At 36.3% G+C, this 138,435-nt stretch overlaps 14 protein-coding genes, 3 long non-coding RNA genes and 1 pseudogene across 18 annotated transcripts; 14 read left to right on the forward strand and 4 right to left on the reverse strand.

Annotated features, from left to right (window-relative positions):
* Nucleotides 1-2,036: 2,036 nt before the first annotated feature.
* Nucleotides 2,037-2,798, forward strand: LOC106408020 (transcription factor bHLH28). Its single transcript, XM_013848854.2, has one exon. It carries the CDS (start codon nucleotides 2,037-2,039, stop codon nucleotides 2,796-2,798), a length of 762 nt encoding a protein of 253 aa, XP_013704308.1.
* A 9,186-nt stretch (nucleotides 2,799-11,984) lies between these two features.
* Nucleotides 11,985-13,488, forward strand: LOC111207895. Its single transcript, XM_022706424.2, has 4 exons — nucleotides 11,985-12,776; nucleotides 12,848-13,020; nucleotides 13,106-13,146; nucleotides 13,253-13,488. The coding sequence occupies exons 1-4, from the start codon at nucleotides 12,701-12,703 to the stop codon at nucleotides 13,314-13,316; spliced, it is 354 nt and encodes a 117-aa protein (XP_022562145.2). The 5' UTR covers nucleotides 11,985-12,700; the 3' UTR covers nucleotides 13,317-13,488.
* Nucleotides 13,489-21,593: 8,105 nt separating this feature from the next.
* On the forward strand, nucleotides 21,594-28,098 carry LOC125589833. The gene is made up of 2 exons (XR_007326017.1): nucleotides 21,594-27,705; nucleotides 27,790-28,098. It is a non-coding gene; the product is annotated as an uncharacterized LOC125589833 (long non-coding RNA).
* A 13,820-nt stretch (nucleotides 28,099-41,918) lies between these two features.
* On the forward strand, nucleotides 41,919-43,981 carry LOC106408988. 2 transcript variants are annotated; one of them, XR_007326016.1, is made up of 6 exons: nucleotides 41,919-42,079; nucleotides 42,221-42,577; nucleotides 42,653-42,934; nucleotides 43,064-43,374; nucleotides 43,451-43,557; nucleotides 43,669-43,981. It is a non-coding gene; the product is annotated as an uncharacterized LOC106408988 (long non-coding RNA). The 2 variants fall into 2 exon arrangements; XR_001281901.3 differs by having other exon boundaries at nucleotides 41,936-42,577.
* Nucleotides 43,982-44,757: 776 nt separating this feature from the next.
* Nucleotides 44,758-46,844, forward strand: LOC106408025 (transcription factor bHLH28-like). The gene has a single exon (XM_013848858.2). The coding sequence runs from the start codon at nucleotides 45,879-45,881 to the stop codon at nucleotides 46,692-46,694; it is 816 nt and encodes a 271-aa protein (XP_013704312.1). The 5' UTR covers nucleotides 44,758-45,878; the 3' UTR covers nucleotides 46,695-46,844.
* An 8,886-nt stretch (nucleotides 46,845-55,730) lies between these two features.
* On the forward strand, nucleotides 55,731-56,174 carry LOC125590570. Its single transcript, XM_048764181.1, has one exon. The coding sequence runs from the start codon at nucleotides 55,731-55,733 to the stop codon at nucleotides 56,172-56,174; it is 444 nt and encodes a 147-aa protein (XP_048620138.1).
* A 7,144-nt stretch (nucleotides 56,175-63,318) lies between these two features.
* On the forward strand, nucleotides 63,319-65,857 carry LOC125590571. The gene is made up of 4 exons (XM_048764182.1): nucleotides 63,319-63,551; nucleotides 63,644-63,749; nucleotides 65,074-65,562; nucleotides 65,723-65,857. Exons 1-4 carry the CDS (start codon nucleotides 63,319-63,321, stop codon nucleotides 65,855-65,857), a joined length of 963 nt encoding a protein of 320 aa, XP_048620139.1.
* Nucleotides 65,858-76,039: 10,182 nt separating this feature from the next.
* Nucleotides 76,040-78,227, forward strand: LOC106410422 (RNA-binding protein 34-like). Its single transcript, XM_013850913.3, has 6 exons — nucleotides 76,040-76,747; nucleotides 76,839-76,897; nucleotides 76,979-77,048; nucleotides 77,143-77,274; nucleotides 77,362-77,490; nucleotides 77,562-78,227. Exons 1-6 carry the CDS (start codon nucleotides 76,151-76,153, stop codon nucleotides 78,057-78,059), a joined length of 1,485 nt encoding a protein of 494 aa, XP_013706367.1. The 5' UTR covers nucleotides 76,040-76,150; the 3' UTR covers nucleotides 78,060-78,227.
* Nucleotides 78,228-81,717: 3,490 nt separating this feature from the next.
* On the forward strand, nucleotides 81,718-83,096 carry BNAC07G19550D. Its single transcript, XM_013850914.3, has 4 exons — nucleotides 81,718-81,979; nucleotides 82,083-82,419; nucleotides 82,494-82,636; nucleotides 82,722-83,096. The coding sequence occupies exons 1-4, from the start codon at nucleotides 81,893-81,895 to the stop codon at nucleotides 83,016-83,018; spliced, it is 864 nt and encodes a 287-aa protein (XP_013706368.1). The 5' UTR covers nucleotides 81,718-81,892; the 3' UTR covers nucleotides 83,019-83,096.
* Nucleotides 83,097-83,175: 79 nt separating this feature from the next.
* LOC106410425 (syntaxin-22) lies at nucleotides 83,176-85,020 on the reverse strand. Its single transcript, XM_013850915.3, has 7 exons — nucleotides 84,631-85,020; nucleotides 84,449-84,542; nucleotides 84,214-84,353; nucleotides 84,015-84,077; nucleotides 83,782-83,939; nucleotides 83,608-83,708; nucleotides 83,176-83,519 (listed from the first exon to the last, which is right to left on the reverse strand). Exons 1-7 carry the CDS (start codon nucleotides 84,822-84,824, stop codon nucleotides 83,454-83,456), a joined length of 816 nt encoding a protein of 271 aa, XP_013706369.1. The 5' UTR covers nucleotides 84,825-85,020; the 3' UTR covers nucleotides 83,176-83,453.
* Nucleotides 85,021-85,695: 675 nt separating this feature from the next.
* Nucleotides 85,696-87,959, forward strand: LOC106409308 (binding partner of ACD11 1). The gene is made up of 5 exons (XM_013849964.3): nucleotides 85,696-86,109; nucleotides 86,490-86,593; nucleotides 86,679-86,757; nucleotides 87,017-87,097; nucleotides 87,169-87,959. The coding sequence occupies exons 1-5, from the start codon at nucleotides 86,104-86,106 to the stop codon at nucleotides 87,862-87,864; spliced, it is 966 nt and encodes a 321-aa protein (XP_013705418.1). The 5' UTR covers nucleotides 85,696-86,103; the 3' UTR covers nucleotides 87,865-87,959.
* A 9,066-nt stretch (nucleotides 87,960-97,025) lies between these two features.
* On the forward strand, nucleotides 97,026-98,046 carry LOC111205487 (putative defensin-like protein 303). The gene is made up of 2 exons (XM_022701390.2): nucleotides 97,026-97,217; nucleotides 97,763-98,046. Exons 1-2 carry the CDS (start codon nucleotides 97,061-97,063, stop codon nucleotides 97,981-97,983), a joined length of 378 nt encoding a protein of 125 aa, XP_022557111.2. The 5' UTR covers nucleotides 97,026-97,060; the 3' UTR covers nucleotides 97,984-98,046.
* A 2,924-nt stretch (nucleotides 98,047-100,970) lies between these two features.
* On the reverse strand, nucleotides 100,971-101,582 carry LOC125590572. Its single transcript, XM_048764183.1, has one exon. It carries the CDS (start codon nucleotides 101,580-101,582, stop codon nucleotides 100,971-100,973), a length of 612 nt encoding a protein of 203 aa, XP_048620140.1.
* A 304-nt stretch (nucleotides 101,583-101,886) lies between these two features.
* LOC106410501 (60S ribosomal protein L3-1) lies at nucleotides 101,887-103,943 on the forward strand. The gene is made up of 5 exons (XM_013851011.3): nucleotides 101,887-101,959; nucleotides 102,033-102,127; nucleotides 102,573-102,683; nucleotides 102,770-103,484; nucleotides 103,565-103,943. The coding sequence occupies exons 2-5, from the start codon at nucleotides 102,043-102,045 to the stop codon at nucleotides 103,827-103,829; spliced, it is 1,176 nt and encodes a 391-aa protein (XP_013706465.1). The 5' UTR covers nucleotides 101,887-101,959; nucleotides 102,033-102,042; the 3' UTR covers nucleotides 103,830-103,943.
* A 6,126-nt stretch (nucleotides 103,944-110,069) lies between these two features.
* Nucleotides 110,070-111,287, forward strand: LOC111205402 (putative defensin-like protein 304). The gene is made up of 3 exons (XM_022701153.2): nucleotides 110,070-110,202; nucleotides 110,700-110,849; nucleotides 111,002-111,287. The coding sequence occupies exons 1-3, from the start codon at nucleotides 110,148-110,150 to the stop codon at nucleotides 111,199-111,201; spliced, it is 405 nt and encodes a 134-aa protein (XP_022556874.1). The 5' UTR covers nucleotides 110,070-110,147; the 3' UTR covers nucleotides 111,202-111,287.
* Nucleotides 111,288-119,284: 7,997 nt separating this feature from the next.
* On the forward strand, nucleotides 119,285-120,305 carry LOC106409094. The gene is made up of 3 exons (XM_013849780.3): nucleotides 119,285-119,615; nucleotides 119,696-119,734; nucleotides 119,884-120,305. The coding sequence occupies exons 1-3, from the start codon at nucleotides 119,430-119,432 to the stop codon at nucleotides 120,067-120,069; spliced, it is 411 nt and encodes a 136-aa protein (XP_013705234.1). The 5' UTR covers nucleotides 119,285-119,429; the 3' UTR covers nucleotides 120,070-120,305.
* Nucleotides 120,306-126,413: 6,108 nt separating this feature from the next.
* LOC125589834 lies at nucleotides 126,414-127,821 on the reverse strand. Its single transcript, XR_007326018.1, has 2 exons — nucleotides 127,122-127,821; nucleotides 126,414-126,903 (listed from the first exon to the last, which is right to left on the reverse strand). It is a non-coding gene; the product is annotated as an uncharacterized LOC125589834 (long non-coding RNA).
* A 6,891-nt stretch (nucleotides 127,822-134,712) lies between these two features.
* Nucleotides 134,713-134,789, reverse strand: LOC125590936 (annotated as a pseudogene).
* Nucleotides 134,790-138,435: the final 3,646 nt, after the last annotated feature.

Genomic DNA, 138,435 nt, shown 5'->3' on the forward strand with positions numbered 1-138,435 from the left:
AAAAAAAAAGTGAAGTAAAAAATCAGAAGGAAAAAAAAAGAAATGAAGTTTAGGGAATATAATTTAATGTGAAAAATCGAAATAGAATAAGAAATTAAAAAATCGAAGAAAAATTAAAAAATTAAAATAAGAGAAAAAAAAAGATAGAATTAAAAGTTAAAAAAATAAAAAACAAAGAAGATAAATCAAAAAAAAGGGTGGGTCAAAATCTAGTATTGGTGTAAACTGTGCAAATCCTAAGTGATTAATACACGTAAGAGATAGTTGATAAAAAAAATTATACAAAATGACGTTTTTAAAAGAAAACAATATTATTAAAAGAGAAAGAGTCCTAAAAAATCTATCTACGAAAGTTGTTTGGACTCTTTAATGTTTGGTCCAACCTATAATATAAAACCAAATATTATAACATGCATTTATTATAGCAACAACTGAAAACTTATTATATTTTAATAAATAACCACGATTTCTAGCAAACATTATGACGACAATTGTTATCATTTTAAATTTTAGCAACTCACATTATTTCAATCACACACAAATGTACAAGATATCTTGACTTTTAAAACATTTAATTTAAACTCTTGACTTTTAAAAACTTGATTTAAAATATATAAGATGTTTCATATGTTAATTTAGTTATACCAACATATTTCTACATTATATCAAAAGAGATAAAATGTTTCGAAACACAGGGCTCATGTTTGGATATGCGGGTCTGGGTTATCGGATCCTAAATGTTTGGCATAACTAAATATTTTAAAATCTATATATTAAGTTTGAGTCGGCTCTTTTTGGTTCTGGATTGGTTCGGACTCATAATTCAAATATCTGTAAAATAAATTTAATTTTGAATAACTACCAAGTTCAGATTGGTTTGGATATTAGAATCCAAAAAAAACAAGAAGTACCCAAAACACAAAAAAAGGATTTGAACACAAAAATCCCCAAAATCCAAACCAATACCTGAAAAATATTCATTTACTCAAAATATCCAAAATTTTACCCGTAAACCTAATCGGAGAACCCAAACACCCAAAATTTACCAACCCAAAATATATATTTTTTAAATTGAAATTTTACCCATAACCCTTAACTATAACCGAAAAACCCGAACCAGAAACTTAAAAATATCTGTAATGCCGAAAACATATATGAAATGCCCAAACATACCTAATATACACAAATCATTCTAGGTACTTTGGGTACCCAGTCGAGTCTCGGATAGGACCCAAACTAGAACAGAGATCCGCGATCCAAAAAGATATTGAATAGATACTTTGCCCATGACTCAGTCCCGAACTGCACCTATATTTTTAGGTTGGTTTCAGATTTATTTTTTCAGGTCCGACAAGCTGTAGAATCGTATGAAAAAGTTATATAAAAATATAGAGAAAAAATTTGAAATAATAATGTATAACAATATCAAAACACTAATTCATATAAAACTTTTTATAATCTAAAAAAAATCCGCGAGGATCAAAATCCGGTATAAGATTTAAATAATCATTTGCGTCAAGATCTAAACCAAAGAACCAACGTTATTCTCATGTGATCCCACATATTTTCATTTAAGTCCGCATGCTAGTAGAATTGTTTTCATTTCTTTCCATATTCGACAAATAACTATCCAATCAATAAATTGCTCTAATATACACTTCTTAACATATATGGATGTTTTTAATAAAAGTCGTCTAAAACTAAATAATTTTAGTAACACAATTAGTAAACTAAGTATCCTTTTTAATAGATTAAATATAGATTTTTAGTAAATATAGACTAGTTAAAATATTAATTAATTACTTGCTATTAGTTGACAAAAACCGTGTTAAAATAATGAAAATAAACAGTTTATAAACTCATTTCGGTTATATTTCGATTAAACCGTTTCGGTCCAGTTGCCTCACCTACCCGGCAACCCCTAAGTTGATAAAATACATACACAAACCCCTATGACTTCTCATTTTCTAATGCAACACTGTGTCAAAGATTTTTTTTTGTTCATACATAAATTCATCAAACAGTTACCCGCAAAGATGAATCTCTTGAATGCCGACTATGACTTAACAATGATCGACGCTTTCTTGAACTCCTCCTCCGATATATGGCCATTATCTCCGGCAAATCGCACCCTGGAGACTACTCTCCAACAACGGTTACACGCAGTCGTAAAAGTGACTCACGAGGCCTGGTGTTACGCCATTTTCTGGAAACCTTCGTACCACGACATCTCCGGCGAACCGGTGCTTAAATGGGGCTACGGCGTTTACAAAGGCGAAGACGAGACTGACAAGACTCGGCGGAGGAGGAAGACGAACGCGGAGGAGAAATTGCAAAGGAATAAGGTACTCCGGGAACTTAGCTCGACGATCTCCGGCGTTTCTTTTCCGGTGAAGGACGAAGATGATGACGTGGAGCTGACGGATATGGAGTGGTTTTATTTAGTTTCAATGACGTGTAGCTTTCGCAGTGGATCCGGTTTAGCGGGTAAGGCGTTTGCCACGTATAACCCGGTTTGGATTACCGGGTTAGATATGATTAATGGGTCAGGCTGTAGTCGGGCTAACCAAGGAGGGGACTTAGGGTTACAAACCATAGTTTGTATTCCCTCGGATAACGGTGTGTTGGAGCTTGGATCCACGGAGCTGATCCGAGAAAACACTGGGTTTTTTCGAAAGATCCGATTCCTTTTTAATTTCGAAGGATACAGAGATTTTTCCGGAGATATGAACTCGAGCTCCTGCCAGCTTTTCTCAAGTAAACCGAGACCAGTTTCAGTGCCGTCCCGGATATTTTAGTGGCTTAAAGCATCAAAAAAAATGTGGCCCTCGTAAAATATAATAAAATATAATTAAATTTTAGAAATACAAAAACCATAATATATCAATACAATTTTATTTTTGAAAAACAGATCTTCTAGCTTTTCTTCCTACAAATTCGTCCATAATCTTTTCGTAATCAAGTTTATCAACCATATCTTTTTCAATAGATATCATTGATAACCCATTCAACCTTTCTTGTGACATAGTAGATCGCAGATAATTCTTTATCAACTTCAGCTTAGAAAAACTTCTTTCTGCAGAAGCAACAGATACCAGGATTGTCAACAATATTCGATAAGCAATCCATGAATTCGGATAAAAATCCTCCATTCCTTTCAAAGAGTTCAATAACTCAGCTGCTCTTTTAACTTCTTCTGGTAGTACCATTCTTAAAAGTTTAAGCTCTGAACATAAATCTTCCCCATTTACATCAGAATGTTCACCATGCCTAAGAAAATCTCCAAGTCTAACACAAGATTCCATCAACTCATCATCACTAGTTGCTTTCAGCTTGTTTAAATCAAACCAAAATCCAAAAGTTTTATCATAACTTTGGAATTGTTCAAATCTTGTTTCAATAGAAACAATAGCTTGATCCATGATGTTTATGAAGTAGTCCACTTTAAATCCCTCTTCCCCAGGTAACACCATACTTTCTTCTTCATTGTCGATATCTTCATCAAAATGTCTTTTCCTTTTTCTAGTACGGTTTGGCTTTACAGAAAATGCAGGCTCAATCTCCATCTCATTTGCAATTCGTGTAGCTTCAGATTTTGCTCGCTCAAAACCTGTTTCTCTATATTCTTTCAGAAATAACACAAGTCCATTTAGTTGAGAAATAGCAACATCAATATCCATATCCTCTGACTGTAGGATCTTGCTTACTATGTTAAAAGCAGATAGAAGTTCATGCCAAATGATCATTCCAAATAAAAATTCAAACCCTCCAATTCCATGTGATTCACTCTCAGCAAGAGACTCAGCTTGACTTTTATGCATTGGATTATTACTACTTTCAGCCAAGTAAAATAAAGCCTCTCGTATTTGTAGTGTCTGAAATCTTATAGGCTTTACACTGTCTATCCGACTCTCCCATCGAGTTTGTGTTAATGGTTTGAGTGTTAGGCCATTCACCTTCTCTCTGAATATCTCCCAGTTTCTAGTTGAAGATGAAAACAGACAGTAGATTTGTTGAACAATCCCAAAGAATGACACCGCTTTTTTAGATGAAGAAGCCATATCACAAAGCGCGAGATTAAGGCTATGACATCCACATGGAGTATAACATGCTCTTGGAATAACTTCAAGCAATCTGCTTTGCACACCTTTGTATTTTCCTTTCATGTTTGCTCCATTGTCATAACCTTTTCCTCTCACATCATTAATATTCAACTTGAAATCAAACCATACCTTTCGTAGAGCGTCGAATAATCCTTTTCCTGATGTATCATTTACTTCTAAGAATGTGAGGAAAAATTCTTCAACTTTGGGAGAAGACGTCGAAGTATCCACGCATCAGACAATAAGAGCCATTTGTTCTTTACGACTAATATCAGGAGTACAATCTAGAATTACCGAAAAATACTTCGCATTCTGAATCTTCTTGATGATCATTAACTTGATTTCAGATGCAAGTAACTCTATTAACTCATTCTGAATTTTGTGACTGAGATAATGATATTGAGTTTCACCTTTTTCAAATTGCCGGAGATGTTCTATCATTACTGGATCAAATTTTGCAATCGCCTTAATCATACCCAGAAAATTTCTGTTGTTCTCATCATCAATCTTCGCATTGTCTCTACGAAAAGAAATGTTATATTTAGCAAAAGCTTCAACCAATGAAAGCAGCCTCAGCAGTACATCTCTCCAATGTCTTTTCTCCCTATTTATTTCTTCTTGCAAATGTCGATCAACAGTTTCATTCCTTTGGAGTCTCACTTCCAGCTCTGTCCATTTAGTCATGCATAAAATATGAGTATGACTAGTTTCATGACTTTTCAAACGAGAAGAAATATTCCTCCAGTCACTAAACCCGGTACTTGCCAATATAGGAAGATCTTTTTCATGGCTGAATAGCTTACAACACCAGCAAAAAAGAAGATCTTTAGATTTTGAATAAACCAGTCATCTTCTATCATGATTTTCTCCATTGCTCATTTTTCTTGTATAAGATGAATGAGAAAAACATCTATTAAATTTGTCTCTCGGAAAGTGATAATTAATTGGTAATCTGACCGGAGGACCCTTTTCAACCAAGAAATCTCTATCCCCTTTCTCAATTCTTTTCCATGTTCCAGGATCAGTAGAATCCATGTTTCCATGCTTGCATTAACGTTTCTGATATTCTTTTCTCTGGTCTCTTCCATATTCTTTTCTCTGGTCTCTTCCATATACTCAACTGCATCAGCGTTTTCCTGATTCTCATTTGTAAGCATCTCTTCTTCATCACATGCATCTTTTTTGTTTATCTCATCCTCCGTAGGCACATCCGTTTTAGAAGGTCCTGATTTTGTGACGAACTTAAGCATAGAGTTAGCTTGAGATTTGATAAACTCATCTCTTTTCTTTTTTTCCTTCCTTTTAACTGATCCATGAACATGCTTTCTAGTGCTCACTGGAGGCATTTTTCTGCAAACAACATTATTACAAAACTATTGTAAGAAACTGAATTAAAATTAATTAAATTCAGATAATAGTACAAGACAAAAAAATATAAGTACGTATTAAAAATAAGGATGACTTAACTATACAACAACATAAAAAAAAATAAGACACCAATAATAGTTCTTATTTTTAAAAGAAGAACATCGTCTCCTCTGAAACATGTTAGTTCGTAAAGACCACCTCCACAATTATAATTTATTTTAAAATTCAATTCAACATCACTTTATAACTGATTTACTAATCAAATGGTGACAATATTTAAAATCTAAACCATACAAAGTGAACAACCAATGAATAAGAAAATAATAATTAAAGAAACAGAGAACTTTAGAAATACCAAATTATCAAATCAAAATTCAATCGTACGGATGTAAACAAGTCAGTGATCAAAGAAAAATTATCTGTGTGTATTTATGAAGAGGGTCAAAGTTATTTATAGTGATGGCTGGAAAGTTTCTTTATGTTTGAAAGTGTTAAATTTCCTTTTAATTTTATTTTGATAACTATAACATAAAAATGGAAACTAACAAAAGGTTAAATTGCCTTTATTGTTTGATAACTTTTACATAAAAATATGGAAACAAATAAAAAGGACTATACACAGAATTTAAGATGTGGCCCAATTTTTTTCCTTTTTAATGTGGCCTAAAGCATTAGCTTTAGCTGCCTTATACAAGGCACGGGCCTGCCAGTTTATCCACCAATCCAAAATCATATCATATCCTCCACGGCGACTTCCTCCACGTCAACAACAGTTCGTTCGAGTTTCGCGGAAGATATTAAACTCGAGGATTCAGATCAGTTTAACATCGATGTCAAAGCGATGCTGAAGAGAAAACGTCAAAAGAAACACAAGAAGAAGCCGACACACGGTAGAGAAGAGCCAATGAACCACGTGGAAGCGGAGCGGTTGAGACCCAAGAAGCTAAACCAACGATTTTACGCGTTACGAGCGGTTGTGCCAAACATAACAGGAATGGACAAGGCGTCGTTACTTGAAGACACTGTTAGGTACATCAACGAACTGAAGTTGAACGCAGAAAACGCAGAATCGAAAAAAAATGCGGTTCAGATCCAGCTCAATAAACTTAATGAAGAGATCGCAGAGCAGAACGCAGTTTTAGAGTTTGTAGACGCGGGGAAAAGCAGTGGAGATGAAGATAGACGTGAAGGTTATGGGTCGTGACGCCATAATTAAATTGGAATCGAGTAATATATAGAAATCATTATGAATCGAGACTGATGAATGCGTTTATGGATTTGGAGGTAGAAGTGAACCACGCGAGCATCTTAGTGATGAACGATCTTATGATTCAACAAGCGACGGTGAGGACGGGGTCGAGGGTTTACAAGCAAGAGCAGCTTCGGGACTTGTTGTTGTCAAATATTAATTAGGGTTTACTTTTATGATGTTTTGAGAAATTGTAGGGTTAAATTGTAATAAAGCAAGTGTACTTGGTATCACAACTTCTCAGCCGTTTATTTAGATTTTGTGCACGTTCCGCTTCGTAATGATTATGGATATGTTTAGGTGACATCCATAGATTAACTAGCAAACTTTATTAATGGCTATAAAGAAGGAGCTGAGAGCACTATTATTGGAGTTTCTTAGTAGGATTTTTAAAGAAAATTAGGCATTTAATTAAATGAAAAACAAATTAAATTTGTATAACCGGCTCTTATTTCATGCCTTTTTTAACCGATTAGAAAGAAGTTTCTTAGTACAGGTGTCGGCCAACCAAGGAATTTTGTTTTTTTCCTTTTTTTTTTCTTTTTTTCTTTCTTTTCTCCCCTCTTCTCTCATTTCTCTCGTATTCTCTGTCGAGACAACGACCACCACAAGAAATATCGGTATTAATAGCACCCGATAAACGCTATCATATCGTTTTCATAGCGTTTCGAAGAACGCCGTGACAGCCACAGCTATAATAGACCCCCCCCCCTAGCGTAGCATTTTTCGCGTGCTGTAACAATATACAGATATATAGCGTTGGTCATGTGTTATATTATACCTATTTATAGCGATTTTTTTCGCTATTTAAATATTTTATGTGGCACTTTTCGTGTGCCATAAAATTTTGTTATGACATTTTGTTTTTTGTCATAGAATACCTTTTTGTAACTCATTTTTTTTTTGGATTTTTGAACATTTAATAGCAATTTTTTTGTGCCATTGAATATTATAATACAGCGTTTTACTTGTGCTATGACGTTTATACTCTAGGTAATACTAAATAGCTAATATTTTCTATATTGACACATTTTTCGGTTTGATTTACTAATTTTGTTTTTTTAATGGGATATATAATTGAAAAATATTGTAAAAAAAAGAAAATTAAAAATAGAATTTTTAGTATTGTAACCAGACTAGAATATGCAAAAGCACTATAATGTACCAAAAACTAAACCGGGTTTAAAATCTAAATCTAACCAAAAAAACCAAAAATATCCCTATAACTCCTTTGCACCGCCTCCTCCGCACGTCTCCCCCCTCTGCCTCTCCGCCGCCACAACCTCCATCTATGAAACTCCTCCGTCGTTGCTTATTCTTCTGCTTTCCGCCTCTTCTCTCTGTCTGCTGATGTTCTTCATCTTCTTCATCTTCTGCTTATCCCTGAAACCCAGTTTTCAAAACATAAACAGAAAAGATTCAAACTTTCATGGAAATTCTTTTAATCAACTTCATTTACCAAAAAAGAGCCGAATCAGAATCAAGAGAGAGAGAGAGAGATATTACGAGAACCTCTTCATCATCATTCACTACCTCTAAAAATGAATCAAAAGGACCAAATCGATCAAAAGGACGGACTAGAGATTACGAATCTAAACCCTAATTGGAGCCCCGATGAGGAACTTACTCGATGGCTTAGTCGATGTCAGATTCTGTTTTGATTGGAGATTCTTTGGGCTCGAGACATGAACCAACGAGGTGAGAAGTGGAGTCCTTCGTAAAATGGAGGGTTTATTCCAGAGTAGGAGAAAAGATGGAGCTACGAATTTATTGTAGGTGATTCGGGAAGTGGGTTTGGCGCTGTGATGTCGTCGGAGAAGAGGTATCGGCGGCGAGAAGGTTTGCTGGAGATGGGTCAACGAGGCGAAGGTACGAGCATAAGCTGCCATGAGTAAAGCTCAGAACTTTACAAAGAAAGGTTCGAATTCAAACGGTGTAAGACTCAACTCGACGATTCAGAGGTGGTTTCTTGATTAGAGTAGAGATTTTTCTTTCAGGTTTACGGTAGAAGATGAGAGGAGCAAGATCGAGAGAGAGAAAACCCATTAAAAAAAGAAGCAAATGTTTATGTCCCTTAGATTAAATTCATCAAGGGTTAAGATTACAAAAAGAAGTTATCCCCACTTTCTTGTATAAGCCAATAGAAAGAATCACTAGGATTGCTATTAAAAAGAAGAAGAATAACGTAAAAGGAGGTGAGATAGACGGCTGTGATATAATAACCGGTAATCCTTGCCCTTCTCGACCAATGAGAAAGAAGTTTACGGATTGACACTTACTTTTAGTGTTTCTTTTGTGTTTGATTATCATGTTGTTTGTTTTATTATTAAGTGCATAATCTATAGAAAGTAATAAATTGCAATTTAAATTTCGAGATTCTAAATAAAAGCTTAGACATGTTGAATAATTACAAGTTTTTGATGGTTATATTCTGAATAAGTATATAATTTGAGTCTTAGAATATACTTGAATCTGTGACAAAAAAAAATATATATATATATATACTTGAATTTAAATTTAAACTTTCTATTATAATTCTTTATGATTTAGGGATTTAGAGTTTTGAAAGTATAAGGGTTAGAGTTGTATATAAAGGTTTGTTATTAAGATTTAGATTTGATGTTTGTTGAATTTTTGGGAATATGGTTTGAGTTTTGGGAGTAGAGTTTGGGGGTCAGGGGATAGGATTTGGGGTTTAATACTAAAGTTCATAGTTAAGTTTCCAAAATATAGTTTAGATTCAAAGTTTAGATTTATGATATAAAGTTTAAAGTTTATATCTAAAGTTTTAAGTTTGAAGTATATTTAGAGTTTGGAGAATAAGGTTTGAGATTAAGTTTTGGGGTTTAAGGTTTATAGTTTACATTTAAAGTATATATTTTAGATTAAAGGTTTCTGCTTATAGTTTAGGATTTACAGTTTATAATTTTTTTAAAAATTATGTTTTGTTATTTCTAATTTAGTTTAAGATTTATGTTTTGGAATTTATAGATTAAATTAAAAGACTAAATTACGACTTAAATTTTAAATCTTCTAATTAATACTACCATTATGACTATTAGTTTATATAGTTGTAGTTAAGTTTAAAGTATGTGGTTTAAGGTTTGTGATAATATAATAGTGGTTAAGATAGATATTTGAAAATAAAACAAATAAAGTTATAGTTTATATAAGGAATATGGTTTAGTTTAGTAATAACCTAATAATTTATCTGTAGAGATTATATTCATGACTTTGTATATACCGTTGAATTTGGGAAGTTTGATTAGGTTGTTTAGTTTAGATTTAACTTGTATTTTAAATTTATAAATTTAAGAAATATAAATTGAAACAAATAAATTTTTTCAAATTAAATTTAAATTAAGATTAGAGTTTAATTATTATAAACGACTGAAGTTTAAAGCTTATATTTAGGGTTTAAAAACATGTTTAGGGTTTAGGGTTTTGCTTTTTTTTTTCAAACCACAAAAAACAAATTTTTTTTTTTTAATAATCTGAATGTGCTTACAAAATTTAACCGGTTCCAAATTGGTTTACAAAATTATATTGGTTTAAACATTTTGTTTACTTCTTCATTTAACGCTTGCCTTAAAACAAGTTCATCACTTTTAACCTTGGTTTGATCCAAGTCCATGAACTGAGCTCAAAATTATTCAATAAACTTATAAAACATATTTTACATAGAATCTTTTCAAGTCTTACACTTATCATCTTCACTTCCAGACACAAGCATCTTGTTAATGTTCAATGTATCTCAGACATGAAAGAAAGACTGCAACTTCACAGGCAATGTATCTATCACTCAGCAACAAGATGACAGAGAGGACCAACCATCGAATTCACCACAAGGTCACATCCTCAGACATAAAATCCAACAAACGCAAGCACAACGCCACTCTTTATACAGCTAGAAATACAAAGGAGAGAGAGAGCGAGAGAAGGAAGAACTCACTTCCCACACAATCATGGCGCCCTGGTTGATACCCCTACGTTTTTGTTGAGTGAAAATGTAAGAGCTCCTGCTCTTACCGCTGGTGATGATACGATTTGGTATATAGGCCAAGCTCTGCAGTGAGAGGATGTGGTCTGAAAACGTTCTCTTGGCCCTTTTGCTCACACAACAACCGATCCCAAGATATTGTCGAGGCACAGGCTTTTCTCCATTGCTCCAGCTGCTACACATACTCTTACTACTAGTCGAGACACAAGAGCTTTATCTACACTCTCTAGAGCCTGAGAAATAAGTGTTGTTAAGAGTATATGTATATTCCTACATAGCCATTAAACTGCAAAGCAGCTGCCTCAACTTCAGACAGAAGACATAGTCACGACCCGAAACCTCTGCTTCGTCCTAAGGTGAATGAAATGGCGATAAGATAGCTTATGATTTCAAGTCACGAACATACATAACATATAAAGAACCCTTGTCATGTCATGTAATCTTTGCAATGACATTTAGAGCCCGTGTTTTGGGACACCTCAGGAGAATAAAACAAGCATTACCAGTAAATGTTCAAGGAATAAGAAGTAGCAGACTGTGCTGATTAGTACAAGCACTACAAACTCTTGGCCCACATCTTTAGTTGTTAGTGTATGGAAAAAATAAGCCATAGACTGTGTTCATGCTTTGAGGGTTACACTCAATTGTTTTAATCTTGACTCTCTCCAATCAAGCTGAGCCAAAAGAAAAGAGTCTTACCTCAGAGGAACCAAGAACCTTCTTGCAGTAAACTACAGGAGCAGCAACCACATTCATTGTAAACCCCCTGACAGAAAAAATAAAATAAAATCAGAAACGTATTTGCCACTGAATAAATATTAAGCACCACAAAGATAGCTAGCATTTGGACCTGCAGCTACAGCACCGACATCACAGGTTACAAGAGCAAGATTAGGCTTCTCCCTGACGCCCGAAATCCAGCATACATACCAGCAGCTGTAACCCCACCAGCTACCTAAACAAACAAGAAGATTCATCTTTCAAACTTTTAACATAATCAAGAAGATCTCTCTACCTGTTTCCACGAGCCTTCAGGTAGAGATATTGGAGCTGTCTTATATGTTACCAGACGCCTCTTCTGTGGTTGTTGCCACTGTGAACACTCTCAATTCTCGCTGATGAGACGCCATAAAGCTCTGAGACATGGAAAAAAACCGAAAGTGTTAAACTTGATTGTTTATATCGGTGACCAATCACGCGCAGAGGGTAAAGGGGTTGCTCGAAAGAGAGGGATAGAGAAAGAAGAGACCTTGGAGTGAAGAAATGGGGAAGCTTGAGGACAGAGGAGTGGATATGATAACACAAATTCATCTTCTTTCTTGAGAACAATCGTCGAGCTCGAATTGTCGTAGCCAGTGGAGGAGGGAGAATGAGAGTGTGAATCTAGAGAAGATGGTGGTGAAGAGCGGCAGAGGAAGGCGGAGGAGTAATTACAGAAGGCGGACTAGGGTTCCTAAGTTTCGATTTTGAACAAGGTGACGATGGTGTTTTCGATTAGGGAAGAACCTAGTTCGTTCATCTTTTACAAAAACTAGTCTGAGGTTTACAACTGAAGCAGATGGAAGAAGAAGGTAGATCGATTCAAGTAAAAAAAAAAAAATTTGTGTCGTGAGTGAGAACAAAAAAAAAGAGCTGAAAATTGGCCAAGTGTTTTACTCTAAAATCACTTTTCAGCTAAAGTATTGGTTTTCATGTTCCCGCTTAATGAAATTTTTTACTAGCGCGATTTTAATGCTACAATAGAGTTGTGATCCGATTTTAACACTTTTGGTAGCAGTTTGTGAAATTGTGCTATCGCGAACTGCTACTGATACTCATATTTCTTGTAGTGGACGATCGCTTTTGTTCGATCGGCGTCTCCTCCGTATCGGCATCTCCTCCGTTCGATCGAATCGGCGTCTCCTCCCATCTCCTCTTTCTTCTAACCGGTTAGATCCTTCTGAGATTCACACTTTATACAATTGATTTGGTGCTGATTAGATGATGAGATTGAACCTGGATTTGATTTTTTTAAGGGAGGAGGGACATGAAGTTCGATCCATCTCGACTCAAGTTGGTAAGTCTAACCAACCTTATCTAACATGTTAGAGATAGATATCTAAAACATCATACTTTCCTCAGTTATAGATACTTGTCAACAAGCCTTTACCCAAGTTGCGTTCCAAAGGAATCCCACGATACAAAGTTCTTTTTCTGACGAATCTGAAGGTGGTATGAGGGACTCCATTGATGTATCTTCTCATAATTCAGATGTATATGGCGCATCATGTTCTTCAGACGAGTCAAATGCTCCAACAACCGTACGTTTTTTAATGATCTTCTTTCCAATTTTTAAGAAATAAAACTATAAGTCTCTTAAGTCCTTGGTTCTTACTCTATTCACAGAAAGATATTGAAGCTGAAATGAGAAGGCTGAATCATTTGTTGTATGTTTCTTCTTGTTGTTCTGTTTTGGTAATGACAAGCTGTTTCTGTTTCATGTACTGTCTTCTCATTGTTGTTCTTGTGTTTGTCTTTGGTTTCTGAGTGGAGCATTGGGAGCAGTGGGCGTGATGAAGTCATCCGTGTGTTGTGGTCTTCTGTTGTCTTGTGGTGAAGTCACATGTCACGCTTACTTTGCTGTGTTGATTGGAACAACTTGTGTTCTTGTATCACGGAATTGAGTCACGGAAATGGACATGTTTTTGTTGTTTTCTTGTTGCATTGTCTTTAAAATACAATCTTGTAATGAAAGTGTATTCTCAACAAGCCTTTGTTCTTCCTTCTTCTTATTCTTCCATTTCTCTATCAAGTTCAAAAATTCATCTAAATAATTTCAATCTTCTTAACAACTTCTCGTTATTTCAATCCTCCGAACAACTCTTGGTTCAAAACACCGAAGTCATCTTCTTTCTTTAATCAAAACACTCTTGAGAATTTTTTTTCCACCGCACCAAACTCATATTCTCTCTTTAATCACCATATATGACTTATTTCTTCTCAAAACACTTTTGAGGAATCGATCGATGATACATTTGATCAAAAATTTTTAAATCTATGTTTTAAATGTTATCTTTTAATATATTTTATTTAATAAATAATTTTATTTTAAAAAAAAAATATTTTTAATAATTTTATTTTTTTAAGTAACTCCTAATTAAGAAACTTCCAATAAAGCATAAAATCTATGGGTTTTTTAACTAAATTTCTTAACTAACTTCTATTCTTAAACTAATCACTAAAAAACCCAAATGGGGTTATAGCAATAATCATGCTCTGATACACCCTAACTAGATCAAAATCTAACCAGTGGTAAGGAATGGGATTGGTTGTGACCTGGTTGGTGTCAGAGATTTTTCTTCCGAATAATTCTTGGCCCACCACAAAACGATATCATTTCTCACCATTTTTCCCCCTTTTCCAATACATTTCATTGTTGCATAAGTCTGCAGTAAGCATACAACGCTTATTAAAAATTAGATATAGAGATCATTTAAAAAAAAAAATTATGTTCAGGACGAAACACATAATCTTTTACTGAAAACTATAATGTAATATTAATTTTGTCACAACAGTCACTTAATAATTTAATTTCAATTCTCAAGCCTGTCTAGTAGTAAACGTTTTTCATTAGAGCTAATGACACTTGGTTACAAAGACCATTTAATTTATATTGGGACAAAGTTATGATTTTGACTGTCCTGCTTTTGTGCATCAACAAACTTATTCGCTGTGCGTTCTCTGTAGCTAAGCTTTTTAAAAGAGGGAAATATAAGTAGAAAATTTTATCTTTGTTTTCTAATTAGTTTATAGATTTGATGTGTCTGTTTGTAATCTGGTCATTCGGATCATTTAGTTATATAACATGCCTTTGATATCAGGGCCGGTCCCGAGAATTTAGGGGCCCTAGACCATTTAGTAAATATTAAAAAAAAATGAGGGTTTAAATTTTTTTTTTTAATTTAGGGGCCTATTTACATACCAAAATTTTCAAAAAATTTGGGGCCATAAGGTGAATGTTTCATTAGGCTTTACCTAGGACCGACTCTGCTTGATATATATATATATATATGATATATCCACGTTGCATTATTAGAAACACATGCAAAAGCCTTATTATAATAGAAGGAGCCAGCCAATACACCTCCAAAGACAAAGACAATGTAAAAAGTGTTGTAAATAAAAAGGGAGTAAATAGATAACTATAACTTTGCTTATATATATATATATATGCTGGAGAGTAGTTAAAGATGAGAGCAAATGATTCTTTTGATTATAAACTCTTCTTCTTGTCTTACTATCTGATCGTACAAAAGAGAGAGAGGAAAGATGGTATTTATAGTGAGCAACAATATATAAAATAATAAAAACAGTGACTTGAGTCTGTAAAGAAGTGGATGATCATTGACTTTTCAATGTTTATCTTATAACACTCCTCCTTGATCATCCATCTTGTATTACGTAGTGCCTCGTTAAAAACCTAGTCATAGAAAATCCATTGGGACAAAAACCATGACAAGAAAATAATAGTACACTGCCGTAATCCCCCCCTGAGAATAGTGGACCTAGCTTTCTCGTCACAGGTCATGCAAATGCCACATTCCGATACCATAAACCTGTTTTCGGAATGTTGTAGTTGGAAGAGCCTTTGTGAGCAAATCATCTGGATTGTCACATGACGGTACATACTCGATGTCCACCTCTTTATTTTCCTCGAGTTCCCTTATGTACGAGAAATTTTTTGGAGGGATGTGTTTTGTTCTGTCGCTCTTGATGTAGCCTTCTTTGAGTTGAGCGACACAAGCCGAATTGTCTTCAAATACTTTCGTCGGCTCTTTCTCATTGACTATTCCGCTTGATTCTTGTATGTGGTGACTCATTAACCGAAGCCACACACATTCTCGACATGCTTCGTGAAGCACAATAGTTTATGTATGATTCGAAAATGTCGCAACCAGAGTTTGTTTCTGTGACCGCCAAGAGATCTCGGTTCCACCGATTGTAAAAACATAGCCGGTTTGTGATCGATCCTTATGAGGATCTGAAAAGTATCCTGCATCTGCAAAACCAACCATACCAAACTCGGGGTTTCTATAATAAATCAACCCTAAATCAACTGTACCTTGGAGAGAACTGTCATGTTCTCGACGCCATTGTAATTTCCATAAATAGGAAATGAGATGTATCTTGCAAAGACATTAGTGTCTAAAAGTATATTTAATCAAATAAGACTCGCAAGATATATAAGCTCACATATGCTTTATTACCATTAGCATCTCCAAAGTACTTATTTATATAAGATCTTACCAGGATCTTTTAAAATAACATCTCTTTTAACATATAGAGATCTATTTACCATTGGAGTACTCAAAGGAGTCGCTTTATTCATACAAAAGCGTTTCAATAACCTTTTTGTATAGTTTGATTGATGCACAAATATTCTTTCTCAGAGATGCTCTATCTGGAGCCCAAGACAAAACTTTGTGTTGCCGAGATCTTTCATTTCAAACTCCTTTTTCATATGAGTTCGAGCATCATCAACCTCCTTTTGAGTTCCAATTATGTTCAGGTCATTTACATATACAGCAATGATCACAAAACAAGATGATGATTTGTTTATAGAAACGCATGGGCATATCGCATTATTAACATATCCCTTTTTCAAGATATATTCACTTAGGCGGTTGTATCACATGCGTCCAGATTGCTATAATCCATAAAGTGATTGCTGTAACTTGACCGAACAAATCTCCCTAGATTTTTCTTTCAATGCTCCTGGCATTTTCAATCCTTCAGAGAGTTTCATATATATATCGTTATCCAACGATCCATAAAAATATGCAGTCAAAACGTCCATGAGATGCATTTCAAGATTTTTAGATGCTGTTAGGCTCATCAAAAATCTAAACGTAATTGCATCCATTACCCAGGAATACGTTTCCTCAAAATCAATTTCCGGTCTCTGAGAAAAAATTTTGGCAACTAATCAGGCTTTATATCGTGTTACTTTTCTCACAACTACCCACTTATACCCAACAAGATTTATATTCTCAGGCGTTATGACTATAGGTCCAAAGACATTCATTTTATTTAGGGAGAATAATTCAATTCGAATGGCCTTCTGCCATTCTTCCCAATCATGTCTTTAACATTCCAAAATGGACCTTGGATCGGGATCATCATTTTCATGATCAATATCTTTGGACACAGAAAATGAGAACATTCCATCAACATCTTTTATCTATTACTTTTCATCAAGGTCGTAGTTCATGGAAACCTCATACTTTTCTATTCCCTTCTCGTCATCTGGATCCATATCTTTATTTGGTTCTTCTTAAACCTTTTCATCTATGCCTTCTTTCAGACATTTTCAATATCAGGTTCTTCTGGAATATTTCCACTTATGCCTTCTTTCAGACATCTTTCAATATCAGGTTCTTCTGAAACCTTTCCACTTATGTCTTCTTTCAGACATCTTTCAATATCAGGTTCTTTCCGAACCTTTTTGCTTTGCTCAACAATTTTTTTCCGAGGATTTTTATCTTTAGAACCCGTTAGTCTCCCCCCTCTTTAACTGAACCCTAGGCTCATTCATTTTGTTACCATCAGTTTGTTCTTTAGGAAATCAACTCTTGATGGAACATCAACTCTTGATGGAACATCAACTCTTGATGGAACATTTTCAGCGGGTATATCATGTCGTATCTGTGAACCCAATTGATAACTGGTTTGCAAAATTATGCAAATACACAATTTCCTGAATTTCCAGCTCTCTTTGATTTGCAGGGGAACCAAAGTGTAACAACGACTGTATACACCATGTAATTTCTTTAGGAGTTTCTCAAATTTCTCCCCCTAACACGGGAAATTCATTCTCATTAAAATGGCAATCGGCAAACCGTGCCATAAACATATCACCAGTTACCAGTTCAAGATACCTTATATACGACTTATTCTAACTCTTCCAGAGTTTTATACTTTCCTGAGAACATCATTAATTTTATATTTTGTGTCCTGCCAGACATATCAATATATTGCATCTATTTTAATTTTTCTCCAGTGACCTTAGAACAAGCCGTTTTTCATACCTCAAGGTCATCTTTCATTTCATTCTCTAGAGAAATATATACCTTGGACTTTTGGTCCAACCATTTCTCGTTTTTCTAACGAGCTTTATATCGAATCGATGGCCAATCAATTCACTCTACCCTCATACATAGAGGTAGATTCATAAACCTTATTTATATAGCGCTTTTTTATTTATTGTCGACAATCTAATTTTTCTTTGGTTCCATCTTTTTACCCGTACTGATATGGTTAATCGAGATCTCTTTATCATCATTGATGATTTACCCAGGTACCTGACTATTATATTAACCATATCAACGGTCTCATCATGAGATTCATCCTCTATTTATATTTTTGCTCCTTTTCGAGGACTCTTTGGAACCAAATTGGTCTATCACGTCTCCAGCGTGTTATAGACTCATATATCGTCTTTTTAGGACATATTTTCTTATTGGAGCATTTTCAGCTGGAATATAAGATATCATTATTTCATCAAAATGTCTGGCAGGCATTTTGTAAATGGATTATTCTACTTTTCATTGTAATCCATTTCACATATCTCATTCCATCAGCTTATCATATGCTTCTAGCAAACTTGCGAGCATATTTTTAAGTATCCATATACTTTATCCTATGGATTGTATATGTCTTTATTACATGCACAACTGCATGTTTACTCCCGATCATGGGGATCATCTTACTTGAATTTACTTTATCAAGTTCTTTTTCGAGTGCGAACATAATTTTCTCAGTGTTCCACTCAATAGGATTCTTTAATTCTCCCCCTCGAGATGATGACATTCCATGTCTAAAATCTCGTACTGAATTCCACTCTAGAACCAATAACATATTCAATTTTCCAATTTGGGATGAATTATGTTCCAAATCCTTTAGAGTGAGATCTTTATTTGGGGCTTGCTTAAAGAAATCACATATAGTGCACTTGTTTGATGATTCATCACCCATGATAGTTTCCTTTATTTTCTTGACATGCTATATGTGAAAAACTTCTGGTTTTTCAACATTTCACAATAATGTCGATAACATTATTGGAGATGGCTATATATCAGTAAACTTCAGGTTTACCACTCATTTATACTTTTGCCATCCTTTTCTTATGCATGTCTTTTCATCGTAAGCTCCTCTAGAGCCAATAATAATTTTTATAGTAATAGATATTATACTTATTTATTTTGAGAGAGGAAAGATATTTGTTACCTTTAGTAGTCATGTACGATGACCCAATATCTGTCAGGAATGTCTATCTCCATCCTAAATCTCAAAATTTTCTTCAGAAAAATAATTCTCAAGTCACATCGATATTCTCATTTTTATTTTCCGGACCAACCAGAAAATCTAAATCATCAAGATGAGTTTTCAAGCTATGAAAAGATGGTTCGGGCTCGTAAGAGACAAAGTTTAATATACTTCATTTCTCTTTTTCTTTTTGATTCTCGATATAGATCCGCTAAATATTTGGCGTACGACAACTACGTACCCAATTTTCTTTCTGGCCGGATCTACAATAAACCTTTTATGTTTGCCTTTTATCACCCGACCACTTTCATTTTCGTGGAAGTTCTCATTATTCTCATAGGGACGGAATCTTCTTCCTCGTCCTCTTCCACGACCACGATAACGGTTTCAACCGCATCCACACCCTCGTCCTTTTCTAATAGGACCGATTTGATGGTTTAGTATCATGATTTCATTTTTTTCCAGTTTATTCGGAGGATTTACATCAACTCCGATCCTTTCTCTCAAGGATTTAATCATCAAAGATCTTCTAGATCTTTTCTCATGATACACTTCATCTTTTAAACCATCATTGAATTGGTGTAAATATCATGGTTTATCTTTTTCTCATCCTATATAGTTTTCAAAATATCAATGATCTCTCAAAGCTCATTTTCTCTCAGGTGCATCTTTGCACCCACTACCCAAGTCTTATAATTATTTCTCATAATATCAAGGGCATTTATTTTGAGATTTGTCAAATTTGACATGATAACTGTATTCATAGAATAATAATATATAAACAGAAATTTAAATACATAATTTAAATGCAGAAATTAAATGCATAAAATAAAAGCATAAACTTAAATTGCAGAAATTTAAAGAGCATAAATAAAATCGGGAGGCTTAGCCTACCACATGATCTGAGGAGTCATAGACTACCATATTGATCATTTTTACAAAGTCCGAGGAAACATGGTCTACCATTTTGACTTTTACTTATTTCAAAGTCCGAGGAGACTTAGTCTGTCATTTTTGACATTTTCTTTTTATTCACGGAGGCAAAGCCTACCACGTGTTTATCTGATCGTGAAGGCATAGTTACCATAACGATCAGTCGGGCAAAGCGTGCCTATCATCCCGAAAAATGAACAGAGAAGGCCCAGCCTTTCACTCCGAAACAATAATAAAATTTAAATAAATTAAGTATATTGAAATACATAAATTTAAACATTACCTCGGCTGGTTTAAGAACTTTTGGATTGATAAGCTGCAGTCGGTTTGAGCTTCTGGATTGATGGATTTCACCGGTATATAAGAGCTCGTGCTCAGTTGATCAGAGATTCGTGCTGATAACGTGTTGTAAATAAAAAGGGAGTAAATAGATAACTATAACTTTTCTTATAGTTATTATATATATATGCTGGGAGTAACTAGAGATGAGAGCAAATGATTCTTTTGATTATAAACTCTTCTTTTTGTCTCAGTATCTAATGGTATGAAAGAGAGATGAGTAATGATATTTATAGTGAACAATAATAAATAAAATAATAAAGACAGTAATTTGAGTCGGTAAAGAAGTGGATGATGATTGACTTTTCATGTTTATCTTATAACAAAAAGACATTTGTAAGACTCTTGGCCTGTGACAGGAGACGGATTGGAAATATCGTAGGTCCACAACATAATAATTACTTTTCTTTTTCCGAAATTTTCCAACTACTGATTATTTAGATAGAATATTTATTTTTATCACGTTTTTTTTAGAGAAATTGATTTTTTTGTCACGTTTCCATTTTAAGTTTGAGAAAGCCCACTTGAAATACAGCGAAGTTAGTTATAAGATGTATTCCAAAAACAAAAATAACTACTTCTTTTCGAAGAAAAAATAAATAAATTTGTGGTTCTTCATTTTTATGTGATTAGGGTTTTATAGTATTATTTATGTGATTTCTAATTTTTTTTTTAAATAAATGTTCGTAAAGTGGAAGTATTGAGATGATTAAATTTTAAATATTTGATTAAATATAGAACTAGTTCATATTATAAATATTTTACTGCTAACACCAAGATGTTTTCTATTCTTAGTTCAAAATTTGTATTTGTCAATACCAAATATATGCAATGTTAATAGATTATATTGATATAAACATAATAAAAAAAAGATAAGCAACGATGTATTATTTTTCTTGCTAAAAACATAGGTGATATAAAAAAATGTTGTTGCGATCCGAATATATTACTATTAGAAATTGTTAAAACTTATAATTATATTCAAATTTTATATACTTTAGAGTTGTGATGATTTATTTACTTTTTAAACAAAATATTTAGGATATATTCTCATAGGGTATTAAGAAATAAAATTTAGTTCAACATATAATACAATAGGGGGACAAATAAAATTGTGACATTTCAAGTTTGACTAATAGAATAGTCGTTTCTTGCAAAAAAAAATATGAAATATAGATAAAAATATACGAAAGTTATACATGGTTAACAATAATTGAACTAATGGGCCATGATATCTACTCTATTAACAACAAAAGGAGGTAAGTTTTGTTGTAATTCTCGGATTTGAACACCGAGATTGAAACGCTGTCGCGCTTGGCCAAACCGCATATCCCAGTTCCATTGGTGGGACACTTGTTCCGCTAATGGTAGTGTGCTTGGCTAGATACTGTGCAGCTTTTAAGAGGCTATCATGGCAGCGTCTGGCGTCGAGTCAGGCCTCACTTTGGCGACAAGGCAATTTAGTTGGTACAGTGCCTTGAGACTCTCCTTATTTCGTCTAGTTCTCAATGGACAATGAAGAGTACAAGATTTGATGGTACCCCGAGAGTCAGCTACAGCAGACGACGTCAAAGAAAGTCATGCATCCGAAGAAACGAGATTAAACCCAACATTCTTTTGGTTAATGGATTTGGTTGAGAGACAATTGAGATTCTAGAAATAGTAGAGCTAATTAGCGGAAGGCGCCGGATAAATTGGTCGATGCAAAGCAAAGGATGTAATATCAAATTTAGAACATTTTGGTGGATTCATGTTTGTAATTTCGACATTGATGCCCCTTTTGGGTTTATGAATATATATATAGTTAAAAAAGCAGTGGAACATCGTCTATAACAGGTTTAGACGAACGTGAAAACAACTGTAGATTGAGCTTAGAATGATTATTTAAAAATCATTAATTATAAATAATTAAGCGGCATCTAAATAGTTGATTTGTCAAGAGTATTGTTAACATCAATTGATTGTATAAAGAGAGATGCACTCACTGAACCATAAGTTATATTGTTAACATTGGTTGATTTTATAATTAAATTAGATAAAACACAACTATAAAATATATCAAATGACAAATAAGTTGTATTATTATAAATGTTTACTTAATAATTCAATAGAAATATGGCAAAATACCATATAGAAATATAAAAAATCATAAACCATTCTTAATTCATAAAATTAAAAAACACTCACACGGATGTACGGGGTCAAATTCTAGTTATGTTTTTTCTTTGTCAAACCGAAATTGCACAATGTTATTATATAGTTGTCTGTAGGGTACTTTAATTGTGTAGTTGCAACTGCCTCAACTATGGAGTAGTGGGAGAAACATCATTTTACCATTTCAATCAACACCTAACACTTTAAATAATAAAATTCGATTAAGTAACATCTTTAGAATTGAAACTAAGAACATGAGTAGTGGAGGTTCTTAGAGTGTGGTTTTTAGCGGAATATAAGAATCTATTTTTTAATTTTTAACTAAAAAAATTAAGAACCGGCTCTTAAAACTCTTATTTAAGAACCGGCTCTTAGCTTTTTTAGTTAAAAGTTAAGAAATTGGTTCTTATATTCCGATATGAACCCCCAACGATCATGCTCTAACTCACTTGTTCGCCACGTTAAAACTACGTGGTATTTTTTATTAGCCGGTAAAAATGGATAAAGTAGAAATTATTTAAATTTTTTTTTATTATTTCAATTAATAAATCTAATATATAACTATTTTTTGCCCTTTTTATTTCTTATTTGTTTGTGGCATCCTAATGACCGGCTTTATGTACAAGAGTGTCTTTTTCCATTGATTAGTAAAATATTAACATAAATATCATAATTACTATTATCTAATCAACAGTTTTTAGAAAAAAATTTACAAAAACATTTTTTTTGTCATCAATTTATAAAAACATTTACAAAATGCTAATGCGTTTTAAATGTTTTTTTTCTCAATGTTTTCAAATGAAATTTTTGGTAAAATATGTGCATATAAAAAAGATAAAATTAAAAATAATTGTATATAATTTATTTATTTTATTAAATAATATTAAAATTTTATGTTTGGAGCCAAAAGAGAAGGCATCTAATGTTTTTCTCTGCTACCACACGAACGTTACATACTCATCATCTCACATTCATTTTTTTCTTTCTTAAATTTTAGTGTTTGGAATGTGAAATAGTGAAAGTAGATACAGTTTCACAAGTTGAATTTATTATTAAGATAAGACAGTTTAAAGTAAATGAAAGCAAATAAATGTATCATGACCAGAAAAAAACACAATAAAAAGGTTCAGAATTTATGGACTAATAGATAAGAAAAAGTGGCACATGGGTAGTGGATGGACTCTAACTTTTCAATCACTAATAAGTCAATTTTTAAAATGGTTAACTACAATAATAGACTTCCAGAACTAAAAATATTATTTATAATGTCATTATTATAAAAAGAATGAACTTTTTAATCTTAATAATATTTTAATTAATTTTAGTTTATAATTTGAGTGTCAAGACCTTTGCTTGTTATCTCTTTTCTCACTCTTTGCAATACTCTCCGAAAAATGTAGACTAGAAGATTGTCTACCTTCTGGATTCCGAGAAGAACTGTAGTATGGGCGGTGCAGGTAGTGAGTGTTAACGATGCTTTGACTGAAATTCTGAGAAAAGAACCGCGTCTCCCTAAAGCAATCTGTGGTAGTGTTAACTCTATCAGTTTTAAGGGCACCTTCCCGACCACTGCCACTGGTAAAAAACCGGTGAATCCGGCTGGTTTTGACAAGTGAGATCGTCCCCTGAGGAAGGCTAAAACCGAATGCACATACCCAAGGCCGAGTCGTTGAGTGGCGTTGTGGGGACAATGCCTTTCTACTAGAGGTTTACCCATGCTAAGGATTTTCCAATTACTGAAGATCTGAACAGTGTTTCTCATCTAATGAGGCATTTCAAGCTGGCGGAGTGTCTTCTTCCATCTCTCTGTAACATGGCCGAGCGCGACGCTTATTTGAGAATAGCGGTTTAGCGCCAATGGAGCAGTGAGAAAATAGACAGTCTCACCACAACTCGATTTTTGGTACCGAGAAGAATTGGGTTATGTAAGCATTTTGTTTAGGCGGGATAAAGCTTTCCTAGCACTTTTTCACTATAAGACGATAAATACGATTATAAAACATTGAACTATATATTGTGTTCAATAAAACTCTCTTTTATTTCTTCTTTGTCACACCTCTAGTTCTCAGGTTCATGAAAATCTTGAAGTCCATAAACATAAGAAAAAGAAAAGGCTTTAGTCGGTGACATGTACTGGCCAGCAGGGATTGGTAATTTGAGTTGATCAGACGCAAATGACGATGGGACCACAACGTGCATCGGCCACCATGTATTTTTGGTCCAACTAACTGGTTGATTTGAAGCTGATATTAACGAATACACCATACGGCCAAATAATCGAGACATTGCTGCATCTCTTGTTTTCCAACGCCGCTATCGGCATCGCCTCTTCTCATCTCCCTTCATGCTCTCCTCAAATATGTTAGCTCGTGCTTTGTGTTTCTTTTCATTGTCTCGTAGATTTTTTTCTTTGGTTTAGTATAGGCAATGGAGGGTTTGGAGCGAACTGGTGTTCCTATTCTTCCGATTGTGAAACCTTCATCTGCAATGGAGGTTCTGGTCTCCTCTATATATCGAGTTCAAGCTTCTGGATCTGAAACTGTCTCTGTAACTAACCAGCAAATCATTGGAAAATCCAGCGCTTGCTATCATTGTCCTTCTCTTATGAATAACAAACAACTCGTCGTTCCATCAGACGGCGACATCTCATCCTCCTCCCCGGAGTTGATACATGTAAACCAGTTCACTTAGTCGTAACAATTCGTAGTAAAATAGTTGTTAATTACACTGAAACTATACTATGAATTATCATGATAATCGAGTGTTATAACCAATTAACACCGCACACGTTATTCAATAATTATTATTAAAATATAAAATTAATATAAATAAAAAATATTTAAAACATGAAATATGTGAAATATGAGAAACATAAAAGTTGAAGATAAAAAATAAAATTAATTAAGTACTAATAAGTCTAAGGTCTTCATATAGCTCGAAACTGAATTGATAGGTGAGTCGATCAAATTCCGGATGCTCCTTTGCAGTGCATTGGTGTTGAATGGTTTGGTGTCTCAACTCTCACACCCGCCCAGTCTCCGGGTTTTCCGATGCTAGCATAACTTCGAACAACCCTCCATATATTCTCCAACCGAGTCCTGGTGTCCTATTGTTCATCCTGAAGTTGTGCAATAATGTTGTTGGCCATCGTCAAATCTGCACGCAGCTGAGAATCTTTTAGTCTCGCAACAGAATAGGTGGATGTCACCTTTGGAACATAGTTGACCGAACCAGAACCAACGCTAATCATCTGTCTTGTTTTCTTTGGGACAACATTTAATAGAATTTGAAAATTTAATTAGTTAATAATAACTAATTATTATTACTAAAAATTAAATATCTGAAAATAATAATTATTTTTTACCTAATCAAAAATCTTGTCCACCTATTGCGTGGAAAGCTAGACGGGTGTGCCATCCGGAGTTTGTTGCGTCAACCGGATCTGACGCTCTTCGACCCAAACCACCACTTCGTTGTGGATCCTCTCTGATCTAGGATCCAAAAATTGTCGGAATGCGTTTAGTGTGCCTCTCTGAAGGTCGGAAAAGAGACGGTAGTTCTCCTTCCCAAGTGGCCTAAAAAAATAAAAATATTAGAAATATAGATACTCATTAATATATCTTATACAATAAAGTAGACTATGTTCTCTCCTCTTTCATCCACGTCCTCAAAGAAAGTGGGGCAAATCTCGACACATGTCGACATTCTAAGCACTCTGCGATTTTTTATTTCGGCTGTTACGTAAACGATTGTTTGAGAGTTGGGCTTTTATCTAAATGAATATGTTAGGCTCGTAATTTAGTCCATTTAGAGACCTAATCGGATTTAGAAATTAGGTTTGGTCGTCGTCTTCCTGTTTCACATGCGGCCGCGACGATGTGATTCACCATCTGAAAGCGTCGATTCCGAACTCTGTAACGTTGCTCATCGATGAAAACGTAAGATCCATTGTCTCATACTAACCCTCTAATATCCATTTTGTTATACTTTTTTCCAATAACATTACACCATCTGACTTTGTGAAATCGATTGTGTGCAGGGATACAACTGTCTGTGTTAGTCTGTTTGACTGTTTGGCTCTTGCTTTCCATAGCAAGCTCGATGGGTACAGGAGGGAGCCAAGATTTGTTCTTGCCACCGGCATCAATCCTAAGATGGTTGCGGTAAGAGATATTTGAATTCAAACATATAGTTGCCTAAACCATTTGTTCGATTCACAATATCTTATGAAACTCCCTAATTGTTATGGCAGGGAAATTATATCTAAATGGGACTTATGCAGCACATATTTACTTCTAATATGAGACTGCTGTAGGAAAAGCTGAGATTGACAGGCGAGACATTCTCCTTTGTAAATTGATTCTCTCTTTCTCACCAGTGAACCATCAATGTAAGTTTCCGACATCTCACTGTGAACTTTCGAAACTTAGATGCGTGTGGGTGTTCTTGATTCAGCTCATCAACAAGTGGGTTCCTTTGGGGTTTCTCAAATATCGGTTCTTTTTTGGGGATTTTACTACCATTCTCTTTACTTCAAAGTTGGCTTCTTTTTTGTGTTTGCAGGGAGATTGTTTTGGAACCTCCTTGTCCGAGAAGGGTCGATGGGATTAGCATTGACCCTGAGCCTAACTGGAACTTTGATAGCTTACTCTCTGAAATCGAGTCTGTTGAGAAGAATCTCAATGTATTTTCAAAGTTTCCTCAGCCTTTCACTCAGACAACCTTACGGTATATCTCTCTCTCTCTCTCTCTCTCTCTCTCTGTCTTTTGATTCAGTGTTTTAGCTCTTTATTGAGTTGTGCATTGGTCTATGATTTGTTTAGTTTAATATTTAGAAAGTAGAGAACAGCTTCTCGTGTTTTTTACATTGGCGTGTTTAAAAAGGATGGGAAGGAGAGGTGGAGGTTTTGTAATGCGTGTATCAGAAGATGAGATGTAAAGTGATGTAGATGAAGAGAGTGATGAAGAAGAAGAAGAAAAAAGATCATAGCCAAATCTGTACGAAAGGGAAACATTTTGCTTGTGATGAGCTATACTTGAGGTGATTGCCACCAACTCTCGCTTTTTTCTTTCAAAATTGTGGATGACTTCTTCAGTGTTATTCTATGATTTTTTAATCAGTTAGTTTTTGTGCATATAATGATGAATCTGATGATGAGTTTGACTGTGAACCCGAGTCCTTTCTGTTGAGTAAGATGGGTTTTGCTGAGAGTGCACTATATGAGGTGATCAACGACCACCAAACCGAAGTTAAGGTGAGGCAAATAGATACTTATTGAATGTTTGTATTTCGATTGGTATATAATAACTGAATGATAATTTGGATCGACTGGTAACAGGAAGATATTAAGAGTCAAGTATCAGTTGCTGAAACAGAAATGTTGCAAGAGATTGAAACCTTTCGCTCTGCAATAGCCCGGGTTGAAAAGTATAAAGAAACTAGAAAAGAAGTGGAGCGTAAACTTGACCTTCAGTACCAGCGAAAAGTGTAAGCTATGGTTCATATGCTGCGATTGTTTTTTCCTTCGTGTTTTGGAAAGTAATTTGTGGGTTCATCAAAATAAAATATGTCATTGTTTCCTTTGCTTTGTAAAGACAAACTGGATTTTACATTTTTTCTATCATGAATAAAAAATATTATTACTTTATTTTTTTCTTAAAGTTAAAAAATATATTACTACTCCACTGACTCTTAAATTAAACAAAGAAAAAAGGTAATACATACGTAAACCAAAAAACTGCATCTAACCCACAGTAAAAAAATTCTCAAATTCACTCACCAAGAGTAAGAAACTCATTGACATGACATCATGGACACCCCCAAATCTTAATTGACAACAACTAATAATTCAGACTCAAATGGACTACTAACTAACAGAAGAGAATGAAACAAATGGAATACATAAGAGAAATCAACGTCCGATCCCGGCGCGTAGCGCCGGAATCCCCTTAGTATTTGAATAAAAGAAATTTAACACTTACAATTTGTAGACGAAGCCCGGCATGTGACGTCTGTCCAGAAGTATGGACCATCGGTAAATGGCCCTCGGGATCTCTAGTCATACAGGCCACTGAGCACGAAGCGGCCACTTTGACCGAGTTTTGACTGAGTGAGGAGTGATCCAATAGCAGATCATGCCATCCCAAACGTCTTCGCTGATGTAGAGGGATTTCCCATCATCTCCTCTATCCTCCAATTTCTCCTTCCGGCCGGAGATGGTGTTAGCTAAGAATTTCATCGCTAAGGCGTTAAAGTTCTTCTTCACTCGCTCTTTAACACCAATAGACCAATACCATTTTTGCTACAAAAATAATTAGTCATTTAAAACATAAATATAAACTAGTTATTTAAAGCACAAATATATATATATATATTAAATGAAAAGAATATTACCATAAAATACTTGAACCACTTGGTATGAGACTCCAATTGAGATGCGCTTCGATGAAGTATCCTTTGATGGTGTCAGAAACGCTTTGCAGGATATTGTCAGCGCCAAACCTGTAAAATTAAACAAAACAATTAATTAATTAAAAAAAGTAAAAAAAAAAATTGTAAAAAAATTAATGAATTTTTTTGCCAATAGGTGTTTGGCGGTCGATCGATAATGCTTAAACCTTCTCGTGCTAGCAGTCAGAGAAGATCTTTGACGGTGTACCAAGCATACAGAGCATTTGATGGCACTATAAAATCAGGATGAACTCCTCCAACATGTGCTGGAACTGCCTCCAGAGGCGAGGAGGAGACATTTCTATGGTGGAGGAGGTTTCGTCTATGATACTCACTTAGACCGACTCTCAGGGACGACTTCAGGTGTAGATGGGTTACCCAAACTAGATGCATCATAGTAATCAATTTCCTATTAATTTGTTCCCCATATAAGTATGGTGGAGTGGTTTCCCGTACCTTCACTTTTGACTTAAACAATGTCTTTTTCCTTCGGTACGGATGGATAATGGGAAGAAACTACCGATGAAATCAAACCAATATGTCTTCCTTCAACTAAAATGTGTAAGTCCTTCCCATACAATAAGGACAAGATAACCTCTCATGGATTGTCCATCCTGATAGCATCCCCTATGCAGGAAAGTTACTGATGGTTCACAAAAGAATTGATCGCATAGTAAAATTTCTTCTCAAAAACAATCATACAAGTGCACCCATGTTGACCATAATTTCTTCAATTCTTTGTATAATAATATCAGGTGACCGCTTTTGATGATTAAGTCCAAGGATTAATATATTCATGAATATAATTTTTTTTTCATTCACATCTCTCGTTGTCTTCCGGACATTCCAAAGGACTAAATCCATATGTGCAAAGCCCAAGATAAACATTTCAAATATTTCTAGCAAAATCAGGGTGTATCAAATTCAAGTGTTTCTACGTTTTTGCATCTGAGAGATGATTGATCTCGCCATAGAGATGATTGATCTCGCCATCCGAGTGAATATGCAGTCCTCTCAGATTGATATAATCTTTCAGCCTATCTGTGTAATAGGTAAGTTTCACATCCTTTGGACGATATCCTATTCCGACCACCTCCTTGCGGTTTATATAGTGGTTTCTTGTAGATGCGACACTCCAACAGCTCTACATCTTTTCTCCGGAATACAGTTGTCGATACACATATCTATCATCTCCAAAGATAAGCTAAGATAGTAAACAAATTTCTGAATCTCATACTAAAAATCATCAGAAAATTTATCTTTTGGTACATACTCTTTAAACAACTCCGCCCATGTATTCTTACAAACTTTAGATAAATTATGATCAGTTTTGATATTCATCATCTTAGCTGCCAATGAAAATTTAGATAGATTTTTTCTACAATCTTTATAGATTGGTTTAGATTGGTTGATTCGCAACATCTAATATTTCATAAAACTTTTTAGCATCCAAGTTGGGTTCTTTTATATTATTTACTTATGTAGTAATAAGTGATTGCAGTCGGTTACAAAAAATAAAAATAAAGGAAAATTGCATAATGTTATTAAATTGTTATATGTAGGGTACTTGCTATAATTGCGTGAATGCAACCGTCGGAACTAGATCTCGTTTATTATATAAACATTTTGTTTTCAATTCTAAATCGATATATATTATAATATATATGTGTCTATCAATTTTTAAAACATAATAAGTATACAATATATCTTTTCATTGAATAAATTGTTTCAAACTTTCACATGTATTTGTATCTTCTTCAATATATATATTTTCGGATTATTGTTTCATTATTAAAATCGTAACTATATATATAAAGATTAGTAAAATATTGTTTTATTGTCATATTCAAAAATATTGTAACATTTCACAAATTTAGAAAGTTTTTTAAAAATTAAACTGTTCGCTTCATAGATTTATATTATCGAGTAAATAATTAAACATTTAGTTTTTATTTAATTTTTTAAAATAAACTATATAGTTAATTTGTTTTCATTGGTTTAAGGGCAATTCTCCTAAATAGACCATTTTCAAGTTTTGGTCACAAAAATAGATTACAAGGAGGAAAATGACCAAAATGTTTCATTTAATACGTAAAATAACACTAATACCCTAGATATAAAAAAAAAATTAAAAAAAATTAAAAAAAAAGAATTTTTTTTTTATAGTTTTAGATTATATGTTTTCAAATTTGATTTTTTTTATAAATTTTTTTTTTTGAAATTTTCTTTTTGTAATTTGAAAATAATTTTTGAAACTATTTTTAAAATTTTTATTTTCAAATTTTTAATCTTTATTTTTTATTTTATAAAATTTTAAACCTCAATCCCAAATCCCCACCCCTTAACTCTAAACCTTAAGATTTGGATTAGTTAACCCTAGGGGTATAAATGTATATTACTCTTTAATGAAACATTTTGGTCATTTTCCTCTTTGTGGTGTATTTTTGTGACCAAAACTTTTTTTATTGTTATCTTAGGGTATTTCTCTTGGTTTAAAGTAGTAAAGATTAATCATTGTTAGATAATATAATTTTTGTTATTTTAAAAAAATATTTATAATTTTAAAAGTTAATTTAAATAATTAACATATGGAGGTATAATATTACAAGTTTAAATTATATCTATTTAATTTATACTATCTATAAATCCAATGGATCATCTATTGTTTAAATCTAATTATTGATAGCCCAATAAAAATATCTGGTAGGTTCGAAATTTAAATGATAAGATTAGAGATTAAATGTAACATGACTTTTTATGAATAGGTCCATTAGATCCATTTAAAAAAAAAAATCACAAATAAATTAAATTCGTGACTTCTGTTCTAATTATAAAATAGTGGAGACCAATATTTACTTTCGGTCCTAAAATGGAAAAATTAAATTTCTGACATTTCCTTTTGTGGAGTATAATCACACAACGTGCGTTGTTACTTGTTAGCTCTCGACATACAAATAAATCTATAATTGCAATAATGAATAAAATACAAATATGAAAAATGATGACATGATTGTGAATTTTCTAACCGTGAAATGTTAAGATGGTGAAAGTTATATATAAATCCAAATCATGATTTTGTCAACACATATAAATCTAAATCAAGACAGCAATCTGAGCATCCATTGTTTTATATTGCAAATTTTTTTGACAAATTTGTAAGAGACTCCAAGCATGTTGCTTATATTGGAGAGAGCGAGATGAGGTTGTAATGGTGAGTATGTTCGTGTGGTTGCAGAAGAAAATGTCAGTTTACTTAAACCCTCTGAAATAATTCTGCAAACTTGCGTAAGTTTTTTGCATTTCCAGTTTGTTTTAAAAATGTCTAATAACTTCAACCCAAAAAGTGATGAATTGTATAATATTTTAGCATTCAAACTAGGACTAATCTCATTAATACCACTAAAAATTTTAATCACAAAATAGCATGTATTAAAAGGAGAAAAAAAAACTAAAATATCATCACCATTAATAAATCTAATATACAATTTTAATAAATAAAATAAAATATATTAAAAGAAAATAATTATTTTCACTCTATACGATAATTTTTAAATCCTAAATATTAATCTTTAAATTCTAAATCATAAACCCTAAATATATACTTGTCTTCACATTTTTTATTGAATGATTTTTGTGGTTTTTATCTTCATCTATGATTTTTGGAACGTAGATAACTAAGATAAGTTTACATCCATTAATTGGGAACTATGATAACGTGTGTGTGCGTGTGTATGCGTGTGTGTGTTGTGTGTGTGTGTTTGCAGGGGCGGAGGCAGTTAGTAAGTGGGAAGTCAGCTGACCCCACTTTAAAAAAAAAAAATTTTTGATAAAATTTGTATAATTTTTGTATTGACCCCACTTAAAAAATAAATTTGACCCATAAAAATAATTACAAAACATTAAAGACAAAATTTTATTACAACTAATATATTTTTATTTTTAAAACTTTGGATTGGTATCAATTTTAATCTTATTTTTCTATAATTCCAAAAATTTATTAAATCACTAAACATATTTTTTTTTTAATTTTAAACATTGTTAATAAATTAGTTTAAGCCCAAATTGTATTAGATTTAGACTCAAATAGTTTATAATATAGAAATATTAAAAAATAAACAAACTATAAAAAAATTAAGCTATGAGTGAGCGTCGAGTATATTTGTATTTTTTGGAGTAATATATTTGTAGTTTTTTGGTCATTTATACATTTTGCTTTTGATTTTTTTTCCGACTCTAGTACAAAAATTTTCTGACTCCGCCACTGTGTGTTTGTGTGAGTGTTGAGTGTTGAGTATTGAGTGTTGAGTGAGATGTGTGTGTGTGTGATTGAGTGTTGAGTGAGAAACAAAAATTTCTAGCAAAATTTACGTACAAAGGAATAATTATGTTAAGTTTTAAGGGTTTATCGGTGGAATAACCAAAAAGAAAAGGAAATTAGCTTTTAGAGAGAAGGGAAGAGAGAGATAGCAAAAAAAAGAGAGAGAGTGAGATTTTGGTTAGATAGTGAATTATGTTTTTTTTTTGTTATTGAGCCTAATTTCTCAAGTTTAGTTTTAATTGGTAAAAAAAAAGATATTTACAAAAAAAAACAGTTTTATTTCTCACCAACTTTCATTATTATAATTTTTGGCCTTTTGGCTTTTATGTATAATATTGTTGAACCTAGAGACATTGAAACTTTCCCGCGGATTAGAAGCTCTGAGGTAGTGTTGGGGTATATGTTAATTTACAAGAGTTACTTCTTTTTTCTAGAAAAAAGCTCTGAGGTAAGTGTTGGAGTATATATGTCGCTAGAAAAATAACGACGTCTAATGGCAGGATGGGAAATTTGCCCCTAACCATACAAAAAATATAAATACACAATCTAACCAAAAACATTCTCTCTCTTCTCATTTTTCTTTTTATCTCTTTCTTATACTTCTTACTACAAATCTAATTATTTTTTTCTTGTTATTTAGAAAATAAGTCATGATAGGATTGGTTGGTTTTATGTACTCTTGCTATCACAGTTTTCGGGTTGTTGTAAATGAAGTATTGGAGAAATACTTCTGTTATCATTACTGTCGACCAGAAGGTCCATATATGTACAAGGTATTAAACCGTCATAAGGTCATGTTTATCCTAACAAGATAAGAATAAGGATAAACACTATGTTACAGATATACATGGAATATATACTAGATAAACACATAGTCTCTGGTTGTCTTTATCATGTCCCGGATTGGGCCTGCAGTACGGGCTGGTCCATGGTCGATCATCATTTGGTTTATAACACTCCCCCTTGATCGACACATCCGGTACAGGTTCGTTGCATGCTTAATGTTGCCTCATTAAAACCTCTCCTGAAAACCCTCAAAACCAATGTGGCAAAATGGGAAACCAAGGACAGAAAAAAGAGTACAACACATGAACTCCCCCAGATGAATGCATCATTGTATTCTGGTATCCGAGTCTTCTTGAACGTTGAAGTTGCCTATGACTTGGTGAAGATGATCAGCTGGATTCTCCTTGAATGAACTTGTAAGTCTTGGACATTGGTATTAAGATGTGGTCAGGATGTACATCTTTGCTGCTGATCACTCCATGTCTTGGTTGAATTGATGGTGCTTCAAACGGTGCTCGGATGGACTTTATAATCTGCAATAAAACTTTACTTGCATGTCCTTTTTCATGTCCCACGGATTCTCTTTGGTTATATGGCTTTCCCAAAACGTGGACATTCAATATATATTGAGTCATAGACCCAGAACACATACGAACAACTTTACTTCATATCTTTCGTTCATTCGGACTTATATCTCTTCGTATGTGCCAATGGCTTTATCCATTGTAACCAATCATTCTTTATTTTCTTTTGTCGATCCATGTTGAGCTATAGACCTTGTCTATATTCGTTCATAATCATGAGTGTCTAAGGTCATACCATCAATAATTATTTGCTGCAATGAAACTCATCACACAATGAATTCGCAGTCATACACTCATGTCCTTTGTACATGGTTATCGATCTTTTCTTGCTTTAGCAATGCTTATAATCATTAAGCCACGACCAGACATCCTTCTGGTCACTATCCTGGTTTATGGTTCTCACTTAGACGTGCTGACTTAATCATACACACACACACGGCTATGATTTTTCTACAGACTTTCCATATGTAAAACATAGCCTGTTTAATCAATCGATAACTTGTATTATTGAACCTTTGAACCATTAAACCTTTTTCTCCCAGTTGGTCTTTATTATGATCACAAGGAATTATAATATTTTATGTATGGACTGACTGCACTAAGTAAATACTTAGTCTTTCATATTACTTACAGCTGCTGTATATTACAATCTATAAACAACTTAGGAACAAAGCTTGTTCTATGAGAATTTCTTTCTCATATTTCTATGGTACGTTGATACCTTTATCCAGTGATCCATTTGCTGCTTACTACACCATTATTTCTTAATTAAATATCCAGACAAAATCAAACTTGATTTTCCGTAGTAGCATCCACCATATAGGAGCATATCTCTTAATAAATTGTTCCTTGGTCCTTGTGAGTATCCTTGTGTAATCAAGCTATACTTGAACGTTATTTAGAAGGAACATGTACACACTATACCATGTGGTCATGTCCTTTAATCTCACGGAATTTCTTATCTCACAAGATCCATTCACTGGTTTCTTTCTTAGATGGCTTTTCTGTATGTACATGGTTACTACGCCCATCTGTCTTATAATTACTTTGAATTCTTTGAACACCCCACGTCCCTATATAGGTTTTATGAGTACTCTACGTGGGTTCATGATCCTCAGGTTATATCCTTCAAATCCCAAGTACTACAATCTTTTATGAGCTCTTATGTATGTAAATACATCTTTGGTGTTAACACTATTTATCTTTAGTTTCATACTGTTCCAGACATGATCTAATTAGATTTTGAAATATTATTATCCAAGACCTTTATACCTTGCAGTTTGGCGTCCCAAACTACATGGTCTGGTACCTTAGATGTGTGGTTGCGCAACCTTATTTCTCTGTCTGAACTGGTTTCTCTTATGAACTCGGATTTGTACGATTATGGGCACCTTTCATTACTTTCCGAGGTTCCTTATTATTTGGAACTTATTTGTCTATCTCTAATAGACATTGTAGCAACTTGATTGTGTCAGCTGGTATGACATAGTCTTTTTTTTCTTTTCGGGTCAGTGTGTCTGGCATATATTTCTGCTAGCTTTTATATCTTTTGATCATATTCTTTTAGAACGTCTAGATCATAATCTTTGGTCTGAGGATCTTGCCAAGACAACTATGGTTGATACCATTATATTTCTCTTTTACTCTTTACTCTTTATCAGCCTGATAACTTTCTCCTTTCAAAGTTGGATAATCAGATTACTATCTTTTGTAATCTGTGTTCTTGGCCACTTGATTAAATCATCCATGTTTGGCACAAGATACATTATAGTTTCATGGAGGAAGTCTTATTTATCTAATATATATTCCCAATCCTCATCTGAGGTTTCATCTTAAATGGCACACATATATGTGGTGGAATATTCGTATTTTCTTAAGATGGTTTGTGTATATGTCTGGTTTATGACCCTTAATCATTCAGAGGTGGGAATGTCTATGCTTACATGTATGGCCTGATGTAAATCAATATTTATATACAGAATGTCCTTAAGCTTTAGGCTGGACGTGGGTGATGTACCATTAGTGAGGACTTTAAAGCTTTCCAGCCGTGTATATTATGGTTGTAAACCATGGAATCCGAATTTATGATATGATCATGGACTGTGGGTTTTAGTCCTCTCTCCCCCTCATGAACATACTCATAATTTTGTAGTGCTTAGGACAGTGGAGCCTTAATTATTTTAGTGATTTTCCCTTTTGTGTACTTATAACACATTGTGAGATTTTATGGGATCACTTTTGTGCCTTAATTAATTTTTCATCATGTTTTGGATCAAGATGGCTAATCTGGTCATGCCATAAGTGTTTATTTCGTGGTGAACCATACTGGTTACCATGGCTTTATGCCTCTTTCATACTGATCCTTAGCATAAAATAAATCAGTAGAAAATATGGGTATAGGCATTCATAATGTTTTTAGGCGATTTTTCAAAAATCTGAAAGGAATCGTATTTTCTTTGTTCACTGGTTCAATGTAGAATGTTATAAATCTTTATAACTCAATGGGTCTGAATAATGTCGTGTCTTTTGCCATTGTCAGTACCAATTAATTGATTTTAAGTGATTGTAGGAAGGTAAAGTTGAACCTATACAATCAAGATGAAGTTATATCTATGCGAGAAATCAATCTATCAGTGAACTGACTCATTAGTCTACACCCAACAATTGATTTTATGTGATTGCAGGAAGGTAAAGTTAAACCTATACAATCAAGGTAAAGTTAAACCATGCATGAAATCAACTATCAGTGGACTGATTATCCTTTTATTAAGGTTTTATTTGTTATTTAATCAAGAATCATCAAGCAAGACCAAGCAAGATAATATATAAAAACAAAATCGTTTTTATTATTTCAATAACATAAATGAATAACAAATAAATCAAATCAGATATGAAAACATAAAATCAGAATGTCGGAAAATTATTCAATGTATAATCCGACCTCATGGTCCATGAGTGTCCACTCGGAATCCTCCTCAGATCTCTTCTTATCAAATGTGGCTTTATTAGCTTCAGGGATTTTCATCTCACTGTCTAGTACTTCATAATATATCTCCATGATGTCATTAAACCGTCTGATGTTATCCATCCTTTTCTGCTTCTTTTGCTCAATGTCTAATAAATATGAGAACAGGTCATAATAGGTGGTGAAACCTTTGGCCTGATGTGATAACAACACTTCCTCTGAATGGAATGTGTCACGAGTTTTGTTTAACAAATCCTCGTTTGTTACCAATTCACCACATAGTCTAAGACTATAGGTGATTCTCATAAGATCAGAGTGATAATTGTCCACGGATTCATAATCCTGAAACCTTAGAGCTTCCCATTTTTTTCTTGGATTCGTGCAACAAAGGCTCACAGAATCTAGAATTCAAAAATGACCAGAGATTATGAGGATCATTAACATATCCAAACTCGTCTCTTAGGTCCTCACAGAAATGGTGTCGCATAATCATTATGGCTCTGTGTCTTTGACACGCAAGGGTGTCATTGCCATACTTGATGCACTTCCCAAGTCCTCTAGACTTCAAGACGGCTGAAGTGTTTATAGCCCAATCAAGATAATTATCTCCAGAGAGATCAAGGGCTTTGTAATATGAGGGTATGAAACTCGACATCTGAAATCATTATTCAAAACAGGTCTTAATCAAGTAATCTTTTTGAAATTTTTCATGCTTCATATCAATGCCACACACGGACCAAAAGAAAAAAAAATTCTAAATGATGCATTTTCTTAAAACCATACGGTTTAAGGTGTGGATCAATGTATTATTCAGATTTAAGGTCCTCTTATTTCAAACACAAGGTTTCAAGGCCTTTAGGTATCTTAGATGGTCAGGAAAATGTTCCATATTTTCTTCATCCCATTGGATCGGATCATTTAGTATAACGATTTTTTTTTCAGTTCAGATCAGATTGCTTGAAAACTATGAATGATCTATATCCCTAACAGTCGAGATTTCATGTTCAGTATGCAATATTAGTATGCAAACAATATGCAATCAAGCAAACCATTTCAATCATGAAATCAGGTTAGGGTTTTCGAAAAATATACCATATATTTATTATTATTTTTTTCAAAAAATAATCAAATCAGAAATTATTGTGACTTAAAAAAATAAATCAGGAAGATTTGATTTATTCAAGCAATTTATTATATACTTTTCGATTTAAAAATAAATATATTTATTTTAAAAAATAAAAAAAATATTTTTTTCAATCCTAATCAAGTTCTAGTCGTTATCAATCATCAGGAAAACAAATTTCTCAGACAAGAACAGGAGGTAAAACCTCAGATTAATTTATGAAACCATGATCAGATTTTCAAAAAAAATTATGTAACATGCACTCCTTAACAGTTCTAGTTGATTCAGATCAGATAAGAACATTAAACAGGACAATAATGATAAGTTTAAGCAAGTAACAGTCGGTTTCTTTCAACATATAGCAGTCAGATTTTTTTAAAAAATTGTTTTAACTTTCAATCCTAAACAGTTCTAATGTGAAACTATCATCAGGAAAAGTTTTAAACAATTTTAAAATCAGTTTCAGATTAAGAACAAGTTCAAAACAAGTCCAGGTTCGAGATTTTAAAGTGTTTATGGTTTCTGGTTTTATTTTATTTGCAGAGACATGTTGCTAAATATAGCTACATGGCTGCGGATTGGGGTATTTAATACTTTATGGGTTTTAGATGAGTTTTTGATGATACCTGAAAACTTTTGATGGGTTGATCGGTCTATTAGTTAGAGATCTTCCTGGTTAGCTGATGGATTACTCGGAATTATTGTTTTTGTTGCTGCTTGTTGGAATAGGAGACTGGCATATGGTTGAGAGAGATTTTGGTTTCTGGAACAAATTTTCCGCCTGTATTGTAGCTGAGCGTGGGGGCGCGTCCGAACTCCGATTGATGCGGGGTTAGCGGTGTTGGCTTCGTCTCGTCAAGAGCTTTAATTTGGTATCTGGCGCGTCGTCTGGATCCACCGGAGTTGAGGGATAGAGCTGTTTGAAGTTTGTCGGGGAATTAAGGTTTTTACTGCTCGGATTTATTTCTGGTTTTTAGGGTTAGGGTTTATGAGAGCAACGTCGTCCTGATAACGTGTTGTAAATGAAGTGTTGGGGAAATACTTCTGTTATCATTACTGTCGACCAGAAGGTCCATATATATACAAGGTATTAGACCGTCATAAGGTCATGTTTATCCTAACAAGATAAGGATAAGGATGAACACTATGTTACAGATATATATGGAATATATACTAGATAAACACATAGTCTCTGGTTGTCTTTATCATGTCCCGGACTGGGCCTGCAGTACGGGCTGGTCCATGGTCGATCTTCATTTGGTTTATAACACGGGTATATTTTTTCTCTTTTTAATTTTTACTTGTTTGGAATGTGAAAGTAGATTGTCTGACATATAATGAATGTGAAAAACAGATGATTAGTTGGGGTTTAAGTGCTATAGCTGTATGTTTTTATTTATTCTGTAGCTTTTATTACTATAGTTGTAGAAGTTGTAGAAGTTGTAGTTTTTATGTGAGACCCATTAAATTATTTAAAACTAGGCCTGGGCGTTCGGGTCTTTGGGTCGGGTTCGGACCGGTTCCTTTTGGGTCCGGGTCTTTTCGGGTCCTAAATATTTAGACCCAATAGGTACTTAGAAATTTTTGGTTTGGGTTTGGGTCGGTTCTTCTCGGGTCCGGGTTGGTTCGGGTCTATAATTAAAATACCCATAAAATACATGTAATATTTCAGGTCCATATCGGGTCCGGGTCGGGTTCGGGTATTTAGGATCTGAAAATGACATGATATACCCAATTCCATCAACTTTAATTGAATATTTGTCATATATATCTAAAATTTTACAAAACAACTTAAATGAAACTATTAATAATTAAAATAAAATATTTTAAAACTCTAAATTTTACATTTTAAAGCTTTATATTACTTTAAAAATGTTAAAAAATAATAACAAATGTTGTTAACAAAAGATGTTTCAACTAAATCATAAAATAATATATATAAAATAGAACACAAAAACATCATAGTTTTAGATATATATGTTTTTAAGTCGGGTACAAATCGGTTCTTATCGGGTCGGATCTATTCGGGTCGGTTCTTTTCGTGTCCGGGTCTATTCGGGTCGGTTCCTTTTCGGTTCCGGTTCCTTCGGATAAAAAAAATTAGACCCAAAAGGTACTTGTAAATTTTCGGTCTGATTCCAATCAGGTATTTTTGGGTCGGTTCTGGTTCGGGTCTTCGGGTCCAGGTTAAAATGTCCAGGCCTACTTAAAACTAGAGAAATTGATTTAAAAACATTAAGTTGGCTACCATTTTTCAAAAATACATTCAATAAATAATATTCTAACATTTATGTTGAGGGTTAAGTAATTATTCTTTAGGATTTGGTATTGAGAAATTGCAGTTTTCACAGAATTGTTTTTGGTTTTTGAGTTCTCAAAAACTATTTTCTATCCATTCATAATTTTACCAAAGTAGATTTTCTAATGTTTAGAGAAACAAATTTTGTTTTGTTTTTTTATGACAAAGAAACTAATTTTGTTTACAGTTTTATCATTTTATACTTAAAAATCAAAATCCATATTTTATTGGTTTTTGTCTACCACAACAGATCTTTTCAAGGGAAATATCGTAAAACATTCTAAATTGGTTACTATTTTTCAAAATACACTTAATCAAAGATGATATAGTATTTAGATTTAGTGTTAATGATTATTGTTTAAGATTTAAATTTATTGGTCTGAGATATTTGAAAAGTTATCATGGACACGAAATTGCTCTTAGCTCTAGATTGTTTGGCTTTTGTTTCTTGTTTTGAATGGTTGTTGGCTCTAATTAATATCTTTCTTTGTAGGATAATCGGTTTAGTTTGGTCTTGTACATAAAAACTATTATATATGATTTTTCAATATTAATTTCTCTGGGCACCAAAAAGAACACTCCGTCCAATTTGATTTGATTACACAAAGAAATGCTTTTGAATATTGGGATTCTAAGACCATGAAACCGGACGGTTTATAACAAGTTTCGGTTCTTTTAGCAAAAAAAAAAAAAAAACAAGTTTCGGTTCTTCGAACGGTTATAAATAAATTCCGGTTTACTTTGATTAAACTTTGTTCGGTCCGAATGCTACTTAACACCGTATCATCTTATACAATAAAGGAGACTTGCCTCTCTCCTTAGAGTGCCAAGTCATTGAAGAAGGAGAGGCAAATCAGGACACGTGTCCGATTCTCTAAAAGCGATTGTAGTTCTCGATTTATAACTTTACACGATTTGTACTTGCATGTTAGGCTATTATTTAAGAGCTTAGCCCAGTAAAATAATAAACATCCGACCCACTAATAAAGTAGGTTACAAGCAAGCGTCTTCTACTTCTTCATTGTCGACGCAACCATCAAATCTTCTCCCCTCAATTCCGTCGATGGAGTAAATCAGTATCAATGGCGTGCAATTAATTCACCGTACTTTCTCCTCATCAATCTAGACTTTTCACCTCCCCCATCAACCGAATCAGCTATATATATCTTATATATATATATATATATATATATATATGTGGTCTCGACCAATGATCCCACTCCTTTGCATTCAATTGGTTTTAGTCTCTGTTTTGCATGAACTCCATCAACGGCGACTTCCCACCTTCTTCTTGCTGATTCGAAAGCTGGATGTTGACTGATAAAGAAGGCAGGGACGACGAGGATGGCTTCCTCATTGGGTTGTCTCACCGACTCACTCCCTCAACTTAACACTTCCTTTCTTCAACTCCAAGTCCGAGTTATGGATGAGAAAGTGGATGCTCGATCTATTGCTTTATGTTTCGATTTTGATCTAATCCGACTTATTTCATGGTTTCTCAGATAAGGATGAGAATTAAAAAAGCACACACCAAGACCTAAACGCTAAGGCTATCTCTCTTTGAAAACGCTATGTTCTTGCAGCAACGTCTCACCCATTAGGTATATGAAAATCCATTTTCGCTTTTGCTTAAAGCATCTAACTTGAAGCTTGGATTTTGTGGTTACCCTTCTTAGCTTTCTTAAGGTTCACACGAAAACGTAGACAAGAGCTGGTGCCGCAAGAACGGCTAGACAGACTGTGCAAGAGCTCGAATGGCTGTTTGACAAGCACAAACCTCTTACGAATCATACTATTGCGAGAACCCTACAACTAGAAGTTCCTTGAATGGCGATTACTCAGCTCTACTGCTCCAATTTGAAGGCTGGTTGTTGCAAGGACAGAGGTGTTGGGAGGCGAGGAATGTTAAGAAATCCGGCGAGCTTATGGGTGTGGATTTGGTGTTCCTCGATAAGAAGGTAAAGATCCTTGAAAGGTTTTATTGTAATTACTTTAACATCTTGCCTTTATATATAGTTTTTTTTTTTGTAAACGATTTGTTGCCTTTATATTTACCATTGAGACCAACGAGTTCATCCTTTTTTCAGCTACCTTGATCCACGGTTCTATACTTCTATTGGTGCTCATAGACTCAACACTTTCAACCACTTGCTGAGGGAAGGGGTCATCTATGAGTCGAGCAAATTCCAAAACATCAACATGAACGGCTACAGGCTTACCATCTGCAGCATCAGCAGAAACATATACATCACGCTGATATTGTACGTAGGAAGTGGATAAGTTTGAGCTTTGATAACTCGAGTTGTACATCGCTTAGTGCCTTATGAAAGGAGATGAGCATGGAAGCAGCAAATGTGGAAGCTCTAGACGAGGCCACTGCTCTAAGAGAACGTCAGATGTATATTTTTGTATTTCATTTGACAGCCTCACTTAATAATTATTGGGCATTTAAAAGCCATGTTTGAAATTGACAGGAAATATCGGGTAGGAAATCAGAGTGCCTCCTATAAGTAACAGGGTTGCAGATATCCCTCTTGGGAAAATATGGTCACAAACCCATTTATGGATTTCCTTATCGCAGGTATTTACTTATCTTGATCACTCTCTTTCAGTTGATAAACACATACTAGCAAGAAAAAGGCTCTATGATGTGTAAAGTATGAGTCTTTTTGATGTTGTGTTCAAATTGCAGGGGATATTTTAAATGCGGTAGCAAGACAGATTGTCCTTATAGGAACCACATAGAAAGATGTTTGGAAGATCCGGCAATGCCGTAACAACATAACTTTCATTTATCATCTGTGTTCTCTCCAATGTGCATGATGATAGATGGGTCTTGATTCTGCTCCAATATTGTGTGATAAAATGATGGAAGCAGTGCTTTTAGTTCGGTGGATTTGCGCATGAGAGAGTTTACTGCTGTTGGTTGGTTTGGTTTAAGGGGTAAACGAAGGATTTGTAAAGACCTTTGTTCTTATTCCTATCAAGTTTATTTCTTTTAATGATTCGCAATTTTGTAGCAGGGTCACAAAGAAATCAAATTGAGTAAACCAAACAAAGTATATATCCAGATCATTTGATGTTTTTAATAACACGAACCAATTGGTTTAAAACTAAATTAAAAAACACACACACTGAGAAACCAATGTAGCTTTATTAGTTAAGAATAAGACTAAGTGTTTTCCTGCACCAAGTAAGGAATTTTTTAAATATAACTTATATTTAAAAATAAATTTTATTAAATATTATAGATTTTACTATTTTTTACTAATATTTAATATATATTTGATATATATTAAATAAATTTGTATCAAACTAATAAAATGATATAAAATTGTATAATTATAAAAAATTTGGCCTAAACAATATTTATAAAATTTGTAGATATATAAAAAACTAATGATCTTACGATTAGATATTTAAATTTTTTTAAAGTTGTAGAAATTTTTTAAAACTTTAGTAATACAAAATAATAATATTTTGAAATTTGAAATGTTATATTTGAATATATTTATTTTATAGATGATGTATGAGTTATTACCGTATTTAAAAAAAGTTTACCAAAAAGAAATATCAATATTGAATGTAATATATGAATTATTATCATATTCTAATAAATTTGCCAAAAATATAAATCAACATTAAATGAAATTATCCACGTCATATTTTTTCTAGAAGCCATGTCATCAATTTCAGTAATCATGTCATATTTGTTTTGTTAAATTGATTATAAAAAGGATATGTGGCAAAATCAGTTCGCAAATATAGTCGGGGGATATTAATGATATAAAAATATTGTCACTAGGTAATTCAAACTTTCGAGAACCCCTATAATCACCTCCATCCGTAAACGAAACCATAGCTTCCGTTAAGACAAAAATTCAAAAACAGTTAAAAATTTTGCGACTGCAATGAATAGTTAATTAATTCTCAAACATCATAACCAAACTTCGCCCATCCCAATTATATTGAATCAACATATTATCATAACATTCTTACCAGGTAAATCACCTTTTAACTGCTTCAATACAAATTAACGAATAATATGTGATCAAAATGGATGTTGAATACTACAAACAAAATACAGTCACGAACTGATCTTTTCATGCTTCACTTAATACGAGTATGTGGAGAGTGTGGCTGCAATATCAAAAACACACTACAACAAACATATCAACTCTGCAGCTATGTTCGTGTATACCACAGACACGAACGTTATACTAAAAACAATCTAATTCAAGCCAATTTTCACACCTCAAGCTCTAGCCGCCGACCAATTTTACATCGTCTCCAATACAAGCATAACGGCCAACCCCACATCAACATGGGTTCAGAGAAACTAACACTGTGGATTTGACTTTTCTAAGTACCCAACAAACATAACCCAAAACAAACAACTACTCCAACAACTTACTAATAAAAAGAGATAAATGGGTTTCAAAGCCACCACCATGGACACTTAACATAACTCGAATGCACAATGGTAACTTTAACTGCAGTTCGGCCCACACCGACATATACGGTCATATAAAACATTAACGATCAAACCAACAACAAATTCCAATGTCACAAGACATCTTACAACCAAATCATGGACATCCCCACCTAGCAATCTAAGATTAGTGATCGTACACTCATGACAACACTATAAAGAAATAAAGTTTTATCACGTACCCAAGCATCACAGACACAACAAAAACCAATCACTCACAACAAAGACGTACACAAATAGACACCATATATAGACCATACGAAAAGATGACATCCCGCACTCCGCGCGGGCACACCCCTAGTTGTTTATAAAAGACGCAACCCATATATGACTTCTGATTTTCTCATGTAACACTGTTTCTAATACTTACTTTGTTCAAACATCAAACACCATTTATCTTACCGGCAACAATGAATCTCCTGAACTCCGATGATGCCTTATTAATGATTAACACTTTATTGAACTCCTCCGATTTGTGGCCATTAGATCCGGCGAATCTCAGCCAGCTGCCACTAGCTCCGACGGCCATTAACTCCTCCTCCGATTTGTGGTCATATGTTCCGGCGAATTTCGGCCAGATCCAGTACGAGGAAAGCAACATTTCAGCCAGCGCCGTAAAGCTCGAGGACTCAGCTCACTTTAACATTGATGCCAAAACGACGCCGGAAAAGAAACGCGGGAGAAGACCGACGCACGGTAGAGAAGAGCCGATGAACCACGTGGAAGCCGAGCGGTTGAGACGCGAGAAGCTAAACCAGCGGTTCTACGCGTTACGAGCGCTTCTGCCAAACGTAACGAAAAGGGAAAAGGCGTCGATACTTGAAGACACGGTTACGTACATTAACGAACTGAAAGTAAACGCGGAAAACGCTGAATCGGAGAAAAACGCGTTTGAGATCCAGCTCAACGAACTCAAGGAAAAGATCGCAGGAAGGAGAAACGGGAGTTCTAGCGTTTGTGGCGGCGGGGAAAAGACGCCGGAGATTGAGGTGAAGATCGACGTGAAGGTTATGGATCGTGATGCGCTGATTAGACTGGAGTCGAGCAAGAACAACCATCCTGGAGCGAGACTAATGAATGCGTTTATGGATTTGGAGGTAGAAGTGAATCACGCGAGCATCTCGGTGATGAACAATCTCATGATTCAACAAGTGACGGTGAAGATGGGGTCGAGGGTTTACAAGCAAGAGCAGCTCCGGGACTTGTTGTTGTCGAAGGTTAATTAGCGATTAATTTTGGGATTTGTTGAGGTTTATGAGGTTCAACTTGTAATTAAGCAATTGTACTTTGTTTGTCTCATCATGCTTCCCAGCCGTTTGGATTAGATTTTGTGTACGTCCCCTTGGTAATGATATGGATATGGATATGGATATGTATACGTGGTACTCATAGATTCACTAGTAAGCCCCCATAAAGAAGGATAAGCCATAGCTAACTAAAAATCTAACCGCTGGTGAAAAATGAATTGGTTGCGACGTGGTTGGTGTCGGAGATTCTTCTTCCGAATAATTCTTGGCCCACCATAACAGGATGTCGCTTCATCATTTTTAATGGTTTTTACTATATCAACAAATATGGAGCCAATAAACCCCAAATGAAATCTAAAAAGGCATCTGTAAAAATCTTGGCCTGTGGTAGGGTGACAGGTCGGAGATATGATAGGCCAACAACACATTTTTAAATTTTTTTCCTTTTTTTCCGAGAGAAAGTTTTTTTTTTTTTTTTGTTCAACCTTCGAGAGAATAGTTTGCTGATAGAACGTCGTCAGTCACCTATATTTAACAACTTCTTAGGCTTAGTTAGAAGTAAAGCTACAAAGTAAGATTTGTATACGTACACTTGAACATATGGCAAATGACTTAAGGAAGAAGGAGAGATGTGGGACTTGGCTCAAAAGGATGAGAGCCGGATGGAATGGAAGTGAAAGGTATACTCTTTGTATCTAAGTTAACTATCTGTACTTAATTTCAGTTTGTGCCTTTGGTTAGGTGAAAGATTAGTTTAGGCGATTATTGGCGTAAACCAATACACATGTCTCTGTTATGGACGTGTGTAAGAAAGTCTGTAAAACGGCTAAATTATAAAGTCATTTTCACTTATAATCCTAATAGATTTTTTTTATAGAAAATGTAATCCTTTTTTTTTGAGCAACCGAAAATGTAATCCTAATAGTTGATTGTAAGAGAAATGCACATATTGGACCGTCATGAGATTTCAGGAACTATAGACAATTTAGTTAAAAAAAATGGAGGGGATTGGCTGGGTTTTGTCTATCTACTTTAACTTTATTTTTTTCTAAATCATTAAACTTTACCAATCATGCTTTAGCTTTACTTTTCAAAACTAAAGCCTACATTAAATTTCTATTAATTTTTAACAATCATGCTTTAGATTTATTTTTAAAGGTACAGCAAAAAACATAAAGCAAACTTTTTCTTATGTATTTTAGTTAAAAAACCTACATCTTTCATTTATAAGCTATAGAAACTGTAGAATAAAAAAATATCTATAATATTAAATAAATAAGATAATCATAATAAAAAAACATCTATAAATATTTTAGTCTAATTTTGGGTGCTTTTAAATTATTGAAATATTTTAAATAATATAAATATTATTTACATATCACATTTTAAATAACAATAAACTTTGATAATTAAAAAAAATATTAATATAAATTATTTTAAGTGATAAAAATAATAATTATTTTATATATACATCACATATTTTACATATTTTATTTTAAAATATCTGCAGCCTATAGCTTACAGCTAAACAAATTTAAGTACAGCAAAACTCTCTGCAAAAATAATCAACAGTAGCAACTTTACAGCTACAACCAATTTATCTACAGCTAAACTTTTACAGTTAAAATTCTACGGCCACAATCGAATCAATCATCACCAATATCTTACGGTTTAAAGATTTATTTTGATGCGTGGCTGTGTGCTAATGCTATCTTTTAAAGTTTTAAGGGATTCTAGACCACCGTTTTATTTTGTAAAGAAAGTTTATATTCGAGTTTTAGTTGTTTTAGTGGATTGTTGGAAATTACTAGTTCTGAAGTAGCTATCTGACACTGAAAAGTAGGGGTGGACACTTCGGTTATTTTCTTGGTTCGGTTTGGGTTCGGTTCGGTTTGGTTAGTTCGGTTCTATTATTTCTCCAACTGAAATAAACCATAGTTAGTTTGGTTTGGTTCGGTTCAGTTTGTGTTTGGTTCGGTTTATATTTGGTTCGGTTGGGTTTTGGATCAGTTTAGTTAGCCTTCTTAGTTAGGTTTTTCTTAGTTTATTTTTAAGAGAAATTATGTTTTAAAACATAAATTATGTAAACGTAAACTATGTGAACTAAATTCAATATAAAACTAAAACAAAAACCTTCTAAAAGTCACAAAAAGTATATAAGAATTAAAACAAATGAAATTTTACTAAAATAAAAAAACCAACATCATTAGTAATGTCTCTTATATCTTTATTTAAAAGCTTGCAATGAATGATCTTCCATGTGACGCCGTGGAGAAGAACTTTTGTTTTTAATAAAATTTGTTTTAGGTTTTATATAAAAATATAAAAATTCAGACTTTTCTATTTTTTAAATCAAATATTTTAATGATTACATATTCGGTTAGAAGAATATATGTTAATTAATGAAAAATGGAAAATATGTGGTTTGGTATTAGAATTTTAGTATATTGGTATTACTAATATTTTTAATTTAAATAATTACAAAAACACACCGGTTTCTCGGTTCGGTTCGGTTTAAAACCGAACCATACTAAACCATTCGGGTTAGGAAAATCTTCAACTGAATGGTTTGAAATAGACTTTGGTTCGGTTTGAATCGGTTTCGGTTCGGTTGGTTCGGTTTGACTCGGTTCGGTTAGGTTTTTTTCACCCTTACTGAAAAGTGAATTCTGAATGAACGATATCTCATGTTTTATTTTTTTTCAATTTCTTCTTTTATGTTTTCGATTTATCACAAGTATCATAGTTCTCAGGTTGGATATGAATAGTATCACTGGATAAATAATTAACTCTCAGAGGATCCTTATGGTCCTATCAATAGGAAGATAATTCAAAAACTACTCTCCCTAAAAGATTATCTTTTATCCCGACACTACCGTCCATAATAACATACTAAGGTATTGATCCTTTGATGAGGTCTTTCATTCATCCACCAACTAAGTTTCCAATAAATATCTCCTTTTGATTGCTACAGAGTTTCTGAAAGAAAAATCTGTCATCACCAACGAAAAGTCGGTCTAATCTCTAATGGCTAAAGCTCTTATATCCCCTATATATTATTTGAGAAGCATTACATGTCATGTCCCCGTTCCTGGAACTTGACACAGGGTCTATACGTTTCAACAGAAACGGAACTGCTTTGGTTCAGATCATGGGAATTGATCGTGAACAAGCTGTAATGAAGTAAATGATCAGGATGGATCATGAGAAACCTAATTCTAGGTCTGGAAATAGACCAAGGGACTTAGTAAGATTGAATAAGATGAAGAGAAGAAGCTGTACTGAGTGTTCAAGTGTTAAACAGTGACCGGGCCTTGTGGACGACCCATGGGTACCGATGGGCCGGTGGGCTCTTGTGGTTGAACCATGGGCGTGGGCAATCACTTTGGGCTTGTTTTAGACATGTCCAGGGGTGGTTTGGAAGGCCCAGGACGTGAATTTAAAAAAGAAGAATAACCGCCACGGGCAGTTACTTGGTGGCGGTTATGGGAAAAACTGCCCCTTTTGGTACCTTTTTGGTAACTGCTCGTCCAGGCAGTTAGGGGGGAGGTTATGACCGAATTCTTCTTCATTTTTCTGGTCTCTGGTCGAAAATATCATTACAGAGAAGATAGAAAACTCAGACAAACTTCCAGAGGGAAAAGAGAGGCAAACCGACGGTTGGACGATCTGATCCGTGGTGGTTCCTGGTTGTTTCCGGTGGAGTTTGTTTGTGAGATCAAGAGGATGGATACTAGGCACGCCAGGGCTTCCTTCTACACCCTGAAATACAAAGAATCCATAGAAAAATACAGAGAGTTGGTCGGATTCCCAATCCAAGACCCATGGTGGTGTGAAGGCCATTAAGAGACAGTTTTGGGGCAGATCAAGGGGGAAGTTGAGAACGACCCTCTGAACGGTTTTGATCATTGTTGACAACACCCAAAGCCTTATCTGGAGCCTGTGAACGCACGCAAATGGTGAGGAAAGGAGGGAGTTGGCCGGAATCCATTCCCAAGGGCCAAAGCTGCCTTAAAGGGAGATTGGTGTGGAAAGCAGTTTCATGGGGAACAAAGAGGGAAGTGATGCACGACCTTTGGATGGTGATTGATCATGGATGATCATGTCTAAGGCTTCCTCTGTGTCTTGGGAACACACACAATTGGTTAGGAGAGAAGGGGGAAGGCTTGACTCCACTCTCAAAGGCATGAACAGCCTTGAAGATGGATGCAGTATAAAAACTGGTTTCATGGAAGTTCCATGGAAGGAGTGATGGGCACGAACCATGGTTAGATCTTACCAATACTGGAAGTATGTGATAAGGGTTTGATGAAGGCGTGCTAGGAGGAGCATGGACGCCCCTGATGAGGTAACAGGTGGGGACTGCAGACCATTGGACATAGTCTGGTACACTATGGGCTGATCTGGTCCTGCAGTTACACCTTACTCTGTTTTATGATTATTAATCATATTATTTCTTCTTCTTATGATTGAGATTGATGATTAGACATAGTAGCACTGAACCATAGCTTGGCCGGTTCAGAAGAACCCTCCATGGCCTTGGTTTGGCAGCTAAGTCCGGATCTCCTACTTCTTGATGGATTTATGGCGATCTGACTTTGGAATCCTCTTAGTGGTGAATTATCATGAATTATCATGGTATTTGGGGATTTTTATCTGATTGATTTCGAGATGGTCAAGGTGGCCGGTGGGGCTGTTCTAGGTCGAGATCCATAGGATCGAGATTGGTTCTTGGAATTCTGACTTGACCATTCTCTTAGTTAAGATTTATCATGAATTATCATGAATCCTAGTGAGTTTTTAGGGATTGATTTAGAGATGGTCCCTTGGGCCGGTTTGGCTGATCTTGGCCGAGATCTATGGGATGGAGGCCGGTTCTGGGAAATCTGATTGGACCATTCTCTTAGTTATGATTTATCATGAATTTTCATGAATTTTAATTGATTTTTGGAGCAGGTTTGCTTGCGGTCGAAATTGCACCTGAGGGCATATTGGGGTCAGATCCTTGTGTTAGGATATCTGATCATATGTTTGTGTGCTGGAACATATTGTCACTTATGATATTGATCATAAGGAATTGCTGGTTATCAACCTTGGCGTTGGTAAGGCAGGCCGTGTGTGACCTGATCATGGGCAAGGATGGATGACCTGATCCTTGGATGATGGATCAAGGTGTCTGATCTAATTGATCAAAGGATGCACCGGTGGTAAGAGCAACACTAATCAGGTTCAGTGGGACATGGTTCCATGACTGATTAGGAAGTATGGAGACTCATCAGTTCTGAGTCATGTGGGGTGGTTGGTTGATTGACTAAGGATCTGATGGGCATTGTTAGTCCATGAGCTGGACTTGGTATCATAAGTTGATAAGGCAAAAAGGATGTGGGACAGTGCATGAGCCGGTAAGGGCCAGATGCATGTCCTTAGCTGTTTGAAGACTTCTCAAGGGTTACTTATGTCTGTGGGGATGGTTGGCTGAATGACTAAGTACCCAAGGGAAGAGTTTATGCAGGTATAAGGGAGTTGGACGAGTGGATGGGGAGCTGGGCAAAGCTACCTCGCAGCTCGATCAGCTGGAACGGAGCAGCAAACCTCAAGTGAAGTGGTTCAGCTCTACTAACTGGGTGAGCTAGCTAATACAGCTAAGTCAGCTGGGACAATGAGCTAACAAGCTCTGGGAATGTGGCAAGGGTATGATCTGTCAATGTTGCATAGATCTAGATAGAATGGCTTAGGGGAACGGAACCTCTGATTGTATGACTTGGTCTAGGTTCAGGATCGACCTTGGAGCTAGCTGGCAGTTGCGTTTACTGACCAGTAGCTGAGGAGATCTGACCAGACAAGTGTTAGATTGGATTTAGTCCAATGGTTAAGTAGATACTATTCCGCTGCGTATGTGTTGTATTGATCTAAGCTAGGAAAGACTATGGTAGTCTTGAGCTAAGATATGAGTTAGCCCTCGCCTATGGGCGATGTTTTAAATAAAGGGCAAAAATTTTTAGAGGTTCGGTCCGGGTATGGACTGAGCGACGTGAGGCATCGACCGCGGCCTAGTAGGCCGGGATCGGGTCTTACATTACAACTTCTTTTTGTAGCCACATGTCATCGCTATGATGATTCTTAGAATCATTAGAAAATATTTCGGTCTATAATTACATAATAAGCTATTTATTAAACTAACAATAATTTCATCATTAATGTATTTTACCTTTAAATAAAATTTACCCAATTGCCTAATGTGAGTAAATTATATACGGCAATTAATGATTTTGAATAATAAAGATTTGATAAAAATTAGTGTATCTTCTATAATATTTGTTTAATTTTAAACTATTAAATAAATTAAACAACCACAATAACCATATAATAAAAATTTAGATTTTCCTGTATATGTTATATTTTGAATTTTAAAAAACACGTATAAATTACTAAAACTGTTAAAAGTCTCACATTCAAATTTTCTGATCCGTTCAAAAATTTTGTCATGTCAAAATACAAATGATTACAAAATTCTATAAGTAAAAAACCTAATTTAATTAATTATTAAAATTAATATATATATATATATATATATATATCATTTTAAATTAAACTATAAACCATATAAAATACATAAATATTTTAGTTTCAAAATTTATTTTGAACAATTTTTTTGATAAAAGTTTTGAGCGAACATTGACAATTATTTTTTTAAAAAATATAAGTTACTAAAACCATTAATTCCACAATGAAAATTTTGTTATCAGTAATTTAAATTTTTTTTTTTGATGAAATGTTAAATTTATTGATCATCTTGGAAGAAATGTTATGTATATCTATAAGGAATTTGCTAACTGAACCTTATTAAAGAATCAACAAATTAGGAAAGCCTATGAAAAACTATAGATCACTTCTTTGCAAGAGCTCCAAACCGTAGATCACTGCTGGTGGGAGTGAGCTTCAAACTATCTGCACATAAGTCCTTTCAACTTCGGCATGAGGAAATAATGGGTAATTTAAATTTTTTTCTATAAAAGATACAAATGATAAAAAAAAACTATATGAGTAGAAATCATAATTTAATAGACATTAATATTAAAAATATACTAAAATATATACTATGTATGTTAGTATCATTTAAATTTAATTACATATCCTAATCAAATATAAGAAAATATTTTTTGGATTAATAAAATTGAATTATATGTTCGCACTAATTTAATTATATATTTAATAGTTACTGACTTTTAATTATTTAATATATATTTATTATTTCACAATATGTAAATATATTTAATACATATAATATTTTTTATATATAATATTCATTTCGTGCAAGGCACATATCTTAACCTAGTCACCCATTAATGTTTTTAAAATATCAAATGTTCAATTTTCTGTGATAGGTTTGCTCTCCTAAAAAGGCTAATTTAACATGATATATATATATATATTATAAACGTGAAGAAAATAACGTCAAAATAATACGCACCGAAACTTGATATTTTGCGTTATGTGGAGCCCACCGTCACTATACATGCACATTAACTTTCTCTTTTTCACTTCTATATAAACGATCGTTTCGATCAATTGTAATACACCATCATTTCTTCCCCTTATAACACATTATCTTTTGTTATCAGTGTTATCTTCTTTCCGCGGGTATAAAATTTTGCCCTTATTTAAAATTTCTCGATACTATAAAATTATAAGTTATTTTATAACAGGTTATCAACACGATTACTCTGCGATTTGGTAAAATTTATATGTATCATATTTACTCTGCTATAATGGCCGGTGTACCGCCTATATTATTATTAATAATTTTATAGTGGCTGTTTTAATTATTATTATTTATCTATCTTAATGCGGGCAGTATGTCGCCTCGTTAATAAACCTTGATTGCTAATTACACTATAATTATTGGCTTGGCTGTGCCGCCGCATAATTTATTTAATGTTATAATTTTTATATCATCATAATATGATTGATATTTGTTTGTTTATTATAATATGGTTATTATATAAATGTTTGGTCATCTATATAAAATATTATGAAATTTACGGAATTTGGTTGACTGATTATTACAGTATTTTCAGATTGATTTTCGATTCATACGATTTAATCCCAACGGTCACAAAGAAATTTTTTTAAAATTTTTACCCTTTTCAAACGGTTATGAACATTGTTTTTTCATCTATAAATACACTCATACTTCACTCATTTACTTTATCCAAAACATTTCATCTTCTCTCAAATATTTTCAAATCGCTCCATTCCGGTTTTCCATTGCAAGAAAGATGATTCGCATATTTTTGGTTGTATGTGCAATTCTAATTTTTGCTTCTATGTACGGTCTTTTTATTGAAGAATTTGCTCCTGAAGAATTTACGCTTAATGTTGGTTTACTTTTCTATGCGTTGTTTCTCCTTGTAATTGCGTGTATTATTAATATAAATGGTTCGTTTTAAAATTACAAAATTCTAATAAAATATATTATTTTATGTTTTAGAAATACAAATGACAAACATCGAGAAACTTCAGTTTCCGGCTCTGAAAATAACTGGCGAAAATTACATCAGATTGGTCACAAATGTGAAACCTTACCTTGTAATGAAAAAGATAACCGAAACGATTAAAATCGGTAACAAATCGCCGCCCGAGCATATAGCCGAAGCGATAATCTTCCTGAAGAAGCATTTAGATGAGAATCTAACGCACGACTATGCAAGCGTAGAAGACCCAGCTGAACTGTGGCAAGCTTTAAAAGAAAGGTTCGATAACCAGAGAAAAGTCAACTTCCCTCACGCTCTAGAAGAGTGAAAAAATCTGAGGTTCCAAGATTTTCAAAAGGTTGAGGATTACAATTCCGTTGTCCTGAGGATAGTTTCACTCCTGAAATATTGTGGTAATCATGTCTCTGAGGCAGAAAAGATGAATAAAACGTACAACACTTTCCACAAACAGTTTCACTTCCTGCCCGAAATTTACAGAAAATGCGGGTACATGAGATTTTCTGAATTGATGGTTGCGCTCATGTTGGCTGAAAAGAACAATGAGTTCCTGATCAAAAACCACAATTCCCAACCTACGGGAGCCAAAGCATTTCCTGAAGTAAATTCTACGGCGATAGAATATTCGGAAAGGAGAAACCAGACCAACCGAGGTCATGGTCGCCGTTTCAACAACAAACGTGGAAAAACTTACAATCCAAAATGGAAGGGATCTAACAAGTGGGTTAGATCCGGAAAAGTTTCTAAGGGTAAAGAAACTCAAGAGGATACCACCCAGAAGCGTGAGACAGTGTGTTACAGAAGTGGCTGTAAAGGACATTGGTCTCGTACCTGTCGTACTCCTCCACATTTCTGTAAGTTATATCAAGAGTCTACGAAAGGCAAAGCTAAAGAAGTGAACCTCACTGAAAACTTTGAAGGGACATCGTACCTCGATGCCTCCGACTTCGCTAATGAGCTGGATTAGATTACTCCTGAAGAGAACCGAAATGCCTATAATAAGACTATTGAATAGTTTTCAGTATTCTCATGTATAATTATTACATTTTATGTCTTAATTGAATAATGATGTTTTAACGTCACTTTAATGAATAATTATTGTGTGTTTCCTTATATGATTATTATATGAATGAATTTTATGTTTTCTTTTATTAATATTTATGACACTTTCAGAAATGGATCAAAATGCTAATGGATCAAAATCCAAGAAACGGATTCGAGAAATATGTATACCAGATAGTGGAACAACGCACACTATTCTGAGACAAAAGATATATTTCTCTGATATAAAACCAACAAGAATTGTCGTCAATACAATATCAGGTCCTGCAGACGTGATTGAAGGAACTGGTAAAGCAAACTTTACGTTGCCGAATGGAACAAAATTTTCTATAAATAATGCTTTATATTCTCCGAGCTCTAAAAGGAACTGGTTGAGTTTTAAAGACATATATCTTCACGGATATGATACTCAGTCTGCAACTGAGGATGGAAAGAAATACATGTATGTAACTTCTGAGAAATGTGGCAGAAAAGACATATTGGAAAAGTTTTCAGAACTTCCTTCGGGGCTACACCATACTTATATCGATGAGATCGAATCAAATCTTGTAGTAAAATGGAACCCAAAAGAGTTCACATCATGGCATGATCACCTCGGCCATCCATGCACTACAATGATGCGTAAAATCATAGAAAGTTCACATGGTGATTCACTGAAAATCCAGGAGATTTCTCAAGGGAATAAAATGACATGTGTTGCATGTTCTCTAGGAAAATTGATCGTAAGGCCATCACCAACCAAAATCGATAAAGAATCACCAAAGTTCCTTGAAAGAATTCAAGGCGATATATGTGGACCTATACACCCACCTTGTGGAGCATTCCACTATTTTATGGTATTAATTGACGCATCCAATAGATGGTCACAAGTTTGTCTATTATCATCTCAAAATGTGGCATTTGCGAGATTTCTAACTCAGATAATCAAACTGCGAGCATAGTTTCCTGATTATACTATTAAAAGAGTTAGACTAGACAACGCTCGTGAATTCACATTCCAAGCATTCAATGACTATTGTATGGTAACGAGAATTGAAGTTGAACATTCGGTTGCTCATGTTCATACGCATAATGGTTTGGCTGAATCTTTAATTAAGCGTCTGCAATTGATTGCAAGACCATTGATCATGAGATCAAAACTTCCAACCTCTATATGGGGACATGCCATTTTGCATGCATAAGCACTCATTTGGATCAGACCGAGTGCATACCATAAGTATTCCCCACTACAGTTAGCATTTGGTCGAGAACCAAACATTTCCCACTTTAGAATCTTTGGTTGTGCGGTATATATGCATGTAGCACCACCACAACGTACAAAGATGGGACCACAAAGAAGATTGGAAATATATGTTGGTTGTGATTCTCCATCAATTATACGATATTTAGAACCACAGGCATGTGACGTCTTTACGGCACGTTTCGCCGATTGTCATTTTGGTGAGAAAGTATTCCCAGTTCTAGGGGAAGAAAACAAAAATGTAGAAAATGATATCAAATGGAGTGTACCTTCGTTAATATATCTTGACCCTCCTACTAAAGAGTTTGAACTAGAAGTTCGACGAATCATGCATTTACAGCGTATAGCTAATCAGCTACCTGATGCATTTGCGGATACCAAGACGGTAACTAAATCTCATATACCAGCTGTTAATGCTCCTGCTTGTATCAAAATATCAAATGAGAAAGGAAAAGCAGACGATACACGAGAGTCCAAAACACGCTTGCAGTGTGGCAGACCTGCTGGTTCTAAGAATAAAAATCCTAGAAAACAAAAGGATGTCAAGATAAATGACACATCCAAAATAGCAGAAAATATTTTGGAAGAAACAAATAATGAGGATACTGAGAAAGTTGAGCATCATGAGTCGGAAAGTAATCATGAAATTTTTATCAACTACATCCATAATAAGAAGATATGGAATAGAAATGAACAAGATGATCTTGATGATGCTTTCTCATATATTGTGTCAAGTTAAATAAATGAAGAAATTGATGATCCAGAACCAAAATATGTCTATGAATGTCAAAAGAGACATGATTGGGAACAATAGAAAGATGCAATACAAGCCGAACTTGATTCGCTTAATAAACGAGAAGTATTTTGATCTATTGTACTCACACCTGCAGAAGTGAGACCAGTTGAGTACAAATGGGTTTTCGTTCGAAAACGAAATGAGAAAAATGAGGTTACGAGATACAAAGCTCGTCTAGTGGCTCAAGGTTTTTCTCAAAGACCTGGAATCGACTATGAAGAAACATACTCTCCAGTTATGTATGCAATCACGTTTAGATTCCTGATGAGTCTAGCAGCTGATAAAAATCTAGAGATGCGTCTCATGGATGTTGTTACAGCCTATCTATATGGATCATTAGATACTGATATCTACATGAAAGTTCCTGATGGATTTAAAATGCCAGAAGCATTAAATTCCAAACCTAAAGAGTTATGTGCAATAAAATTGCAAAGATCACTAGTTAAAACAATCTGGACGTATGTGGTATAATCGTCTCAGTGATCATTTAACAAAAGAAGGATATGTGAATGATCCTATATGCCCATGTGTTTTCATCAAGAAACAAAGCCGGATCGCAAACAGGATACGTTTTCACGATCGGAGGCACTGCTATATCTTGGCGTTCTCAGAAACAAACGCTCATGGCTACTTCTTCAAATCATACTGAGATCATTGCACTCCATGAAGCAAGTAGAGAATGTGTTTGACTAAGATCAATAAGCCGACACATATGTTCAAGCAGTGGGATTGACGAAAATATAGAGCCAACTATTCTATATGAAGATAATGCAGCATGTGTTACTCAAACAAAGAACGTATAAATCAAAAGCGATAGAACGAAGCATATTCATCCTAAGTTCTTCTCATACACTCAAGAGCTCGAGAAGAAGAAAGAGATTGAAGTGAGATATGTCCGATCATGCGAAAATGTTGCTAACCTCTTCACAAAATCACTTCCAACTTCAGTATTCAGAAAACATATCCATAACATTGGAATGCGTCATCAGAAGAATCTATGACTACTCATTCGAGGGGGAGCTTACGTAGTAGTACTCTTTTTACCTTACTATGGTTTTTCCCATTGGGTTTTCCTGGAAATATTTTTAACGAGGCAACAAAGACGTTAAGCAAGAAACGATAGTGACACTGGTCTCCAAGGGGGGAGTGTTATAAACGTGAAGAAAACAACGTCAAAATAATACACACCAAAACTTGACATTTTGCGTTATGTGGAGTCCACCGTCACTATGCACGCACAATAACTTTCTCTTTTTCACTTCTATATAAACGATCGTTTCGATCAATTGTAATACACCATCCTTTCTTCTTCTTATAACACATTATCTTTTGTTATCTTTTTCCTGCGGGTATAAAATTTTTCCCTTATTTAAAATTTCACGATACTATGAAATTATAAGTTATTTTATAATAATATATATATATATATATCTCGCCCTAGAAAATACTGTATGTGGGTCCAAAATTTTCTAATCATTAAGAAGAAAATCATTTCTAGACTAACGCATTTTTGGATCAAATATGTTATGAACCAGATTGTGGATGGCTCATAACCAAGAGATTATGGTTTGTAATCTTTCAATTTATCTATGACGGTGTAATCTCCTATATAAGGAACCTCTATGTTATGAATAACGATAGACTTTTCCATTACTTTTATAACACGTTATCAGCACGAAACTCTAAATCCCTAAGCTAATACCCAAATCGAAAAACACTAAAACTCTAACCCTAGCCGGCGATCCGACGAACCCTAAACTCCGATCGCGTTTCTTGTTCCCCCATCTGTTCCAGCTCGCGTCCCCGATCAGCTTCAGCCCAAAGCGTTCCTGATCCTAGCTCAGACGTTCGCGACCCGAGAGCAGCTCCAGCACGCAACATCTTCCTCGTTCGCGACAGCATTAGACAGCTCGCGTCCGACGATCAAGGCGTTCCCGATCAAGCAACAAAGGACGTCCGCGACATGATAGAAGCGACTCGATCCATTCCAGCTCGCGTCCCGTTCGTGTCCAGCTCGCGGCTCAACTCCTTTGGTTGTCCGATTCAACAATCATCTAAGGTTAAAAGGTAATTCAAAACCTAAGAACCCATAATCGAACATGGATTAATTGATAAAGAATGAAACCCTAAATTCCTAATCTTTATGAATCAAAGCCATAGGGTAATAGATCAAAAATCCTAATTGAGTAAATCAAAGCTCTAAAAGTTTGATACCCCAAACCCTAAATCATGTTCCTACATGATTAAAACCCCAAATCGGTTTTTACAAGTTAAAATCCGATAAACCCTAACCCTATATCTATAAACCCTAAAAAATATAAGTATCAGAATTAATTATACTATAATTATCAAATCACATATTAAAACCCTAATCGAATATTTTGAAATCAAAACAGTTTTCGGTTTTGATCATTGAGGTTTTAAATCTGATTGAATCTGATGCTATGTTGCTAGAATTGTTTGACCGTTAAATTGATAGATTTATTTTCTCATCCTGCTTGGTTAATTGTTCATCTGATTTAAAATTGTTTAAACCGACCAGCCTGTTAAAACATTGATTGAATCCGATAGGTTGCTAGCTTGCTTTGCTTATATAATCCAATAGGTTGATAGATTGATTGAGGTTTACTTGTTTAAAATCCGAATGATCTGATTGCATGATTCTTGAGGTTTAATATCATCTGCTAGGACTGATAGTTTTGTAATATGATCTGTTTTAAATAGAAACCCTATATAATGCGATTGATCTGATTTCATGATTCTTGAGGTTTAATATCATCTGCGAGGACCGTCTCAACCGAGGTCACCTCGCCCCTGGGCGAGGACGACCCGCACCGAGGTCACCTCACCCATGGGCGGGGACGACCCTCACCGAGGTCACCTCGCCCATGGGCGAGGACGACCCACGCCGAGGTCACCTTGCCCATGGGCGAGGACGACCCGCGCCGAGGACCGACCTCCTGTCCCGAAACCGTGCATCCTCGTCTAAGTTCCCGTAACACAATCCTCGAGCCCTTGGACGCAATACCCATGTCTCGTCTCGCTTAGGATTATCAAAGAAAGACTTCGGGAAAAGTTATAAAACGGCTATGGATTAGCTTGAACACCAGTTGCCTTAACTATACGGGGAATTGGAATCCTTTCGGAAAAACCAACGGCTGTTTCTTAGGAAAAATCGTAAAAATGTCTAAGCCCCAAAACGGCCCAAAAGGGGCATGAACCGCGGCTAGACGGCCCACTTATGATTTTAGAACATGATTGAGCCTAAGGCTGATATGACGGTCTGTTTTTTATTCGCAGGAAAATATAAATGTCAAGTTTCCAAAGATAATCATGAAGGGTGACGAAAAATGGAAAAGCCCATCTTGCGACGAATCTGGCCCAGGAAAAGACACAAACCAACCTAGAGAGAGTATATAAGGAGGGCTTAAGGCGAGGAGCAAGGGGGAGCTTTCTCAGAGCAAACTTAGTACTTAGAACAATCTAGACATTTTTCTGTTTTTACAATCGAGCTGCAACTCGACTAGGTTAGAACTTAGGTGGCTAGACTAGCGAAAGTACCGACAGCTCTCGTGGCCTGGGATATTACCTGTTGTTCATGCTCAAACGCGAATTCGGAAATAAGACCTCTTTGTTCTCTTTTTGCTCTTTTACGATTTATTAGTTTCGACTCTTTCGTATTGATTGTGTTGTGCGTGGCCCATCAGATAGTCGGGACCTTCAAGGAAGGCTAGGTTAGCTTGGCTTTCCTCCGACTAACAAATCTCGACGGTGTGAATTCCGGTTCCCACAGTTTGGCGCTAGAAGGAGGGGGGATACAGATCTATCTCTCACGCAACCGCGCACGCTCAATCAGGTATGACGATCGACGCTTACAAAGACGAGAAAACGCACGACGGGATTTCCGTCAATGCCAACGCTGACAGAACTGTAGCTGGAAACGTATCCACAGTCACTACGAACGCCGTGATACTGGACCAAATGAAAGAAATGTTCGCCTCCACTCAGAAAATGTCGGACAAACAAGGAAAACTCGTGGCCTCTCTCGCAAAACAGGTGGAAACCTTAACGGTGAAGGCCAAGAGTAAAAACCCGCGCGGGGCCACAAGAGCCCGCAGTGGCAGAAGACTCGATTTCGAGACTCCGAGCGATCGGGCCACACGGGCAGACAAGGATTCTTCAGGTCAGAACCCTGACGAAACAGTCTCGCCAGGCGCACAACCGACCGCGGAGAACCTTCCACCTCCCGCCCGGAGCAACGAAGGAGGCGATATCGAGCGGATCGATCTTGACATAAACGACCAGTCTGATCACTCAAATGGAGATGCCGGCGTCCATCCGAGAAGAACGTGAAGCCAGTCTGCTCGACAGGACGCGTCGTTCGAAAGGCACATGATGGAGGAAGAAGAAAACCTCTATTGGGTAGAGCAGGAAGAACTGGCCGAGAATCAGGCTCAGATCCACCGCAGCCAACGCTGACAGGCTCGCAAGGCTGGTAGAAATCCTGATGAAATCCATGATCTCCGCGAGTACATCGCAAAAACTGCGGCAGAAGTCAAGGCGGTAAAGTCGCAGATTCACTACGCGACAAGCACTGCACCTGAGATCGACTGACTTCTCGAGGAAGCGCGGAAATCTCCGTTCACTGCCCGAATCACGGAAACTAACATCTCAGATCCTGGGAAGATCAAAATTCCCATCTACGATGGCACCACCGACCCGAAGGCGCATATGCAGTCTTTCCAGATCGCGATGGGAAGGTGCAAACTCAAGGAACGCGAACGAGACGCTGGCTACTGCCTCCTCTTCGTCGAAAACCTCAAAGGAGCCGCGCTCGAATGGTTTTCTCGTCTAAAACAAAACTCCATCGGAAGTTTCCGTCAGCTCGCCTCGGAGTTTCTCAAACAGTATTCCATGTTCATGGACAGGGAAACCTCAGACGTCGACCTTTGGAGTCTATCTCAAAGAGAAGACGAACCACTCCGCGAATTCATGAACAGGTTCAAGCTGGTAATGGCAAGAGTCACTAGAATGATCAACAAAGTGGCAATCGACGCTTTGCGGCAAACTCTCTGGTACAGGTCGAAACTCCTACAATGGATATTCCTTGAAAAATCGAGAACAATCCATGACGCTATTCACAAGGTAACGAACTTCATCATGATAGAAGAAGAGATGAAAGTCCTCTCCCAGAAGTACAAACCGCAGAAGACGTCCGCGAGAAGAAAAAACCTTCGTAATGACAGGTATGTCCACCACGAGGGAGAAGATCTCCAGGCGAGCATAATTACGCTATCAACTCCAAACAGGGAAATACTTCCGGAAATACCTGGACCAGGAACCAGTTCAAGGATAATTCCTACTGCGAGTTCCACCAGACCAGAGGTCATTCCACTATGAACTGCAAGGTTCTCGGCGCAAGGCTTGCTGCGAAGCTTTCGAAGGTCATGTTGGGGTCAAAAACGGTTACGACGAAGTTAACATTCAAAACGTCCGAAAAAGAAAATGAGAAATTTCTTCGACAAATACTTTTTCGAAATAGATTCTTTCTTACGAAAAGCTTTGCGGAAGAAACACGAGACATCGGACAAGGGCTCAAAAAAGGTCGCTACGCAACGACCAAACGCGTGTTCCGCTCGGTCGCTATGTAGCGACCGAGCTCGAGCCAAGCCCGGTCGCTATGTAGCGACTAAGCGTCTGTCCCGCTCGGTCGCTACGTAGCGACCGAGCTCGAGCCAAGCTCGGTCGCTACGCTCTTCCGAAACGTCGATACGACATTAGTCCATGCATTCTCGCCTACCCTTCGATGCTATCTCCCGAAAACCGTAGCGAACCCATTTCATGTTTCCCGCCATTCTACGTCATCGATCAAACTTTACGGTAAAAACCGCGGAAAGTTCGTTCTTTATCGAAAGAAGCCGTAATAAACGCTTCGAGTCAGAAGACAGCCCAAAGGGACCTAAGACATGACTCCAGACCCAACTTACGATTTCTTAACCAACAGCCCGTAAGCCGCATGACTGTTTACGCTTGGTTCGCAAGGAAAGATAAATGTCAAGTTTCCGCGGATAAATAAGAAATTTTGAACATAATTACGAAGATCGGAAAAAATTGAATATCTCCATTTTTATGCTATGACGGCTTAAGGACAGAAGAGGAAAAGCGTAAACCGACCTAGGAGCCAGTTTATAAGGAGTCCTAGGCGAGAGGCATGAGGAGACTTTTTCAGAGCAAACTTAGCACTTAGAGCGATTTAGACATATTTCCGTTTTTGTTATTTCGAGCTGCAACTCAATTAGGTTTAGCCGTCTTAGGGTTGCTAGAACTAGGAATCTCGCCGACAGCTCTCGAGCCCATGCTTATACCTTGTTGTAACGCTCAAACACAGATTCAGAATAAGATCTATTTTGTTCTCTTTTTACGATTTTTATACTTTGCCGTTGATATCTCGTGTTCTGATTGCTTAGCGTGTGGTATTAACAGATCTCCGGGACCTCTGGGAAATTAGGGTTTTCCTAGTTTCCTAATTTAAACAGAAATCGACAGTGCGAATTTCGGTTCCCACAGGTCACAGGCACAAACGACCTCCTCCTGGATTCCGATCGCCCTCCCAAAATTGATAAAGAGTCCCCCGAAAACGACACCCGCGAAAATCAGTCAGGCGAGAAACGCGAAAGGAGGCAGGATGACCAAGGAAACGATAGCAACTGTCGAAGGATGAGCATGATCATCGGGGGATCGCAATTCTATCGTGATTCGATCTCGTAGATCAAAGCTTATGGACGGAAGGCTGAGACGAGTTCAAGCTGGATGGCTCGGTCCCCAACTGATGACACCTCTAACGATACGATTGTCTTTGAAGAGCGGGAAACCATCGGAATCGACAAACCTCACTGCGACCCATTGGTTATCGATCTGGTAATCCGAGACCTGGAAGTAGGAAGGATCCTTATCGACACGGGAAGCATAGTCAACGTCATCTTCCGCGATACCCTCCGGAGGATGAAAATTGAACTCGGAGAAGTGGTCCCGGAACCAAAACCTCTCGCCGTTTTCTCAGGTGCAATGTCAATGACCCTCAGATCATTCAAACTCCTAGTGATGGCTAAAGAGGTGACGAAAATCATTGACTTGGCGGTAGTCGATAACCCGGCCATCTACAATGTCATCATGGGAACTCCTTGGATCAAGCCCATGAAAGCGGTACCGTCGACTTACCACTTTGGCATCAAGTTCCCAACTCCAAACGGAATAGCGGTAATCTGGGGATGCCAGAAATAGTCTAGGTTCTGCTTCTTAGCCGAGCATAAACTACGAAAAACTCGGAACACCCCCACGGTCAACCCAAAGCGGGCTAAGAAAGTTCAAAACGCTCCCGAGAGCTCCATAAAAATGTGATCCAGAATCACCCGACCAGGCAAAGACTCCGGACAGCGACATAGTCCCCGAGTCCATCGCCTTGCCAGCAGATATTCCGACCCCTGAAACGGTCGTCGATCCAACTGAAGCCTCAACGGCTGAAGTAACCGGAACGATCCCATCCAGCGAGTAGGAACACCCGCAGTAACAAGCAGAACTACGAGATGGCTTGATCCTCGAAAGAGGTACGTAGGCAGCTTGTCATATCGACAAGTTCAGCTATCCCCCTCGTTAAAAAGGGGGGGGGTTGGGTACGTATACTCGTGTACTCCCAGAAAAATCCTAAATATCTATGAATGTACTCGATATTTTTGAAACTTTTTCAATAAATTCTACCTTCTTCCGATCTTATGATTCACTTGCAATAAGTCACAGTAATCTAAGGTTGGCCTAAAAAATGCCCAAGACAAGGGCATACCATCCAAGCAGTCCTTGGACGAAAACTAATTCCTACATAATTCACACATACTCATGGTCAAGCAAGACCGGAAAAATGCATCTTCTATAAAAACGAAGATTGTAGCCATCTCACAGCAAAAGACATATCTTCGAAAAGCAAGACGTCTCAAATATTACTCGAAAGATATTATCCAAATACATTGTCCGTCCGTGACTCTAAAATAAAAAATGCACGTCGATTGGCCCCGACGGACAAGTCCAAAACGTTCTCTAAAAAAGAACTCGTAGTCAAACCTTTCATAAAAACTAAAGGTTCTCTTACATCTGACAAGGATACCATAGCGCGCTATACAAGAAAATCCAAAGTTTTGGTCAGCAAACCAGACGTTCTCTGGAGAGTTCTCGATTCTTCCCACACAAGTCATATAAGCCGGCGCCCATTCGCAGACTTTAATCGGAAAGAATCAGGTAGAAATCGCCAACGGACAAAACGAAAGCCGATTAGTCGTCGCATAGCCTTAGAGCCGAAAGTAAACCTATGTCTTGCCCTAAACCCAGTCCTACTGGTCCATTAACATCTCAAGGCATGATATCGAAACTGATACGAGATCTTAAAACATGTCTCATCGTCTACATCTAAAACGCTCATGAAACTTCGTAAAAGTCCTAAACGTTTTCAAATACCCTCGAAAGAGCAAACGAACGGAATGACAAATTAAGAGTTAAGATACAAAGTGACTACTCATGTCTTTCCCTCGACACTTGGCAGAAGTACAAACTAAAACCCATAGAATGTTAAAAGAACATTTGTTATGTATAAAAAGGTCGCAGAGCGGCTGGGATTCGAAGCCACCAACGGCCAGTCCCGCATACATAGTCAAATGACCTTACAAGGCCATAGCACACTCAAATAACAAACGGCCACACTCGGCCTAAAACACCACACGGAATCTTGAGATAAAGGCAAAGGGAAAACAATCCCGACGACTTACAGAGATCAAGGTCAAGATACCCAGACATCGAGACTCCAAATGAGTCCACAAGCTGATCTACTTCTCCTCCCTCGTCTGCAGCATCGGCTCCCGCTTCCGTCGTGTCCTCCGAAACCTCGATGGGTTCCCAAAGCTCTCGGATCCTCCCCTCAATTGGAGGAACCATCGACTCAGCCTGGGCGCACCCATCCATGAGGCCCGACATCCCAACAACTTCGGAGAGAAAAGAGAAATCTGCGTTCTGCGACTTCCAAAGTGTACCAACCGAATCCCGGCATTCTCGGAAGCCACCCACGTAGTCTTGAGCATCCTTGAAGCTCCTGAACTCAACATCAAACAATGTAGCTCTCCTCGCTAACTCAGCAGCAATCGTCCTCCTCCCTTTCCTCTCCGCACGAATGAGAGCTCGGTAATGGGACTCAGCCTGTCTGCGCTCTCTTTCCGCAACCTCATTCTGAAAACGGATGAATTTCCTCTCGATCTCTTCGGCTTTGAAGTGCGAAAGATGCGCCTCTCTGAAACTTTTGTCAAGCGTTGAATTAAAGACCCGCATTCCCTACACGAATCAAGTGTCAAACATGGAAGCGACAAACGAAGACTCGCCCAAAAAAAATAAATTTTCAGAGACTAAACCTCGTTGATCAACCGAGAACCTTCCGCGACCACTTCTCTCCTCGACGCTTAATCCAGTGACACTGGAGTAGTAAAACTGGGAGGAAGGCTAGCAAAGAAGTCGTCAGGAAGGGGAACCTCGCTGGTTCCACTCCCATCACCCGGGGTGAAACCTGGGTTCCATCCGGGTAGCGGAATATCTTCTGAGACAAAGTTTCTTTCTTCGAGAGCGATTCCCTTGTCCTTTCGGGGCCTAACTCTCTCCCTCTGATCGGGAACAGCGATGGGGTGTGGCTCGTTCATGTCCGATGCACGTAAAGGTCGAGAGATGCCTTGCGATCGGTAGAGAGCCACTGCATTCCGGATCCTGTCTAGGGTGAAGGAATCCCAAATGAACGGACCATTGTGGAGAAGATTGCGCTTAGCAAACAGGTCCCTGGGGTCGCGGGGAGGATACTGTTCGCTGCAAAAAAAAAACCTACTCCACCTATATATAGGAAAAAAGGTTACTATTCACTCGGATTTTCGGCAAACGATTACGTCTATCTCCATCAAAACAAGTCATACCGCAAGCTAGGACCTCACACCCAGGTCTGCGGATCATAGCTAGCTGGGGGGCTAACTGTTGGGGTCGAAACATGTCACGACGGAATCAATGCCTGAAAGTTTCCGGAACACCGTCTCAACCGAGGTCACCTCGCCCCTGGGCGGGGATGACCTGCACCGAGGTCACCTCGCCCATGGGCGAGGATGACCCACACCAAGGTTACCTCGCCCATGGACGAGGACCGGCCTCCTGTCCCGAAACCGTGCATCCTTGTCTAAGTTCCCGTAACACAATCCTTGGGCCCTTGGACGCAATACCCATGTCTCGTCTCGCTTAGGATTATCAAAGAAAGACTTCGGGAAAAGTTATAAAACGGCTATGGATTTGCTTGAACACTAGTTGCCTTAACTATACGGGGAATTGGAATGCTTAAGCCGGCATAGCATAAAAATGGAGATATTCCATTTTTTCCGATCTTCGTAATTATCTTCAAAATTTCGTATTTATCTGCGGAAACTTGACATTTATCTTCCCTTGCGGACCAAGCATAAACCGACATGCGGTTTACGGGCTGTTGGTTGAGAAATCGTAAGTTGGGCCTCGAGTCGTGTCTTAGGTCCCTTTGGGCCGTCTTTCGACTCGAAGCATTTATTACGGCTTCTTTCGATAAAGAATGAACTTCCCGCGGTTTTTACGGTAAAGCTTGATTGATAACTTAGAAATGGCAGGGAACGTGAGATGGGTTCGCTACGGTATTCAGGAGATAGCATCGATGGGTAGACGAGAATGCATGGACTGATGTCGTATCAACGTTTCGGAAGAGCTCGGTCGCTACGTAGCGACCTAAATTTAGTTCGAGCTTGGTTGCTACGTAGCATTTCTTCCGCAAAGGTTTTTCATAAAGAAGAATCTATTTCGAAAAAGTATTTGTCGGAGAAGTTTTCCACGTTTTTCTTCTTCGAGGATTTTGGACGTTAACTTCGTCGTAACCGTTTTCGACCCCAACAGTTAGCCCCCCAGCTCGTTAGAGTCGAGATTCTTGCGGGCGGTTTAACGATTTTGGCGAAGTTAGGAGTTTTGAACGAAGTTTACTTCAAATTCCGCGGAAGAGAATTCTCGAGAAAATTTTTATTTAAAAATAAAAAATTCTGAGTCCCCATTTCTATAAGTAGTGAGCTCTTGTCATTCATTTGCTTCGCACCTTTCCTTCTTCAAACCTTCAAAAACTCTCTAGCTCCAATTCTCTCTTTATTTTTTAACATGTCTTCTTCCCATGGTGACAAGCGAAGTTCCGATGTGTAGATGGGCGATGCTACATATCCGGCGCCGATTCTGACTTCTCTGGTCGAAGCGCCGGCTTGCGTTGCCGATCATCTCTCCTTTCGAGAAAAATTATTTCGTCGCCAAGCCGAGAAAGAAAAGGTTCGAGCTGGCGCCGAGTTACCGTCCTCTTCCGCACTGGCCGTTGCCCCGGGTCATGGGACCGAGGGCGTAACTCTGCGAGATACGGGAACTCTCGCAGGCTTGGTTGTTCCAGATGCTTCGGCTTTACCTGCTGGATCGTCCACGACTCCGATTCTCGTTGAAGATAAGGAGAGGGCCGCTGACTCTATACCGCCTCCTCCGGCCAGGAAGGAGATCGTTCTAGTGTTGCACGCTCCTAGTGTTGTTCCGGTTACTCAGCCTAAGGGCCGGAAGAGGAAGTTTACCAAGGGTGGTGACGGGGAATCTTCGCAGCAAGGAGGCTCGAGCATAGCGTCGGGGCTTCATGGAAAGGTTTGTCGCTCACTCACTTTCTTGATCGTTGTATATTTTTCTAAAAAGACAAAGAATCTCTAACTTTCTTCTCGTTTCGCAGTTTATGTCATTGATCGACGGGATGATCAGCGGGTGCGGTTCTGAGACCAGTCGTCTTGCCGGGGAGTTGTTGGAACTTCAGGGCAGATGGTCCGAAACTGAGGCCATGCTGACGGCTGTCAAAGGTTCTCACTCCGTGAAAGTGTCGAAATTTGAGATCGCGATAGGGGAGCTCGAGAGGGACCTCGGGAAGACGGCGAGTTCATTGCTCAAGGAGAAGAAAACCAGGAAGGCCAAATCTTCGGAGGTTTGTCGTCTTCAGCGTCAGATTGAGAGCGATGCAGGATTAGTGAGCCGTGGGATTCAAGAGGCCAAGGACGCTCCTAGTTCTGAGTTCCAAGCTCGCTTGGCAAAGATCTCCGCCTTTCTGGGCTCTCTCGAGTGCATTCGGAACAAGGATTTAGCTTCGGCGACGATCGAGGGCGGGATGACCGTGGTTCAGTCGTTCCAAAGTGAGACTCCTCCGACCTTAGAGTCCAAAGAGGCCCGACTGTCCGGCTGCAAGGGAGATTTGGCAGTTGTGGATGGAGATTTCGATCTCATCCTAGCTGACCTGAAATCCGCGTGCCTCCTCCCGACGTGTTCAGAAGGCCCTCAGGGGAAGGATCCGGTACTCGGGGGTGAAGCGGCTCCAGGTTTAGATGAAGCGACGGGTGAAGAGGGAGCGTGAACTCTGAAGATGACTTTGGTTAGATCTCTTGCGGGAGATTTTTTTTTATGTTTGATGTTTCGGCCTTAAATGGCCTTATTTCGTGTTTTGGGACTGGCAGTGTGTGGCTTTGAATCCCCGCCGCTCTGCGGCTTTATGATAAGATGGTCGAGTTGCATTTTACATAAGCTTACGTATGGAGTGGAAGAAGGGTGATGAGTTGTCGTCTCATATCCTTTTTCGATGTGAAATGTTTTGTTCGAGATCTGTTTCGAGAGTTTTTCCGCGAGATATCGACTTTGCGGGATATCTGAAGATGTCGAACATAAACATGGAGGCATGGTTTTGGGATTACGTATCTTTTGGATATCATGCCTTTGAGATGTTAGAGACCAGTGCGCTGGGTTTAGGGCAAGACCTAGGTTTACTTTCGGTTTAAGATTTTGTGCGGTGACTAGCCGGCTATCGATTTATCTGTTGTGATTTTAACCTGATTCGTACCGATTTAAAGTCCACTATAGGTTCTCGGCTTATACGACTTGTTAGATACGAATCGAGCATCTCTCCGGAGACAATTTTTAAGCCAACCGGAAGTGCTGGACCAAAATTTTGGGTTTCTTTTATAGCGCTATTATCCTTGTGTCGGATGTACGAGAGCCATCTTCGTAAGATGGCTATGTCTGTTTAGGACGTTCAAGAGTTCGATGTGATCAGCACCAAACTTGGTGGCAAATGCCGTTGTTTAGAGTTTTTGCGCAAGATATGTGTTAAGATGTTTATCATTTTTTGACGGAGTGTCCGTTTTCGTCGTTCGGAAGAAGTAACCCTTGAAGCATCTCTCGTGATGTCTCGCGATGCCAATGACAGCTTCTTCCTAACGGCTGATTTATTTTCAAAATTTGAAAATGTTTTTCGCGGATAAAATATAATTTGCTTGGTTAAGATATGTCGGAAACATCGAAGGCGTGGTCGGATGTTTTCGAGTTTGAGAGTATACGAGTATACGTATCCACTCCCCCCCCCTTTTTGATGAGGGGGGGACAGCTGAATTTGCCTTTTGACAAACTGCCTACGTACTCCTTATGGAGATCAAGCCGTCTCGTAGTTCGGTGATTGCGAGTTGTTCAGTGATAGTATTTTTTGAGATGCATCGCGTTCCAGGTCCTCGGAATTTTTACGCCTTGCATGTTGGCTATTTCGTAGGAGCCGGGTCGGACAATTTTTTCGATTTCATAAGACTCATCCCAGTTTGCTCCGAGTTTTCCCGCGTTTCGTTCAGCATTGTTCTGGAAGACTTTGCGAAGTACTAGATCTCCTTGATTAAATATGTGATTCCGTACGTTGGAATTATAGTACTTCGCGGTTGCGTGTTGGTAATTTTGGATTCGGATGAGCGCTCGATCTCGGCGCTCGTTAATGAGATCGAGGTCGTCGAGGAACATTGCGTTGTTGAGCTCCTCTCGTTCGGGGAGTAATCTTCTTCGAACACCGGGGAATTCTACTTCTGTGGGAATCATGCATTCCGTTCCGTACACCAGAGCGAAAGGGGTTTCTCCTGTTGCTCGCCTCGGGGTGGTACGGTGGGACCAGAGAACTCCCTCGAGTTCGTCGGCCCACCTGCAATGATAGACCACACGGTCATGGCCGTGGAGAGTGGAAAGGACGTGGCCATGACCACTATAACACATTTGGCCGTGTGAATCACTATGGCAGAGGCCGTGGGTATCAACCCAATTTGAGCCATGGTCAAGGCAGTGGCCGTGGTATATCCTTTAAGCCACAAAGCTCGACCAAATCAGTGTGCCATAGATGTGGAATGGGGAACCATTGGGCTAAGATATGAAGGACTCTCAAACATTTTTGTGACCTCTATCAAAGAGAGTCTGAAAGGGAAGAATCCTGAAATCCATTTGGTCTATAAAGATGGTGAAAATAATTTCGAACATGATCAAGATGATCTTATGGAATATGAGACTTTTGATTGGCTAAAAGAATCAAGTTGATAATCTGATTTCGACATCAAACTTGTGTGATTGCTTTGCTTGTATGCTTTTTCTAATTTTTATCTCCTTGAATTTATTTCTATTACATTGTCTGCTTAGATTAAATGAATGAATGATTTTTCTATATGAGTACACTGAAAAACGCCAATATAAGTACTAAAGCAGGTATCGCCAGTCTGAAAGAAGACTATGGCTAGGCTAATATATTATTGCCTAAGGGTATGCATCTAGAAATCAGTGATGCCTTATATTCACTCAGATCTAAGAGCAAGAGCAGCCTATTGAGTTTTAAAGATATAAGAATAAATGGTTTCTATATTGAACCAATGGGCGAAGGAAACAAAGAGTTCCTTCAGATATATGTATAAAATCGCCCAAGGTCATAATAAGTCCTAAAGACTATACATGCATTCTCTACTGACCTAGACTATGCATAGATCAGTTTGATAGAGGCTAAAAGCGTGCGAAAATATACACTTTATGGCACGACTGGATTGGCCATCCTGGTCCAAACATGATGCGAAAATTGATATTCAAAAGGCACACATTAAAAGATAAGAAGAGTTATCCCAAAGAATCTCACGTGTGTAGCATGTACACAAGGGAAACTCATTAGGCCATCACCAGTAAAACGGCTACGAGCCCTTTTTTCATAAATAAAGACTATATGTCTAGATAATATTGGTGAATACATGTCCCAAGCGTTTAAATGATTATGGTATGTCCATGGGGGTAAGTGTGGACAATTCTGTGATACATGTCCATGCCAAGAACGGCTTGGCCGAAATCTTTTAAAACGCAAATAGCTGATTGATAGACCATAACTTATGAGGTCAAAACTCCCATTCACAGCTTGGGCCACACGAAATTTACATGCACCTAAGTTAATACGCATCAGGCCATTTAGTGAGCATAGATATCCCCTATCACAATTATTAACGGGTCAAGAGCTAGACATACCCCATCATAAGACATTTGGATGTGATGTCTATGTACTAATTGCTCCACCACAGAGAACTAAAATGAGACCTAAAAAGGAGGATGAGGATATATGTTGGATATGATTCTCCCACAATAATAAAGTACTTTGAGCCAACTATGGGTGATTATATTTGAGGCCAGGTACACTGATTATTTTAAGACCAAGAGGAGAAAAAAAAATAATAAAGCTGGTAAAAGAATGGTAAAAGAAATAGAATGGAATCAACCATCAATGTCTTGGCAAGATCCTCGGACTAAAGAATGTGAAATAGACGTCCAAAGATTATACATTTACAAAGCTAGCTAATCAAATGCCAGACACATTTGCTGACCCGAAAAAGAATGACTAAGTCATATATAAACATGCTTGTAAAGCACCAACGAATTTTATGACCAAATAGGTTCCAAAAGATAAGGATAGGTTCCAAAAGATAAGAATCCTAGGAAACAAAAGAAAGGTGCAAAGAATGATAATCAAAATCCAAATCCGAGGTTACTAAGGAAAACATCCCAGAAATGGAGATAAGGCCGGCCGGCTCTAAGGTACAGATACCAAACAATGTAGCTTGGGACACCAAGCTGCAAAGTATTAAAGGTCCTGATAATAATGAATCTCAATCGATTATATCATGTCTGGAACATAATGGAACCAATACGGAATGTCGACATAAGATGATTTATTGGCATACAAGGTAGCACTTGAATTTATGAATATAAGCGAGGATCATGAACCCACGTCAATACAAGAGTGCGCACTCGTAGAACATATTGGATTGAATGGAAACGTGGGGTTAAATAGTTTAAGGAAGAAAGGCGTATTTAGCCATATGATTAAGACGCCATTTGATGTTAAAACCAGTGGATATAAATGGGTCTTGTGAGGAATAGAAATCGTGAGATATAAAGCTGATGTTGCACAAGGATTCTCACAAAGACCAGTAATAGATTATGAGGAGACATACTCTCATGTCGTGGTTTCAACTACTTTTAGATTTCTCATAAGTCTGGCTATATATGACAGAAAATTAGACTTGCAGCAAGTTGATGTAGTGACTGCATATTTATATGGTCCACTGGATAATGAAAGTATTAGAGGGTATTGAGCTGAAAGTACAGCAAGTTCTCGAGAACAATATTGATAATCATCAAAGTATATGATTTGAATATCCTAGGAACCTCTAGATACAATTTTCCAAATAGTTGAATATCTCAAGAAAGAGTTTGAGATGAAAGATCTTGGAAAACAAAGTTTTGTTTGGGATTACAGCTTGAGTACATTAACAATGAAATCCTTGTGCATCAAATAGTATATATACAGAAAAAGGTACTCAAGAGATTTAATATGGACCAGTCTCACCCATTATCTAGTACATGGGCGTGAGATCACTTGTTTTGGACACTGATCCATTCAGTCCAAAGGTGGACGATAAAGAAGTCCATTCAGTCCTGAGATAGACGATGCAGAAGTCTTGTTTTAGACACTGATTTGATTGGTCCATAAGAAGGACGATGAAGAAGCCTTTGATTTTGGTTTATTTTATACTAACTAGCCCAAAGAGAGGTTATTTGGTTTTGTTGATTTGTTTTCAGACAGGTTATGTTTTACACATGGTGGTACACGCATATCACAACAACATCATCCAAGATTTCGTGTGTGTGTGTATCTGAGGTCGATGACTCAATATGTTCGATCAGATTGTGGCATGGTCGATGGTAAAGAAGAACCAACTATCATGTTCGAGGACGAAACATATTCTGCCCAAGATCTTCATCACCCACTGATTGCAGAAAATTGGAGAGGTCCAAGGGACCTTCAGTGATGTCCAAATCAGAGGGAGTAATGTGTGTTGTACTCTTTTTCCTTCACTATGGTTTTGTCCCAATTGGTTTTTTCTGGTAAGGTTTTAATGAGGCAACATTAAAGTACATTACAAACTCTAAATGGTTATGGCATTCAAGGGGGAGTGTTATGAACCAGATTGTGGATGACTTATAACCAAAAGATTATGATTTGTAATCTTTCCATTTATCTATGACGGTGTAATCTCCTAGGAACATCTAGATTATGAATAAGGATAAATTTTTTCATTATTTTTATAACAAAATAAGCATATTCACTCTCTAATGTTTTCTCTTCTGGTAGGTGGGGAGGGAAGATATACTTATTGGACCAAAAGTGTTTCAGCCCACTGATATTCGCTTTTGGGCCCAATAGTTAACGGGTTGTTTCGGTCCTTTCAAATCCGCCCTGCCGCTCGCTGTTAGACAATAACAAACCCTTTAATTGTCAAAAGTTCCAAACTTCAATTTAGGGTTTCCTCAAATCTTTCCCCTTTACCTCTTTCTCTCTCTCTCTCTTCCTCTCTCCCTTTGAAATCGAACAAGGATGGGGAAGAAGACAACAACGAAGGAGGCGAAGGCTGAAGAATCTCAGACCCAATCAGGAATCTTCACCACTCTCTTCTCCGGCGACGCTGCTGAAGCCGGAGAAAGCTCTGGCTTTTCGAGTCTCTTCTCCGATAACAACCCTTTCCGGCGAAAGAAGCCTGAGCCAGAACCTAATGTCGATAACGACGAAGAGGAGGAAGCAACAGTTTCCCCCGTGAAGGCGAAGAAATCCAAAAAGGTCAAAACTTTGGTTTCAGATTCCGACGCCGAGGGTGATGTTGAGGAAAGTGGGTTGGAGTCGAAGAGGAAGAAGAGGAAGAGAGACGAGATTGAGAGCGAGTACGAGACGAAGAAGTACGGAACCGTGGTGGAGTTGAAGGAGACGACGAAGAAGGTTGGTGAGAAGAGGAAGAAAGCTGATGAAGTGGCCGACACGATGGTTTCGAAGGAAGGGTTTGATGACGAGAGTAAGCTTCTTAGAACTGTCTTCGTTGGGAACTTGCCGTTGAAGGTTAAGAAGAAGCTCATCTTGAAGGAGTTTAGTAAGTTCGGTGAGGTTGAATCCCTGAGGATACGCTCTGTGCCTATTGTCGATGTGAGTTTCTTAACTTTTTTCTCTTAAAGGTTTGATTTTTTAGTGTGTGTGTGTGTTGGTGTTTGAAGTAGCTTGTTTTGATTTGGTTTAGTCGAAGAGGACGAGGAAAGGAGCTATCATGTTGAAGCAAATCAATGAGAAAGCCTCAAGGTCTGTGCTTTAAACCCTATTGAGTATATTGAAGTTTCTGTGAAAGAGAAGTTTTTAATGTTACTGTTTTTGAAAGTGCAGTGTTCATGCTTATGTTGTGTTTGAGACAGAGCAATCTGCTGAAGCTTCTTTGGCTCTTAACATGTCTCTGGTAATATAATAGTTTTAACATTTTTCTTTATGGTTTCAGTCTAAAGGAGTTATGTGTTGGTTCTCAGTAGTAGTATTGGGTATATTGTATTCAGATTGATGGGAACCATATCCGTGTTGATAGAGCTTGTCCTCCTCGTAAGAAGTTGAAAGGTGAAGGTCAGGATACTCTTTTGTATGATTCAAAGAGGACTGTCTTTATAGGCAATCTCCCTTTCGACGTGAAGGTTAGTAGTAGTAGAAACCTCAGGGCTCTCTTGTTCAACTGTGATTATCCAACATAGTTTCAGATTCTCAGTTTTGTTTGAACGCAGGATGAGGAGGTGTATCAATTGTTTACTGGTAAGAGCAATCTAGAGAACAATCTAGAAGCTGTTCGTGTTATTAGAGATCCTCACTTGAACATTGGAAAAGGAATAGCTTATGTCTTGTTTAAAACAAAGGTATGTTTAGTAAAAAAACTTTTGATTCTTCTAAGGTTTGGAACTGATAAGAGTCCTTTTATTCGTTTTAGGAAGCTGCAAATCTTGTAATCAGGAAAGGGTATTTGAAGCTTAGAGAAAGAGAGTTGCGTATCTCTCGAGCCAAGCCTGATGCAACACCATCAAAGAGGAAGGCCAATCCTTCTGAAGCTTACTCTCCAGCTGAGAAAAGACAACACAAGGACAAAGTGGTCACACCAACTGCCACCGGGAAGGCTAATCTTTCGTATCAAGGTGTACGAGCTTCCAAATCTGGCGATGATGATAAGAAGAAGCCTTATCAGAAAAGCCCTGCGCAGTCAAAGATGAGACCTAGAAGTAGCAGCAGTGAAGGCAACAAGGGTGCTGATAGTAAGAGTGCTGTGAAGCAGCGAAGTCAGAAGCGGCCTGCCGTTGCTGCAAGGAAAGCAAAAGCAAACGCGAAAGGCTCAAAAGAGAGCGGTGGTAAGAAATTTGCAGGGACTAAGCGTAAACAAGAAAGCAGAACTCCTGAAAGCTTCTCTAAGAAGAAGAAAACAAAACGGGTTTAGGCGGTTTTAGTTGGATTATAAAATGTGGTTGATGTGAACCTCTTTCTTCTCCTTTAGCTTTGATATACTTGTCGCCTTTGTATCGTTTTATGACAATATGATATAACTCAGTGTAATGTTGCAACAGTTATGGTTATACTTGAGAGATTTAAAAAACAGTTCTTTTGATGGTTTGCTTAACAGATTTATCATGTACAGAAAAGCTTACATCAACTGTTTTGACATATGTCTGACTCTGAACAAACCAAATAGGTCTTGGGCGCTTTTAGTTGGACTATAAAATGTTGATGATGTGAACCTCTTTCTTCTCCTTTAGTTCGAGTGTAATGTTGCAACAATTATGGTTATACACTTATACTTGAGTGTTTAAACGCTTACACTGTGCATCTTAGTTCTTATGTAGTTTTTTATCATTACAGTTTCACTGAAATATAACTTTGTTAAGGTTAAAAAGATTTACGGTTTCATGATTCATCATGTGTCTGAAGACTCTGAACAACAGTATAACAGCTTCAGAGACAAACGGGTTTTACATTTGGAATGTGGAACTCGTAAGAGAATTGTCTCGATGAATAATACCTCTTGAGAAACAGAATGCAGCTATTATGACAATGGCTAAAAATTATCATGTCCCGTGATTGGTTATGGGCTTTGGAAAACATTCAAATTTGAAAAACTAAATTAACGCCTAAACTTTTTTTGTTCCAAGAATTCAAATATGTAGTCAATGATGATATATTCTGATTGATTGTTAACGTTTCGTGTCTATCACTTAAATTTTATTACACGCTTTTTCTTTCCGGAATTCATACCGTCTTTTTGACTGCCATGAATCATTTCTAAAATATTAAAAAAGATTAAAACTAGAAATTAGAAATTTATATGTTAAAGGAGTAGAAAACAGAAACCGATACAGAAACAGAAATAAGATTAAAGACGCCGCTAGTGGTGGCAGCGGCCAACAATTACCCTATAAAAGAAGAAAATTCAGAGTTTTAAAAACGCCGCCAGTAGCAAGCTAATAATTGGGAGGAAGGAAACCGGAGTTGCCGCTGTTGCTGATATTTTCAGCGTTCTCCTTACTGACTTTTATTTGCCGCAGCGTCGAAATAAACAAAATGGATTTGTCTTGATTGTGATGTGCTCGCCCTAACCGTAGTGATAATTCAGAGCCGCAGCCGCCGCGTTGGTAAAACGAACATGTATATTATAGAAGAACACATTGGAACAAAAATATCATCTCTATTTTTGACTCTATTTTAGAGATCTCTATTATAGAGATGAGTTGGAGATGCTCTTAGGGCTCTCCAACCCCGCTCTATTTTTCCCTCTAAAATAGAGTTTAGAGTAAAAATGCTCCAATAGTACTCTATTTTCTCTTCTATAATAGTGTAAACCTATTTTTTACTCTATATATAGAGTAATTTTTTTATTTTTTGTTCATCATTCTATTTTTAGTCTAAAATAGAATATTATTGGAGCAACATCCAACTCTATTATAGAGTTACTATATTTTAGAGGAAAAATAGAGTAAACCATTGGAGATGGTGTTAGAAGAAGAACACAACTAAAGTAAAAATTTGTGCATAGACCATCCGATCTGATGGTTTTTTTTTGAGAAAGGGCTTACTCCGTTCGTTCTGATGTTAATTGAGAACTAAAACAAATCACTTCAAAAGCGTGTATATATATAATCCTTTTTTATGAACAAAAGAAAAACGTATATATATAATCTTGATCAAGTAGCTATTCAAGAAATCAGGATTAAAGTTGAACCAAATCGGGGAAAACAAACCGTTTTAAAGAAACTGATGATAAAATATAAATCCATATCAAACTATAAAACTTGTTTCATTTACGATCAAAAGTCAAAAATAAGCTTAAAACAGAAATCCAAATAAAACATCATATATGCACGCATATTTACATATATGTAATTGAGTTACCATCTGTTCTAGGTCATGCTTGACTCCTTGTACGCCACTGGCAGCTGATTTTTTCAACCAAAATCAATATCTACTTGTGGCATACAGGGAGCCAGGCATGAAGACAAGTATGTATGCATGTATATTTGAATACGAGAACTTTAAACATGAACGTTAGTCGTCGATCTTGGCTTGAATCGAATGATCAGAATCTTTGTTTATTATTGTTGGGAGAGAAAATGAACGTAGAGAGATATTGAAGACAAATGAGTTAGGTAGCACAAATGTATATATAGAAGAAAGTAAGAGCAGCGCTAATTATGCTATTGCCAAATTTTAAATAAATAAATTAAAAGCATAAGAACAAAGTTGGGTTTCCATTAACTCAATTTCCTTAAAGGCTTCTCTTTTCCCACAATATGTTATTTATTGAGAATTAAAGTTTGCAAATAATATTGTTTTAAAATCTAATTAGAAACAAAGTTAATTGATATGGTGAATCGTGATACTTATTTGTAACTAAGATATCATTATAAATTTTGCTTAACTCCAACATATATATTTCTATATTGTAAGATGAAATCGAATTATGGATTCTTCTTCCTAGAAAGATAATAAAGATTATACAGCGTGCGTACCTACTGAGTTACTTTAAGTTAATTGAATGTTTTATAGGAGAATTTCGTATTATAAAGGGATTTTTAGAAAATAAAGAATAAATGGGCCATATATCGATCAATCATCTCCACCACCACAACGGACCTACATCTTTCATTCCAATCCAAAACTTTGGCGTTGGACAATTCAGAATGGTATCCCATTAGATCTTGATTTGTTTTATTTTATTTTATTAGGGTATATGCGTTTCAGCAATGTGTTCGTCTTTAAAGGTTATGATTTTTGTGTGTATCAGAACTTTTCTTGGGAAATTGTAAAATTAAACGTGAAAAGCAAAAAGAAGACAAAACTGAGTTTTTTTTTTTTTTTTTTTTTTTTTTTTGAAACAAAACTGAGTTTACGTTTTGCTTTTAACCGTTTAACATTCGTATATGAAATCTGATAAATAATGATAACTAACACATAAATGCTACGTTAAAACAAGTAACATACAAATGCAAACACACGTGATTGAATCAAAATCTTAAATCTTTGCAAACTTTGAAATAGTATGAAAAATGATTTCTTGAGATCAGAGAGAACACAATTGTTTTAGACAACGTATACAGACTATGACATAATTTTGCTTTATGAATTATGACCAACAAAGGTTTAAGTTATTTCAAACAAAGCATTGCAGATGCTCTTGACATGTTGCCGTTACGTCAAAGATGATTATAACAAAAAAAAAAGAAAGACAACACCATAATATCGAGTAAGTAAAATTTCAAATAAAAATCATGTAGTTTCACGTTTTCAAAATTTTGGTTAGCAATGAAACAGTTTACTGAATGAACAAGGTTTAGACATTGAAAGAGAAATAATTTTTGTATGTTTTATATAATAGTATAACGAAAGAGAATTCAATTTCAAAAGCTTAGATTCGCTTCGTCTTTTGACCAAAAAAAGATTTCTCTGTCTTTTCGTATCTCATTGTGGGTTCTTTCGCTTTTTAACAATAAATACTTATTATGTTTTTTTTTTTTAAAAAGGTTTTCTTTCCCCAGGCCCGACCTAAAAAAAATTAAGTTGTCGCTTGAACATAAGGACTGAACCGGCCCATTAGAAACCAAACCAGGCCGAGAGTGGGCTTGCTTGACCGGCGACTTATTCAGTTGATCGCCGGCGAGTTAACAATGGCGTGTAGTATAGAGCTTGAAGAAGAGATGAAACAAAATGGAATCGAGAGTTAGCTAATCTATCTTTCTCTCTTCCCTTCTCATTCCCAATTCACGATTCGAAAAATAATCGATGGGTAGCAAACGCGGGAGATCGGTGATAGCCGCGACCTCCATCTTCCTCGCGATGTCATGCTTAAATTCCATCTCAACCACTCAGGTTACCAATCTCATTCTCGATCGATTCGATTCAGTGATTCAGATTAGATGGAATTCTATGCAATTAGATCTTTGATCTACGATACCTTGTGATTATCTTACAGGTTGGAACAAGCATGTTAGATTCGGACACGTTTTGTATCTCCGACCAATACATCATGCAGTCTTATTTCACGACACAGAGCTCCTTAAACGAGTCAGAGTTTCGACATCTTCATAAGGAATGTTCTGAGAACATTCCTTATGAAGATGTTCCTGCTGTAGCAACGCTACAACACAGAGACGTAACAGGTGAAGGTTCGCATCGTCATCTACTTACAACCATCAAGCTTCGTTCTTTTCACTTGCAGTCTCACCTTCACGAGCTTGTGATCGTTGAGCGGTTGCCTTTGGGTGTTTTTGCTGATCCTTTCGAGCTTCAGAGTCTTCAGCAACGCAGAGGTTAACATCATTTAGAAAAGCTGTTAGCTTTCAGTCTTTTGATCTTATGATTGAGTCTTTTCAATCTCTTGCAGCTTTCAGAGACGTATCTGTGTTTGGAGACACGGATCTCGAGCAGCCTTCGTTCAGATCAAACAGGTCTGTCGTTGAGATTCATGTCGAAATCAACGGAAACGGTGAAACAAGCGTTAAGCTTCCTTTACATGCTCGGTACCAGGTAAACTCTTGTCACAAAGTAAGACACTTTGTATATCTTGTTTTGATCATGATCGATAAGATTGTTTCTATGCTTATCTCTCCAGCCTATTGGGGAGAGTGGATACTCTAGAGTGGAGTTTGGAGAGCCAGACTTGTTCTTATGCTCTAGACATGTACCAAACCAGGAACATGAACAGAGGAGATGCTTGGTTTTGTCAGTAGGCAGATCAAAGACCCAAACCAGATCCGTTGTCTGGGAAATCCCTGCAGGAATCAGGAGTCATACAGAGTATGTTTCCGTTGTTACATTTGTCGCTGCGCTTTTATCCGCATTTTCAATCCTTGTTGCATCTCTATTGAGCTCAAAGGTTGAATCTTGTAAGAACACAAAAGAGCTATGATATAAGCGTTTTAGTCTTCTTTGTGATAGTCACGGGACTCGAGAGAGAAATAAAATATGACAAAACTTTTTGTGATTCCTCTCAATTCTCAATACCATTTTGGAAAAAACTAAACAGGTTCAAACCAATTTCTTGCATGACAGGACAAGAATAAGAATTAAGAAACAGACTTTCCACTCATCTCCATCAAATAGTTTGCACAACAACAAAACCATTATCTTGAGACGCACAGGAAACAGACTTTCCACTCATGTCCAACAAATTGTTTGCACACCAAAACAAATAAACACACACACGCTCCAATGGAGGACCCTCAAACCAAACCAATACAAAACCCAACTCTCTAAGTTTTTGTCTGTAAGTTACCTTATATACTAAGTAGTGCCACTCGTTGATGCTTCAACACATTTAAATTCTTGTTCTTGCTTTCCAAAATCAAGCTGCGAGTACGATGATCACGATCAGAAGTACAATGCCAAATATCACCAAGAGCAAGCATGTCTGCGTGCAAACAAGATCAAGACGTTAGAATGTAGTCCCAAAAAGCCACTCACTCACTGGTGTTCGAAAAGGTTCCGAGTGTTTATACCAGAGATGAGTTTGATCTTTGTGTTTTGGAGGCTTGAGCTAGCTGAGATTTTCCTTGGGCAGTTGCAGCTCGAGAGTTGTCAATGTGAGTACCAATATCATCTGCCAGTTAAAAGGAGAAAGTGAGCTCTATAACTGCATAACTGAGGGCATGTTGTTAAATAGATTAATTTACCTATCATGACTCCTTGGTCGTTAACTAGAACCGCAAGATCTTTGAATATTTCGTTAACCTCGCCAATTTGAGTATGGATCTCTTGTATTCCTTGCTCTCTTTCTTCGATCACAGCTTCGTTGAACGCAATCTCGTTGTCTAACAATACAAGTTCTTGCCTGCAACCATATCAAACAAGACGAAGATAAAGTTTGCATCACAAAACGAGTGGGAGATGGGGTATTATTACCAACCTTTTTGACTCCATAACTTGTGCCCGCTGTTCTGGGATCTTATCAGCTTCACTCGCTGTATAGCTATAGCAAAGACAAACATGAAACATGGTTCAATATAAAATATATTAACAAAGCCTTAAAACTTTTTATGCTTTAGATCATCACATTTCAAATCCTTATTGTTGAGAGGTAAACATAACACACAAAAATCACATACCTAGAGGGATGAGCAGAAGGAGGGACGAGAGGAGCATAAGCGGTTTCTCTTTCAGCAGCAGTCTGCTGAGCTTTCTGAAACTCTTTCAACACAGCTTGAAAGTCCTTTGCAAGCTTAGCATCTGCAATCTTCTTACTTGGCTACAACAAACAATCAACAACCATCATCATCATCATCAAACTCCAACAAAACCAAAAAAAAAAACAAAGACGAAGAAGAAAGATTGTGACTTTACATTGACACCGCTTCGATGATCAGTTTCACTAGCTTCTTTAAGCTTAGCAGATGTATCCTTCACAAGCTGTCCAATATGCAACCTTGTCTTATGCCTATAACGCAAATCGACCATTAGATTAGAGTCAATTCTGAGCAGATACCAAAAAAAAAAGAAAAAAGATTTCTCGATTTCAAACTTACAGCTTCTCACGGAGCTCGGGCGTGTCTTTGGGAGTACCGAGCGTGTTAACGAGCCGCTGAAACGTGGAGACTCCGGTATTGATCTGGAAGATACCGGAAGCGACGGCCTGCGTCGAATCTTGGCGACTACCACCACCACCACCATTGACCTTCCTCGATCTTCCTTTCCCAGCTTCTAAATCTTGAAAACTCATTCTTCTCTCTTTCGTTTGATATCTCCAACGATTGAAAGAATTGCTTTTTGAGAAGAGGGGGAAATGATGAATGAGGGGTCAAGGCGTGAATCGTGGAGACAGATAGACAGAACTTGGAAAGCGTTTTTTTTTTTTAATTTATAACTGATTACAGAGATGAAAGGCGAGATCAATGTTTTTTTTTCTTTCTGATCCTTTCATTTCTATTTAATTACTTACGTCTCCTTGTTTTATTGTTTAGTGTAGGTTTACATACTTTTGTCGTTTTAAGGTATAGAAAAATATCTAATAGTTTGTGTTTGATTTGGTTTGCATTAGGATTGGGAAATAAACCAACCTGAGCTGAACCAAATTCTGACCAAACCAAAATATATATCCAAGACCATTTGATTGATATTTTTAACAGCTTGAATAGTTTGGTTTTGTTCAGTTTAAAACCATGACCTGAACCAAATCCAATATATTTAGTAATTAGCTTAAATAATATATTCATGATAATATTATCCTTTGATATAAAACCCACATTTTTAGCATTGGTCATCAAAGCTGATGTCTGTTTTGTTTTATGTTTTGTAAATTGGTTTTAACTGAATTGCACCAAATCCAAGCTAAAACTAATTCTAATTAAACCGAATTCAACATAAATCAAACGGAATACAAATTAAACATAATCAAAATGTAATTAACCAAAATTGAACCAACCTCAAAATTAAACCAAAATGCCTTTTCCTCATTTAGATACCACTAAAATCAGTTTCAGTAAACGTTTAGTTCTACTTTAATTTGGTTGTTCTCCACCTATTTAAAGTTACGGAGAAGTCACAGTTTAACTATTTACAAATCGGGGGGGGGGGGGGGGGATTTTAATTCTTTTGTCAACGGGGGGAAATTTTAATTACATGAAGATATTCGATGATGAGGTTACTTTTAGTCGGAAACGACTTGGCCACGTCCGACGTGGTAGATAGTAATTGGTGGATAAAGTGATTATGCCACGTCTTTGTATAAAATATATGTTATTTATTTGATTAAATGGAATCGTTCCCGACAAATCGAAAGCTCCACGCACGACAACCTTCTCTCCCCCCCCTTTAAACGTATGAAGTCGCCGGCGAGAGAAGAATTTTCCGGACGGTCACACGTGCCATTTTCTCAGTATAAATAGAACTCACATTTTTGTTTCTCACACCAACATATTATTTTTCTTTCTTCAAATTCGTTCGTCGCTGGTAAAAGAGAAAATATTCCGTTACATCAGATCTCTAAGCGTCTCTCAGCAATGCCGGTGAGCTTTTCATATCCAGAGTTTCTTATTCGTCTCGAATTGGTATGGTTGGGATCGGCTGATGCGAAAAGATCTGTTGAAATTGGCCAAATCCAAGTCGAGAATCGTTAATTTTTGGAGTTACATTACTGAAAATGGGATTAGTATTGGGTTTCGATTAATATTGTAATGTATGGACCTTTCGAAATCAGATCCTATAATCATTAAAAATGTGATTAGTATTTTATGAAACTGTTTTAACCTTTGGAGTTAAATACTTGTAGAACAATCAAAGCAAAGGTGATTCATAATCAGACAATTTCGTTGACTTTAGCAATGATAGTCTTAACATTGTTCTGTTCTTTTTTTCTAAAAGAAAATTTCGTTGTTTCTATTTGCAGATGGTAACTGTAAAAGTTAGCAATGTTTCTCTAGCAGTAACGGAACGAGAACTCAAAGAATTTTTTTCTTTTTCCGGCGAGATTGTTCACCTCGAGATGCAAAGGTCGGTTCTTTTTACTTTGTACTACATTTCACTCGAAATTAAACTCTTATGTGTTCTTACAAAACATTGGGTTTGGTTTCTACAGTGAGAATGAAGGAGGTTCTAAGTTAGCATATGTTACATTCAAAGATTTACAAGGAGCTGAAACCGCACTTCTCCTCACTGTAAACTTCTCTTTTTCTCTTAACCCTTGTTCACTGACTATATTGGTAGCACTTTTGTTTCATGCATGACTCGTCTTTTTATAACGTGAAAGCTACGTAATCCAACAAAACTCCGATTTAAAATGATTTTTTTATATAAAATTGAGACCCCTAACTGAATCTTTTTAACATGCATTTGATGTTCAATAAAAAATATATTTGCACACGACCACCTTTTAAGTTCCAGACCGCTCTGTTTCGATGTTGATCTTGCTTGCAGGGAGCGACAATTGTTGATTCATCGGTCACGGTCACAATGTCACCAGATTACCAACTACCTCCTGATGCTTTAGCTTCCATTGTAAGCTCCTTAAAATTCCATTTCTTGAACAACAAAAACTCTCGTGTGACTTTCAATTTTTGTCTCCTTAGGAATCATCGAAAGAGAGCGACAAATCATCATCATCTCCTCCAAAGGAAGATGTATCAGTATTCAGAAAGGCTGAAGATGTCGTCCGCAATATGATTTCAAAAGGGTTTATTCTTGGGAAAGACGCAATAGCTAAAGCAAAAAGCCTCGATGAGAAGCATCAGCTAACATCAACAGCTTCAGCTAAAGTCACATCCTTCGACAAGAGAATCGGGTTCACTGAGAAAATCAACACCGGGACAACTGCTGTGAGCGGGAAAGTCAAAGAAGTTGATCAGAAGTTTCAAGTCACTGAGAAAACCAAATCAGCAATAGCTGCAGCCGAGCAAACAGTGAGCAATGCTGGCTCCTCCATAATGAAAAACCGGTATGTTTTGACTGGTACCACGTGGGTTGCTGGTGCGTTTGAAAAAGTGAGCAAAGCTGCAGAAGAAGTCGGACAAAAGGCGAAGGAGAAAGTTGGAAGGGCTCAAGAAGATGAAGAGAAGAGAAAAGAGGTTGATGAAGTAGCTAGTGTTCATTTGTCTGAATCACCAAAGGCTTTAGACCAACCAGAACAGGATTCAAAACTCTCTGAATCACCAAAGGATTTAGACCAACCAGAACACGATTCAAAACTCTCTGAATCGCAGCCGCAACAGCTGCAACCGCATAAACAGGAGGAGTCTACTCCAAATGTTGCTTCGGGACAGCCTTGAAAATACATAAAAGAATATTTCTTCCAACTTTTTTGAAACATACCGGACATGGCTTATATGTTCCAATAACACTGAATTTAAATTTTGTTGCTGCTGCTGGTGTTGCTGCTTACCTTTCTTTATTCTTGTTTCTCTTCACTTCCAAAAAAGGTGAGTCTCCTGAAAGTTGAACTTCTTTTCTTTTTGTTGCCAAGGGTATTGAAAAAACGTTATTGTTTAAAATATCCATAAAATAGTGGCTTGAAATTGCCCAAACCTTATGTTTCTTTGTCAACAACTTATAATTTTTTTCTTCTATATTTTTATCTTAAATAGAGCGTCTCCAACCCATTTATATTTTTTACTCTATATATTCTTTTAAAATAGAATAACTTTATTATAGAGTTGGATTTGTTCCAATATATGTTTCTATAACAAAGTTTTACAAGAGTGAGGAAGCTCTGGTGTCTCTACGGTATGAAGAGCTTTTGGCTTTTGTGAATTTTGCTCCAGCCTTTGCCATAAGGATGAGAAGTGTCCTCTGGATCCTAAGAACATAAAGACGAGCTCGGAGAAGAGTAGGGAGCTGCAAGATGGAAAAGGGGGATGGCACGAGGTAGGCAAACATGATGAAAGAGCCCGGAGTTATAAGGGAGTGGTTATCAATGGAAATAGCAATCAACCAAACAGAGAGAGGGAGAGTCGAGCTTATTCTGGGAAGGGGAAGGGCAAAGTGACTGAAGATTATGATCATAAATGAGTGAAGACAGCGGAGAGGGTCATATGAGAACCTCTTCATACCATGGGAATTCTCGTGGTGATGCAGGAGGTTCGCAAAGGAGATCATCAAGAAGAGAGGAAACAGCTGTTGCGACACAGGAGGTGCGTCTTCAAGCATCTCCACGTCGTGTGGAAGGGCAAAATGGGCAGGAGGAGATACGGGAAGAAACACGGGAGGAAGGGGAGATAAAGAGGGCGGAAGAGGAAGCTTTGGCTCCTGTTTCCAAGGAATTTCAAGCTGCACTTGCGGAGACTCAGGCGGCCGGTATGGAGGTGATCTTTGATCCTGTTGATGGAGAGGAGGGCTTACAAAAAATTCAAAGCCTTGTCGTGAGTGATAGAGCTCCTGAAGGAGAAGAGGAGGATGGGATGGAAATGGATGAGTTTCAAGCAGCATTGCTAGAACATGGTTTAGATGCGCAGGCGATAGATGCTCTTCCGGCAGTATCTGAGGAGGAAATAGAGGAGATGATTGCGGGCTACGAAGAGGATGATCAAACTCAGGAGGCAGGGGAACATGCTAATGGCGCAGAAGGAAAAAACAAGGAAGCAACGAAGCATGCACAGAAACAGGGGACTCGTAAAAGCTTGTTTAAGTCATCAATCAATGTAGCAGGAAGCACAAAGATGAGGAATGCAGCAGTGCTTGTCTCCCCTCGTAAACGTGCTGCAGTTAGGACGGGGACTCGCAAAGGGGATGCAAACAAGCAATTGGAGAGCAAGGGATCGTCAAGCCTGAACTCTGGAAATTTGAAGAATGAATTTATGGATCAAGTCTTACTAGTTTCTAGCAAGCAGGGTTTGGGGTGTTTACTTTTCAAGGTTTTTTTATTGTTGTTTTGGTGTTGGGTAAGATCTCTATGCAAGATCATGCATTGAAATACAATTTGCTATTTGGATTATTGGTGTTGGGTTTGTTTTGATCAGATAAGCATAATTATTGCATCTAGATGTTTGGGTTCTCTACGTATTTCGTGGGCAGAGGGTTTGGCTTCGATGTTAATGGGGTTGTTCTCTACTCGACTGCAGGTGCAATCTCGATGGCTACTACACTGCAGAAACATGGGTCGGGTTATGTGGTTTGAGGTTTCATTTGGTTTCGGGAAGAGTGCATCTTGGGTCACAATACTGATACTCTTGCTCTTAAACGGCAGAATCAGAGTTAGGCAATTCACGGTTAATAAGTTGGCTACTTGTTGGGTTATGTGGGTAATAGTAATCAATAATGTCGTTTTGGTCTTATTGTTTATTATTAATTGGGATCATGATGATGTTTTAGTAATACTTTATCAGTATTGGTCCTCAATGGTTTTGTTTTGTGTTTGGTATTGGTTTTATATGGATCGGGAATTACCTTACATTTTCGTCATACTAGTTCTTTTTGACTCTACGGCCACTGGTGCTTGTGTTCTATGCGTTGTTCTTACAGGAAGTGTGGATATTCGAAAGATTCAGGAGTTCCAAGAGACGTTTGGATATTAGGAAATTGTTGTTGGCTAGTGACTACTTTAATATTTCATTTTTTCATGGGATATACAAGGGTTTTTATTGGAGTTTTAAAGGAAAATTATTATGGGTTAGGGTCAGGGTAATGTTAATAAGCTTGAAGATATTAACGTGGAGAAGAGGATTTTTACTTTGGGAGATGGATAATACAGGGTATCATTACACCCAATTTCGACAGCTCAAGTGAGCTTTTTATATATTTTTTAAATGAGAGCACTAAGTTGGAATTGCCGAGGGATGAGAAGTAAGTGAACGATAAGTTATTTAACGGAGATATGGCATAAACATAAGCCGGATTTTTTATTTTTATCGGAAACAAAGCAAGAATTTGAGTTTGTCCAGAAATTTCAAGGTCATTTCGGATTCGATAATTTGGTCACATTGGATCCGGTGAAGGGGTGGATTAGCGCTTTATTACAATAATGAGTATCAGATTAATGTGTTATATTCAAGTAATCGAATGATAGATGTGGAAGCAGTGGCTCTTGGGAAAACGGTATATATGACGTTTGTGTATGGAGACCCAGTTCAAGAATTACGAGAACAAGTGTGAGAATGTTTAACTAGATATGGAATTTCGCGATCAGAGCCTTGGTTTCTTATTGGTGATTTAAATGAGATCACCGGAAATCATGAAAAAGAAGGTGGAGGGTTGCGAAGTGCGAATTCATTTGTTCCTTTTAATAATATGATAAGGAATTGTGGTCTACTGGAGTTCCCGGTCAAACGAAATAAGTTGTCATGGCAAGGGCAAAGGGGCAGTAATTGTTAGATGTCGTTTAGATCGTGCACTAGCGAATGAGGAGTGACATACATTATTCCCCTGTTCTTATACAGAATATTTAGGGATGGTGGAATCAGATCATCGCCCAGTGGTGGCTTATTTAGAAGATAAAGTTTTTAAGAGGAAAGGCCAGTTTAGATTCGATAAGAGATGGGTTGGACAAGAAGGACTTATGGAATCAATCACAATGGGATGGTCCGATAATAATGAAGGAACAAGACCTGGTATAGTGGAACATATTAGTAATTGCCGCCGTGAGATAGCCAAATGGAGGAAAAATAATCCACCTTATGGGAAGGAAAAGATATCGGACTTGGAGAAAGCGCTTGAAAAGGTACAAACAGATGATACTAGATCTCAGGAGGATATTATGGAGATGTCTAGGAAGCTGCAAGAGGCATACAAGGATGAGGAGGAGTATTGGCATCAGAAAAACAGAAATATGTGGTATTCATCTGGAGATCTTAATACAAAATTCTATCACGCTTTAACTAAGCAACGAAGGATCCGTAATAGGATAGTAGGGCTACATGATGGTGAGGGAAATTGGATTACAGAGGACAATGGAATAGAGAGAGTGGCGGTTGAATATTTTGAGGATTTATTTACTACCACCTCTCCAACGGAGTTTGATGAGTTTCTCTCAGATGTAACACCGGGTATAACTCCACAGATAAATCAACGATTACTGCGGATAGCGACAGAGGATGAAGTCAGAGAGGCTCTGCTTATGATGCATCCAGAGAAGGCACCAGGGCCGGATGGCATGACAGCTCTCTTTTTTCAACATTCATGGCATATTATTAAGAGCGATTTGGTGGAGATGGTGAATGATTTTTTGGTGTATGGTGAAATGGATACAAGGTTAAATATTACTAATTTTTGTATGATTCCAAAGACAGAAAGACCTACAAGGATGACAGAATTGCGACCTATCAGTTTATGTAATGTAGGGTATAAAATTATTTCGAAGGTTTTGTGTCAACGGTTGAAGTTATTGCTACCTTCCCTTGTCTCAGAAACGCAATCGGCATTTGTGGCAGGGAGGTTGATCTCTGATAATATCCTTATAGCACATGAAATGTTTCATGGATTATAGACTAATGAGGCGTGTAAAGGAAAGTATATGGCAGTCAAAACAGATATGATTAAGGCCTACGATCGGGTCGAATGGAAATTTATTAAGGCATTATTACAAAAAATGGGGTTCCATAATCATTGGATTAAACTAATGGTGGAATGTATATCATATCGGGTTCTTTAAATGGCCAACCTCGAGGACTTATTATAACACAGAGGGGCTTACGTCAAGGAGATCCTTTATCTCCCTATTTATTTATTCTGTGTACCGAGGCTCTGATAACGAATATTAAGAAGGCAGAGAGGGAGAAACAATTAACAGGAATAAAGATGGCTAGAGCATGCCCTTCAATATCGCATCTGCTTTTTGCGGTTGATAGTCTCTTCTTTTGTAAAACTCAAAAGGAAGAGTGTCATACCATTATGAGGATTTTAAAGGAATACGAGAAAGCTTTAGGTCAACTAATAAACTTTGATAAGTCTTCAATTCAATTTGGACACAAAATCGAAGAATCTGTCAGACATGAGCTAAGAGATATTTTGGGCATACAAAATCTGGGAGGAATGAGAACTTATCTAGGATTGCCGGAGAGTCTCGGGGGTTCTAAGATACAAGTTTTTGTCTTCGTACAGGATCGGCTAAATAATAGGATCAATGGCTGGACTTTTAAGTTCTTTACGAAAGGAGGAAAAGAGGTGATCGGCAAATCAGTGATTACGGCTTTGCCAAATCATGTGATGTCTTGCTATCGTTTACCCAAGGCTACTGCAAAAAAGCTGACGAGTGCGGTAGCACAGTTTTGGTGGAGCCCTGGCGGTAGTACAAGAAGAATGCATTGGAAATCATGGGACAAAGTATGTGTCATTAAGGAAGATGGAGGTTTAGGATTTAAAGATATCACTGATTTCAACACAGCGATGCTTGGTAAACAATTATGGCGGCTGATAGAAAAGCCAAATACTTTATTTTCTCGAGTTTTTAAAGGTCGGTATTACATGAATGCATCACCCCTGGAACCGATTCGTTCATATTCTCCGTCATATGGTTGGCAGAGTATTGTTTCTGCTAGATCTCTGGTAAGCAAAGAACTAATCAAAAGGGTGGGAACAAGATCTTCTATATCCATATGGAATGATCCTTGGCTCCAACCACTCGCCCGAGACCAGCCAATAAAAATCAACACAATCTTTACCCAGACCTTACAGTGGATTCACTTATTGATCCTCATTTGCGACGATGGAATTCGCCGGCGATCCAGGCTTTGGTGGACCCACAAGATGTGAAATTAATAGAAAGTATACCATTAAGTAGAACTCGGATGACAGACAAAGATGGATGACATTTCACAAATAATGGAAAATACACGGTTAAATCTGGATATCAGGTTGAAAGGATATATCCAAATAAGGAAAAACCACCAGTAGTGTTTGGACCCACGGTTAGGACTGTTCAATATGGCAAAACCGAACCGTACCGAACCGAACCAAATCGAAATAGATAATATGGTTTGGATTTGGTATATACCATACAAACCGAATGGATATGATTTTAAAAAAACCGTAGGATTTGGATATGGTTCGGTATATAACCGATAAAACCGAATAAAACCGATCAAAAAATAGAAACATGTAAATATGTATATATATTTTATAACAACGTATGAAAATCATAAGTTAATTTTTTTGCTAATAACTATTACCATATTTTTTACAGTAATAAAATAGTCATGATTTGTAAAACACTTGAACTATAATTAAATAACAATTCATCGCAAACATGCTTCTTATTTTCTTAGTATTCTTTTGATCTTTTTGCTTTAATTTAGCATTGACTAAATTGAAATAAAGATTATAAATTTGATGATAACAATTAGTGGAAATTCTTCACAATTTTTTTTAATCTATAAACGAATAGAGTTTCGTGTTTAATAGAAGAAACATGACTTTGATGAACGCTAAATATGAAAGAATATAATAACTTATTTTTTGTGCTTCTTGCTTCTGTTTTGTTTTTTGTTTTTTTTGTTTTTATTATCAAAATTTTGAGCTTTGATTTTAATTATAGATTTGATTATTTTATTAGATGATAGAAACATTTTTTATTTTTGTTCTTTTATTTAAACTTATAATATTTTTTAATAAATGAATGTGTTGACAACAAGACTCTAAAATTCATATAATATGATCCCAAAATAAAAAATTATGTTTTTTGGTATAAAACCGAATAAACCAAAAACCGACGGTATATAAACCGAACCGAACCGAAGTAAATATGGATTTAGAATGGTAGTTATATTTTACTAACCGAAATACCGAAATACCGAAATACCGAAAAAACCGAACCGAAACCAAACCGATATCCGGATTGAACACCCCTACCACGGTGGATATTTTGAAGGCATATTGCTGGAAAATACGGTGCCCACCAAAGATTAAGCATTTTCTATGGCAATTGGTGACAGAGTGTATAGCAGTCAAGAAAAATCTGCATAACCGAGGGATACCTTGTGATATCGTTTGTGCAAGATGTGGTGCTGAGGAGGAATCGATCAACCATGCTTTTTTTTGAATGCCCTCCTGCACTTCAGACATGGGCTCTTTCAAAGATTCCAACAAATCTGGCTATGTTTCCAACAAGTTATCTCTTTGTGAACATGAATCATCTTTTTTGGAGAGTTGTTCTACAGATGGAGGATCATCAGTTTGCATGGATACTATGGTATATATGGAAGGGAAGAAATAATAAAGTCTTTAGTAATCTGGATGTGGATCCATTGGACACCCTTAAACTGGCTGAAATGGAATCAAAACTCTAGGCTGAGGCACAAATATTGATTGATAACAAGAGGACCCCACATGTAGAGGCAATGATTCTTCCGTCAATTCCAGGAAGATGGTGTTTCACGGATGGTTCCTGGAAAGAGAATGATATTTTTTCAGGACAAGGATGGTATAGTACTCTAGAAGGATTTGCGGGTTTGATGGGTGCAAGGAATGTCCGAGCGTCCCTTTCTCCTCTTCATGCAGAAATGGAAGCCTTGTTATGGGCAATGGAATGTATGAAAAACTTAAGACAATTTCAGGTTACGTTTGCAACAGATTATTCTCAATTGGTGAAGATGGTTTCAGCACCAGAAGAATGGCGAGTATTTGCAAGTTATTTGGAGGATATAAACAGCATGAGAGAGAGTTTTTCCCGAACAGAGATTATCTATGTACCAAGAACCAGTGCCGGCCCTGGCAAGAAGCCAAGGAAGCATCAGCTTCTGGCCTTTAAATTTATAAAACTATTTCAGGCCAATTTTACAATTAAAGATACACCAGCTCGACTGGTAAGTTTATTCTTCGTTTGATTCTCAGGCGACAAGTTCGACAGTCGTGGCCTACATTTTCTACTTTTTAAATAAAGTAATTTTTAGTGGCCCAAAATACAATTTTTGCTTCCAGCCCACTGAAACTCCGGGCCGCTACTGCCAAAAACGCATAACAAGAAGGCGAATAGCTTAGCCCGCAGTGCTAGGAAGGAAACGTCTTTTGTTGTTCACATGGATCAAGATCTCCCAGTTTTGTTTACAGAGTCAATATGAATCTGTAAAGTTGATGACAAAAAAAAAAAAAAAATAAAGAAAATATAAAAAATGTTATTTTTATTCTAAAAATAGAAACAAAATGTAAAACTTCTATATATTTCACTCTATAATAGAGAAACTCTATTATAACAGCATACATCGGAACAAATCCACTTTTATATTGGAGTTTTTTTACTTTAGAAGAAAATATAAACAAGAAAATAAAGGTGGGTTAGATTAGATAAATATGTTACAACATAAAGAGGATAATATTCAATGGCGGACTCTTCTAAATTTTTGGTTATTGTATTAGTTGTTCTATTAACATGTACGTGGGGGAAGCCATTTGAGGAATATATTAGTTTCATAACATCTGAAATCTGAATGCATGTGGTAGGCATATAGGATAAGTGGGATGACACCAAGTCGGCTTACCCCTTCGTTGATGTTAGTTCTTCTTCTTTAAGTGAAATGATAATTGACTTCGAGGAGAAACATTCCTTAAGATTTTTTGTCCATTTTTGATACAATTCTAACATCTTGATAAGAAGATATCTATGATGAATCTACAACACAATAATATTTCTTATCCAACAAAAGACCTTGCTTCATATATACGGGATTTGGAGAGAGTTTGTATTTGAAGTTGTAAGAACCTTACAAGTTGAATCTTTTGGTGGTGAATCTTCTACTGACAGTATAAGCATCCTTCCAATAATGACGGTCCCAAATGGCTTTGTTAATAACGGGAGGATATTCCATTCTTTTTTCTAGTACAATGAGATATTTCCCCTTTTTCATACTCTCCAATAAAAAGAAACATATTTTGGTTAAACACAATAATGGTTTTGTTGAAAAATGATGCAATATTTTTTTTATAAAACAAAACCTTCAGAGAAGAGAGTCACCCCATCGGAGACTTTCCTCCCTTCTGTCTCAGCTTGAAACTTTCTTTTTTGACTAGGAAAATTTTCCAGTGGCTAATTTTTCTGCAGAAATTAATTAAAACTTATTATCCAGAATTTTGTTGGTTTTTACTGAATCCTTTTATTTTATCTTTGTGTATATATTTCCAATTTCACATATCTTGTGAAAAGAAATAAACTTCACATGTCTTATGAAGACAATACATATAGTCGTTATTTGTTACTTGATGTAGCTGTAAAAATCAACTCAAAACATATAGTAATTAATTATAAATATGAAAGAGATATAGTGAATCTAGAACTCATAATAAGATTATAATAAAACTTATAAATATAATAGATGTTATTCACTAGTAAAAACCCATTGTAAAAATATAATATATTTATTAAATATAGGCTTTTATTTTCTTGGAAATATATTAAAATTTAATCAGTGATCAGTAATACTCCATAAGTCCATATGTAGGTTATAAATTTTAACCCATGGTAAAAGATCAATTTTCCATATGTCTAGTGGTCTGATTAACCATACTTCTTTTATAAGAAGTTAATCAAATATGTTATGGTAAATAATGTCGTATTCATTGTACCATCATACTCAGAAATCATATATAACTAAAGAAAAAATTGCTATCGTTCGCAAAAGAATTGAATATAGTAACCAAAGTATAAAGATGAACTCAACCAAAGCAACCTTCTTCTTGGTCTTGTTCCTTGTAGCTGCCGTCTGTGAGTCCTAATTTAAATATTTGATTTTTCATTACGCTTATATCAATATGAATCTACACGAAGACCCACACAAATATTTGTGTAGATTATATATTTGATGACATAACATATTGGCGATTTTCATGTATCTAAATGGGGGTTCATATATAGATTAGCGGGTAAGTTTTATATGTTGTTTCAAGTAAATGTTATTTTACATTTAGTTGGAATAATATGAGGTTTTAGACTAAAATTTGTTTATTAATTTCATCAAACGAATTATATTATGTAGGAGGGATCAATTTCAGTTACTTTGGTGTGGCATCTATTTCTGTAAAAAGGAACCAAAATAAAACCAGTCATCTAATCTGGATCCAATTGTTTGCGGTTTTAATAATAGATCAGAATCAAATATATTAATCTGGATTCGATGTTGTACTATACATAATATAAAAGGTGGGGGAGGGGGAGGGGGAGGGGGAGGGGGGTTTCATGTCATTGTTTATGTTTAATCCGAATTAAACACCTATTTATTTGAATTTTTATTTTGGGATAATCTATATAAGGTATAACTATGACAGAAAGCAAGTGTCAAGGAAACATAGATTGCAGAGAAGAACCTCATAAACAACCGTGTCCGGTGCCTCTCGCATGTCTATTTGGTAGCTGTATTTGTCCCTGGAAAAGTCACTCGACATTCTCACCTTGTCAAATCAAATGTGCGCATTCTGGAAAAAAAGTTGTAGATCTCTATGATTCCGATCATTGTGTTTGTGGTGACAAATAAGATAAAAATGTGACAACAATATAACTTGCAAATGTTGAATAAAAAATAATTATTATTGTTCCATTTTTTAGATCACCTGAAATTAATTACTCAAGCCTTTTGTTCCTTTGTCGTCATCTTATCGAGTAGATCAGGGAGGGTCAACGATCTATTTCTCTATGAAAACTATCATATATCATCTGATCCACACTAAACTATGATTTTGTCCTAGATCCCAAGAATTGAAAGTTGTAAACTTATGGTTTTAATCAGTTTACTCTTAACCAACGATTTTGTCATATATCATCATAATCGATAGGTAGAAACTTAATTTTCCATAAACAATGGTTTTGATCGGTTTACTCTTAACCAACCATTGAAACCAATTTAACCAAATATTTTAAACCAACTTAACCAAACAAAAACCCAATTTCGTAAAAGAAAATGATCATCTTCTTCATAGACCTTTCTTCTCCTTCGCCAACGCCATGGCAGGAAATCTGATCTTCTCACATGATTTTAAACCAAACGTTGTGGACATCAAACTCATTCTCCTCAAGTTGACTTGACACATCTCTGTATCAATTTACTGGTGAGAGCGAAAGCAGTAGAAGGCAGAGACTTGCAGTTTCGGCATCCATGATTACGCAGCAGATGATTGAGCAAGGAGTGCTAGATTGCTTACTTGAAGAAGGTATTGTTGTATAACATCAAAGTAGCTTTTGTCTTTACGGTTTCGTTTTAACCTTGATGATTCTGTTCTTGCAGGAGAAACTGACGATGCACTAATGGGGATTCTCAGAGTTAGTAACCTTTTGAGCTCACCTTAAGTCTTGTGGAATCATCAATTAGAGTTCACAAGATAACAGAGTCAAATAACTTTGTTATAGCCGCAAACGATGATTTATTTGATTTTTTCAGCAACAAGGAGGTGATAGAACTGGTGTATGCCTTCATTTCTAGTAGTCCTTGTGGTGAACTGGTGATCCAGCAAAGTTTCTACTTGAATGTCTTGTAGCTAAAGCTGCTGCCTATGTTGGCAAGCTTCTTGTTTTGAATGTGTTATTGCTCAGTTATAAAATCTGCAGTTTCCATTAAAACGAAATTGATTGTAGGCTTCATGTTAAAAGAATTGTGAATGCTCCGGCTGGTAGGTACAGATCAACGCACCTCAGGCTTCTACGTTCGTGTGTGACTTGCGATGATTAATGATGATGGTGACAAATCTCTTGCTTGGTTTGGTTTGAGATGGCTGTTGAAGAAGATTAAATAAATTATATATAAAAATTAGGTTTTTGTTTGGTTTAGATGATTTTAAAATGTTTGGTTAAGAGTAAACCGATTAAAACCATTGTCTATGGAGAATTAAGTTTTGAACTATTGATTCTGAGAGAAATAAGCTTACAACTTTAAACTAATAAAAATCTAGGACGTGGTCATAGTTTAGTGGAGATCTAATACTATATGATAGTTTCCATGGAGACATAGATTGTTGACCCGATTAGTGAAATATTTTCTGATCCAGAAAGAAAATTTTAATCGGGTACACTTGATCTCTTTTGACCCTGGACACCTTTCATTTATTTGTGCACTAAAGTAAGTATTTCAAGGAAACTAATATATATTACACAAAAAGAAAAAAAGAAAAAAAAAACAGTAGGGGGCAAGTCACCCATAGATGACGTATACGTCTGTCCTAACACCTGTTCGAAAACGCGGCAGCCTAGGCGCTATTCGGAGGTTGACCGCATCGATTATGCCCAAATCGGTGTAGCCAGGCGTTGACCCGCGTAAGACCGCCTAATTTCCGCGTTGACCGCCTAATTCCCGTCTAATCTCGCGATGACCGCCTAAGTTTTTCTTTTTTCTTTTTTTTTTGCCTTTTTTGTCTGTGTAAGTTAAAACACAGTTGATTATTTTTTACTCATTATTGACAGATATTGTGTAATTATTCATTACTAACATACATACTATATTTAGGGATTTTTTCGTACCAAACCCACCATTTACGAATCAAAAAGACTGTTTAAAATTATATATAAAAAATTATATAATTATGTCTGAGAACTTGTATCATCATGTTTAAAATTAACTAAATATATTATAAATATATTAAATTATATTTAAAACTAGGCCCCGCGTAATCTTCGAGTATTCCCCGATTTTTCGGTAACTCGCTAGGTCCGAAGTTACCGCCTGAGTAGCGCCTAGCGTAGTTCCGAAGAGGGATCCTAACTAGTAGCATGTACTTGACAAAGCATAATTAACTATTGGTTTTAAACTTCCATTTTTTTTTTTAAATACATAGACTAATTAAAGTACTCTAAATTTTTTTTAAGACCCTAAATTTGTAAATAAAAAAATTTCAAGTATCCTATAGTCCCCTGAGCCCATATTCATAACACACCCGTTTTAACCATTCAAGGATCATCATTAGCTATAAACAGTTCCATATTTCTATCTTTTAATACTTCATGTGGAACCAACCTTACTATGATCTTAGGGAAGGTACATGGGGTTAGATCTGAATTTTTTTCTATCTTGTAAGGTTGTTGGACCGAAAGGAGTACAAACCCGAGCTGCTGATATAACGGCCACAGTAATGTCACTTGTTCTTTTACTTCAAAATAATCAGAGACATACGGATCCACTAACTTGGCAAATAGTTTCAACAGTGACGGTGATGCAGATTGAGAGAGAGCCACTTAATCTTTCTCCCGTATGTAGCTTTTCTCCATATATATGATGTTGAGGTGAGTTTGTTTACTTGTTTAGTGAACACGAACCACACCTTAAAATGTCAATTAGCAACACGTTCATTCATCCTAATCAGTAGCAACTATTTTCAGGATCATTTTTCTGTATCTTCAAGAGTCAACAAAAGAAGGCTTGTATTGTGTGGATTCATTTAGCCAAGAATAATAAATAGAAGAACGGGATGAGCAAGACTTTTTTTTTTTTTTGGAGACAACTTCATTTGATTCAACATTGAAGACAAGTACAATGGTTTATGGTGAGAGCCAAGCTATTACATATTGCTGGTTAGATAGTCTAGCTCTCTTTGCTAATTGATCAACATGATAAATTAAATTCCTAGGGACCTGTTTGAAAGAGTAATCATTTAGCTTGGCCAGATTGAGGATGTCCTGCACCATCGTAGAAGCTTCATGACAAGCAGTATTTTCACGTCCTCGACTAGGCTCCAAGCTTTTAAATAACTGAGTGTTATCACCTAGAAATATAACATTCTTGTAGTGCAGTCTATGTAATTGTTGAACAGCTAGCAAAGTTGCCACTGCCTCGGCTTCGAAGGCTGAATTTGTTGATGCAATTGCTGAGCTTCCTTGCATAATGAGAGTGCCTTGTCGACTGTATAAGGACCACCCTATGCCTGCAGCTTCATGTTCAGACTTCCAAGAGGCATCAGCAATGCAATATAGCGTTGATTCTTGCGGGAGGACAACAATGATGGAGCGCAGTCGATGATCTCTAACCTGAGTTGGGAAGGCAAGCTCATTATGGTATATAGCCTCTTTCCACAAGTTCAAATCCATGAAAGATCCTTTGATGGCTTGTACGATATGTTCCCGGTTATTATCAAATAATAACCTATTCCGCATCTTCCATATCCTCCACCCTATGAACCAAGCTAGATTACTTGGAAAATCTCTTGTATCCTCATTTACGATTTTGTGGACAAACATCAAGAGATTAGTATGAGGATGAGCAAGACTTAGAAATCCTTGAATAAACTTGGAAACTATAAATTAAAAAAAAAAAAAAAAAAACAAAGACGGAAATTTGATTATAACAGATTTGGAGGAGCACGATCAAGATGGGTTGATAATAGAGATGGGCTTTTCAGGCCCAATAAGAAAAACTAGTTTCATATATCAAAAGTCCAAAACATTTAGGGTTTTACAAGGCGCATATAAAAAGATACTAGGGCTTCTTCACTCCATTTCTCGTCGCAGTAAAGCTTAAGCCGCAGCTTCAGGTTCTTCCCTCTTCTTCGTCCTTCACCTTCTCTCATTTGATTCCTCCTCTTTGTCTCTAACCTTATCTTATAGGAAGGGGAGAATGTCTCACAGGAAGTTTGAGCACCCAAGGCACGGGTCACTTGGTTTCCTTCCAAGGAAGAGAGCTAACCGTCACAGAGGAAAAGGTATTTCTTTTTTATTCATAAGATTACTTTCAAACGAAACATATCTTATGTTTTGTAGAGATACAATTTGAGCTTTCTTTAGTTTCTTAGATTTGCGATTGTGTAACTAATTGGGTATTTTGAATGGAACACCTGCTCTGTTTTCTGGAGTTGCGTCTGAGTGTCTTCAAATTTAGATTGAAATGCTTACTTGGGTATCTATGATATTGAACATAACATGTCATCGTTTTCTTCTAGAAAATTGAAAATTTAATCTGACATTTTAGTTTTCTGGTTTGGTATTTTTTTCACATTTGTATGTAGTTTCATTAATCTGACATTTAATCTTATATGAATTGATTACTTGAATATCGTGTGTAGTAGGAAGATTTACTCTGTTTTCTAGAGTTACTTTGGAGTTTACTCTCTTATTTGAAAATAAATCAATGTTGTCTTTGAATAACAGTGAAGGCATTCCCTAAGGATGACCAAACCAAGCCTTGCAAGTTCACAGCCTTCATGGGATACAAGGCTGGTATGACCCACATTGTTAGAGATGTCGAGAAGCCCGGATCCAGTAAGTTCCCTCTCGTTCATTCATTCATTCATCCTTTTGTTATTATTCATTTATCCTAATTGGTTTGCTTGTGTAATCTTATATAGAGCTTCACAAGAAGGAGACCTGTGAGGCTGTCACCATCATCGAGACACCCGCCATGGTGGTCGTTGGTGTTGTTGCCTACGTCAAGACTCCCCGTGGCCTGAGGTCTCTCAACACCGTCTGGGCACAGCACTTGAGCGAGGAGGTCAGGAGAAGGTTCTACAAGAACTGGGCCAAGTCCAAGAAGAAGGCCTTCACCGGCTACGCCAAGCAGTACGAAACCGAGGAAGGCAAGAAGAGTATCCAGTCTCAGCTCGAGAAGATGAAGAAGTACGGAACCGTCATACGTGTCTTGGCCCACACTCAGATCAGGAAGATGAAGGGGTTGAAGCAGAAGAAGGCTCACATGATGGAGATCCAGATCAACGGTGGTACCATTGCCCAGAAGGTCGACTTCGCCTACAGCTTCTTTGAGAAGCAGATTCCCATCGACGCTGTCTTCCAGAAGGATGAGATGATTGATGTCATTGGTGTGACCAAGGGTAAAGGTTACGAAGGTGTTGTTACTCGTTGGGGTGTGACTAGGCTTCCTCGTAAGACTCACAGGGGTCTTCGTAAGGTTGCTTGTATCGGTGCCTGGCATCCAGCTAGAGTCTCCTACACTGTGGCCAGAGCTGGTCAGAACGGTTACCATCACCGTACCGAACTTAACAAGAAGATTTACAGGTTGGGCAAGGTTGGTCAGGAGACACACACTGCCATGACTGAATACGACAGGTCGGTTGAAATTTCTTTCTTTACAGTTTCTCCCCCTGCTGTTTTGGTTGTGTAACTGATGATTGTTGTGGCTATGATAGGACGGAGAAGGATGTGACTCCAATGGGAGGATTCGCACACTATGGTGTGGTGAAGGATGACTACTTGATGATCAAGGGATGCTGCATGGGTCCAAAGAAGAGGGTTGTGACTCTTAGACAGTCACTGCTCACTCAGACTTCCCGTCTTGCCATGGAGCAGATCAACCTCAAGTTTATCGACACTTCCTCCAAGATGGGACATGGCAAATTCCAGACTACCCAGGAAAAGAACAAGTTCTACGGCCGTGCCTCTGCCAAAGCTTAAACATTTTGATTTTCTTGTTCCAGTTTTCTTAACCTCTTTTCTCTGCTTCAGAAAACTCTTTAGAGCTATTCGACGCACTTTTGTGTTTTATTTATTTGGAGAGTTTGAACGTCATATGCTTCTTCACCTATTCTTCTCATCTTATAGTTTTAAACTTTTGATAATGGGTAGGTTAAGTCAAGATAACTTTGCTTATGCAAATTTATAATGTGAGCCAAACAAGATCATAGAAACCTGGCCTAAAATAAAACTTATAGAAGGCAAATATATTTGAAAAGATTATTTCAAAAGTGCATTTTTACATTTTATGTATGTTTGTTAACTAATAAAGGTGTATCATAAACTTCTAAAAATATTATTTGTGTTTATTGATTTCTTATTAGTATAAAATTGTCAGAAATAACTAATCAATAAAAATGGTGTATAATCAAAATTTGATGTACTTTTAATACCGTGTTAAAATGCAAAAATATATCCTATAAAAATATGGTGGATTAAATATGTTTTTTAAACGTTAACTAAATTTTGACATGTGTTTTGGAAACGTGAATTTTTTGAATTAAATATGTTTTCTTAAACGTTTTATAGATTTTGATCCAAGTTTCGAAAAATAAGATTGTTTTTATTATAACAAATTTTGATATGAATTTGTATTTTGAGATTGTTGTACATTATTATGTTACAAAGTCGTACTATAAAAAAACATAATTTTCTTATAAAAATATACAATTTATAAATTAGTTTATCTGAAAACTTTTATTCCAATTACATAACTCTTTATTAAGCATAGGCATTTACCAAAACCAAAAAAAAAAAAAAATACAAATCCAAAAATACATGTTTGCTTCGGGTCGAGGGAAAATACCTATTTTGTATTTTTTTGTCCCGTGGGTCTCTGTTCAAGTCCAGGTCCTACCGAGATCCGATCCGGTACATAAAGGACCCAATTTTTTTTGTATATTAGGTATATATGTGTATTTCAAATATGTTTTTGGCATTATATCTAATTTTTTAAGTTTTAAGTTTTTGGTTTGAGTTTTGGGTTATAGTTTTGGTTTCAGATAGAATTTCAAAATTTTTAAAATATATTTTAGGTATTCACATATAATTTTGGGTGTTTTTCTGGTTCCCCATATTAGATCTATGGTAAAATTTTGGATCTTTCTGGGTATTTGTTTTTTTTTTTGGTATTTTTCTGTGTTTTGAGTATTTTGGTGTTTTCGGATATTTTGAATCTTTTTCAAGTTCTAAATATCCGAACTAATCCATACCCGTTACTTAACCAAAATTTGAAGGTATTTTACAGGTATTTATATTATGGACTCGAACCCACTCAGCTCCGAAAGGAACTGAACCGAATCCAAAACAAAAAAATTCTCTAAAACCCGAAAATAATCGATCTGTACTCCACCAAAGACCCGAATGCCCATGTTTACTCTCTCATTATATTTCGTATACATTTTATAAGAATTACATTTATTGAGTTTGTTAGATTTAAATTCGATACATTTTTAGTATAAAGTATAAACACTTCTTATAAAAGTTATTTGCATAATATATATAATTTGTTTTGAACATAAAGTTTGCAAAACTGTTGTATAATATATGCTAACTCATTTTAATAATTAATGTCTAAATATTGTAGGTCTATTATTGAGCATAAGACAAGGTGTATAATATTATTGGGTAATAACCATAACCCTAGGTGATTTTCCCATGCGGGTATAAATATTTCTAAAATAAATATATTATAATAATTAATTGCTACTTATTTTTAATTTTAAATTAATTTCTAATTTATATGCATCATTTATATTAATAATATTATATATGTTATATCTAATCAGTTTGTTGTTTTTCAGTCGATTTAGTTATCATTTGGGTAAAGTGGATTGCATCTATAAATTCAACTGTAATATTTTTTATTCTATATATTAAAATTTGGATTAATTTCTTATTTGTATTTAGGTGATTGTTGTCTTAGATATGTAAATATATTTTATGAAGATTATGTGTAACTTAAAATATATTGTGATTAGAATAAAATAAAAAAATAAACTAAAGTGTTTGATTCCAAATTAAATAAATTGATATAACGAAACGATAAATGTTCTGAAGTCTCATGCATATATATAAATTTTACAAAAGAACTAAATTGTAACAGTTGGTTAATATTTTATTTTCATTTTTAATATGTTTTGAGTTGTCCTATGATTTATATTTATCAAATAAATTACTATTCTTATAAAATTAGATATTCTTATCGTAGTTAAATCTATGATTTTAGATATAAAATTATATATTCTTTCTAATTCAAAATGAAATATAATTATTTTTTATTATAATTAAGTCAAATGTGCATGAATTTTCATAATATTTATCAAATTATATGTTGATGTTTTTTTAAAAAATATTAGAAAATAAAGCGATGATCAATAGGAAGTTACATGCGTAAGTAGCTGAATACATTTTTGAAAACTCATGAATACATATCAATATTTACAATAATTAAAATATTTTATAAATTATAAATAACTTTATACTTTTGATTTATTGTATGGAAACTAAAATTTATTTTAAATAATCTTAAAATGAGAATTCAGATTGGCTTTGGTATTTTGATTATGGTTCTATTAAGTTCCACAAACATAAAAACATAAAATTTAAAAGAAAATTTAATATTAAAAAAAAAACTTTAATAATGAAAAAATATAATATATCTGCCTCATTAAACTATTTTGTAACTATTTTATCAAACGATATTTATTTAATTTTTTTAATATCTCTTAAAAATAAGCAGTAAAAAAATTGTGATTGTATTTAAAAATAATATTGTATAAGTAAAATATAATTTATCGATATTTTTTTCTGTAATTGAAAGATATTATAGTCAACTAAATATATGAAAAATAAATAAAAAATTTCAATATTACTAATTATAAACTACTTTTAGACAATTAAACATATATAAGTTTATGTTGCTTAATTGGTTTATGTAATCATCTAAGAAAATATATAGATATATAAAAATATTTTTATTACTTTGAAGTTTTTTTTAATTTTTTAAAACTATGTTTTAAAAGAAATAATATTTCTTTTTCTAATATAAAGATTATCTGTGTAAATCGTTTTTAATGAAATCACATTATATAGAAATTTATAATTTTCGTCTAAGAAAATACAGATATAAAGAAATTATTTTATTACTTCAAAATTGTATTTTATGTTATTTAAAAATATTTTTTAAATGTAATATTACTATTTTGTGAACTTTCCCTTTTTTTATGAAATAATATTATATACACATATATTTTCGTTTTTAAATTCTTTTTTTTAACTCTATAAAAAAATTCCTTTTTTATTATATGTGTATATTTTTTCAGAAATTTTTTAAAAGGAAACTAAATGAAAAAATAAATAATACTCCCTCCGTTTCATATTAAGTGTCGTTTTACAGAAAATTTTTTGTTACAAAATATGTGTCGTTTTCGGTTTTCAATGCAAAATTTATTAATTTTTATTCTGTTATTTGTTTTTCTATTGGTTGAAATATGTTTAGGTGTATAGGTAATTGTGTTTTTATATAGAAAACATGCAAAATTAATTGTTTTCTTAATCCGTGTGCACAAGTCTAAAACGACACTTTATATGAAACATATGAAGTAGTATTTTAAATGTAAATTAATTCATTAAGGGTAGCAGTGTAATCAACCATCGTGAGAGTTAACGTGAGAACGACAAATAGGAAACTGACTTCTCAAATAATATTATAGAGATTGTGTGATAAAATATTTTTAGAAAAGTGTATCACATGAATGAGGAGTAATAATAGGATTCATTTAAAATATTGCATGGTTAGAATAATTAATGGTAGAACCAAAAAAGTAATAAATACTTATATATGAATCCAACAATTTCTTACACTAAATTTTTAGAATGATTCTCTTTTAATAGTTTAGATGAATTTCTATGTAGTCATGAGATTTGCTTAAACAACATTGATGCATATCTGTAAATAGGTTGATGTTTTCTCTTTTTAAAAGGCAACCTAATCAATGTCATGACCAGACAAATTCATTTGATCTCGTTTTATCAAACTTTTGTATAGAATATAAATGGTCTCGGCCGTACATATTTTATTCGAATCATTGGTGTATTTGTAGGCTTATGCCCTTTCGGAAAGATTAATAATATGATGACAAAAAGGAAGATTAATGATATATATTTTCTATTAAAAATTAGTTTAGATAAGTTTTAAAATGTTAAATCATATATCTTGCTGTAAGTAAGTTTTGGAAATATTTGAAATTTATAATAGTTTTGATAAATTAAATTTGTTGATAAAAATTATAGAGAATATTTAATTGTTTAATGATAGAAGAATAACATTAAAATTTATGATATTATATTAATCATTTTTACTTATGTATCTCATAATTATGAAAAAATAAAAGTTAAAAAGGGAAACTATCATATATGTGTTGTTTGGGTAGAACATATTTTATTTGAGAAGTGATTTCATTATGTATCATCACCATATTCATTCTTACCAATTAATAATATGACTTTGAGAAATTGTGATATGATATCACTTAATTACGACATGCATAATTTATTTTATAAATATCTATATTTTTGGCAAATTGTTTTTTAATATGGTAATAAATAATAATTCGTACATCAATCTTTAAAAAAACTACTTTTGTTTCAAGATTTTTGAAATCTTCTAGACATTATTTGATTAATGTTTTGCTTATCTTTTATCACCATATTCATTCTCGCCAAAAAAATTATAGAACATTGAGAAATTGTGACATGACATTACTTAATTATCACATGTATATTTTTTTTTTAAATAAATATCCATATTTTTGGAAGGATTTTTTCTAATATAGTAATAACTAATAACTCATACATAATTCACTAAAGTAAATTTCCGTTACAAAAAATTACCTTTGTCAATATTTTTGAAATATAGTAATGAATAATTTTTATTCATGTTTTTGTAATTTGGTAAAAATAAATAAATAAATAAATAAATATATATATAATCAAAATTAAGTGTCCCTTACAAATATAAAACTAAAACAATACTAATCAAATATATATATTTTGTTAATATTTAATTGAATAATAGTTTAAAAAAAAGTAATGGTTCATTAAGTAAATTAAAAATTGATTTTTGCCAGTTTAACATATTTTAAGTAAAATAAACAAAAAATATTAAAAGTTATATAGATTTAAATATATAATTTTAAAATTAGGGATGATATAAATATTAAATAAATAGTAATTATAATATAGATAAATGTTATTCTTAGAAAATATAATTTTAATTCTACCAAAATTTAAATAAATAAAAATAATCAAACTAAATCAAAAGAAACAAGAATACATAGAACTACATTTATGATTTTAATTTTTCCAAATTGATGAAGTTAAATATAAAAATAATAATGTTAAAATGTAAACCAACTTTTTCTATAAATTGAAATAAAACTCTATTTACAATAATTATTTTTGTTCATAGCGCAAGAAAACTCCTAGTATATATATATATATATATATCTAGTATTTTTGTCAAATTAAAATTGGTAAGTTTCAAAATATTATATTACAAATTTTAAATTACTTTGATATATAATATAAATTTATTTTGGGATTTTATTCAATACTCCTTATGTTTCAGCAAGATAAATGTTTTTTTCTCTCTAAACTTGTTTTCAAAAAGATATATGTCATATGTGTTCCTATGCACTTTTTATTGGTTAATAAATTAAAAAATTAAAAAAAAAATCACTTATTAGAAGACAATTGGTCCAAAACTATTGTAAACCACTAAATAGAGAAAACAATACATTTATAATCAAAAAGTGAAGACATTTTCTTAATATATGTGTAAAACAAACTAAAGCAAATTTGATACTAATTAAGTTGTATAAAACTTAATTAGTATACAACTTAAAAGATTGGCCACAAGTAATTTAAATCAAATTAAGGCTTATTAATTTGTATACTAATTAAGTTTTTCAAGTAAATCTGTGGAAAGTAAAAAATATGTAGCAAAATCAAGTAAATTATATTATAATTATGTAATTTTTTGCATGAAAGGAAACGAATATGTGTGAAAATAGTAATTAAGAATAATAAAAGTTAAGTTAGGAATAAAATAATAAATTGGTGTCAAAAAATTTATTTCCCTAAATAAAAGCAATATATAATTCATGGTACCCTCATACTCACAAGTCATGAATAACCAGAAAAATTTTCGCTTATATTTCAGAAACAATAATAGTATATCGTAATTTAAGTATAGAGATGAATTCAGCAAAACCAGTCTTCTTCTTGTTCATGTTCCTTCTATATGCCTTCTGTAAGTACTTCGCTTGTATACAAATATATGATTTTAAAAATGTACATACAATAAACACACACATAAATATATTAATATATAATATATATATACATCTATCTCTGATGACTACAACATGTATGTGATTTTCATATATTCAATTGGGGTTTTATATATATTAACGAGTACAATTTTGTATCATTTTAAATAAATGCTATTTTCATTTAGTTTGAAATAATATGAACCTTAGATTACAATATGTTTCTTTCTGTCAAATGAATTACGTTAACTAGGAGGGTCCAGTTTCAGTTTCTTTTAGTTTGAGTTCATAGATTTTTGAAACATAGTAACCAATAAAATAATCATCAAGTTTGGATCCAACCGGTTGAAGTTTTAGTTTTATTTTATATCAGAATCAACTATTAATCTGAATTCTGTGTTGGTCATTTTTATGTCTATGGTTAATCTGAATTAATTAATCACTACCTTTTTATTTATTTTTGATAATCTATATGAAGGTATGACAACAACAGAAAGCAAATGTCACGACGACAAAGATTGCGAAAACGTGAAGCTACCGTGTCCGGGGCCTCTCGCATGTTTGTATGGTGGCTGCGTTTGTACGTACCTGGATAAGCCACTCGACATTCCCAATTCTCAAATCAAAAGTGCGCATTCCGGGAAAAAAATTATAAACCTCCATGATTCTAGTGTTTAACCATTACATCTGTGGTGACAGATAACATAAAAATGTGACAATAATATAATTTGAATTAATTAATCACTACCTTTTTATTTATTTTTGAAAATCTATATGAAGGTATGACAACAACAGAAAGCAAATGTCACGACGACAAAGATTGCGAAAACGTGAAGCTACCGTGTCCGGGGCCTCTCGCATGTTTGTATGGTGGCTGCGTTTGTACGTACCTGGATAAGCCACTCGACATTCCCAATTCTCAAATCAAAAGTGCGCATTCCGGGAAAAAAGTTATAAACCTCCATGATTCTAGTGTTTAACCATTACATCTGTGGTGACAGAATAAAAATGTGACAACAATATAATTTGCAAACGTTGAATGAAAAAAGTAATATTTATCGTACCATTGAAAAAACCGCCTCAAATTTCTCAAACCTTTTGTTTTTTTTGTCATCTAGAATAGGGAAATATCTTACTGTACAACTATATCAATGTTTTCGGGCGCATGCAACACAGTTTTATGCCGATGCTGGCCGTTCTTGTGGATTACGTCACGTCCTTTGCTTTCATTTCCTTAATCGTTTTTGCATCTGTTTTTATGTGCTATGGAATCGTAACCTTATACTAAACGGAGAAAAGAATACCCGATGAAGCTTTGGTTCCTCTTCTTCGCTGCAGTCCTCCCGGCAGCTCTTCTTCCTTGGTGGGTCCTCTCTCCGGAGATGAGTCGAGAAGGTTCTCTCACCACTGCTGTACTCTTTTTCTCTCGTCTCTCTCCTCTCTACTCCCGCCCGTCATTGTTATAGAATGTGGAATATGATCTTATTAGAGATGATTAGAGTACAATATATATGATGATTACAAAGGTAAACCTAGGTTAGAGATATTAACATTACAACCCTTTCTATATCTACATCTGTATCCTTAATAATCCCCCTCATGATGGAGGTAATCTTGTGACTCCAATCTTGGATATTGCTGTGATGAACTGTTGGCGAGAGAGTAGTTTTGTAAGAGCATCAGCCAACTGATCTTTGGTAGAGACGTGAGACACACGAACAATACCCAGTTGAATCATGTTGCGGATGAAGTGAAATCTATTGCTATGTGCTTCATTCTTGAGTGGAAAACCGGGTTCGCACACAAGTATGTTGCACCAACATTGTCACAATAGATAGCTGGTGTAATCGGGATCCTGATACCGAGCTCTTGAAGTAATGAACAGATCCATCGCAGTTTCAACGCCGTGTTTGCGACAGCCCTGTATTCTGCTTCAGTGGACGATCTTGTAACCCCATTTTGCTTCTTCGACGACCAAGACACCGGAGTAGAGCCAAGGTATATGACATATGCGTTAGTGGAGACATAATCGTCCCTATCCCCTGCCCAATCGGCGTCCGTAAAAGCGTGTAGTGTGAGAGGAGAACCGACCTTCATATGAATCCCATGACTCACAGTTCCTGCCAAGTACCTGAGAACTTGCTTTGCAGCTTGCCAATGTGTTTCCGTGGGCTTATGCATGAATTGCGAGAAGCGATTTACCGCAAAGGAAATGTCCAGCCTAGTGAAAGCTAAATACTGCAGACTACCAACAATGGAGCGATATTGAGAGACGTCTGATAAAACAGTACCACTGTGAAGCGTGAGTTTTGGTGTGGTCGCCATTGGTGTTGAGACTGCCGTTGCATCAATCATATTAGTCTTAGCAAGAAGATCCAAAATGTATCGACGTTGCATAAGATGCAGTCCCTTGGCGGTTTTGTTAACTTCAATACCCAAAATATAATGAAGATCTGTTGGATCTTTGATAGAGAAGCGTTGAGCGAAGGAGTGGAGAACAGCTGCGATGACGTTTGGTTGACTCCCTGTGACGATGATGTCATCAACGTACACCAGTATGTACGTATACTGAGAGCCTGTGATCCGTGTGAAGAGTGATGTATCCGAAAGAAAGTTTTGGAAACCCATGTCGAGGAAATGTTGTCTGAGAGCCATATACCAGGCACGAGGAGCTTGCTTGAGCCCGTAGATTGGTTTCTTGAGACGACAAACGTGTTGTGGTCTGTCATGATCGATGAAGCTTGGCGTTTGCGTTATGTAAACCTCCTCTTGTAGTTCCCGTTGTAAGAACATGTTGTTCACGTCAAGTTGTTTAATTTCCCATTCTTTAGTGACGGAAATGTCTAGGACAAGCCTGATTGTAGTAGATTTGATCACATGACTAGAAGTCTCACCATAATCGACACCATATCGCTGCGTGTTTCCCCTTGCTACAAGTCTGGATTTGAGTTGTTCGATGTCGCCATTGGGCTTGTACTTTATTGTGTGAATTCATCAACAACTAACCAAATTCTGTGACGAATCAGGTGGAACCAAGTCCCATGTTCCGTAGTCAATCTGAGCGCTACTCTGCAGACATACTTTTACGCCATCATTCATCGCGAAGAGCTTGAGCTAAGGTTCTGAGTTCTTTTGGTTCAGAAATTGTCGATGCGGTTAGGATGAATTTGGTGGTGTTTGGTTTAGTGATTTTGTTTTTAGACCTTGTTTGCATAGGATGTTGGTTTTGGGGTTGGTTTTGGGATGGTTCGGATTGAGAATTGGCAATTGGATTTGATTATAAGGTGGTTGTTATTTCTGGTTCACTGGTTTGATGATTTTGGCTCAGAAAGGATATGGGTTGTGGGTTTGAGGTGGTGGGTTGTTGGTTTTCATTTATTTAGTGGTTGGGCTAGGCCGTGGGTTGCGGCCCATTTTGAGATGGAACAGTGGGCTCAGAGTAAGATGGAGAAGAGAAATGAGTTTTAGAGTTAGAAGACGATACCTGAGATTGTGGAAGAATGACCCAAGACGAAGGAACGGTGGAGGAGCTAGGGTGAGAATCCAAGCACAGGGAAGCTTGAGTCATCGGAGCTTGTCGTTGCTGTACCAGAATTGGAGTTACTTGCGGTTGAGGCGAGGAAGCAACATGGTCTTCTGTTTCTGAAATCGGAGACTTTCGAGAAGTTGGAGCCGCAAACGAGAAGACTGTTTCTTGGAAGAAAACATGTTGAGATAGGTACAGACGACCAGTGGGAAGATGAGCACACAGGTAAGCACGCTGAGTCGTTGAATACCCGAGAAAGACACATTCTTTTGACCGATCTTCCAACTTGTGTTTCGTGTAGGGACGTAACCATGGAAAGCATATGCACCCGAAGTCTGTTGTAGTTTGGTTGTTTTTGAAAGAGTTTCTCATACGGTGATTGAAACTCAAGGTTTGGAGTTGGTAAACGATTGATCAAGAAGATTGCAGCCGCAAATGCAAATGGCAAATACTCTTTGGGCATGGATGCGTGAGACATCAGGGTCAAACCAGTCTCCACAACATGTCGGTGCTACCGCTCTGCAACTCCATTGTGTTCCGGTGTATGCGGAGGAGATGTGAGATGCGATATCCCATGTTGCTGAAGGTATGATCTCAATGCTATAAACTCTCCACCATTGTCTAAAAATAGTGTCCCAATTCGAGTTTGAAACCGGTTCTCAACCAACTCTTTATAGGCTACAAATGTTTCCTTGACTTGAGATTTCTGCTTTAGAAAAAAAAAGAAAAAAAAAAAAGAGATTTCTGCTTTAGAGGGTAAAGCCAAGAATATCGAGTATAGTGATCTACCAGAACAAGATAATATTTGAAGTGGTCAGTGGATAGAATTGGTGATGACCACACATCCGTGAAAATGATTTCGAGAGGTCTAGTAGATGTTATGCTTGAATCAGAAAAAGAGAGTTTATGGCTTTTATTAATCATGCAGTCTGAGCAAGGCAAACTTTTATTTGATAACTGAGAAACATGAAGAGAAAATTTAGAGATTGTTTTGTTTTAAATTGAGAAAGAGGGATGACCCAAACGAGAATTCCAAGAAAACATTGTAGCTTTAGAAGTTGGAGAAGTAAAGAACGCCGTAGGTGTAGATGTAACTCGCGGCCATTCATATAGTTGACCCTTAGTGTTGCCTTGGATTAACCGGGTCCCCGTGCTCAGATCCTTCACCTTAAAAGAAGAAGGAAATAATTCCACCAGTACTTTATTAGTGTTGCATAAACGATACACAGAAATCAGATTCTTGTGTATATTAGGAACACACAGAACATCGTGTAATGCAATAGGTTTGTTTTGAGAAAGGAGAGAAGAGGAACCCATATGTGTGATTGACTGATTTGATCCATCGGCAATCACCACAGTCTCACCTTCTTCATATGGTTGATGTAATGACAGGTTCTGCAGGTCTGAGGTTATGTGGTGAGTTGCACCACTGTCAAGCAACCAATTGTTAGCCGTGTATGGATTTTCAGCTGCCATGTTGGCGTGAGACTGCCATGGCGTGAAAGGATTCAGCTGGGAGGCCACCTGGAAGCTCCAGAGTTGAGGGCAACGTTTGGCTCCATGCCCTTGTGTGCCACATATCTGACACTTACCAAGGTATGATCTTGGGCCACGAGACTGTTGCTGCCAGTTTATGTTGGTGTTGATGTTGTTTGGCCTGACTTGTGAGCTGTAGTGATTGCTGTGTTGCTTGTTTTTTCCATGATTCTGATATGTGGACTGATTCTTATTGTGCACCAGATTCACTGAGTTATGAAAGATGGCTTGAGTCACCGGAGAGGAGGTTTGAAGCTTGGTTTCATGATGCAACAACTTCTCATGAATCTCGGTGATCGAGGGAGAAACTTCACGACCTTTAATCTAGTCAATGACCTGTTTGTATTCATCAGGCAGGCCCTCCAAAATTGCATCAACTTGATCTTCATGATCCATTGGCTTCCCGAGAATGGCCAGCTGATCAAATCTTGTGGTAGCACCTTGAACATAGACATCAATAGTCTTGTTCTCTTTCTTCCAGTACTTTAGTTGATTGCAGAGATTCTTGATGTGTGCACGACTTGGCTTAGCATAGGTAGAGGCCAGAGTGTCCCAAACCTGAGCCGCAGTAGTAGCGCGAGAGACCATCGGTTGTAGAGGCAGCATTATTGCACCGAGGAGTGCACTATAGATTAGACGATCTTGTCTTTTCCAGATGACATGATATGGATTCGGGGATGTTTCACCATTGATTGTAATGTCAGGAGTGGGAACAATTGTCGATCCATCGAGATGACCAACAAGGCCATATCCATCAACCAAAGCATGAACTTGGAGACTCCACATGAGGTAATTGGTTTGTGTAAGTTTTGAGACGCCAGACATGTTTATGTTAAGAAGGGTCTGATTGTTTTGGTTTGTGGTAATTGTTTCGGTGATTATTGCAGGAAAGGTGTTGTTGTTTAAAGAAGACATGGTGGTGTGAAAAGAAAATTTTAAACAATGAGATTTAGGTTTTTAGGAGCGACGGCTCTGATACCATATAGAATGTGGAGTATGATCTTATTAGAGATGATTAGAGTACAATATATAGGATGATTACAAAGGTAAATCTAGGTTAGAGATATTGACATTACAACCCTTTCCATATCTACATATGTATCCTTAATAATCGTCTCCTCATAGCTTCACCTCCGCCGTGCTTTGTGTTCACCATTTCGTCCCCGACTCTGCCTTCCCTCTCGCCGACTATCCTTCTCTTGGTGTAAGTGGAAGTGTCGGATATGGACTCTTCGTATTCCATCTCACCAGATCAAATCCTTCGCCGGAGGGGGGGGGGGGGTTCCCTAATTCTCTGTACGTAAAAGCTTCTACTGCCCCGGTGTCTTGCCTTTGAGCGCTAACTGCTTCGTCGGCCCACTACTGCCGTTTAACCACCGTCAAGCGAGTCTATCACCATTCCGGATGTCGCTGCTATCTCTCTGCCGACGCGAGTAAGGGAATGTAATTGGATTTCAATGTTGCCAACTAGGCTTGGAGAGACAACTTACACCAAAAGGCGATGCCCATTGTTTCACAGCACAACTTGTTGTGGGAGTAGTGTAGCTTTCTTACAACATGCCAAAAAGTTTTGGTGGGTTCATCAAGATTTTTATCGAAATAGATTTGCGCATAGTTCTACATCTTTCTTTCTTGAATTGTCTAATAGTTTTTTATTTACCGGTGAGTTCACGGGGCTCATCAGCACCACCCTAATCTCTTTCTCGTCTGAGAAGTGAAACATATCACCTTGGGCCCCTTCTCTGAAGAACACCTTCCCTCTTCTTTTAAAGCGGATGAGTCTTTCCAAATCTATAACCAACGGCAGAGGGAGAGAATAATTTTACAGGGGTCAAACTGATAACAGTCCTATTTTACATTGTTTCACTTGGTTTTGCGATTGGAATTAGCTCCATATTTCCTTTGCTACATTGTATTAGAAAAGAAGTTGGTTGACGTTTGACAGTTTGACATATGGTGTCCGCTTTCATATTCTGTCTGAATATCCTAACTAGCTAATAAATGAACAACTTACCACCTTAATTTACTAAACCATATGAAGAAGCTCTCTCCCCAAGACTATTAGTAGACAAATCTCATACTCTAATCTTTGATACACTAAATTTGAGTGCTTCACTGCAATCTAACAGTGTAGATGTAATATCTGAGGTTCAATTCCAAAAGACCGTTCTTACACTTTGTTTCTGTGAGTTCGATATCAAGCTAAGACAAATCAATTTAAATAAAATAAAATAATTAAAATAAAGCAAGTATCAGAGTTGGTTTGGTTTCAGAATATAAAAGATGCTAAGTCTAGGGTGAAGTATCAGGTGTCAAACGATCATGAGCTAAATAACTATTCAAGGAACAATTTCAAACAAGTCTAGAACTCGAAATACACATATAACTCGATCCACTCTCGTGGCATCTCACCTTTTATCAAGCAATTGTAACACATAAATTGTCGCTTGGATTAGAATATGAAGACAAACATTAAGCTCAGATTCGATTTGTTCACAAGTTGCCATAATATCTACTTTCACTGGTTAGAGACAAGTTGCCCATTCATGTTGTTTCTAGCAATCTAAGTTTTTTTAATGATTAGATTAGACCTAGTTTCAAACACTAAATGATTAGTTAAATGCATGCGGTAAGCGTAACCATGAATGGAGACAATCACAACAATAATCCTTATTTGTATTTAACTCATGGATCTAAACACCCTAATACCCTAGACCTAACAATTGACTACTTAGCCATGAAGAGAGAAAATACATAGATAATAGATGAAAAAACATGTCTGAACCAATAATAATAAGCAAACAGGCTTTAGAAATCTTCTCTAAAGCATGTAGAAATTATTCTCCCTTAACAAAGCTACAAGTTTTCTCTCTTAATAATCTCCCTCAAACATAACGTAGTTTCTAAAAAATGATAAGAAAATGTATTTTTGCAGATCTGTGGCGGTCCAGGAGGAAAAATGAGGATCCCTAGGTAAAATCTCGAAATATTAAACTTTCTTAAAAATCTATGCCGCTGGAGCAGGCACTCGGGTGCTCTGGTCGGCTGCTCCGCGTGAAAATCTCCAATTTGCATTCTTTTCTTCATGTGTTCCTCCAAGAGCCTCCTAACCTATCCCAGACCTGAAATGACTCGAAATAAACTAGAAAGGCTCGATAAAACCTGAAAACACTTTAGAAAGTATATGTACAATGTGTCAAAAATACACTATATCAATCTCAACCATTATTCTATCAATTCTGTGACGCACTTTATGCACCTGATCTTCAAGAGAGTTATCCGTACCAAAAATCCAAAATTCTGATTTGAACAACAACAAACACTATAAAACTAATGTCATTAGAGCTTCTCCAACAGCATGTTGCAAAAAAATACCTAATCAAAAGGTAATAATATAAATACAAAAAAATAGGAAAGAGAAATGGTTGAGGTTCTTTAAACTCATGTTCTTAAGATCAGTTAATAAACTTTAGTGCCACATGTTTCTTTTTCATTAATTAATATTTATTAAAGTAATTAAATTAAAATACATAAATATAACATATTAATTTTTTTTTTGTTAGGCACCCCAAATCACCATCTCCACCGATAGAGATACTCTTAGATATAGCTATGAGGCTGGCTTCCTTCTTCCTTCAGCATTGGGTCACTCAAGTATCACGGAGTTCACTCCGAATTTCATTCCAGATATCTTAACAGAACGATGGCAAATGAGGAATCTTCAATAGACTTCAACATGAGGGTGGATGTATCATGTATTTCCTTTTCATTGAGTTCGCTTAAGACAATTTGTGTTGCTTCCTTGATATCTCATTGTATTTTATCGAAGATCAACTCGTTGTTCTGCGGGGAAAACAGCAGAATCTCTGAATTCAAAACAACTCTTCCATTTAACCATATGTCTGGTCTCGTGTGTCATCCAGACAACATGTTCACCGTTTCTGAACGTGTTCATTAAAAATACAGTCTTTTGGTTTCAGGGTCTTGATACTAATATAAATTGGGGAACATAGGTCAAACGATGTCTCTAGGATCGGCATTGCTTCACAGGACGAGCGTGAGCACGTTGCTGGTTACAGCGTTCACAAGGTTACAATTCTTAACCTTCCTGAAACGGCTCAAACAAGCGGTTTGCATGAAGCATCTATGAAAAGTCCATCTGTTACATTTGGAATGAGTTTCGGAGGTGAAACAAAGGAATCTACTTGTGAGAAATCACCAGTGCCTATATATCCATGGGTAAACGCAGATGGGTCCATAAATAAAGTCGTCTTTGATGGACTTGTTCGCCGTGTTCTAGGTACCGTGATGCAAAATCCCGGTATACCTGAGGTAAAAAAATGCTTCTCCCTTTTCCTCACAACTATATAATCTTTATTAATTATTTATCAAAATCATTCCATTTGTGGCAGGACGAGATCATAAACCTAATGGATGTACTAAATCCTCAGGTAATTTACAACCCATCTATATCCTTAAACCTCTTCTCCAACGGTTTCATATGCAGAAACTTATTAATGCTCGTCTTGTGTCTCTCTATATATGATCTGTGGTTGGTCTCTGATAACATTATATATGTATCTCTTTTTGCAATTCTCAGAGCTGTAGGAAGCTTCTGGAGTTGATGAGACTCGATGGGTATGTGAAAGTGAGGGAAATGATGCAAACCAAGTTCACCGGTCCTCCGTCTCTGCTAAACAGTCTCCTCATAACCGGCCCCAAAAAACAGGAGCTTATCAGCCGCAAACACTTGTTTGCCAACTCCAAGGGACTCTTTACCTTATGAATGTAGTAAGATATGCAATGATTCACTTTTGTTTTGAAGTATCTTTCAAAACAAAGTTAAATGTAATCTTTCTTGGTCGAACAGCTTCCTTTAACCAAGTGTAATATTAATCATTAACCATAGTGTATGATACAAATAACTTCAAATAAAAAATAGGTTTGACTTATTTATTTACTGATTTAGTGTTTGTTTTTGGGATTTAGTGTTAAGTATGAATAAAACAATACTGTTTCTCATGAGAAGTGTCACCTTTCCTGCAATAGAGCAGATGAAATTACCAAAATCCCTAATCGTTTTGTTATCTTCCGGAGCGGTCTGTACGGGGCTTGAAGATGCAATGGATTTCGTTTCGACGATATTCCGAGGTGTGGATTGGCTATCAACGTCACAATTTAATGTGACTATGTTTCAACTTTTCGGCGGTGCCGTGAAATTTACCTTGACGCATTCGAGTTGTTTTCTGAATTCGCTGTCGATTTATCCTAGAGGTTTCTCTACATCTATCAGTTATGTTGTATTGTCTTACTGTTTTGCTTCTAATGCTAGGATTGTCTCTTCTTCAAAGTGTAATACGGAAGTTTAAGTATTAATGAAAGTTGTGTTTCAAAAAAAAGGATAGTAGTCGCCATAATCTTTATTAAAAGAGTTTCCTTTTTGTTGCCTTATCTGAAATATTAATTTCCTTTTTCAAGGTTGCGTTATTTCCTTTTTTTTTTCCAACCTCTACTCTTTCTTTATATAAACTAAATAGCGCATACGTTTTCTACCACCAAACACCAGTTAAGGGCTTTGCTTTAGTCTCTCTCAAGAAGTCTCAACTAGTTTTATATCTCGCCAAGTTTCTTCTCTCAGTCATATTTTTTTGGCTCAATAATTCGTTCGAAGCGAAACATGGCGATAGAGAAACAAGAGTGCTCTCGTTCGGACGACGATCTCTATTCTCTCGTTTTCCAGACATCCTTGCGACCACCATCTTCTACAAATAAGAAGAGAAACAACCTCGATTCTAACTCGTCCGTACCTTCTACTTGTGCAGTCATCATCATAGACGACGATGACGAAGAGGAAACCCTAGAGTCGAAGAAGAGAAAAAACCTCGATTCTAACTCGTTGACACCTTCTAGTACTGGTGGAGTCATCATCATAAACGACGATGAGGAAGACGAAACCCTAGAGCCTTCAAAGAAGAAGCCAAGATTGGGGTCTTGGTGGGACGACGTTGATTCCTTCGACGAATTAAGTTCCGTGTTCAAGAGGTTACCAATAATGCATTCAAGCTTTTCTTCAACTAATCTTCCCGAGACGAAGACGAAGGAGGATAAGAGATCGTTATCTTCAAGTGATCATGAGAATTTGCTTGGTTACAACGATAGTGTTACTAGTAACAACAAGGAAAATCAAGATCGTTTAGGATATGGCCACGTGTCGCTTCCAAGTCTTGGCGGCTACGTCAAAGACATCGCAACTCCTGTGGATTCCTGCTTTCCTTCTTCGCCTACTGGTCTTCTGGAGGCGAAGACAAATACAAACAAGGATTACGAAAGCCAATTATCATCATCAAATCATCACGGTGATAATTTCATTGGTTTTAGAGAGGACGAGATTGTCGGTGAGGGTACTGATAATAGCAGTAATAAGGGTATTCGACACGTGTCACTTGAGGAGTTGGGTGTTTCGGTGGAAGATCTCAAGAGTATGCCATGGGAAGCCTTTGATCCGACATGGGAAATTAGGTCCGAGACCATGGATCCTTGGCTTGGTGGCCACGTCAGTGACATGTTCTCTGCTAATTAATCCCTACGCTTAATTGTTCGTTGTTGTTCTTCTTTTCTTAATTCTCCTATATGTAAAACCAACGTCAATTTGATTGATCATGTTAATCATATATTCATCTTGTTAATCTTTTTTTTTTCTGGCTGCGTTCATCTTGTTAATTAATCATATGAGAGAAATTGATGTTTCTATTTGAGATCAGTTCTAAATTGCCTTTAGCTATTTAAAACATTCGAGTCATGGAAAGTCTATTATATTAAACGTAATTAAATAATATACTAAAAACTTACAAATTCAATCTAAATTTTAACTTTGAACTAGTAAAACTGAAAGAGACACAAAAGAATAATATATGGAACACAGTATGGTCTCGTTTACTACAACTACAACTGCGTGGATATATATAAACTCTTAGATATGATTGTAATGATGGTTAGAGACGATGGACTTCAAACTTTCATCAGGGCCATCTCATGAGATGATGAACTCGGCTTAATATAAGAACCGGTTCGAGAAAAAAGAAACTTGTCAAAGGAAATATAAAAGGGTTAGCCAATCAAAGGAGATATATGCACAATCAAATAGAAAAAGTAGATAAAGTATGGCTTAGAGGTTATTGCTTCTTATTAGAGTTACTTGGAAACAAATCCGCGCGAGATCAAATAATATACTAAAAATTAAAATTATTTAATATTAATAGAATTATATACTTGCAAGTATATTTATTTTGATTTAATATAATGGAATGTATAATAGTTATACTTAATTTTTAATATTTTTTTTTATTTTTTTCATTTAAACAGTTAATAAATTAGTTTTTTTGATAAATTAGTTGATACATTAGTTAAAATAACAAAATTTAATAACGAAAAAAATAAATAATAGTTATTAAACGATCATAATACAAGTTTATAACAAAACTTTTACTTCAATAATATACCAATTGAAATATATGTAATGTTTTGAAAGTACAGAAAAATAAAAGTAATAGTTCTAAAAGAATTTGAACATTTTCCAAAAGGACAAAGAAAATAGCATACATGGTGTTGGAAACTTAATATTTAAACAAAATTTTGTTTGGACGTACACACACAATAAAAATGGTACACATGAACTCATTTTATAAAAAGAAACAGCCATTTTACAATTGTTTACAATTGCTTTCCAGAAAATATATGTAATACAAAAATATCTTGCATACAATTACATTTCATTATTGATAATACATGTATTTTGCATTAGTAGTTTTGAGCTTATGTGAAAATATCTTGCATACAGTTATATTTACATCCTTATATATTTTGTCAATTTCTTCAAATTAATAAATTTTCCGTTTTTATATGTTTTTCAAAGATCTTTAATGAAATTTTAAAAATGAATCTCTAATTTTCATAATATATTTAGTGATTGACGTGAAGTTCTTTTTTGGGTTGTTCTTTTAGTTGTGATTTATCATTCCCACAACTTTTTATATACAGAAAACTAAAAATTGCAATGGTTGACAACTAAATATTGCAATGGTTAGTTAATGGTTGCAATGGGTAACACTAAAATTTGCAATGACTCATCACTGAGTACTATAGTTACTAAATGTTATAATCACCTGGGGATACAATTACCAACAATTACAATGGTTCATTATCACATATTGCAATGGTTCATCACCAAAAATTGCAATCACCAACAGTTGTAATGTTTCATTTAGTCAGATTTAGTTGTTCATATAGATAAACATAATAGTTCACTTAATCGGTTTCAAAGAATCATTTAAATCTCCAACAATCATTCCCAGTTATGTGTAGTTAGAGACTCAATTAATAAATATTCACATATGTCAATCTCATTTATAAATTAAAATGTGTATATATAAAAATATTTGTTCATGGTTTACATTTTCTTAATATTGATCTATTAATAAATAAAATTGTCTAAATAGACCACAACATTTTACCTGACACCCGAATAAATGAAACTGAATCAGACAAAAAATATGCACACCAAAAATGATATTATAAACCATACAATATAATTGACAACCATACAATTATTTTTTTATTATATAATATTATAAGAATAATTAAATTACACAACAAACAAAATTATCATAATATTTTTAAGATATTTATAATAAAATAGTCAGAAGAAACATAGTCATTATCAAACTTTGCAAAAAAAAAAATTAATCTAGAAAAAGTAAATAAAGACTAATAACATCATTATTTAATTAGGATTTTTGGCTATTGAATTGGAATAACCCTTATTTTTTGTTGACAATGTTTCATTTAAATATCATTTAAGAATTTATAAGCAGGTGTGTAACAAAAAAAAAAAAAATTATAAGCAGGTAACTGCATACAATTTTTTCACCATTCTATGAACAAATTACAATGAGGAACTCTTTTATATGAACTATTCACACACACATATATATATATATATATATATATATATATATATATATATATATACACACGAAAAGTCACAACTTTTAAATTTAAGATGATTATTTTAAGATAATACATTTACAATATATTATGAGTAAACACATCATTACAACTCTGTTTCATATTAAGTGTTATTTTAACATTTAATTTTTTTTTCAATATAAATGTCGTTTTACATTTTTAAGGTAAATATTAAATGTTTTTTCCAGTTTTTATCCTTATTCTTAGCTCATTAATTAATAAAATCAAACAAAATCATGTATTAAATATGGGTAAAACAGAAAATTTAATCATTTTCTTAATTCGTGTGCAAAAACCTTAAATATCACTTATAATGAAACGGAGAGAATATAAATGAAACAATAAAATCAATGATTTTCAACCTTTGTCAAGTATTAGGTTACACAATATATTTATATGATAAAACCACTAAAGTTTTTTTTTCAAAACTAAGATACAAAAAATATAAATAGAATTTTTTTTTGTCTAAATATATATAGATTTGTATACCTACTTTTCTGTAAGACTTAACCCCTGACCTTATAGCTTCAACCCCGCTTCTTACATCATAACTTCTTACATCATAACTTTAATCACATCTACGCATACCGAAAAGGACAATGATGGGGAGGGTGAGTAATGAATTATTCATGAACCCATCAAAACATAATATATATTTTACTACTATAAAACAATCATCATAACATATAAACTTAGATATTAACATTCATACAACTTGGTTTAGTTTCCAAATTTATTCTTGCCCACTAAACAAGATATTCATATAGTCTTCCTCGTGATGACTATCACCTATCGTTAGTTTCAGTCGTCTTCATAACGACTGAAACTCGTGAGAGCTCTAAGAACCTCATGAGTTGAGGCAGCTGTAGGTGACACTCCCATACTCGGCGCGTTAGCTGTTCATGACCTACATATAAATGTAACTCGTCTGCATTTCACAGTCTTTTTCGTGGAAAGACCATGGCTCATAGTTTGATTATCCGTCTCTTACATCACACACTCATATCATATCGTACATTTCGTACCATATCGTAACATCATCATACCATACTTTAGCATAACATCACCATCTCACACATGCATATAAAGTTCATTATACTGAAACATACTCAAATCCTATATATTCCTATAATCATAATATCATCAAATTCAAATGTCAACAATCATCATTTCACGTAAATTATCATAGAATTCTTAATTTTACAATCAGATCTAAGCCTACATATCATAACTCATGTACTATAATAGAAAAAATATAAACTATGCTTTCATAAGTTCCTCACCTGAGCCACTTGATGATGATTAATCATTTTCTCCCTACTTCAACAACACGTTTTCCCATGCTTCCAAACTCCACACCATCTTTTCTATGATTCATACCCATAGGTCTACAATGCTCCTGCCAAATTTGAGCTCAATCGAAGCTCTTGTGCCCAGCCAAATAATAGTTCGTCAGACATATTACATTGTTTTATACTGCATAAAGATAAAAATAACTAACAAACTGACCGTCCACTTCTCAATCCCACCGGTGAATCCTGAGTCTGCAGTGTTCCGTACATCTATACAAAATTTCAGTCAGATCGGCATACAAATGAACCTCCCACGTTCTCTTGAAGTTGCTGCAACAGACCAGTTGAACCTCCCAGATTTGAGCTGCTGCTTCTGCTGCTTGCGTAGGAAGCAAAGCTCACCACCACAAGGTCATAACTCTAATCGCAGTAACGTCGGCTTTGTACGGTTTACGTGGCATATCCTACTTTAAGAATCAATACGTGTATGCTCTCCTTAACTCAAATATGAACAAATCCTCCTCTCAAAAACCAATCTCAGAACTGTTCTCTTTCTTTCTCTTCTCCACCTTTGTTTTCTTTTCGCCTTTGCTCCCATCTCGTTCTGACAACCATATCATCATGCCTTGACCACACCAAACTTATATCTCTCACCCCCAACGCTTTTCCATCACGGTGTTAATCTCTTTCGACGTCTCCGCCTCCATAATTATACTTCACGTGCTCTATCCTTCTTCTCCTATTGTTTCTCATTTGCTTCTTGAATATTTATTCTACTCCAAAACACTTATTGTCATATTGCTAACATCAGAGGTTTCCTCTTTATGGATGTCCCAATAATATAGGTCTGGTTACAACGTTTCAAAGGAACCATTGTTCTTGAATGGTCAATTACACAAGAGTGTTCACATTCATAGATTATGTATTATGATACAAGAGAGTAAAGATGCATGAGTAAAAAACATAAAAACAAAATTTCACAAAAACATTCAGTCACCTGTGATGAATCTGGACATTTCAAACAAAACCCTCCCACACTTGTTCTTCCCATCTAAACTTGCGCAGAGGACTCTCTCTCATTTTCACTTCAAACAGAGTGAGATCATAGCAATTTGGGGGAAGAAAGGAGCATCTGCTCCAAATGGAAGGTGTATGTGTGTCTGTTTGTGTCTTAAAAAATCCATGAGCAGCTAAAAGTTTCTAACTTGTATACTGTAAACCCATTAGCCAACCCTTTTGGCTACACAAATGTTTCTCCCAACACTTTGATCTACTTCATAGAATTGCAACATAGATTACTGAATCTGCATACAAAACCCACGATGGATATACACATTAGTATAAAAAAGTTACTCATTCCCTACATGCATATTTAACAATGAACCTGACATTAATTTCCAACACTATCCAAAACCAAGATTGCAGAAACGTAAAGTTCCAAGAATGTATTACAGTCCCGACAAGGTCCACGAATCAACAGTCAAGACAAGAGATTCGAATTCTGGAGCTTCAAAATACATACCTTGTTATCCAAACAAAACTCAACCTCGTTCTAACCAGCGACACAATCTCTTTGAGTCTCGAACAAAGACATGAAATACCGGTCGTGAACAACTCGGACATTGAAATATATAACACCAGAGCAAGGTATGTCCACATGGAGCCCTCTAACCGGAAACCACAAGAAGAGATCTTGCACCGATAAACCACCGATCGTTCTCCGTAATATTGGCTTCGTAATATGTAAACTTCCAAAAACCTATACAATCTCTTCAATATATAAACTTCTGAAAATATACAACTCTTGAGTGAAGATAATGACGGGAAAAGCTGTGTGTGAAAGGATGCAACTCTTAAAGAGAAATAATTTCTACAATTTATTTAGGGGATGCCTTTGAGGAGATACGATGAAGGCGACGATTGCTAATGTGAGTCATGACGTCATACCCTTCATACTAAACAAAATTGTATCCGTTGGATTATATTCTCGGAACCATTCTCATCGTTAGATTTTGATTTTTTTTCCTATAATAAAAAGATGACATCAGCGGTTAAAAAAAACAGGTTTGCTATTATATATAGATATATACATACATATATTCAGGCTCTAATGTCTCCAGAAACAGTCTCCTTCAAAAATATTGCTCGAAGATTGCTAAGGAGCCAGCAAGTGTTTGGCATAGCTATTGGACAAGATACTATATAGTAAACAAAATAAGTCCAACGTAATCGTGAAAATAGATTATTCATATCAATTTCATTACGTGTCAGAGAAGCGTTTACATTACAAAATAATATGACTATTTTGTTTATCATTAATCAATTAAAGTGTACTAGGTGATTTTTCAGTATTATTTCGTGCACGTAAATAAATATTTGTAAAATAATTAAAATATAATAATTATATTTAGTTTAATTATTTTATTTGATTTATAATTATATGCTCTTTAAATTCTGTATAGACTGATAATTTTAGATATAGTAATCCAAATAGGTATAATTACTCAATTTTAAATCTATTGCGTTAGATTTATTCTTCCAAATTGAACTACAATATTTTGATTCTATCTGCCTAAAATCAGATTAATTTTGTCATGGCGTTTGATTGGGTTCTTCATCTTAAATTGATAAATTTTATTTGTTGATAATTTGATAAATTTTTTTTGACACCAAACAACTATTCATAATTTGATACATTATATCTTGAAAATTTGGAAAAAACAAACATAATGACAAATATGAATTAGAGTAAGTAAACATAATTAGCAAATATATTTCATCAAATTTTGTATAAACTGATATATATTGTCTTGAGATACAATTTGCAAAAGTTACTCGGTGTTGCATAATCAAACAGAACTGTTATTTTTTTAAAGCTCATGGACTATTTATGATATTCAAAACTGACTCCATTATTTATAATACGTTCATCCTGGTTTTCATTAGTTTTGTTATTCCGGCCGGAAGGATGGTGCGATCATGGATTAGTCTATTACGCTCCTTCCAAACGTCATATATAACTGCAGATCAAACCTGATAGATTGCGACAGTGGTAACGTCTTTACGTTTCTGCACCAAACCTAATATATTGTAGACCAAACATCATGGATTCGTCTATTGTGGGAACTGAAATTCACACTGTCGATTTCCGTTTAAATTAGAAAAGTTAAGAACCCTAATTTCCCAGAGATCCCGAATATCTGCTAAACCACACGCCAAGCAATCAGAACACGAAAGTATAGACGAAAAAATAAAAAATCGTAAAAAGAGAGCAAAAATAAGTCTTCTTCCGAATTTGCGTATGAGCATTTACAACAAGGTAGGAGCCTTGGCTACAAGAGCTGTCGGCGAGTTCCCTAGTTCTAATGACCTAAGACTGCAGAACCTAGTTGAGTCGCAGCTCGAAATAACAAAGACGAAAAATTGCATAAATGCTCTAAGTGCTAAGTTTGCTCTGTATCGCCCCTCCCCTTTGCCTCTCACCTAGGACTCCTTATATACTTACTCCTAGGTCGGTTTGCGCCTTTCCCCTTCTGCCCTTAAACTGTCATAGCTCAAAAATGGAGATATTCCCATTTTCCCGATCTTCTTGATTATCTTCCGAAACTTCATATTTATCCGCGGAAACTTGACATTTATCTTTCCTTACGAACCAAGCATAAACCGTCATAAGGCTTATGGGTTTTCAGTTAAGAAATCGTAAGTGGGCTTCGAGCTTGGCTTGTGCGTGGTCCGATGGCCATACTTGAGCTTGTCCGTGGCCGATTTAGATACGTGTCCGTTGCCGTCGGACAATCGATATTTAGTGGTTCGATTGAGATTAGAACAAGATTTTACCGCAAGGCTCTTCGTAAAGATTTCTTTACGAAGATTACTTTTCGTAAAAATGTTCATGCTGATTTTTACGGACTTTCAGACATTGATTCCATCGTGACCGATTTTGACCCCAGCAGTTAGCCCTCCAGCTCGTTAGAACCATGAGCTTCTACCATGAGGTTCTAGCGAGTGGCTTGGCAAGTTAGGCAAGTTAGGTGAGTTAGGCGGAATTAATGGTTGAAAAGGTCTGTGGTAAGTGGTCTTCTCGCTCTTCTAAAAGGGGAACGCAATAAGAAATTGGGTCTGCGCCTTATGACGGCTGCCTACGTACCCTTGTTGAAGGGATCAAGCCTTTCGTAGTCCGTCTTGGAGTTAAGGTTCTTATGACTAGTTTTCCAGCGAGACCTTTACGGTCTAGTTTATATGTAGAGGTTATCAGGCGTGTTGCTGCCGATGGCATTTTATATGGATGTAGAGGGAAGACTACGAGTTGTCATCTCGTAATCTAACTCTGTGTGAACTGTTATATCCGTGATTTGTTTCGAGAGTTTTCCGCAGTGTGTAAACTTGCGGGATTTCTGAAGACGCTCGAATATTGGTCAAGAGACAAATTTTGGGATCTCGTATCAGGGTGTTTGATACTATGCCTAGAGATGTTAGAAACCAGTGTGCTGGGTTTAGGGCAAGACCTAGGTCTAATCACGACTTTAGGGGGTGCGATGACTACTTCGACTTACGTTTGCCGTATCGTTTTCGACCTGATTCCAACCCGCTTTAAAGTCTGCGATATGTTCTCGGCTTACGTGACTTGTATGGTAGGAATCAAGCATCTCTTCGAGGACAATTTTTAAGTCTCCCGAAAGAGCTGACCAAAATTTCAGATTTTTTATATAGCACTATTACCGTTGTGTCGGGTGTACGAGAGCTATCTCTACGAGTTGGCTAAGTCTGTTTAGGACGTTAAGAGTTTGTTGTGATCAGCAACAAAATTATCGGTAGATATTACCGTTTTTGAGTCTTCGCGAAGAATACGTGTTTGAGAAGATGTTAGTATGTATGACTGTTTGGTCTTCCAAGAAGGTGCATTTATCGAGGAAGGTAATTTTGTCGAAAAATGGTTCTTCAGGCGTCTGCGACGTCTCGCAATGCTGAAGATTGATTTTTTCTTTCGTATGCCGCGTTTCGTGCTTGAAATGTTCGCGGGCTTGGAGATGTTTCGCGATATTGCAAGGGTTTAGTCTTCGCCATGCGTTTGAGAAACATTCTGGTCTGTCTACAGATGTTCGCAGCCAGAATTGTTGTTCCTATTTGGATGCTAATAATTTGATTTGCGATCGAGGAATTAGGACTAAGGGGTCGCGTAAATTTGTCCATGGGAAGAAGCGTTTTCCTTCATAGTGCTTTGTGAAGTGTTAGCCTTTCGAGATCTATTTCGTGCATTTTTGAGGATGTTTCCTATAGCTCTAGAAGCTTTGTTACGAATTTTTCCTTACATGCCGCGTATTATGGGTAAAACATAGCGGGCTTAAAGTGAATTTTGGAATGTATCGAACTTGGTCGATTGTCGACAAGTTTTGGTTTTCCGTTAACCGTTTGGTTGTTAGGACTGAGTTTCGTTACGAAGAATTTATCATATGATTTCCGACCATGGGTTATACGATAATTATTCTCTTAATAGACTCCCGACGTTTTTAGACAAATCGTAGATTGTCGTTTAGCCGTTAAGTGATGGAGCGATGGTTTCTCAAATAGTTTGGCTTGGCGTGAAGGATGTGTTCACTCAGATAGCCAAGGATGTTGTAGGTCGAAGATTAGACCATGGTACTTTGACATTTAAGGTCATGTTAGTTTACGATCGTCCTTAAAGGGGATGGAAAATTCTGGTTTGGACCTTTGCTGGAAGGCGTAATTGACCGAGGGCCAAAGAGCGCATGTCGAGATTGATAGGTCAAGTTTGCCAGAGTTATCCATCTTAAGATGGTTGATATATGGTGTTTTTGGCATCTTGTATATATGCTTTCTAATTGGTTTTCAAGTCTTTATCGAGTCTTCCTAGTCCTTTTCGAGTCATTACAGGTCTGGAGTTGCATTGGATGGGAGATAGACTAGTTGGAGGAAAGGATGAGAAAAACAGTGCAATTTGGTGATTTTCACGCAGAACAGTCTGGCGACTGTTCCTGATCGAGCGGAGCACCGGAGTGCCTATTCCTGCGGCATAGATTTTTAAGGAAACTACAAGTCAATACGAGATTTACCCTAATTATTCCATTTTTCTCTCCCAGCCACCTGTGGCTTTGATATATCATATTTTTCTCTTTCTTTTGACGGGCGACGCTACTTTTTTACACAAGGAACCAGAATTGAGCTTTTAGAGATTTGTGATTTGATACTTTGTAAAGGGAGAAGGCTCCATCTCTCTCACCATAGAGAAGAACACTTATTCTATTTTATCTACACATGTTTTATTCAGTCTCTATCTCTGTGTTTTCTCTGTTCATGGCTGAGTAGTCAACTTGCTTAGTCTAGAGTGTTAGGGTGTTAGATCCGTGAGTTCAACATAGATATGTGAAACCATTGATTGTCTTCATTCATAACTGTTCTTAATGCTTGCATCAAACTGGCCGCTTAATGTTATATCCTAGGTTTAACCTGTTCATTAACCGTGTAATAGGTTGCTAGATCTGTTATGAATGAGCATTGCATCCCTAATCAGCGAAAGTAGATATTAGGCTGTTTTGTGAACATATCGGACTTGATCTCTATTGCTTGCTGTCGCGTCTTGATCCAAACGAGAGTTTAGGTATCAAGATCGACCAGCATAGGGAGCAGTACCACGACAATGGACTGTTCTACTTGAATGATCCGAGTTTTAGACTTGCTCTTAAATAAACTTGAATAATTGTTTGGATCACACTTGCTTAACACCCGATCAAACCACCCTAGGCTAGCATTTTTAATCATCTGAAATCTTTAATTAATCTTATTACTTGCTTGTTACGAAACCTTAATCTCAAAACCCCATCCTTGTTTTAGCTAAGTATTGATCCCATAAAGATAAAGTGTAATCGTTGGTCTCTGTGGATTCGATCCTAAAGTGCTACATCGACATACCATTCGATTGTGGTAGTGTGCACATTAGGTTAATTGGTGTGCGTATACACGTAATATCAATTTGGCGCCGTTGCTGGGGACCATCTTTTTACCTTTATTTTCGGTTATTTATTTAGTCTAAGACCTCTAACTTGCTCTATCATTTTGGTTGTAACTAATGTTCCAGGTGCATGACCAGTAGACATACTCGGAGAAACGCACAAGGAGAATTTGTTACACTTACCAACCAGGATCTAGCAAGGTTAGAAAAAAAAAATCGTCAACAGCCAAGGCAAATCGACACCACTATGGGTGATCACGCCAATCAGAATGATCTCACTGCTGCAATGGCACTCATGCAGCAGCAGATGCAACAGTTGCAGTAGACCATTCAAGCGCAGGAAGAAGCTGTCCAACAGCAGTAGGAACAACATGCGCAGACTGTTCCGATCTGGGAGAGAAACCTTCCATGTAACATCCCTACTACGCGCTCTGCCATTGTTCCCCCACCCTACCCCAGACAAGACTTCGAGATCAAGCCTGCTTTGATCGGTCTAGTACAGAGAAAGGTGTTCTCTGGTCTCTCTACGGAAATTCCAATGGAGCATATTGAGAGCTTCGAAAAAGTCTGCAGTTTCACTCGCGCGAATGGTGTTCCACCAGACTACATCAGGTGCATGTTATTCCCATTCTCTCTTGATGGAAAAGCTGTACGGTGGTTGAAGTCTCTCCCTACCGGCTCTCTCACTTCATAGGAACAGGTCCGATCAGCGTTCCTCAGCCACTTTTACTCTACGGCGAGAACAACTGCATTGAGGAACAAGATCACCTCCTTCAGACAGCTCACTGTTGGGGTAAAAAATCGGCATGAACGTTTTTACGAAAAATAAATCATAGAAAAAGATTTATTTTTACGAAGAATCTTGCGGAGAAAACACATTCACGAAAAATCAGAGAAAGACGTGAACAAGGTCGCTACGTAGCGACCGAGCTCTCACCAAAGCTCGCTACGTAACGACCGAGCTCTCACCGAAGCTCGGTCGCTACGTAGCGAACGAGCACGTAGCTCTCACCAAAGCTCGGTCCCTACGTAGCGACCGAGCTCTCCCCGAAGCTCGGTCGCTACGTAGCGACCGAGCACGTACACGGCTCGGTCACTACGTAGCGACCGAGCTCTCACCAAAGCTCGGTCGCTACGTAGCGACCGAGCACGTACACGGCTCGATCGCTACGTAGCGACCGAGCTCTCACCAAAGCTCGGTCTTTATGTACATGGCTCGGTCGCTACGTAGTGACCGAGCATGCACACGACTCAGTCGCTACGTAGCGACCGTGCTTTCTTAAAAATCGATACGATATGAATCCATGCATTCTCGTCTACTCTTTAATGCTATCTGCCGAAGACCGTAGCCCACCCATTTCATGTTTCTCGTCATTTGAAGTCAACAATCGAACTTTACGATAAAAACCACGGAAAGTTTGTTTTTATCAAAAGAAGCCGTAATAAACGTTTCGAGTCAAACAACGGCCCAAAGAGACCTAAGACGTGACTCGAAACTCACTTACGATTTCTTAACCAAAAGCCCATAAACCGTAAGATGGTTTATGCTTGGTTTGCAAGGGAAGATAAATGTCAAGTTTCCGCGGATAAATACGAAGTATTCGAAGATAATTGGAAGGATCGGGAAAAATGGAATATCTTCATTTTTAAGTTATGACTGCTTAAGGGCAGAAGAGGAAAAAGCGTAAACTGACCTAGGAGCGAGTATATAAGGAGTCCTAGGCGAGAGGCACAAAGAGAATTTTTTAGACTCAAAACTCTCGGCACTTAGAAACTCTGAGGCATTATTCTCGACATGCTCTGTTTCCATGACAAGCACCCGATTACCAGACGAACGTGCACAAGCAGTTCGATCTCTTGGTTCACTCTTGAACTAGGTTCGGCTTGATCCTCGAAAGGGGTACGTAGACAGCCTTTCATAAGGTTCAGTCCGAAATCAATCAAAAACCTTTTCTGTATTTTCTTCGTCTTTTGTTATCGAGCTGCGAGTCAACTAGGTTTGAGCTTTTATGCCGCTAGAACTAGATTTCCGCATATATTTGGTCACTTGCCGTTGGCTCTCGCAGAGATCCGGGACCTTTTGGAAATTAGGGTTTTCCTAGTTTCCTAATTTAAACGTAAATCGACAGTGCGAATTTCGGTTCCCACACTCACCGATGAGCCTTTCCGCGACGCATGGGAGCGCTTCAATGACTATCGCAGAGAATGTCCTCACCATGGATTTGATGATGACTACCTCTTGGAAATTTTCTATGATGGAGTTTTTTGGGAATTTCAGAGTGCTATGAACTCTGCCAGCAATGGATACTTCATGACTCAGACCACTGATGGAGCGTTTGAGCTGATTGAGAACATGGCTGGTACCTTAGCCAATAAGAACGAGGAGAGTGATTGCTCCAAGAAAAGAAACAGTTCTGACACCCAAAAGATAGATGAGCTAACTGCCAAGGTTGATCAGCTACTGAAAAACAACCAAGGGCACGTTTTCAGCATGGAGCAAGCTACGGCCGGGTAGATTCAGAACCAAAACCAGCGACAACCGCATAGCAATCGGCAAGCTGTTCCAGCTACCGAGAACAGTCAAACAGATGAGCTGAAGGGTCTGGGTATGATGATGCAACAGTTGTTGCAGGGTCAGCAGGTTCAGGCCAAGGCGTTGAATCAGGTAACCACGAAAATCGACACCAGGATGGACAACATGTTCACTGAGATGAATGCCAAGTATGACGCTGTTGTGAGCCACATAAGAAAGATCGATGTTCAGCTCGCTCAAACAGATGAGAGTGTTAAGAGGCAGCAAGGTATGCTTCCTGGAAAGAGTGCGATAAATCCTAGGACTGAGCACTATAATGCAATAGAGCAGCCGTTCGCTGAGACTGTTCTAGGTGCATAAGAGAACACAGAGCAGTCTGCTAGCTCGGGAGCGCCTGCCCCTAGCAAACCTGCTGAGACTCCACCAGTGCGAGTCTATGTTCCTAAGGTTCCCTATCCAAGTCCACCTAAACATCTGATGGATCCTATTAGTGCAGAGCAGCTGGCTGGGTTTAGGAAGATGGTAAGAAGGCTTCCTCAAAAGATCTCATTTGAACATGCTTGGGAGATTCGGCCATTGCATATGTTCTTCAAAAATTGCAGAGAATCTCAGGAGGAAATCAAGGCACTCTTTACTGAAGCACTGACACCATCGCTGAAGGTACTGCCTAAGGTTGATGACCCTGGAAAGATTGTTTTCCTTGTTCCATTGCTGGAGTAGAATTCAAGGAAGCTCTTTCTGATTTTGGGTCTAGTGTGAACCTTGTTTCAAAAGCGATTGTAGACGAACTGGGCATTGTTGATGTTGAGCCTTCTCAGGTGAAGCTGGCCTTTGCAAACTCTTCCATGGCAGTCCCTTATGGAACCATTCGCAATCTTCCTGTCCAGGTTGGGGACTGTGTGCTCCATACTGAATTTCAAGTTGTTGAGATGAGGAACGATCATGAGATGCCTTTGATCTTTGGAAGATCATTTATAGACATGCCTAATAAGAGAGTTTCCATCTCCAACATCAACAAGAAGATTTTCTACAAGGCTGTCCCAACCATATCACAAATCCGATACGCCTCCCGCATCTCAGTGGTTAGTGGAGAACAGCTAGAAATTGTTCCTAAGAAGGAGCTTGGTAAAAAGGATGAGATCAAAGAAGTCCTGGATGGAAATCCTCACATTGATACCAAGAAACTCAGTGGGAATGTAAAGCTGAATGAAAAAGTCCAGAAGAAAAGGATCAAGGGTGATCCTGTGATGACTTTGATACCTCGCTTGTGTGATGAAAAATCCATTGAGTATGAGGTAAAGTGCAAGGGTACCTCTAAAGGGTACCTCTAAACTTTTCTCTAAAGTCAGAGTAATTCTCACACATGAGCTTCAAGAGAAAGGAGAAGCTGCTGTGAAAGGGGGGTTGAGCAGAGTTTTGAAGCTGAACATGTCTGATTGTGGAGCTTGTTTTGGAACAAGCCCTCATGCTCAACCCGACTGATCCCAGTCACCAAGTCAAGCTAGTGACTTAAACCAAGCTCTTAGTGGGAGGCAACCCACTGGTAAGTGTAAATATAACTTGGTTTTGTTTTTGTTTGCTTATTTTTCGTTTTAGTTTATTGAGTCTCAGGTCAAAAAAAAAAATCCGAGATACTTCAAAATTCTGGGTTGCAGAGGGGAGCGACTGGTCCAGTTGGAGATCTTGCGATGGAACACCCAGAATTTTCGTGGAGCGCCCTCTCCACTCAGGTAAGTATCTCACACAAAAAATGTTTATTCTTGTTTTCACCTTCTCTCTGATTTATTTTCACACCAGAGACGTTGTGAAGTAAGTCTGGGGGAGGGTTTCGTCGTTTACTAACTCGTTTCTTTCTTTTGTTCTTCTTTTGAGTCAGTATGAGTCAGTTTTTAGGATTGAGTCAGTCAAAAAATTTGTGGGAATTAGGACCTTATTCTGTGTTGATCACTAATCACCTCGTGCTTTAGTTATCTTATTCAATGGCCTTAGCAGTGGCGAAAGACACACATGTGGACCCGGAACACCCTGACATATCTCACCTTATTCTCCATAAGTTCTGAGCCGATCAGGTTACACTGGGTAGACTTAACTCCACCTAACTTGAACCTAATCTTGACTGAAATTCTTCTTGTTATGGGCATTAGATCAGGGAAACGAGAACACACTCAGGACTTCTTATCCTTTTTATCCATCTTGCTGATCCTGAGTGGCTAGCTCATCTTTAGCTAGTTCCCACCCTGCACCTTAGCCTTTATTCCACCTTCATACATTTGTTTTTCAGTGTCATATGTGCAGATATGTGAAAAAAGGTTGGAGAGGAAAGGATCAACGCAGCCTCTTACTTGTTACTGCTGCAGAAATTCAGTCAGAAAGGAGAACAAGCAGATTAAGGGAGCAACCACTCCATAGCCAAATGAACTGCGCAAGAGCAGGGGTAGAGAACCAGAATGATTGCGAAATCAGAACCACCAGTGGCACTCAGAACCATCATGTATTACCTCATTCTTCGTCACATCACCATATCAGTATTCAAAAAAAAAAAAAAAAAAACGAAAATAAGATGATGGAGAAGGGGAAGAAATCAAAGAAACATGAACCGCTAGGGAGGTCGATCAAAAGAGTGGGTACCAAGAGGAAAGTGGAAAGCAAAACAATCAGTTGCTTATTCCGTCGTCAGAACAGTCGCACCAGATAGAGCAAAAACGAGTAGAGGCTGTGGACATCAATGGGTCTATCCTCTCTTGCCATTTTGGGCGATATCCTGCATCCTCTACAATGAAATGGTAGCCCCTAGACACTTTTAACTCCACCATTAAATAGTCTAACACCTAGACCGTCTACCCTGAATAGTGCCTGTGATGAGAAACTCATGCCACTCTTAAATGAATGTAGGGAGTTTGTTCTCGATAGTGTTGCTTTTTTAGGTTTGAGATGTAGAGTATGGAGCCGATTTTTGAACAGCAGTCAGTGGGGTTCCAGTAAGGGTGTGTTGTCCTAGTTTTACTGCTTATATGGTTCAGAGATTCGTGGTTAAAGTATGGTTGCTGAGAATAGGAGAGTTCCTACACTTTCAAACCTTTCTCCATGTTCTTGATACTTGACATTGTTTGAGGACAAACAAGGATCTAAGTCTGGGGGAATTGATATATGGTGTTTTTGGCATCTTGTATATATGCTTTCTAATTGGTTTTCAAGTCTTTATCGAGTCTTCCTAGTCCTTTTCAAGTCATTACAGGTCTGGAGTTCCATTTGATGGGAGATAGACCAGTTGGAGGAAAAGAGGAGAAAAACAGTGCAATTTGGTGATTGTCATGCAGAACAGTCTGGCGACTGTTA

This window comes from Brassica napus, chromosome C7 (genome assembly GCF_020379485.1).
Source record: "Brassica napus cultivar Da-Ae chromosome C7, Da-Ae, whole genome shotgun sequence".
Classification (NCBI taxonomy): Eukaryota; Viridiplantae; Streptophyta; class Magnoliopsida; order Brassicales; family Brassicaceae; genus Brassica; species Brassica napus.

Excerpts from the sequence above, each read along its gene's own strand:
- LOC106408020 (XM_013848854.2), top strand. The coding sequence starts at position 2,037 with ATGAATCTCTTGAATGCCGACTATGACTTAACAATGATCGACGCTTTC.
- LOC111207895 (XM_022706424.2), top strand. The coding sequence starts at position 12,701 with ATGATGAGATTGAACCTGGATTTGATTTTTTTAAGGGAGGAGGGACAT. Across the intron at positions 13,021-13,105 it reads AGTCAAATGCTCCAACAACC|AAAGATATTGAAGCTGAAAT; the intron begins GTACGTTTTTTA and ends CTCTATTCACAG. Across the intron at positions 13,147-13,252 it reads AGAAGGCTGAATCATTTGTT|CATTGGGAGCAGTGGGCGTG; the intron begins GTATGTTTCTTC and ends TTCTGAGTGGAG.
- LOC106408025 (XM_013848858.2), top strand. The coding sequence starts at position 45,879 with ATGAATCTCCTGAACTCCGATGATGCCTTATTAATGATTAACACTTTA.
- LOC125590570 (XM_048764181.1), top strand. The coding sequence starts at position 55,731 with ATGTTGGCTGAAAAGAACAATGAGTTCCTGATCAAAAACCACAATTCC.
- LOC125590571 (XM_048764182.1), top strand. The coding sequence starts at position 63,319 with ATGGCAAGAGTCACTAGAATGATCAACAAAGTGGCAATCGACGCTTTG. Across the intron at positions 63,552-63,643 it reads AAAAACCTTCGTAATGACAG|GAACCAGTTCAAGGATAATT; the intron begins GTATGTCCACCA and ends TACCTGGACCAG. Across the intron at positions 63,750-65,073 it reads TTGCTGCGAAGCTTTCGAAG|ATCAAAGCTTATGGACGGAA; the intron begins GTCATGTTGGGG and ends TCGATCTCGTAG.
- LOC106410422 (XM_013850913.3), top strand. The coding sequence starts at position 76,151 with ATGGGGAAGAAGACAACAACGAAGGAGGCGAAGGCTGAAGAATCTCAG. Across the intron at positions 77,049-77,142 it reads TGGCTCTTAACATGTCTCTG|ATTGATGGGAACCATATCCG; the intron begins GTAATATAATAG and ends TATTGTATTCAG. Across the intron at positions 77,275-77,361 it reads ATCTCCCTTTCGACGTGAAG|GATGAGGAGGTGTATCAATT; the intron begins GTTAGTAGTAGT and ends GTTTGAACGCAG.
- BNAC07G19550D (XM_013850914.3), top strand. The coding sequence starts at position 81,893 with ATGGGTAGCAAACGCGGGAGATCGGTGATAGCCGCGACCTCCATCTTC. Across the intron at positions 81,980-82,082 it reads ATTCCATCTCAACCACTCAG|GTTGGAACAAGCATGTTAGA; the intron begins GTTACCAATCTC and ends ATTATCTTACAG. Across the intron at positions 82,420-82,493 it reads GAGTCTTCAGCAACGCAGAG|CTTTCAGAGACGTATCTGTG; the intron begins GTTAACATCATT and ends AATCTCTTGCAG.
- LOC106410425 (XM_013850915.3), bottom strand. The coding sequence starts at position 84,824 with ATGAGTTTTCAAGATTTAGAAGCTGGGAAAGGAAGATCGAGGAAGGTC. Across the intron at positions 84,354-84,448 it reads ATCATCGAAGCGGTGTCAAT|CCAAGTAAGAAGATTGCAGA; the intron begins GTAAAGTCACAA and ends TGTTTGTTGTAG. Across the intron at positions 83,709-83,781 it reads CGACCAAGGAGTCATGATAG|ATGATATTGGTACTCACATT; the intron begins GTAAATTAATCT and ends TTTAACTGGCAG.
- LOC106409308 (XM_013849964.3), top strand. Across the intron at positions 86,594-86,678 it reads GTTCACCTCGAGATGCAAAG|TGAGAATGAAGGAGGTTCTA; the intron begins GTCGGTTCTTTT and ends TGGTTTCTACAG. Across the intron at positions 86,758-87,016 it reads AAACCGCACTTCTCCTCACT|GGAGCGACAATTGTTGATTC; the intron begins GTAAACTTCTCT and ends TCTTGCTTGCAG.
- LOC111205487 (XM_022701390.2), top strand. The coding sequence starts at position 97,061 with ATGTCGTATTCATTGTACCATCATACTCAGAAATCATATATAACTAAA. Across the intron at positions 97,218-97,762 it reads GTTCCTTGTAGCTGCCGTCT|GTATAACTATGACAGAAAGC; the intron begins GTGAGTCCTAAT and ends AATCTATATAAG.
- LOC125590572 (XM_048764183.1), bottom strand. The coding sequence starts at position 101,582 with ATGCGGAATAGGTTATTATTTGATAATAACCGGGAACATATCGTACAA.
- LOC106410501 (XM_013851011.3), top strand. The coding sequence starts at position 102,043 with ATGTCTCACAGGAAGTTTGAGCACCCAAGGCACGGGTCACTTGGTTTC. Across the intron at positions 102,128-102,572 it reads TAACCGTCACAGAGGAAAAG|TGAAGGCATTCCCTAAGGAT; the intron begins GTATTTCTTTTT and ends TTTGAATAACAG. Across the intron at positions 103,485-103,564 it reads GCCATGACTGAATACGACAG|GACGGAGAAGGATGTGACTC; the intron begins GTCGGTTGAAAT and ends TGGCTATGATAG.
- LOC111205402 (XM_022701153.2), top strand. The coding sequence starts at position 110,148 with ATGAATTCAGCAAAACCAGTCTTCTTCTTGTTCATGTTCCTTCTATAT. Across the intron at positions 110,203-110,699 it reads GTTCCTTCTATATGCCTTCT|GTATGACAACAACAGAAAGC; the intron begins GTAAGTACTTCG and ends ATCTATATGAAG. Across the intron at positions 110,850-111,001 it reads TCCCAATTCTCAAATCAAAA|GTATGACAACAACAGAAAGC; the intron begins GTGCGCATTCCG and ends ATCTATATGAAG.
- LOC106409094 (XM_013849780.3), top strand. The coding sequence starts at position 119,430 with ATGAAAAGTCCATCTGTTACATTTGGAATGAGTTTCGGAGGTGAAACA. Across the intron at positions 119,616-119,695 it reads AAAATCCCGGTATACCTGAG|GACGAGATCATAAACCTAAT; the intron begins GTAAAAAAATGC and ends CATTTGTGGCAG. Across the intron at positions 119,735-119,883 it reads TGGATGTACTAAATCCTCAG|AGCTGTAGGAAGCTTCTGGA; the intron begins GTAATTTACAAC and ends TGCAATTCTCAG.